The sequence below is a fragment of the Panthera uncia genome, chromosome F1 (genome assembly GCF_023721935.1).
Source record: "Panthera uncia isolate 11264 chromosome F1, Puncia_PCG_1.0, whole genome shotgun sequence".
Classification (NCBI taxonomy): Eukaryota; Metazoa; Chordata; class Mammalia; order Carnivora; family Felidae; genus Panthera; species Panthera uncia.
This window is the reverse complement of record NC_064813.1, coordinates 13,204,109-13,348,287: the sequence shown is the minus strand read 5'-3', so window position 1 is coordinate 13,348,287 and position 144,179 is coordinate 13,204,109. Positions and strand designations below refer to the sequence as shown.

At 41.2% G+C, this 144,179-nt stretch overlaps 4 protein-coding genes across 4 annotated transcripts in view; all 4 read right to left on the bottom strand.

Annotated features, from left to right (window-relative positions):
• Nucleotides 1–16,580: 16,580 nt before the first annotated feature.
• LOC125925144 (dimethylaniline monooxygenase [N-oxide-forming] 4-like) lies at nucleotides 16,581–37,986 on the bottom strand. Its single transcript, XM_049633929.1, is given in 10 exon segments — nucleotides 16,581–18,627; nucleotides 18,630–19,015; nucleotides 20,918–20,987; nucleotides 23,141–23,493; nucleotides 24,828–25,027; nucleotides 26,493–26,635; nucleotides 30,977–31,139; nucleotides 32,241–32,429; nucleotides 35,392–35,529; nucleotides 37,571–37,986. Coding segments are annotated over 9 exon segments (1,692 nt in total). The 5' UTR covers nucleotides 35,524–35,529; nucleotides 37,571–37,986; the 3' UTR covers nucleotides 16,581–18,571.
• Nucleotides 37,987–48,673: 10,687 nt separating this feature from the next.
• LOC125925143 (dimethylaniline monooxygenase [N-oxide-forming] 1) lies at nucleotides 48,674–75,118 on the bottom strand. The gene is made up of 8 exons (XM_049633928.1): nucleotides 74,987–75,118; nucleotides 66,149–66,337; nucleotides 62,736–62,898; nucleotides 57,958–58,100; nucleotides 55,536–55,735; nucleotides 54,329–54,684; nucleotides 53,739–53,811; nucleotides 48,674–49,764 (listed from the first exon to the last, which is right to left on the bottom strand). Exons 1-8 carry the CDS (start codon nucleotides 75,116–75,118, stop codon nucleotides 49,422–49,424), a joined length of 1,599 nt encoding a protein of 532 aa, XP_049489885.1. The 3' UTR covers nucleotides 48,674–49,421.
• A 13,483-nt stretch (nucleotides 75,119–88,601) lies between these two features.
• LOC125925142 (dimethylaniline monooxygenase [N-oxide-forming] 2) lies at nucleotides 88,602–117,642 on the bottom strand. Its single transcript, XM_049633927.1, has 9 exons — nucleotides 117,576–117,642; nucleotides 117,086–117,223; nucleotides 102,800–102,988; nucleotides 100,272–100,434; nucleotides 97,869–98,011; nucleotides 97,346–97,551; nucleotides 93,031–93,386; nucleotides 90,450–90,522; nucleotides 88,602–89,435 (listed from the first exon to the last, which is right to left on the bottom strand). The coding sequence occupies exons 2-9, from the start codon at nucleotides 117,215–117,217 to the stop codon at nucleotides 89,087–89,089; spliced, it is 1,611 nt and encodes a 536-aa protein (XP_049489884.1). The 5' UTR covers nucleotides 117,218–117,223; nucleotides 117,576–117,642; the 3' UTR covers nucleotides 88,602–89,086.
• A 19,298-nt stretch (nucleotides 117,643–136,940) lies between these two features.
• LOC125925140 (putative dimethylaniline monooxygenase [N-oxide-forming] 6) overlaps nucleotides 136,941–144,179 on the bottom strand; it is a 17,830-nt gene continuing 10,591 nt past the window's right edge. The window contains exons 6-8 of the mRNA XM_049633926.1: nucleotides 141,675–142,030; nucleotides 139,614–139,686; nucleotides 136,941–137,964 (exon numbers count right to left, since the gene is read on the bottom strand). Coding sequence (XP_049489883.1) covers nucleotides 137,622–137,964; nucleotides 139,614–139,686; nucleotides 141,675–142,030 — 772 coding nt within the window. The 3' untranslated portion in view covers nucleotides 136,941–137,621. The remainder of the gene's footprint in view (nucleotides 137,965–139,613; nucleotides 139,687–141,674; nucleotides 142,031–144,179) is intronic.

Below are 144,179 nucleotides of genomic sequence, written 5' to 3'. Positions count from 1 at the left end.
GAGTGCAAGCAGAAGGGGCAGAGACAGAGGGAGGCAGAGTCTGAGGCCGGCTCCAGGCTCTGAGCTGTCAACACAGAGCCCAATGTGGGGCTGGAACTCACCAAAGGTGAGATAATAACCTGAGTCAAATCTGACGCTTAACCAACTGAGACACCCAGGAGCCCCTGGCATATTGATTATTTTAAACAAAAGTTACTTAAGAAATAATGTGAAAAGAACACTCTGACCTCTGCATTCCCCTTTGACCCCAGAAAGCAAGAAATAAATCTCCCATGTGAAAGGTACCCTCCCTGTAACAGGAGGTAAAGAGACATCCTTATCACCAGAGATAGAAAATTTAGAGCCCTACCAATTCACTACCTTAGCCCAAATTCTGTTTAGAATTCCTCATGAAATGAAGCTCCTGAAGTTAAGTTTTCTCTGTCTTGCCAAGGGACACGTGCACCCCCATGTTTAGAGCAGCACTATCAACAATAGCCGAAGTATGGAAAGAGCCCAAATGTCCATCAATGGATGAATGGATAAAGAAGATGTGGTATATATATACAACAGAGTGTTACTCGGCAATCAAAAAGAATAAAATCTTGCCATTTGCAACTATGTGGATGGAACTGGAGGGTATTCTGCTAAGTGAAATTAGTCAGAGAAAGACAAAAATCATGGGACTTCACACATATGAGGACTTGCAGAGACAAAACAGATGAACATAAGGGAAGGGAAACAAAGAACATAAAAACAGGGGAAGGGACAAAACAGAAGAGACTCATAAATATGGAGAACAAACTGAGGGTTACTGGAGGGGTTGTGGGGGGGGGGGTGGGCTAAATGGGTAAGGGGCATTAAGGAATCTACTCCTGAAATCATTGTTGCACTATATGCTAATTAATTTGGATATAAATTTTAAAAAATAAAAATTAAAAAAAAACATAAAAAAAAGAAAATTGGAAAATAAACATTTTTAAGGCAAAAAAAATCACACGTTTCTAATTGACCGTTCATACAAATTATTTTTGTTTAATTTTTGATTTTTCTCCCCCAAATTTGTATATGTTAAAGCCTGTATAAGAAGGCTAAATAGGGAGAGCTCTTAGGTTATTAATAAATAGTACTAAGTCCTTACACTCCTTGGAATAAATTGCTAGGCCACTCCTGCTGGGTTGCCATGTTAGCAAACTGAAACTTAGGTAAATTTCATGTTTTTGTAAATGTTCCACTTGACTGGAAACAATATATCCAGTTGGCCAAACCCCAAATACTAAGGCGACTCTGGGTTCTATACTTATTTCCTTGTTCCTACTCATCCTAAACAAAGTTGACTACCAGGCCCAGCCAATCAGATGTTTTCTATTTTTCTCTTCCTTGTTCTCTATTCTTTAGCCTAGAAAAGCTTCCTACCTTCTGCCTTGTTTTGACTTTTCCCAATGCAGAATATCTGCTTCATGTATTAAAGTTTGTATCACCTAAATTGTCTTCTTTGGTCATTTTTAACATATTTGAAATGATTTCATTAAAAAAATTTTTTTTTGAATGTTTATTTTATTTTTGAGAGAGAGAGAGAGAGAGCATGAACAGGGGAGGGGAAGAGACAGAGGGAGACACAGAATCCGAAGCAGGCTCCAGGCTCCGAGCTGTCAGGACAGAGCCCGATGCGGGGCTCGAACCCACAAACCATGAGATCATGACCCGAGCCAAAGTTGGATGCTCAACTGACTGAGCTGCCCAGGTGCCCCAAATTGATTTCATTTTTTAAAATCCACTTGCAGAAAAAAATATATATCTAGAGTAGTGGAATGATCATTCTTACTGTGGGAAAATATTTCTAGTTACAAATGAAAATCATTTCTCTGGAAGAGTCAAGCTGAGTAAATGTTGATCTTGATCTGTAACTTAGATAGATAGCATTATGTATGAGTAGTGGTAAGAAACATATGTAGAAGGAAAGGAAATTGGAAATGGGCCCAAGTTCCAAAGTGGACTCTGGAGAATGGTCTCAATTACAGAGACTGATCCACAGTGGGTGGGTGGCAAGCTCATACTCAACAGAGGCAGTGGCCGGCGGTGGAGTATCCATTTTACTGATGGAACTCAGCCTGAAGAAATTAAGTGACATTTAGTCTTTGGGAGTCAACCAGTCAGGTGACTGCCATTACGGAAGTATGCCACCGTATGTGGTCAGAAAATGTTTTTTTTTTTTTTTTTTTAATTTTTTTTTTCAACGTTTTTTATTTATTTTTGAGACAGAGAGAGACAGAGCATGAACGGGGGAGGGGCAGAGAGAGAGGGAGACACAGAATCTGAAACAGGCTCCAGGCTCTGAGCCATCAGCCCAGAGCCTGACGCGGGGCTCGAACTCACGGACCGTGAGATCGTGACCTGGCTGAAGTCGGACGCTTAACCGACTGCGCCACCCAGGCGCCCCAGAAAATGTTTTGCTTCTAAAGAAGACTGATTTGAATGACTGCAAATGTTCAGAGGAGGGTTGAACACCAGTTAGAAGGGCAGAGACTGTAAAATTTGGAAGAGGAACAAAAACTCAGTTCCACCCATCCATGCATCCATGCACCTATTCATCTTCAATTGCTTGTTTGCTTGGTTAAACCAACACATATTTATTGAGCTCTTTCTTTGTACCATGCATTGAGCTAGGTGCTGGGGGTATAATGGGGAGCAAAGCAGATATGGTCTGTGTCATCCTGGCACTTACAGTCTAACGGGTGTGATAGAGGTAACTAACAATCATAAATGTATGACCACAAATTGTGAGAAGGGTCTGAAGCAAGGACACACAGTACTGTGAAAAAAATAGTAGGACACTTGACCTAGTCTGGGGATCAGGGGAGCTCCCCTGATGAAGAGGTGTTTGAACTGAGATCTGAAAGAGAAGGAGTTACCAGGTAAAGAACAGGAGGAGAGTGAGCTGGCTTGTGCATGGGTCAATTGTAGGTATTTCCTCCAAATTCCACATTCAGGTTTGTGGGTGGGGTGAAATCAGCCAGTCACGGTGGGAATATTTGCATCATGAAAATCTGCAAGCACTACAAATGGGATTTTCTTTTGGAAAGCCAGTTGTGAGACATTTGTCGGCATCCCCCTGGGAGAAGGGGAACGTAACTGACATTCACACTAATCACCCACTAGGACTCAAGTGCTAAGATACTGGGTATATGACTTCACTTAATGCTCACACTAAGTCTGTGTTGTAGAAATATTTACCCTCAGTTCCTGGACATGGAGTAGGACTTAAAATAAAGTGAGTTTCCTCAAATTGTTGAGCTAGAAAGTCAACAAGGTCATATTTGAACCCAAGTCTGCTGGGCTTTAAATAAACAAAAAAGAACTTTTTAGAAGAGTCCTTGTAAATGGTTCACTCCTAGATGTGTAATTTGCAGGAGTTAAAAGTAACCTTTTTGTTTTGTTTTGTTTTGTTTTTTTGCAAACATGGAGGGGAATCTATGTCAAAGATTTAGTCATCTCATTAATTAGTGAGGGAACCAGTACAACGGTCAAGCCAGTTTAAAGAGCCTTTATGGAAGTTTAAGGCACTTTAATAAAGAAATCGTAGAATAAATTATCTGGGTTAGAAACAAAACTGATTAATGTTTTACAGGGCAATAAACCATAACCTTTGGGATTATTATCTCTTCTACTAGAGAGAAATCATTTGTATCTTTATTGGACATAAATCTACAAGCTAACATAACTTCACAGAATATGGGCCCCTAATTAGTAGTAAATAGAAAAGTCAGAAAATGGTAACTCCTCCAGAAAATGAAATAATCCTTGAGAGGATTGTCAAATAATGCTTCAGTGTGACATTGCAAGGGCACACAGGCATTCTCTTGGTTTTATTTCTGTGTTTTGAATAATTTTTCTTTCTTTAAAAATTTTTTAAAAACTTTATTTGAGAGAGAGAGAGAGAGAGAGAGAGAGAGAGAGAGAGAGAATATCCCAGGCAGGCTTTATGCTCAGCAGTGGAGCCCGATGTGGGGCTTGATGTGGGGCTCGATCCCATGACCCTGGGATCATGACCTGAGCTGAAATAAAATTGGATGCCCAGCCAACTGAGCCACCCAGGAGCCCCTGTATAATTTTTCTTAAATGTGAACAGGTAACTTTCATTCTAACCTGGATATCTAGCTTTAGGGACACACGAACCTAAAATGCGGCACCCAGGCACATTGAATATCTCAAGCTGAAACAATTTGAGAAAACAGCAGGTGTAGGAAGCTTACTCTGACTTCTCCCTAACCTCCTTCTCCTTCGCTGATACAGGTGATGAAACCTCCCATGTGAAAGGTACCCTCTCTGTACCAGGAGGAAGGAAAACATTGTTATCACCAGAGACAGGGAGTTTGGGGCTTGGAAATCTATACAAACAAACCTTATTAAACTAAACCTTATCTTCCTAGCTGCTTCTTCACCATTTACTATCCTAGCCCAAACCTCTCCATCTTTTCAATTCTTTACATATTTACTGTTTCTTTGTCCAAAAGGTATAAAAGCTTCTTGCTCTGGTCACTTCGGCAGGCCTTCATTCTCTTGTAAAGGCTCTTGTGCACATGAAAAGATTCAAAATTTGTATGCTTTCTCTCTTGCTAACCTGTCTTTGTCAGTTTAATTTTCAGGCTCTGCCAGGGACCCTAAGTTTTTCCTATTCCACAGTGATATGTAGTTAAGTGTGGGACTCTAGAATGAAATCTTCTCTGGTTCCATCCCTTACTAGCTGTGTGGCTTTGGGTGAATTAAGGAACCTCTCTTAATTCCTCAATTTCCTCCTCTGTGACACATCTGTGTCAGAATAATTGTACTTACCTCCTAGGTTGCTGAGTGGATTAAGAGGTGATGGTGTCTGGGATTAGGGTGGGCCTATCTAGGCTTCCCCTGTCAACTTTTACCAGCGGCTGCTCTCTGTTTCCAAGGTAGGGTCGATGGAGAGGACGTTGTTGGGCTAACGTATGTGGACAACCCTTTAAGGTGGGAAGCTGATAGAACAATAAGCCAAGAAATAGAAGGGAAGGAGTGTGATAGTAAAGGGAGTTTTATTTGGCATGTTGATGATGTCCTAGCAAAGTATGTAATTCCAAAAGAAAAGCCAGAAGTGGGACTTAGAGGTACAGTTAAAAGGCAGTTTGCTAAGGTACAGCATTGGGGTCTCAGAGTCTCCACCCATAACTAGCACCTAATTTCTTCACCTGGGTTCTGGACAATTTATAAAATAAAACAAAGAGTGAAGATTGAGTCCAAAATGCTCATTTGGTTATGGACAGAGGTTAAGCTGGACTATATGGGTCTATCAATGGAACTTCAGCATTAGGCGACTTCCCCACCCAATGCCCGGGGCAGAGGAGAACATATGCTTTCTGTGGGCAGGCTCACTCCCACCAGAATGCCCGCAGAGCTGATGGGGAACCAGTTGTTCTCCCTGAATTTGTCAGATACGTCATTGTACCTGCCCTGATCCATAAGCAGGATGACTAAGGGGATGGAGAGAGGCCCAGGGCTATGCTAATTCAGGTCCTTTCATAGGAAGGAAGCATTAGGAATGGGGAAGAAGTGTATCTGGGCACATACAGAATCTGAAAGGAGAGTGATACAGGGAGGTTACAGAGATGGTGGCCCCCATGTGGGCCACCACAACTCTCTGTCTCCCTATAAGCAGTATTTCAAGCAGAGTCAACTCCTGGACCCTGTTTGGTCAAGTTCGAGTTCAGTCTTATCCTCTTCTGGGTAAGTTTGAAGTTTTGGAGTATAAGAAAGCTATTTTTAGTGAACACTGACCATTGACCTCTCTTGTCTCCTGCTGACCTAGGAGAACTGATAATGCATTTCTTGTACCCAGAGGTACAGACGTTGAAATTGCTAACGGCCCAAAGACCTCAGTCCCAGTGCTCTAGTCCTTAGACTGTTCCCAGAGCCTACTGAAAATAAATCTGTGAGACATTGAGAAGCCTTGTTAATCTAGGGAAGCCCAATTCAATTCAATGAACTGCTTTATTGAACTGCCCTTATTTTTTCTTTTTTAAATTAAAAAAATGAATTTATTTATTTTTGAGAGAGAGAAAGAGAGAGAGAGAGAAAGAGAAGGAGATTGAATACATGCAAACGGGGGAGAGGGGCAGAGGGAGAGAGAGAGAGAGAGAGAGAGAGAGAGAGAGAGAGAGAGAGAGAACCTTAAGCAGGATCCTCGCTCAGCTTGGAGCCTGATGTGGGGCTTGATCCCAAGATCCTGGGGTCATGACCCGAGCTGGAATCAAGAGTCGGATGCTTAATTGACTGAGCTGTGCAGGTGCCCCTGAATTGCCTTTCAATCAGTCTACTTTCTGTTCAAAGAGTGCATAACTCGGAAGGATGTGAAGACATAATCACAAGTCTTTTCTTGTCTGGGGATTTGTTATACGAATCTCGGAAGTTACAAGACTATGTAGGAAAGTGACATTGTCATAGTACAAAAATATTCACTGAATGTTTTCCTACTGGTGTGCATTTCCTTTCACTCTCTTTCCCCATCGCTTCCACTTTGCCACATTTTCTCCTTGTGGGTATGCTAAATACAAAGCTTCCGCCCACTATGCTGAAGAAATTGATCTCATCAGCCACCACCACCCCCACCCCCCCGCCCCCCGTTTGGCCAGGTGAGACAGGGGCAACCGGAGTGCCTGTGCAGGACCCTGACACAGAGAGCAGCCTGACAGCATGCTCTGCCTTGTCCCCCTCCAGTGGCAAGTGTGATGCGAGGGTGCTACTGTTTGAGCTGAACCGTCGGACGTTTACTTTAGCAGGGCCTGTAGAGTTTGCCATTGTTCACCGTGGACAAGGGACTATGGACTTGCTAGTGAAGTTGGTGGGGTGAACAAAGTGGTGATGGTGGATGAGGTGTCGAGGGGGGTGGGGGTTCCTGGCAGGTGCAGCTCCCAAACCGAGGGCTGAAATTCCTACTCTTACATGCAACAGCTAATTCTGTGCATTTGTGGCCAAATGTGCTCTTTTAGTTTAGCCTCCAAGCTGCCTGTGGGGTGAATGCTCTTATCAAGCATGCCCCTTCTACTAATTTGAGCTATGGTGTTTTTTTAAAATATATTTTTTAAGTAATCTCTACACCCAACATGGGGCCCGGGCTGACAACCCTGAGATCAAGAGTCGGATACTCTACCAACTGAGCCAATCAGGTACCCCAATTTGAGCTGTCTTTTTTCGAATTATTTGTTTTGAAAAAGTTGGAATGGACTCGCATCTATTCTTATAATACAAAAACCTTTCAACGTTACGATTATCAGTGAAAGAAAAAAAGGAGGTGTTACAGTCTTTAAATATTTCAACCCTAGGGGCGCCTGGGTGGCTCAGCCAGTTAAGCATCTGACTTTGGCTCAGGTAGATCTCATGGTTTGTGGGTTTGAGCCCTGTGTCAGGCTCTGTGATGACAGCTCAGACCCTGGAACCTGCTTCCGATTCTGTGTCTCCCTCTCTCTGCCCCTCCCCCACTCATGCTCTGTCTCTGTCTCTCAAAAATAAAATGTTAAAAAAATAAATAAATATTTCAAAATATTCACATGGGTGGTATCCTTACTTTTTGCAGGTACTACTAAGGACATTTCAAGAGTGACTTCTTCAAAGAGGTCTTGTCTGAGCACCCAGTTTAATCCCCCATCACTCTCTGTCTCTTAAACTTACTCTATTTTTCTTCATGGCACACCTGTCACTATCCATCACTTTCTTGTTCATTTTCTGCCTCTCATACTTGATTATAAATTCCATGAAGCCAAGGGTTTTCTTTCTCGTTAGTCAATTCCGTAGTAGCATCATGATCTAGAATAGTGCTTGGAACATAGTAGGTGCTCAATAAATGTTTGTTGAATGAATTCATGAATCAGCTGACCACTTACAAGTTTATTTTCTCTCAAACACATGTACTTACTCAATAGGAGAGTCTACCCTGGGTATCATTTTCACGAATGTCTTTGTGGTCAGTCGCTAATGATCATCTGATATCGCATACCAGACAAATGCAAAATATGTAACAGCAAGTGAAGTGACAGAACCTTCAAAATAAGAAGGACTTTATGTAGTTGATAAAGACAATATGGGAGAACTGCTAAGCCATTGGCAAATCTAGCAGAGTTATGTCAGCTAAAACAATTTGAGATTAAAATAGAGGTAACTCACAAGCATAATGACAAGACAGGAGTTTCAAAAGGGAATGATTTAAATGCCAAAGAATTAAGAGTTACATGGTAAAAAATTAAAAAAAAGATAGGGGCGTCTGGGTGGTTTAGTCGGTTAAGTGTCTGACTTCGGATCAGGTCATGGTCTTGCAGTTCGTGGGTTCTAGCCCCGCATCAGGCTCTATGCTGACAGCTTAGAGTCTGGAGTCTGCTTCAGATTTTGTCTCCCTCTCTCTCTGCCCCCTCCCCCACGCGTGCTCTGTCTGTTTCTCTTTCTTGGAAAGATAGATAAACATTAAAAAATTAAGAAAAAAAGAGTTACTTGGTAAAATCAATGAAAACTTTGGAAATTTTTGCAAAATGACCAGTCTTGTAATTTTGCTTTAGAAGTCAAACATGAAGTAAAAAATGTTAGGAGAACGAATGAGGTGGAAGATGTTCTAGCTTGCTCTTTTATAAATGGTCAGATAACTAGGCAATTCTTGTTAGTACATAGTTACAATTATAATAAAATTTGGTTAAATACAAGGCTAAGAAATTTATTTTTCTAATTTCTGGTTTTATTTCTCAAATCTACCTCTTGGTAAAACCTAAATTCTTACCTCCCCCAACTATTTACTATGACATTTCGATTCCTGTTTAAAATGATTCACTTGCAGTGGCCTTTTATTTCTTAATTTTTTTTTTTTTTTTTACTTTTTAAAATTTTATTTATTTATTTTTAATTTTAATGTTTTATTTATTTATTTAATTTTTAAAATTTACATCCAAATTAGTTAGCATATAGTGCAACAATGATTTCAGGAGTAGATTCCTTAATGCTTACCCACCTAGCCCAGCCCCTCCCACAACCCCTCCAGCAACCCTCTGTTTGTTCTCCATATTTAAGTCTCTTCTATTTTGTCCCCCTCCCTGTTTTTCTATTATTTTTGTTTCCCTTCCCTTATGTTCATTTCTGTGTCTTAAAGTCCTCATATGAGTGAAGACATACAATATTTGTCTTTGACTAGTTTCACTTAGCGTAATACCCTCCAGTTCCATCCACATAGTTGCAAATGGCAAGATTTCATTCTTTTTCATTGCTGCGTAATATTCCATTGTATACATATACCACATTTTCTTTATCCATTCATCCATCGATGGACATTTGGGCTCTTTCCACACTTTGGTTATTGTTGATAGTGCTGCTATAAACATGGGGGTGCATGTGTCCCTTTGAAACAGCATACCTGTATCCCTTGGATAAATCCTCGGATAAATTTTGGATACTAACCGTTTATCTGATATGTTGTTTGCAGATAACTTCTCCATTTCCATTGGTTGCCTTTTAGTTTTGCTGATTGTTTCCTTTGCTGTGCAGAAGCTATTTATTTTGATGAGGTCCCAATAGTTCATTTTTGCTTTTGTTTCCCTTGCCTCTGGAGACATGTTGAGTAAGAAGTTGCTGCGGCTAAGGTCAAAGGGGTTTTGGCTGCTTTCTCCTTGAGGATTTTGATGGCTTCCTGTCTTACGTTGAGGTCTTTCATCCATTTTGAGTTTATTTTTGTGTCTGGTGTAAGAAAGTGGTCCAGGTTCATTTTTCTGCATGTCCATTTCCCCAGCATCACTTGCTGAAGAGATTGTCTTTATTCCATTGGATATTCTTTCCTGCTTTGTCCAAGATTAGTTGGTCATACGTTTGTGGGTCCATTTCTGGGTTCTCTATTCTGTTCCATTAATCTGAATGTCTGTTTTTGCGCCAGTACCGTACTCTCTTGATGATCACAGTTTTGTAATACAGCTTGAAGTCCGGGATTGTGATGCCTCCTGCTTTGGTTTTCTTTTTCAAGATTGCTTTGGCTATTCAGGGTCTTTTCTGGTTCCATACAAATTTTAGGATTGTTTGTTCTAGCTCTCTGAAGAATGCTGGTATTATTTTGATAGGAATTGCATTGAATATGTAGATTGCTTTGGATAGTATTGACATTTTAACAATATTTGTTCTTCCTATCCAGGAGCATGGAATCTTTTTCCATTTTTTGGTGTTGTCTTCAATGTCTTTCATAAGCTTTCTATAGTTTTCAGTGTATAGATTTTTCACCTCTTTGGTTAGATTTATTCCTGGGTATTTTATGGTTTTTGGCACAATTGTAAATGGGATGGATTCCTTGATTTCTCTTTCTGTTGCTTCATTGTTGGTGTATAGGAATGCAACCAATTTCTGTGCATTGATTTTACATTTTGCAACTTTGCTGAATTCATGAATCAGTTCTAGCAGTTTTTTGGCGGAATCTTTTGGGTTTTCCGTATAGAGTATCATGTCATTTGCCAAAAGTGAAAGTTTGATCTCCTCCTGGACGATTTGGATACATTTTATTTCTTTGTGTTGTCTGATTGCAGAGGCTAAGACTTCCAATACTATGTTGAATAACAGTGGCGAGGGTCGACATCCCTGTCTTGTTCCTGACCTCAGGGGGAAAGCTTTCAGTTTTTTCCCATTGAGGATGATATTAGCATTGGGTCTTTCATCTATGGCTTTTATGATCTCGACGTATGATCCTTCCATCCCTACTTTCTGGAGGGTTTTTATCAAGAAAAGATGCTGTATTTTGTCAAATGCCTTCTCTGCATCTATTGAGAGGATCATATGGTTCTTGTCCTTTCTTTTATCGATGTGATGAATCACGTTAATTGTTTTGCGGCTATTGAACCAGCCCTGCATCCCAGGTATAAATCCCACTTGGTCGTGGTGAATAATTTTTTTAATGTATTGTTGGATCCGGTTGGCTAATATCTTGTTGAGGATTTTTGCATCCATGTTCATCAGGGAAATCGGTCTATTGTTCTCCTTTTTAGTGGGGTTTCTGTATGGTTTTGGAACCAAGGTAATGCTGGCCTCATAGAAAGAGTTTGGAAGTTTTCCTTCCATTTCTATTTTTGGGAACAGCTTCAAGAGAGTAGGTGTTAACTCTTCCTTAAATGTTTGGGAGAATTCCCCTGGAAAGCCATCTGGTGCTGGACTCTTGTTTTTTGGGAGATTTTTGATTACTAATTCGATTTCTTTACTGGTTATGGGTCTGTTCAAATTTTCTATTTCTTCCTGTTTCAGTTTTGATAGTGTACATGTGTCTAGGAATTTTTCCATTTCTTCCAGATTGCGCATTTTATTGGTGTATGATTGCTCCTAATATTCTGTTATTATTGTTTTTATTTCTGCAGTGTTGGTTGTGATCTCTCCTCTTTCATTCTTGATTTTATTTATATGGGTCCTTTGCTTTTTCTTTTTGATCAAACTGGCTAGTGGTTTATCAATTCTGTTAATCCTTTCAAAGAACCAGCTTCTGGTTTCATTGATGTGTTCTACAGTTATTTTGGTTTTGATAACATTGATTTCTGCTCTAATCTTTATTATTTCCTGTCTTCTGCTGGTTTGGGGCTTTATTTGCTGTTATTTTTCCATCTCTTTAAGGTGTAAGGTTAGGTTGTGTATCTGAGACCTTTCTTCCTTCTTTACGAAGGTCTGGATTGCTATATATTTTCCTCTTATGACCACATTTACTGCGTCCCAGAGGTTTTGGGCTGTGGTGTTATATTCATTGGCTTCCATGTACTTTTTAATTTCCTCTTTAACTTCTTGGTTAGCCCATTCATACTTTAGTAGGATGTTCTTCAGTCTCCAAATATTTGTTACCTTTCCATTTTTTTTCTTGTGGTTGATTTTGAGTTTCATAGCATTGCGGTCTGAAAATATGCACTGTATTATCTCTATCTTTTGTACTTGTTGAGGGCTGATTTGTGTCCCAGTATGTGGTCTATTCTGGAGAACGTTCCATGTGCACTGGAGAAGAATGTATACTCTGCTGCTTTAGGATGAAATGTTCTGAATATATCTGTTAAGTCCATCTGGTCCAGTGTGTCATTTAAAACCACTGTTTCCCTGTTGATGTTTTGATTAGATGATCTGTCCATTGCTGTGTGGTGTTGAACTTCTCTACTATTATGGTATTATTATCAATGAGTTTCTTTATGTTTGTGATTAATTGATTTATATATTTGGATGCTATCACATTTGGTGCATGACTGTTTACAATTGTTAAGTCTTCTCGGTGGACAGACCCTTTGATTATGATATAATGTCCTTCTTCATCTCTTGATACAGTCTTTATTTTAAAGTCTAGATTGTCTGATAGAAGTATGGCTACTCCGGCTTTCTTTTGTTGACCATTAGCATGATAGTTGGTTCTCCACCTGCTTCCTTTCAATCTGAAGGTGTCTTTAGGTCTAAAGTGGGTCTCTTGTAAACAGCACATAGATGGATCTTGTTTTCTTATCCGTTCTGTTACCCTATGTCTTTTGATTGGAGTGTTGAGTCCATTGACATTTAGAGTGAGTACAGAAAGATATGAATTTATTGCCATTATGTTGCTTGTAGAGTTGGAGATTCTGGTAGTGTTCTATGGTCCTTTCTAGTCTTTGTTGCTTTTGGTCTTTATTTATTTGTTTTTTTGTTTTTTGTTTTTTGTTTTTTGTTTTTTGTTTTTGTCTTTTCTTCCCTCAGAGAGTCCCCCTTAAAATCTCTTGCAGGGTTGGTTTAGTGGTTACAAACTCCTTTAATTTTTTTTGTCTGGGAAACTTTTCATCTCTCCTTCTATTTTGAATGACAGCCTTTCTGGGTAAAGAATTCTTGGCTGCATATTTTTCTGATTCAGCACATTGAATATATCCTGCCACTCCTTTCTGGCCTGCCAAGTTTCTGTGGATAAGTCTGCTGCAAACCTGATCTGTCTTCCCTTGTAGGTTAAGGACTTTTCCCTTTGTGCTTTCATGATTCTCTCCTTGCCTGAGTATTTTGTGAATTTGACTATGAGATGCCTTGTTGATGGTCGGTTTTTGTTGAATCTAATGGGAGTCCTCTGTGCTTCCTGGATTTTGATGTCTGTGTCTTTCCCCAGGTTAGATAAGTTTTCTGCTATGATTTGCTCACATAACCCTTCTACCCCTATTTCTCTCTCTTCCTCTTCTGGGACCCCTATGATTCTGATGTTCCTTTTTAATGAGTCACTGATTTCTCTAATTCTTAAATTGTGCTTTTATGCCTTAGTCTCCCTCTTTTTTTTTCTGCTTAATTATTCTCCATAAGTTTGTCCTTTATAACATTGATTCTCTGCTCTGCCTCATTCATCCTTGCTGCCATGGCATCCATTCAATATTGCAGCTCAGTTATAGCATTTTTTATTTCATCTGGACTAGTTTTTACTTTTTTATCTCCACAGAAAGGGTTTCAAATCTATTTCCGACTCCAGCTAGTATTCTTATTATCATGATCCTAAATTCTGGTTCAGACATCTTGCTTGTATCTATTGGTTAGGTCCCTGGCTGTCGTTTCTTTCTGCTCTTTTTTGGGGGGTGAATTCCTTCATTTTGTCATTTTGAAGGGAGGAAAGGAATTAATGAGGTAAAAAAATTAAAATTAAAAAATTAAATTAAAAAATATTAAAATTTAAAAAATTAAACACACACAGACACACACACACACAATAGAGTAAATGATGCTAGATCTTAGGTGTGTTTTGGTCTGGGTGTTGAAAGGGATTTGATAGATTAGAGAAAAAAGGGGAATAAAAAAAACAAAAAGAAAAAAAAGGAAATCTTTTGAAAATTTGAAAAAATGAATGCAGTGAAGTAGAATAAAATGAAATGATGGAAGTAAAATAGAATTTGAAAAAAATTTACACAAAAGTAAAAAATATGGTAGAAAAAAATTCAAGAAAAATATTTTTAATAAAAATGAAAATAATAAAAATTTTTCTCTTTCTGTATTCAAGAAAAAAGAAACGAAAAAGAGAAAAGAAGAAGAAAAAAGAAAATTGAATAGATGGACCGGCGAACATACCGAAATACAACTGAAATTACTTCAATTTCCCCCAGAAGTCAAACTATGAAGCACTTTATAGTCCATAAAGTAAGCAGGCGGAGGAACTTGTGTTCCTGAAGAGCGAGGTTGGCCCAGGTGGCGGGGCTTAGTGTAACGGCTCCGTTCTCCACTAGATGGCGCTGCTTAGCTTACTGGGGTAGGTTGTGCCGCTTGTAGGTACGTATGCGCATGCGCGGGAGTGGTGAAAATGGTGTCGCCCAGATACCTGGTCTCTAGTATGGAACTCCCTTCTCCGGGATTAGTTTAGCAATCGTGCACCTGTCCTTTGTCTTCGGCTTCCGTCCACTCCCCGCTTTTACACCATCTGCAACCGAGCCCCAGGCAGCACCTCCCTCCTGAGTTGTATCTCAGATGCGGCTGTTTTTCCCGACCCCTTACTTCTGAGGGACTGCGGCTTTGACCCGTTCTGCTCCTCTGCGGGAGGGTCTCACCGAGCGGTGGCCGGGTGCCGGCTGCACCCAGGAACGTTTGCTGGTTGCTGCTGCCGATGCCCAGATACTGCAGCCGGGGGCCAGCCCGCCCCAGAGAAAGTTCGCGCGATCGTGTAGCAGCGGCGTTTCAGGGATTATGGAAAATCACAACACGCATCTGGCACCGGGCTCCGCCCCCAGCGACCTTGTTCCAGCACCAGCGAATGTGGCTGTTCTCCCGGGTCCGCCGGGGTCTTTGCCTGTGCAGGGGCCACGCCGCCTCTACCAGCTGTCCTCCCAGCGGGGGAACCGCCTCTCCCGTGTGGCCCGAAGCCCCCCGGGCCCCACTCTGCTCCTGGGGATTCGCCCTTCCCACCCGAACGCCGCCAGGCATGGAGCTGCGGAGTTTCAGCCTCTGCTCCCCCTGTTTATACTCTTAAGGGAATTTAAACCCTCTCCTTTCTCCTTTCTCCCTTTTTAGTTCAGTCCCTGTGGGTGTTTCCACTTTTCCACTTTCTCTCCAGCTGCTTTTGGGGGGGTGCTTTTCCCATATTCTCCCCCCCGTCTCCATCCTCTCTCCGCACACAAAAGTGGCTCCTTGCCCTATGTGGCTTCTCTCTCCCCCAGTTCACCTCTCCACGCCGTGTACCTGCTGAGTTCTGTGGTTCAGGTGGTGCAGACTGTTGTGTTAACCTCAGATCAGTTTTCTAGGTGTGCAGGATGGTTTAGTGTTGATCTGGCTGTATTTCATCAAAAAATTTTCATTTAAATGTTTGTTTATTTTTGAGAGAGAGAGACGGAGCACAAATGGGGGAGGGGCAGAGAGAGAGAGAAACTCCAAATCTGAAGCAGGCTCCAGGCTCTGTGCCTGGATGGTCCGATGTGGGGCATGAACTCATGAACCATGAGATCATGACCTGAGCCGAAGTAGGATGCATAACCAACTGCCCCTGCAGTGGCCTTTTCATGATACCTTTTTTTTTTTTTTCGGGAACTAAGGTCATGGCATGTGATAAGTAGAATATTCAGAAGTCTATTCAAGGTTCAGGGAGGGAATGTCCAGCTTGGAATGTCATCCATAAGCAAATCAAGGTGGTAAGGGGTGAATTGGAGGAGTTCTCTCTCAAGGCAACTCAATCTCAAGGCCTTAGGGTTGCATGTTTGATTCAAATCTCTGTTCTGTCTCTCCCTTGCTCTGTGAATTGGGGCAAATTACTTCTCGGAGTTTTCTTTCTCATCTAAAAATTAATACATGGAAAAATAAATCGCCACATTACATGTAATGAGATAATAAAGACATCTCAGTTCTGCTTTCTCCTTCAAGAACTTGGGCATAGATAAATATGACATTGCTCTTGTTGGTCAGCTTTGAAGATTTGGAATTAGGTGTCCCTTCTACTAGGTGATGTTGTTAGTAAAAATCCAGACATATCAACAAGTTATGTCAGGGGCTCCACTCCTAATGATTGAGAATGATTCCTCCTTTGCTGACGTTTCCCTCTGCATTCTGGGGGGGACCACCGGAGTGGGGTGTGTGTGGTGATGACGGCAGCCATGATGGTGGCAAGGGGCCTCAGTGATTTGGTGGGGGTCACGAAGACAAAAGAGTGATCTTAGCTGGAAAGTGCTACCAGGGGATTCATGGAGAGCAAAGGCCATGCTTTCTGATTAGGCAAGAGGGAAAGGAGCCGGGCAACAGGTTTCAAATCCTTTAAGTCAGAGAATTGAAAATGTCCTCGGGCTCATCAGCTATTGATAGTTAATTTACTGGGTAGCTAACATCCTGTATTGTCTCACTGTTTGCTTTTAAGGTAGATGCCATTATGACCTTTCTCCTCGTTTTCCAGATGAGGATACTGAGGCTTAGCCAGGCTAAGTCACTTGGCCAAGCCCTCACAGCTCATGGCAGAACTGGGATTATAATCCAAGTCAGAGAGAGTGCTTTCAACCAGGACACATGGTTGCCAGTTATTGTATAGCCATATTGACTCTATTTGCCATATGGGTTTCTTGCTGTTGGTGAACTGTTCTTGTTCGTTTGCATGGCTGAGGGGACCTGAGGATGTTTATCATGTTGGCAGGAGAAAGAATCTGGGTAGGAGAACACAGACAAGAAACGTCAGCTGGTGAGGCAACTGGTAAGCCATCAAATATTTATTTAGCAATATTTTGGATCAGGCAGTGTTTTAGCTGAATAAGACGCAACTCCCCTCAGTAACTTCTCATTTGTTAGGAGACAGACACAAAAAGAATGTTACAGTTGATCCTTAAACAACGCAGCACTGCCCAGTAAAACATCTGTATAACTTCTCATTCCCCCCAAAATCTAACTCTACTAGTACGCTAATCACCTACTGTTGACCGGAAGCCATCCTGATAACATAAAGTCAATCAACATATATTTTGTGTGTTATTTGTATGATAGACTGTATTCCTATAAAGTAATAGAGAAAAGAAAATGTTATGAGGAAAATCGTAAGGAAGAGAAAACATACTTATAGGACTGTACTGTATTTATTGAAAACGATTTGCATATAAGTAGACCCATGCAGTTCAAACCTGCATTGTTCAAGGGTCCACTGTACATGACAGTAAGAAAAGGGCAACGACAAAGCAGTACATGAAGGGCAGTCGTTACAAATTGGAGGTAACTCTGCTTTAAGGATCCAGGGAAGGCTTCACAGAGGGAGATAATCGATCTCTCTCTCGAAAGAGAGTTGGGTGGATTCGAGTTCCCAGTGGAGGCAATGCCTTGTGCCAAAGAGAGGAGGTATGGCGCAGCTGACAGTTCGGTAGTGTTGGATGGTAGGTCCAGAGTGGAGTGGGGGAAGCTGTAGGACAGGACTCTGGCGACCTGGGCAAATGCGGTCAGATCACGAAGGGTCTCCTCTTCCAGGTTCAGTAATTTGGACGATTATCTCTAATCAGAGGAGGAATTTTGAAGGATAGTAAACAGTCTGCACTGGATCCTTTCTGTCTGCCCTTCCGTATATGCTCTCCATTGTCTTTGCTCTGACTGCACTTTAGGAGGCCGACTTCCGTGGGTGACATCAGTCGGTATGTTAGTTTCCTAGGATTGCCACCACAAAATACCACAAACCAGGTGGCTTGTTCATTCACCGTTCTGGAGGCTGGAAGTCTGGAACCCAGGTGTTAGCAGGATTGATTTCCTCGGGAGGTTCTGGGGGAGAGTCTGTTCATGCTTCTCTCCTAGCTTCCGGCGTTTGGGCCATCCTCAGCTTGTGGATGCATCACTCCGACCTCTGCTCGTCTTCACACAACATTTTCTCCCGTGTCTCTGTTGGTGTGTCTTATCGTCATTGATAAGGACACCAATCATATTGCATTTAGCTCACCCTACTTCAGTATGATCTCATCTTAAATTGATTACATTCACAAAGATCCTATTTTCAAACAAGGTATAGGTACCAGGGGTTAGGACTTGCATATAACTTTTTGAGGGGCACGATTCAATCCACAATAGTTGGTAACCTTGCCCTTTGAGTTTTGGCTGGGTTAGGCCATTGGGGAGCATGGGCAGGGGGTCAGAGGGAGGGAAGAAAATAAACTTAGGGAACTTATTCCCAAGCTTTGCACTTTTGGGGTCACCATGGACTGCCTTCATCTGTCAGCTGAAGGCCGTAACTCTTGAGGTGTAGCCCTCTCCACAAAAAAGTCTCTCTGTCTCATTTATAATTGTTTTCTCCCCTTGCCTCATTAGGCCTCAGAATGGTAAAAATATCTCATTGTTACTAGTCTGGGAGTATTTCATTATCCCTATGATTTCCTTACAGTCTGCCCAAACCCAAATCTCTATATTAAAATTTCCACCAAATTAACTAATTTGAGTGTCATCTTATTCCAATCAGCATTTTTATGGAAACAATGACAATATTTTTATTTTACATAATTGCTTAGGTAGCAGAGTAGAGTATGGATTGGAAAGGGAGGCAAGAAAGGAGGCACTGAGACTAGAGAGGAAGGCAGTAAGTATAATAATTCAGGTAAGAGATGACTGGACTTGAACTTGAAAGATAGTGGTTATGATGGAGAGGAGAGGAGGGATACACAAATATTTGGAGACAGAATTAATATGGCTCGGGACAACCCTTGTAACCAATCAGATTCATCCTCACCAAATACTGGTAAGAGGAAATTCTTGCACCAACTTCAGAAAAAGTGAAGATTTACAGATCAGCAGAAGAGAGGCAAGTAGGATAGGTACCCCCCAAACTTTTAAATAATGTGACATGGAGCCAGGCTTGGTGGAATCAGGGACGATTCGAGTTTTTAAGGGTTTCAGTGTCCTGTCCCATTGGGTCAGGATGGCATTTCTGGCTCCATCCCATTTCCCAGGTCCCTTTAGGCGGTACTGGTAAGGAGTACACGGTCCAAAGAAAACTTCCCAAGCGAGTCTGGGATCCTTGAGGAACAGAAATGGGACACTGGGCTTGGTGCCTATGCATGCGGCAATGTCATCCATGTAGGTGATGTACTCAAGTTTGTCTTTACTGATGTCTTTCATCACACCCCTGCAGGGGAGAAAGATGGATCATTTTTCAGTTTCAAGTTATAAGTCACCCTTCCTCCCGCCATTTTGTTTCTTTTTATCACAGTCAAGCCATGTTTGGGAATGTTTTTCTATGTTGCAAAGCAAAAAAAAAAATAAGAATTTATCTACAGAAGGTATTTGGGAAGGTAATTTTGTTAAAGGAGATGGTAAAAGGAGGCAATTGGAAGAGCAGTTCTAGATAATGTTTTAGGTTCTTGAATTTGATATAAGCGTAAAATCTCATCCAGTCTCAATACAGCATTTATTGAACGAATGAACATGATCAGAAAGCATCACATATATGGCCACCTAAATTATTGTTATTGACATTAATTGTGAGTTGAGAGAGCCATACATGGGGCCCTGAACATGACACAGATGTGGGTATCATGTATATGAAAGCTTTATTCCTACCTATTTCTGTGGTTAGTAAACTTTCATGATGTCCTAATGACATTCATTCATTCATTCCTTCAATAAATATCACATGAGGCATCATGCTAGCTGCCAGGAATCTAACAATGAATAAAACAAAGTCTGTGTTGTCAAGAACCTTACCTTCTAGTGAGGAAACTAACAGGCTATAAAAACCCTCAGCCAAGCAGATATATAATAAATCAGGTGGTAATAGGTATTATGAAGAGATATAAAGGAGGGGGGGAATGCAATGAAGGGATTGAGTAGGCCGCCATATTTATACAGTGTTGTCAGAGAAGGCTTCTCTTAGGAGGCGGTATTTGACAGAGTGAGCCTGTAGGTATGGGGGGAGGGGAGGGGAGAACATTCCAGGCAGAGGTTAGAGTAAGTGCAAAGGTTCTGAGGGGGCTAGGTTTGGGGTGTTTGAGGACCAGGGAGAAGGCTGCCTCGGACTGGAGCAGTATGGGTGAGGTGGGAGGACAGTAGGCAGTGAGGGCACAGAGACAGCTGGTTGCTCTGGAGCACTGGGGAGCCCCAGGGAAGTTTCTGGGAGTGAAATGGGAAGCAATTAGAGGGTTTTGACCAGAAGGACAATGTGGTGCTCCTCACTTCTGCCACAGTGTCAAGACTTGACATTCTCTGTATAAGAGCAGAGAGGAGGCTGGGAGACCAGATAAGTGGTGACAGCCAGTGTCCTAGTGAGAGGTGACAGTGGCCTGGTCTGGGGTGGCTGTGGGGGTAGCTAGAAGGGTCTGGATTTCTACCTTCTGTTCGAAGGTAGGAGCTGACAGTATTTGCTGATGTGCGCTATGGAGAGAAAAAGAGGAGAAAAGGATCGCTCAGGGGTTCTGGCTGATCACCCAGAGTGAGTAGCCAGTGACTGAGAAGGGGAAGAAAAGTCTCAGAGCAGCCCGGGTGCAGGATGAGTGGGCAGGTGTTAGAGGGCTAGAGTTCATTCTTAGCTGTATTAAATTTGAGATATCTAAGTGGTATCCAAGTGGAGATATCTAGAGGGACTTGGATTAGGAGTTGGAATTCGAGGGAGAGACTTGGCAGTCATGACTATGTGATGGAATTGAGAGCCACAGGCCTGGGTGAGGCTGCCTAGGAGTGGGTGTTCGTAGAAGTGAGAAAGGATCTGAGGATTAAGGTTGGGGTTCACCAATATTTAGGAGCGAGGAAGAGGTGACCAGGAATTGCAGAGAAAGAGCAGCCTAAGAGACACAAGAACAAAGACACAAGGGGGTTCTGGGGGCCAAGTGAGCTCAAGGTTGCCACCTGTTGGGGCCCTGGCTCTGTATTCTGCTGAGAGGAGCTGGTACCCCCACCTAACACATCCGAGACCACACATCTAGTTGGCGGAACAGTTGGGATTAAAAGCATATTCTTCTGGCTCCGATGCAGGTTTGTGGGTACGGAAATACATTGGTAGGTTTTCCCGAAGAAGCTGCATGTCGTGTCATACCTTTCTATGAGCTGCTCCTTTTTCGTAGCCTCAGCCATCAATTTTGGAGACGGAGGTATCTTACAGAGTCCTGTGAGAAACATTGGAAAGAACATTAACGTCACATGTGCCTTTTCCTTTGCGTTCTCTTCTCCCTCGTTTCTGGCCCCCCACTGCTCTATCCTTAGGACGTGTAATAGTCAAAGCTTAGACTGGAACTAGAGGTAATTTCTGGAAGCATAATGCCCCTCCAAACCCACTTAACCAGGGTTCGTGGCATTCTACTGCCAGAATTATGAGGATGGACGCCCCCGTCACCCAGCCCTCAGCCTGCGCTGACCCATCGGCCATCGGTACCTGCTCCAGCTCATTTACCTGCTTGCACATTACATATATTCATATATACTGTTTGTATTGTATTGTTTGTATACCCCTGTTTGTATGTGTGCGTTAAAGCTATTCGTGGGTTAAGTGTAACTACTTAAAATGACCTTGTTTTTATAGCCCTGCTTTGACACGTCTTCACTCCTGTTGTACCGGAAGCCTCGCGCGTGGAAGCGCCTGGTGGTCCCTCAGCCTCACAGAGAGACTAGGCTCTGACCTCTTGAGTGGTTGTGGGCATGTGTTCCTTCTCGGTCTCTCTCCTAGACGGTCTCAGCTCTTGGACTCTGCTCATCCGACCGGAGCCAAGTGCTGGCCCCAGGGTGGGGGGGTTAGTATCTGCTTGAGATAGGTCTGACTTAGCCCCGTCGTGTGCTTGCCACTAGAGTCACTTTACCCTGTAAAAAGCGGGCAAGACTTTACCTAGTGGTTCTCAGATTGCGTCTGGAGGCTCTCTGGAGAAGCATGCAATCCCTCCTGTGGCGTCATCTAATTGAGTTTTGTTTTGTCAGCTCTATCATTCTGGTGAGCATTTTTGAGCTCATTACAAAACATTAAAAAAACCTTAAAACACCACGTACTTAAGAGTCTTCTGAGGTTTTAATATAACCAGATAATGTTGTGAAAGCACTTTAACTGGGCTTAAAGAAAGAAATATTTGTGATCATTTAATGAAAATGTGCAGAATCTGAGGTCTATTACATTTGTAGAGGGTGAATGAAGTCGACACAACTTAGTACTGTGTTATATACTGTTGATAAATTACTGGTGATTGTTTTTATTCATTAATGACACAATTCTGCTAAAGAACACCTGGTTGGCTCAATTGTGATTGCTGTTTATAGTTAAAAAATCAGGGGCGCCTGGGTGGCTCAGTCAGTTAAGCGTCCGACTTTGGCTCAGGTCATGATCTCGCACTTTGTGAGTTTGAGCCATGTGTCCAGCTCTGTGCTGACAGCTCAGAGCCTGGAGCCTGCTTCGGATTCTGTGTCTCCTTCTCTCTCTGCCCCTCCCCTGCTCACGCTCTGTCTCTCCCCCTCTCAAAATAAAATAAAATAAACATTAAAAAAATAAAAAAATCATACAAATGCAATTCTTTAAAATGCTTACTAATCTAAAACCTGCCCTACTTTGGAGAGGTATGATAGTAACAGCAAGAGTAAGAATGCCAGTTATCAATTAGTAGAGTTCACTGTGTGCCAGGTACCATGATAAGTGGTCGGCAGACATTATCCATCTCACAAAACTGTTGTGAAAGATGTTTTATTATCCCCATTTTACAGACGAAGGGGCTGAGATTCAGACAGGTCCTCACAAAGATAGTGAGTTTTAGAGTCGGGATCAGACCCTGGTAACCCCGACTCCATCATCTGTGCTCTTACTGTGAAAACTGACAGCAGTTAGTGTCTAGTGTCTAAAATATTTTTTTATAGGCATTCCTCAAAGGTTACCATCTCCTCAGAACTCAACTTTATTCACAGTCTGCATTATTCCAGCAACTTCCTTTGGAAGGGATATAGAGTTCTACTTCTAGAAATAAATAGAAAGATTTAGAAGTAAATAAGCTAGAGTAGAACAGAATAAGGATCCCAAAGCTTCCAACAATTTCAGTTAATCTGAGAACATGATTATATGTTGCTGTGCAAGTTAATCCCATCCACACAACCAAAACCTTTTTTCCACCGTCACATTAGTGACATAAGCACACCCATGACAATATTACTCATATATGAAATTAAATATTTCCTAAACTTGAAATATCTTATGGTACGTTAGCTCACATCTGTTCCATTTTGGCTGAATCACAAGACACTAACTGGAAACTCAGTTGATCACGTAGGGCTTTAAATAGAGTCAAGGTACCTTTGAATACTCTTGTGGCCCAACGTGCCTGGAGCTCTGTGCCTGATAAGATGGATCCTTTAAGGCTGATGAGGCCAATGATAGCTAACGTTGCCCTCTCCAGGTTTGAAGGAAAGACCTGCTTATACAGGAATATCTTCTTTGTACAAAGGCTTTTGAGAGGCTCTTCAAGGAAGGGAAAAGAAAATGTGTATCCTGTCGTAAAGATCACAACGTCGAGGTTTTCCTCCACTGTTCCGTCTTCAAAGACAGCAGAGGTTTCCGTGAACTCCTTCACGCTGGTTTTCATAGTGACCGTCCCACAGAGGATACAGATTGGCAGTTCATCATTCACAATGAATTTTGGTTTTCTCCTTTGACACAGAAGAGAAAATTATTCATTGTAGTTGTATCTGTGAGACGCTTGAGCAAATTATGTATTTGGTCAGCTCAGGGGAATTATCTGCCAAGCCAAGGGAGTGAATTGACCAATGTCTAGTTCAAAGTTGTCTACCCAACTTACTGTTTCAATAACATCTTTTGTTTTTCTGCTTCCAGTAGAAGGCATGTGGAAAATGGCTAAACCTATTCTTTCCTGCCTGGGGTTTAAAATTCTCTGTCTCTTGAAATTCATTTCTGGAGCAATGCTTTTCTTGAAGAATTAGGACCGAGTATACAGCAATCCATTTAAGAATCAGGTCTCACATCACCCAGGCCTCAAAGGATTGACGTTAGACAAAGAGGAAATTAGCAAGAAACTTTTTGGATAAAAATAAAAAAATCTGAACCAAGTTATGCAGAAAAATATTTTTTATTACAAACATCATTCTATCTAATCATGGCAGATATAATGTCTTTATAAAATTGACATATCAAATCATCCACTGCTGTTAATTTTCTTTGTAAGTTGAGAGCTGTCTTAAGAAAAAAAAAATATTTGGGTCAAGCATAAAATAGAAGTCACATTTAATGACCTTACATTCATTTCAAAAGTTTTCTTTTCCTTGCCATGTGCAGCTTCATACAGATGTATGTTATATTAAAATGTTTAATTTTAGGAACTCCTATTGGAAATTCATCCTCTAATCATTCAGCCAGAGAATCATTGGCAAGAGCTGGCCATCTGTACTCAAGATGCTGCAAATATTCCATTTGTAGATGGTGCCCATTTCAAGACTCCTCAAAGCCAATTTTAACGTCCTGACTTTCAAGCTAACATCCTGACTTTTCAAGAAATGAAAAGTTTTTATCTTTCATTATATTCTAGCCTCATGAATTACTACTTTTGTTACCAGACAGAGAATATTCCTATTTGGGGTACCTGATGGACACTGTCTTAAGGAACTAAGCCCAGAGCAGAATAAATAAAGGCAGCATAATAATTACTGAAGATTTGAGTTCTGAATAAAGTAGAATTAAAAATTATTGATTGTTCTTTAAAAATATGTTTATTTAGAAAGAGAGAGAGAGAGAGAGCACGTGCATGCACCTGAGTGAGTGGGGGAGGGGCATAGAGAGAGAGGGAGAGACAGAATCCCAAGCAGGCTCCATGCTGTCAGTGGAGAGCCTGACTGGGGGCTTGATCTCGTGACCTTGAGATCATGACCTAAGCTAAAATCAAGAGTTGGACACTTAATGGACTGAGCCACCCAGGTGCCCTCAAATTATCGGTTCAATAATTTTCCCATTAAATAAAAAATTTAAGTACCCCTTTGTAATACTTAATCCATAATTCTCATGGTTAAATCTTTTATTCATTTGCCTCTCTTGAATCCAGTTTAGTACACATGAGGGCAGAACTTGCGCCATAAAATTAAGGTATCTTCTTGTAATCACCATATTATAGGGGTAACCCCCATTTGAACAGCGGTGGATAACCCAGGCACCAGTTCTAGTACTGAGAAGTACCTAAAAAGTAAGGAAGGATACATATACGTACATCATTTTGTAGCATGTTTGCTTGATGTGCTTCAAATGTTCTTATAACATCTGTCCTTTTTAAAGAAGTTTTTATCTTAATCCCAGTTAATTAACATCCAGAGTTATATTAGTTTCAGGTGTACAATATAGTAATTCAACCCCTGCACACATCACCCGGTGCTCATCGCGCCAAGTGCACTTTTAGTCCCCATCACCTATTTCGCCCATCCCCCCACCTCCCTCCCTTCTGGTGCTCTCAGCTTGTTCTCTGTGGGTAAGAGTGTGTTTCTCGGTTTGCCTCTTTCTCCCTTTGCTCATTTGTTTCCTAAAGTCCACACGTGAGTGAAATCTTAGGGTATTTGTCTTTCTCTGACTTATTTCACTTAACGTTATACTCTCTGGCTCCATCCATGTTGTTGCAAATGGCAAGATTTCCTTCATAGCTTCTGTTTTTAACTGGTGAGTTTGTACATAGAACTACAAATGACTGTTTCTGTTGTTTTCGTTTTTATAAGTCACTTTTTCCTGATCTATATATCTGTTAAGTATTTTTATCATGTTCACTATAAAAATTATAGTGCTAGTAGGTATGTGCACTGTTGACCTGGCGACCTTTTACATACAAATAATACAGAATGTAAAGTGGAGTTTTGGGAAAGCAATTTTAACTGAGTTCAATAAAAATCTTAAAAATCTCTTTCCCGGGGCGTCTGGGTGGCTCAGTCGGTTGAGCGTCCGACTTCAGCTCAGGTCACGATCTCGCGGTCCGTGAGTTCGAGCCCCGCGTCGGGCTCTGGGCTGACGGCTCGGAGCCTGGAGCCTGCTTCCGGTTCTGTGTCTCCCTCTCTCTCTGCCCCTCCCCCGTTCATGCTCTGTCTCTCTGTCTCAAAAATAAATAAACATTAAAAAAAAAATTAAAAAAAATCTCTTTCCCAAATCTAATAATGTCCTATAATATATGTTAAAGTGGAGCAGATTTCTAACTTGCAAATCTATGCTTGGACTTTCTAAAGTCATTCTGCACACTTCGTGGGCAAAGTGAAGGCTGTTTTTATCTGAAAACAAATTCTAAATGTGACTTCGAATAGAAAATTTGGACATGTTCAGAAAATAACTTCCATTTTCTATTTTTATATGGGGGTTTCGCCAGAATTATGAAGAGAGAGTGTAAAAACAGATCAGTGGTCTGGGTGGAGTAATTTATTCATTTGGTCTTGTTCCTGAAACAGTGCCTCTGAAAAAATGCCTCGTGGTCTGGCATCCACACAGTGTCCTTGACCCCTCTTGGAGATGTTTCAATTCTGTTATGTGTGGATTTTTTTTTTTTTTTTTAAACACTCACGTTGGGTCCACGTGACTTAGCAATCGGCCAATGTGCTTTATGGTCTTGTATCCCTCTCTCCAGCCACCAGAAATGATGATGGGGTGGGGGTGTGGATTCACCCTTGTGTACCTGAGCTGCCGTTCGACTGAGTTCCACTGCCACGTCCCCTCCAGTGTTCCCAAGACCGATCACTAACACGCGTTTGCCTTGAAAGCCTTCTGGGCTCTTATACTCCTGACTGTGCAGGATCTGGCCTTTAAATTTATGAATACCTGAGGGGAGGGAGGGATCAGAAAATCAGAAGCATCTAAAGTTTTATAACTCCCTAGTATGCAGGCATAGGGTCTGTAGGAAAAGGAAAGTTCCAGAAATATGTCAGCCTTTTGCTCCTGCTGCTAATTGCAGGACATAGAAGCCACGTATCATTTTCTTCTCCCATTGGATTCTCTGAGCCTGGATATAGCTTTAGTACAACCTGCAGGAGATTTAAAAATACGGGAAAATTTAAATTCCACATGAGTGCTCCCTTTTAAAGCAATTACTTGGGGAAATCAAGGTCACTGCAGACCATAAGAAACATCTCATGCACGACCCTGAACATCCTGAGCAAGAAGTAGATCACTGATGCATGTTATTTTACCCAACAGATATATTCTATAAGAAAATGGTTTGTGTATAGAACATATTTACAAGTGAATTTTAATTCAATTATAATTTTCCACAAAAGAAATTTTGTGGCAAGTTCTCTTATACATAATGATTTTTGTGGCTTAGGCTTGCTACTTTATGCCTATTTTACTTTATTCTTTATTATAGGCTTAATGCTTTATTATACCATATGCTTATTTATACTCTATTCTTGCAGTATTTACATTTGTGTTACTGACTGTTTTTTCAAGTTCCGAACACCGTTGATACAAGTATCACTCTTATGGTATTTGTATACATGAGAAGGACTCATGTATCCAAATATTTCTTCTCTTGATTTATTTTTGGTAATTATCTCCTTGGCACGTATAAAAGCCATAAGCCATGGATTCATAAAAATGAAGACTGGTCGCAACAGCGGAAGTAGAGGTATTTCCAGCGGTGGCTGCAGAAATGGACATTGTGAGGTGGCAGAGGAAACAAGAGTGATGGGGACAGTGACCATCAGTGAGATGAAACTCTGATGAAGAATCTGGAAGGAAACCCTGCAGTTTAGAGAGTTTAAAAGCTTCTCACCCCAATACTTCAAGTACATTTGAAATTTTAATATAAAAAAATGAAACTGTCTCCTAGAATATATCAATCTTCTTCTTCTTTTTTTTTTTTAATTTTTTTAACGTTTATTTATTTTTGAGACAGAGAGAGACAGAGCATGAACGGGGGAGGGGCAGAGAGAGAGGGAGACACAGAATGGGAAGCAGGCTCCAGGCTCCGAGCCATCAGCCCGGAGCCTGACGCGGGGCTCGAACTCACGGACCGTGAGATCGTGACCTGAGCTGAAGTCGGATGCTTGACCGACTGAGTCACCCAGGCGCCCCAACTCCGGTTCAATCTTCTACCACAGTGATTGACTGATTCATTTACTCAGTAACATTTATTTATTTATTTATTAAAAACAACTTTTTTTTTTAATGTTTATTTTTGAGAGAGAGAGACAGAGACAGAGCGTGAGTGGGGGAGGAACAGAGAGAGGGGAGACACAGAATCCAAAGCAGGCTCCAGATTCCGAGCCATCAGCCCAGAGGCGGATGCAGGGCTCTCCAACTCACGAACTGTGAGATCGTGACCTGAGCTGAAATCAAGAATTAACAGACTGAGCCACCCAGGAGCCCCATGATGCGAATTTTTGTTTCAGCAGGCTTCGTGCCCAGGGTGGAGTCCAACGCGGGGCTTGAACTCATGACCCTGATATCAAGACCTGAGCTGAGATCAATAGATACTTAACCGACTGAGCCACCCAGGTGCCCCTGATGCCAACTGAAAGGAACTTTGCATGAGACAGGCATCTATCTGCCCAGGCAATGAGACCCTAAAGACAGTCTGTGTGGAGATGACTGGGGGAGGAGCTAGGGTTCAAGGAGCTGTGCGTGGTCAGCGAGAGGGTGCGGCCCATGCTAAGGGGCTGCACTGAGAGATCCCCCTTCATGGAATGTCCCTCTGAAGCAGAACCAAGAAAGCACCCTGCAAAGTGTCAGTCTTAGGCACGTCTGCGGCCAGAGAAAACTAGCGCCTGCTTGGTGCCAGTCAAGAAAGACCCTCCCTGCCCCCTGTGACTCTAATTCCGGAAGGGTCTAGGGTTAGAGACTGTAGCTGGTGGGTGACGGGTTTGGCAAGAGGAGGCACTGGGAGAGGAAGGGGGAAAGCCATGGGTGCCTCCCGTTCCCACTGAGCGTCCAGCCCAAAGCAGGCTCCGGCCAGGGGAGGGGAAGCCCCACCGTTACATGTGGTTGCAAGTTTTGACTATTCCAGGAGGCAAGATGTTTTCATTAGGAAAATGAGAATTTTCTTGGGTGATTTTAAAGCGATGAGAGGGCTTGCCATGATCTGACAGAAAAGCGGTGGGAATGGCCCGAGATTGCGCGGCGGGGGAGAGGAAGGGCAAGCCCCACAGAGCAGGCCTGCTCTGAGAGACAAAGAGACACAGAGAGAGAGAGAGACAGAAACAGAGATAGAGCGTGAGCGGGGGAGGGGCAGAGAGAGAGGGAGACACAGAATCAGAAGCAGGCTCCAGGCTCTGAGCTGTCAGCACAGAGCCCGACGCGGGGCTTGAACCCACGAACCTGAGCTGGTCAGATGCTTACCTGGCTAAGCCATCCGGGTGCCCTGAACTCATTTAATTCTTAAACCACTCTCTAAATGGAATCACTGGGTTAAGTTTGCCCAGTGCTGGCACGTGGTCCGGGCTACCAGACTTTAGACCTTTGCTCCTAGGGGCACCCGGGTGGCTCAGTCAATTAAATGTCTGACTCTTGATCTCTGCTCAGGTTTTGATCTCAGGGTTATGAGTTAAAGCCCCATGTTGGGCTGGGCATGAAGAACTTTGTTCATAACTATTATGTTAAATGCCACTTATCACCAAGGGCCAATGTCCCGGGGGAACTGTAGCAGACCAGGACTCTTTGGAAACCTGAAAGCATGCCTACTCACCAAGATACCCCATGCTAGGAACACAGAGGACATTGGCATATTTGGCCTGGTGTCCTCCTGTGACAAATCCTTCTGAAGTCTGGTCTTAAACTAAGACCTCCTCAGGAGGAGTCTCTGACATCTGTATATGTGGATTTCTTCCTTCTCTATAATCTGGGTTTTGTGGCAAAAGAGAAGGGCACACGGCTATTTCTACTGCAGTCAGCCGCACCCCCCGCCCCAGAGATCATTAAAGTATGCAGAAATGTTTGCTCTTGTATTGATCCCAAACTCTCCTGTCATTCTCCTTTGTGTTTGCCCAGTCTCTTTCCTTCGGACCAGCTCTCCCAGATTACATACATTATACTGCCGCAAGGATCCTCGCCTCTCAGCTCTTGGTTGATCTTTTGCAACAGCATCTTTTAGTCAGAGTCTAAGTACAACTGAGGGCGAGCCAACCCAAACCTGACAAGATACTGTATTCCAAAACATAGTATCACATCTTGTGAAACATCTCCCCATAGAAACATTGCTATAACAGGCAGTTCTGTATTTCTTTACTGCTGTGCCATTGTGGATTGAGCCCCCAGGCTAGCTGCAAGCTGGACCATCATTTACAATATTGCTTCTTTGCAATAGTATGCATTGAGGTCTCCCGCTGGGTCTCTAAGACATTTTTTTGAATACGATATTTTGTTAATTTGATTATGAGATTACGTTTATAAGGTTTACATTTCATTTTCTTCATTGGCCCAGGTTTGCAAGCTTTATTCTTCATAGTCTTCCTTGAAAGCTTTCTTTCTTTCTTTCTTTCTTTCTTTCTTTCTTTCTTTCTTTCTCAAATATATATATTTAAAGTTTATTTATTTATTTTTAAAGAGAGAGCATGGGAGGGGCAGAGAGAGGACAGGGGGGAGAGAAGCCCAAGCAGGCCTCACACTGTCAGTGCAGAGCCTGATGCGGGGGTTGAACTCACAAACCGTGAGATCATGACCTGAGCCAAAGTTGGACGCTTAACCAGTTGAGCCACCCAGGTGCCCCAACTGCTATGTTTCTTAAAAACAAATCTGTCAAGTTTCTTTATGCTCTCACTTTGTTTGTTTGTTTGTTTATTAATTAAGTTATTGATTTGCAGTTTACTCCTGACTCAAATGACCTGTAATTCAATGACAGAATTCAAAAGCTTGGCTTTTTTTTTTTTTTTTTTTTTTTTTTTTTTTTTATGACACATCTGATAGGGTTATGTGATCACTGAACTTGAATCAGATCCGGCACGATAAAGCTTAAATAATAACAACAGCATTTATATTAATAAGTAAGTAATAAGGCCTGACACCTCCATAGCTTCCTACCTTTCCAAGTTATTTTGTACACACTTTTTCTGAGGTTGAGCATCAAGTCACTTATAATCATCATGAATTATTTCCAATGGCAAATAAACAACTTTCTTCTAGAATAACCCAGCAGAGTAGGCACGATCTCGGGTAGAAGTGACTCACCAGGAAAGGACTCCAGAGGCAAGTGAGGATTCAGGAAATGTCCAGTACAAACCATGACAGCATCAAAGACACCTCGGTCCCGCTTTCCCTCTGTCTCTGTGACAACATCCCACTGACCAGTTTCAGAGAAGTCTGGACGCTTCGTGACATTGCATACTGTGGTCTGAAAGTAAAAGACACGCACTCACTTAAAAAAAAATGTTTTTTTTTAATGTTTATTTATTTTTGAGAGAGAGGCAGAGACAGAGAGAGACAGAGCACGAGTGGGGGAGAGACAGAGAGAGAGGGAGACACAGACTCCGAAGCAGGCTCCAGGCTCCGAGCCGTCAGCACAGAGCCCGACGCGGGGCTCGAACTCATACACGTGAGATCATGACCTGAGCCAAAGTTGGACGCCTAACTGGCTGAGCCACCCAGGCACCCCCAAACACTCACTTTCTATCAATCACCTTTGGACTTCATGTAATGACTGGTATGGTAACCATGTTTGTTACTTCCAGCGGGCTGAGTGAGTCTCAGGACAGGAGGTCTGTCAATATTGGTTTATCTCCCCCCTAAAGAAATGAAGCAACTTGGGGCACCTGGGTGGCTCAGTTGATTGAGTGTCTTACTCTTGGTTTCGGTTCCTGTCATGATCTCATGGTTTGTGAGATCAAGCCCGGTCTCGGGCTCTGTGCTGACAGTGTGGAGACTGTTCTCTCCTCATTTGTGCTCTCACACGCGCTCTCTCTAAATAAATAAATGTTAAAAAAAAAAAAAAAAAGAAAAGAAGTAACTTGTACAAAGTCTCAAAAGTAGTCATAGAGAGCATGACCCAAAACATCTGAATGACTTCACTGGAAGGAAGAAATATTCAGTTTTTACTCCCGGTGAGAAGGAGGTGAGTTACAACACTGAATGACTTGGGAAAACACAGGAAGATGAATTTTGGCTCATTATAATTTCTGTGGTCCAGATTCCTAGTCACTTCTTCCCAGTGGGTTTCATGGGCAAAATTTATTTTTCCTTTCCTCTCAAAAAGAAAAACATTCTAAATTTCATCCTGAATAAGAATTTGGATTCAGGAGAGGAACCAGGATATTCAGTATTTTAATGCCTTATTTGAGTAAAACATGAGAAGCAGGAGAAGTGAGGAGTCTTTATTATCTGCCTTGTTCATATAGAGATAAAATCAGGAATGAATTTACTTAAATATCCCATTTCCATTAGATTGCCGAATGAGCAGCCCCCATTCATTAACCTTCCGTGACCCAAGGTGTCTTACCCTAAACCGAATGTATTTCAGAAGGTCAAAGTGCTCAACAAATTCTTGGAGATAGTCCCAAAATTTTCCTTGGTTCATGTAGTTTGGATAATCTTCTTGGAAGGGGAAGTCGCTGTAACATGACATCTCTTTGCAGACGTTTGTCACTAATGACCTGTAGACCCTGGTCATCCCATCTTTAGAAGTTTCCTGTGGTGAGAGCACAGTTAGCTTGATGGGGTGGGGGAGCCAGGAGGAAGAGAAAAGAGATTGTTAGCAGTCAGTGTTCCACTCACCATTCCAAAGAATTCCATGGAAATGCAGCACTGGGTCTCTATGCTATAGTTATCAGAAATCGTTGTTGGGATTGGACTTATTAAACATAGTATCTTTATCAAACTACAAAGAAGTTAACAAAATTTAACAGGGTTCTCCAAGACTAACAATGCCATTAAGCGATTCCATGAACATGGGGCCTATGGTCTCTCCCTTGCTTATTTTCTTCCCCTTCTTTGCCATCCTCACTCCCTCAACTCATGCCCTAGACCTCTTTCTCTTGACTTTACTCAGAGAACTCCTCACTGATTTTTGTATTTATTGTCTATGTATATTTTCAATCACTCTCTCTTTATTGGCTCCTTCCCATCAGCACTTAAAATACTGAAGACTCTAATTTTTAAAAACAGAACAACACTCCCTTTCAACCTATATCTATTCCCTTTCCAGCCTTGTCTCTCTGTGTCCTATATCAATCTTCATGAAAAAAATCATCACATACTGGGCAGCCTCTGTTTTCTCATCGACTCTTCAACTCACTGTTGTCTTGTCGCAACCTCACACACTCAAAAAACGTACCAACAAAACAAAAACATGCATATTAAAAGCACAGATGGGGGCACCTGAGTGGCATAGTTGGTTGAGCATCTGACTCTTGGTTTCACCTCAGGTCATAATGCCAGGGTCACGGGATGGATCCTCACATCGGCCTCCGTGCCGGGCATGGAGCCTGCTTAGGATTCTCTCTCTCTCCCTCTCTCCCTCTCTCTTCCCCTGCCCCTTCCCCAGCTTGCATGCTCTATCAATCTCTCTCTCTCTCTCTCTAAAAAATAAGGCCTCAATGAACTTCTGATGGCTGAAGCTAATCTCTATTTCTCTTTTAAGTATCTTTCTTAGCTGTCAATATCCATAAGACACCGTCTCTAAGGTAGCTGTTCCGGCCGCATAGCACCCTGCACTCCCAACACAGCCCTGATCACACTGCACTGTAACAATGTGTTTTACTGTTTTTGTTCCCTACTAGACTGTAAGGAGGGCAGGGTCCTTGTCTATTTTGTCCCCATCCTGGTAGAGGGACATTATAAGCACAGGTACTCAGGTACTTGGTGAATGGGTGAACATTAACACTATCACTGCATTTTTGAAAACGAAATAGTATATATATGACTGAAAGAAATTACATTGAAATTTATCATTATTATTATTATTTTAATTTGAGTATAGTTCACACACAGTGTTACATTAGTTTCAGATGTACAACATACATAGAAATTTTAATAGTGCAGGTATATAATTCTCATGGGTATTGATATTATATTTAATTTGTACTTTTCTTTTTAACTCAGTATTATTTTCTAAAATTTATCTATATTACTTTATTTTTTTGAGAGAGAGAGAGAAAGAGAGAGCATGTGTGTGCACGCATGCACACACAAACGGGGTGGGCCAGAGGGAGAAAGAATCTCAAGCAGGCTCCACACTCAGCACGGAGCCCAATGCGGGGCTCGATCTCATGACTGAGATCACGACCTGAGCGGAAATCAAGAGTCGGACGCTTAACTGACTGAGCCACCCAGGCTCCCCTATCTATCTTACTTTAGGGGAAGAAAACCAAACAAACTGTGGGGTCAAATAGCAGAAGGGACACAAACCAGGCCCAGTGTTTTCTGTCCACATTGACATTTGGCTCCATTTGGTTCCATCAGGCTCACGGTACAACAAAAGAAACTTTTCTCCCCTAGTACACTATTAATCACAGGGCTGTGACCATTTCTGCTTACATACATTTGCTCATTCTGTTTTCTTCACCATCTGTCGATGAATGGCAAATGCCACCTCCTCCATGAAGGCTTCCCTCATTCATACCAGTTTGAAGTACTCTCCTCCATGCTGAGCTCCCACTGAATGTTGCTCTTCTCTTCCCCCCAAGGCCTCCTATCTTCTGACATTTTATACCTCACTGCTGGGACAGATCCCTAGGTCCCTGCCGAAGACCCTGTGATGCCCAGGACCAGCCAGAGGCAGGTGGTATTGAGCCACTTCCAGCCCCTACTTCTGTTGCTCAAGTCACCTAACAGCTGGCCTAACCCTAAGCATAAGCCCCCAGGATGCACACCCCTCTCCCTGGAAGGACCGATCAGCATCTCGACCTTTTTTATTCTGATACTGCTGTGAAAGCTACCCACCCCCAACTCTACAGGGTCCGGATTCTTGCCTCACTCTTGCCAGTTCTCTTCCCAAAGACCCGAACAATGCCTGGGGGCTGGGGCTTCGCTCCCTGAGGCCAACCTCCGTCCTTCGAAAAGTGTCAGTGCTCCATATTCACCAATGCCATTCAGTTTAACCTATGTGACACTTTGTTCCTTTGCCTCAGAATGTCCCTGGTCCAGAAACCACTGTAACTTCCAACACTATGTTTGTGTAGCGGACCTAACTCTTCCTTCTTCCCTCCTCCAACTGTCCCTGCCCTGCCCTGCTAAGTCTCCGGGTTCATCACCTGTCAGACTGCATCCTGCACAGTATCGGCACCTTACGCGCACAATCCCGTGTTGTTGTAGTGAGCTGCTTTCTTTTTTTGTTTTAACGTTCATTTATTTATTTTGAAAGAGAAAGAGAGAGAGAGAGAGAGAGAGAGAGAATCCCAAGCAGGCTCTGTGCTAAATGTCAACAAGAGCCTGACACGGGGCTCGATCTCACAAACTGTGAGATCATGACCTGAGCCAAAATCAAGAGTCAGCCAGCTTAACTGATCGAGCCACCCAGGCTGCCCACCCCCACCCAGTGAGCTGCTTTCTTATGTGGTCCCCAAGATAGGCTGAAGTCACCATGCCTGAGCAGGGACAAAGCCGACAGCCGGATTATGATTGATAGAGGTGGGAGGGTACGAGCTACGCACAGTAAACTTCCATAGTCCCCCGATGTCATTACTTCTCTCAAAGCAGGTGGGCTCCAGATCCTCATCCAAGCAGCACTTGATGGAGGACAGGCCGCTCACACCCGCCCCAATCACTGCGACTCGCCTGGCCATGGCACCCTGTTGGAAGAAGGGTGGCCTGAGCGTCCTCCTGTGACAAAACTGGAAGGAGCCTCCTGTCGTAGCATTCAACTTTCATGGTGGCATAAACACCCTCTTGTCATCTTTGAGCTGGGGCAGACTCACATTGTGGTTAAACATGAGGGCTTTGAAATGGGACTGTTCTGGTTTAACTCTTCGTGTCACTTACTAGCAGTGTGACCTTGGGCTAGCTTTTTTTTTTTTTTTTTTTTTTGTCTCCGGGCCTCGGTGTTCTCTTTAGTACAGTGGGGACGGAAATAATAATAATAGCTCTTAAATATTTGTTATGGAATTAAATGATTGATATGTCAGAAGGATTGTAGAAGTCTGTTTCCTACATAGTAAGTGCTCACTTAAATTTAGTTCTTATTATTAACTAGTATAGTCAGGACCTTGATGCCCTTGGGACTTTACATCCCCTCAGTATGAAAAGGACCCTCTGCTTCCACTTTGTCTCTGTGGACCCGAGGAATTGTGGCTAGCAAAAAAGATTAGTTTTTATTCATAGCCTCTAGAGTCCTGAAGAACAGCTGGTCATGGGTCATCCCCTACCATGCAATGGTGATATTACATGAATTGACTGGGAGGTTCTTAACCTCGCACAGAGGCAAGACTGGCTGACCATAATGCAGAACAAAGTCCCCAAGGAGAGCTACATGGGGCATTCTGGATGAGGTCTTCTGGACATGGGGATGTCCGTGGCAGTCAGTAGAGACTGGAGGAGGTAAGTGTCATAGGGATTGAGAAGCAGTTTTTCCTGGTACTACAATTTGGGCTTCTGTCAACACCAACGTAGCTTTTGCTTTGACAGATGGGCGAACCACTCAGTCGATTCCAGCAAATCAGACATGTCACGCTGAGGCCCTCGACACGTCAGGTGGATTCAGTAGCCAGTGCTGCCTTTCCCTCAGCGCCCCCCGACTAGTCCCACACACACACAGAGTAGTCGAGACGTCAAAGTATTTGTTTTATAAAAAATATATATGTGTAATTGATTTGGCTTTGCCTTTGAAGACATGGTATTTATTTGAGGGGAGATCTTGCTGTGTAACCCTTATGTGATTTTTGTAGTGTGATGCTGCTTATTCTAGTGCTATTTGCCTTGGGGAACCAAGAGAAAAAATATTTATTGAGACCTGAGCGCCAGTAAATGAGAAAACAAAGAGCGTCATCGTGTGACGTGATTTGTGGCCACACTGCTAGTAAGGGGCTGAGTCTGCAGTGACTCTAGATCTCTGACTCTGAGGTTGGATGTGCACATCTCCTTGGTCTGAGAGGCTAAGGTGTCCTGTGGTTCCCATTAGAAAGCCTCTTCCCTTACCTGTGCTCAGGTTTGCTGTCACATTTTTGTGATGGACTTGGGGGAATGTGTCGTATGCCTTTGCAGCTTGCCTTCTAGATCAAATCAGAGTCCCCGGGCACAGAGTCAAAGTGTATTTATCTCCTTTACAGGGGGCAGAGGAAGACTTCTGAGCCCTTCAGACCCTCGAACTCACCTGGTCCTGGAGCAGATCCAGGGACTTGCAAGGAGATACAGAGGGATTTCTTAGGGCTGTTGCCAAATCTTACTTGCCAACCTGCCCTTTGTAGGGTTGAGACCTCCATGTCTGGCTTTTATTATTTACGACAAAACTGACACTTCTTCCCCTTAGACTCTTGGTTGACTTGGGAGTCTCTATTGAATTGAAAGAGCTAGGTAGTCTGCAATCAGAATGGACTTAGAGGCAGCAGAACTAGTTTGAACTCTGTGTCTGCAACTGATTGGCCATGTGACTCCAAACAACCTACTTGAACACCTTAAGATTTATTGCTTATAAAATAAAAAAAAGAGCTATGTAGAATTGTTTGAGTTTTAAACAAAGCGACATTACTCACACAAAAGTGCCCAGCACCAAATATTTATCAGTGTTCATTTCCTACCTCCCTAATTATCTCCCTCACTTCCTCTCTTTTCCCTAGAAAAGACAGCTCACACAGACAAAAGCAATCAGCGAGTTTGGAAATAAGGAGGCATACATACCTGTAGTTTCCTTTGGGGTGAGGAGTAGGATTTTCAGATAGCTTTCAAACAGAAGTAAATGGCCTCTGCCAATGAGAACACTGGAATTTCTAGGCCACTAGGTAGAAGGCCGAAGTCGGTAGATCTCCACTGTGTTCTGTCTTTGCAATCAAAACACAAAAGAAATGGTTGCTGATTGAACTGGCAAAGTGCAAAACGTGCTCCAGTGAACAGGCGAGCAGCAAATGAATCCATTCTGTTGAATGGATGGAAGCACCCGGGTACCTCGAAGTGCAGTTAGAGAGCCAGGGGTGGGGACCCAAAGATGATGAAGGCCCAGTGACTAAATAATGGTAATAAGAAAAGACCCCGGAACAGGAGACGCTGCCACATGGAGAGATGTGGACACACATGACATCATGTGGCGCGTTCCTGGAACGGTTGTGTGCTCCAGGTACCAACGTTTGCAGGCCCTGTTGGGTTGTTTGGCTACACAACACAGCAACACAGAGCAACAATGTCTCTGTTGGTTAGAGACACAGAGTGGGCTGTGTTTTTCCAGGGCAAAACACCTTGTCCTTTATAGAGCCACTTAAGAAACTGTACAGGCAGCAAAAACAAATTAGGAATTTACACCTCTTGGAATTACACAACACTTGCAGATTATGAATTTCTGAGTGGGGGCAGCCATTTAAAAAATATGCTTCAAATAAAAAAGTTGAAATAAAAAAAAGGGGGGGGGGCGCTTGGGTGGCCCAGTTGGTTAGCGTCTGGCTCTTGATTTTGGCTCAGGTCATGACCCCAGGGTCGTGGGATCCAGCCTCACATTGGGCTCTTTGCTGGGCAAGGAGCCTGGTTAAGATCCTCTCTCTCTCCCTCTGCCCCCTCTCCTCCCGCATGCACACCCACATACTCTGTCTCGTTTTATCGCTCTCAAAATAAATACGTAAATGTAAAAAGTATGCTTCGAGTCAATGAGGGGAGTTGGTGAGTGAACTAGAAATAGGAAGATCTGGGTTCTGGTTCTGCCTCTGGCTCTGACCGGCCGCAGGAACTTAAAATTCTTTATTTCCCCGTGAGATTGTTCCTACATTTGTAAAACAGAGGGTTCTAGTAGTTTTCCCTTTGTCCTCTTCCAGCCCAAGAGAATTGTTTTTATGTCCGAATGCCAAGTAATTGGTACCAAAATAGGTGTGATTTGAAAGGGAGGAGAGATTCCGCAGGCATAAAGGGCAGGGGGAGTGGTGGGACATAAGGTGTGTGTATGCTCTCTCTGAACTATAAAGTGTGTTATGACTGTGAGGTCCTCTGTAGCTCAAAGTTTGCTTCTAATCGGAGTTCTTTGGTAAATGAGCCCTAATCTATTGAACTGGACTTTTGAACGACACGAAAACCCCATCCCAGACCTGCCAGACCAGAAAATGTAGGAATCATTTCTGAAATATGGAGAGACTTGGGTGATCTGCAAATCATGCGATCGATCATGATTCATTTGGGTTTGGAATTTGATCTGTTTATATTTCTTATTATCACTCACCAATGCTATAGTATTTCCTAACACCTGTGGAGTATTTTATGTTTCCCAACGCTTGGCACTCCTATGTCATCCGTAAAATGACATCAGAGGGGAGAACAGAATCACAGAAAGTCCTGGGATGCTGTTATTCTCACTGACAGCTTTCTTTCAGATGGTTGCTCCCGACAACGTAACTTTGTTTCCTTACAACAGCTCCTTTGCTTTCTGACTGTCTCCTTAATTCTGTTGCTTTCACCCTGATCAAGAGGCTCCTGAAGAAGACATTCATCCTTAAGGAAGGCACTCAGCAAGGGGAATATTCATCCTCTGCAAAAGAGGTTTCTGGAAACATTTCCCCATTTAAAAAAAAGAAAAGAAAAGAAAAAAAGACAATGACAATGAAGAATAGCCCAGCACACTTACCTTATTGGCACAGAGCAGATACTCTGACAACTTATTTCTCAAAGCAAATAGACAAGATAGTGCTTGCCTTAAAAAAAAAATTCGAATCTCAAACTCTTTGTTCTAAAAGAAAAACAACATCACAGGAATGCAGACTTTGATTAAGTTCTCTGTTTCCAGTCTTGCTGGTGACAGCAGAGAGTATCGTCCTGACTGAGGATGAAAAGTTGTGTGGGACAAGGGCTTGCTACTTCTGTGATATGAGGGGAGGGCTAAATGACGAGTTAGATTACTGGCTCTGGATTCGAAGAACATACACGACCTCTGCCCCCCTCCCTCCCAAACGTCACACTTCCGGCAAAGCCCGAAACTTAAAGCACGTGGTAAGCGGCTGCTTTTCTCACAGTAGCCTTTAGAGGGCGCCAGAGTCACCGCCAACATCACAGCCCTGCGTGAAACAGGCATTCCGCTTGCTAGATTCTTCTGTGTCATTTAGTCCCCGGAGCCATCCTAGGAGCCGTCCAAACGACAAAGTCATTTCGGTGACTATCACCTCGCCAAGTTCTTTCATGTCTACAGGTCTCTAACCCGAGAAATATGATTTTAAAATCCAGAACTTGTAAGGAATTTAAATATTGTCATTCTTTCAGAAAGGGTCAGCCGAGAAAGCTGGTAAAATGAGTTTGAGAAAGCACAAAATTAGTTTTAGATCTTAGCCTGGGGCACAATGAAAACAATAATTCCAGAAGCAGGAACAGAATACTAAATAGGCACCATCTTTTTGTTTTTCTTTTTTCTTTTTTTTCCTTCTCCATTGAGTGCTTGGAAGCTAGCATAAAAGGCCATCTTGAGTTCGCTGAACCTGTTTCTGGACCCCGAGCTCAAATGCAAATGCCCACAGGGGTCAAGAAGGTAACTCAGAGGAGGAAAGAGGGCCAGGTAAGACTGATCGGCAAGCACATCTCCTGTCTGTTAGGTTCAGGTAAATGGTGCTTTTTGAAAGCATGAGTCCGAAATTGCATTTTTAGGCTTTTTTCAATAGAAAACGAAAAATCCAGATTTTTACATGATATCTTCTGTTGGCCACAAGTTAATTTTTCCTTTTTAAAAATATTAAGCTTATAGAATAGTTGAAAGAACAATTTTGTTAATGAAGACCAATATATCCTTTCCCCCCGCCCAAACGTGTCCATGCGTGCACATGCGCACACACACGCGCGCGCGCGCGCGCGCGCACACACACACACACGAGTGTAGTCTTTAAACATCAGGATGCCATCAGGATATTTTAGCATATATCTCACAAGAATATGGGCATTTGCCCACACAATCACATTACCATTACCACATCTAAGAAAATCAATATAAGTTCAGTGATATTATCCAACACATCCAGTCTACTTTCAAATTTCTCCCGTTGTCTCCAAAACGTTCTTATCCAATGGCATGCTGAGGCTGGCTTGTACAGTGACAATGTGTGCATCTCTTCCAACTTCAAGTTCAGTGATATCACAAGCTCAGTTCAGTGATATCACAGTAGCTTGACATTGGTCGTAGTGGGAATATTTATACCATGGAAATTGGCAATTACTAGAAGTCTGAGATCCTCCCTACCCCTGGCTAGTTGTTAAAATTTAATGACACACCATTCTTCCTTTTTTTTTTTTTTAACTTAACAGCATACACACACACACACACACACACACACATATATATATACACACACACATATATATACATATATATATACACATATATATATACACACATATATATATATATACACACACACGCACACACACAAATTCTACATATATTTAATGAAGGTAATTTGACGAGTGTGGATGTATGCAATATGCTTATGAAGCCATCACTGCAATCAAGATAATAAACATGCACATCACTTTCATTAAGTTTCCTCACACCCTTTCATTTGTTTGTTTTTGGTAAGAATACTTGATGTAAGATCTACCCTTTTGACATTTTTTTTATGTGCACCGTTCGTATTTTAACTGTAGGCACTGTGTTGAACAGCAGACTGTCAGAATTTATTCATCTTGCTGAACTGAAAGTTTATATATATTGAACAACTCCCCATTTTCTCCTGTCCCCAGTCTCTGACAACCACCATTCCACTCTTTGCTTTTTTGAGTTTAACTATTTTGAAGAAGAATCATATGATTTTTTGGTGACTGGCTTATTTCACCTACCATAATGTCCTCTCCAGGTTCATCCATGTTGTCACATATGGCAGGATTTTCTTTTCTTTTCTTCTCTTCTCTTTTCTTTCTCTTTTTAACACTGAATATTCTGTTGTATGTGTATAGAACATTTTAGGTATTCATCTGTCAAGATCCTGATTTCAATTCTTTTGGATAAATATCCAGGAGTGGGATTGCTACTTTTCATTTTTTGAGGACCCTGCATACCACTTTCCATAGCAGGTGCCCCATTTTATTTTCCCACCGACAGTGTACAAGGGTATTAGTTTCTTCACATCCTCATCAAACCTGTTACTTTTATTGTTTTTGATAATAGCCATCCTATCAGGTATGAGGCGATATCTCATTGTGTTCTTGATTTGCATTTCCCTGAGGATTAGTGATGTTGAGCACCTCACCTTTTTATGTATCAGTTGGCCATTTGTATGTCTTTTTTAGAGACATTCAAATACATTGCCCATTTTTAAATAGGATTATTCGCTTTGTTTTGTTTTAATTGTAGAAGTCTCATATATTAACCCCTTATCGGGAATATGGTTTACAAATCTTCTTCCCATTCTGTAGGTTGTCTTTTCATTCTGTTAATTGGTTTCTTTGCTGTGAAGAAGGTTTTTAATTTGATGAAGTCCCACTTGTCTATTTTTGTTTTCATTTTCTGTGCCTTTGGTGTCATATCCAAGTGATCACTGCCAAGACCATTGTCAAGAGGCTTTTTCCTGGGGTGCCTGGATGACTCAATTGGTTAAGCATCTGACTCTTGATTTTGGCTCAGGTCATGATCTCAAGGTTTGTGAGTTCAAGCTCCACATGGGGGCTCTGAGCTGACAGCATGGACCTTGCTTGGGATTCTCTCTCTCTTTCCCTCTGCTCCTCCCCTGCTCATCCTCTCTCTCTCTCTTTCCCTCTCCCTCTCTCTCTTTCTCTCTCCCTCTCTCCCCTCCCCCGCCCCCCACACCAAATCAATCAATCAATAAATAAATAAAAAAGAGAGGTTTTTTCCCTATGTTATCTTTTAGGGGTTTTGTATTTTCAGTCTTATGTTTAAGTCTTTTTTTTTTTTTTTTTTAATGTTTAAGTCTTTAATCCATTTTAAGTTGATTTTGTGTGTGTGGTGTAAGGTAAGGGTCTGATTTCATTCCTTTGTATGTGGATAGCCAATTTTCCCAGCACCATTGTGTGCTCTTGGCAGCCTTGTTGAAGATTAATTTCCGGGCTCACGATTCTGCTCTGTTGGTCTATATGTCTGTCTTTATGCCAGTACTCTCTTGTTTTAAGTGCTGTAGTTTTGTTTCTTAGTTCTAACAGGGTTTTTGTTTTCGCTTGTTGGAATCTTTAGTGTTTTCTATATGTAAGATCATGTCATTTGCAAACATATTATTTTATTTCTTTCTTTCCAGTTTGGCTGCTTTTTATTTCTTTTTGGTGCCTAGCTGCTGTGGCTAGGACTGCCAGTACTATGTTGAATGTAAGTGGCAATAGTGAACATTCTTGCCTTGTTCCTGATCTTAAAGGCAATGTTCTCAGTTTTTCACCATTGAGTATGATGTCAGCTATGGGCTTGTCGTATGTGGCCTTTATTATATTAAGAGAAATTCCTTCTGTACCTAGTTTGTTGAGAGTTTTAATCACGAACGTGTGTTGAATTTTGTCAAATGCTCTCTCTGCATCTACAGAGATGACCATGCGACTTTTATCCTTCATTTCGTTAATATGGTGTATCACTTTACCTCATTTCCATACGTTGAACTATATACCACTCTTTACAGTTATATTTTTTCCTGATTAAACAGCCAATCAAAGTTTACAAGTTGCATTTGCCTGTTAGGCCTCTTTAGTTTGTCCTATTCTGTAGCAGTCTTCCAGCCTCCAAAGGGCCCAATTGAAGATGGGCCAATATTATCTAGTTTGCTACCAAAGAAACTATTTTTCTGAAATAGCATTTTAATTAGTCTCCTTACTTTCATTTGCTCCCCTATAATCTATTCTCCAGAAAGAAATCTATTCTTTTAAAATCATAAATTAGATCATGTCACTCTAATACACAGAAGCATTTGCTGAATGTGTGGTCAGGGAGGGTTTTCAAAAAACAGGAATATTATACCATATTTGTATATTGTGAAGGATGGTCCAGGAGAGCGAGAGAAAGATCAGCAACTTGGGAGAGAAATTGGACAAATTATGGGAGAGGTCTTGGGTAAGTACAAAAGGATGAAATCGAGAACACTAGCCGGAATTGCCCGTCAGAGCATAGGTAGTCACCCTTGGTGACAGGAAAGAGAGTTTATGGGCACAGTGGCAGGTGGGTTAGGAAGTTGGTGGCAGGGAGATCTGATGACGTTCCCCTTGAATTGTTACTATTTTCTCGTCTGACAGTGAACTGAGAAGGAAGTGGTAGAGATTGGGGGTGAGAGGAGATGATATAAAATAGTCATCCAGGAGATCAGATTGGGGAGTGAAGGAATTAGGGAAATCTAGCAGGATTTGGGGGCAGTCGTGTAGGCTTGAACTGAAGAGTGATCCATTAGGTACTACTGAGTGTTCTTCCTCCATCTAAGGTCAAGTGCTCAAGCAGAAGTTTGAAGTAGGTAGAGAGTTGGATTTTGACCAGAATTGCAGTTCTGCCATGCAAATATGAATGAATGAGAGGAGGCAATGAGTTGAGAGCACACACAAATGTGACACCATAGAATCACGAAGTCGAAGCTGGATGATGAAGGAAATGAGAAAATGAGGGGAGATGGAAAGTGAAAGATGGCAGGATGTTTGGATCGGACGTCCCAGCAGTTTGAAGAGAATATTGTATTAGTAGGGGTTGGCTGGCAGACCATGACATGATTGGCAGAGAATGGGATGTTTGTAATTCAGACTGTGGACAGCTGCTCTTGCTGAGAGTGACAAAGCCAAGGCCTGCCCTGGCTAGTACAATAGCCACTTGCCATCTATAGCTGTTGAAGCTGAGACTTAAATGAACATTAAATAAAATTAAAAATGTAATTCCTTATTGGCACTAGCTGCCTTTCAAGTTTTTAACAGCCACGTGAGGCCAGCGGCTACCATATTGGAGAGTGAAGGTGAAACATTTCTGTGATGGTGGAAAGTTCTTCTCTTGGACAGCACTGGTCTAGAGTGTGAACATAGTAGTGGGTGGCTGAGATAGGTGGAGGGTGTGATCGTTAGAGGTAACCGGGTTAAGGAATAGAGAGAACGTGACCGGGAAGGATCGTACACTTGATTTTGAAATCACTGAGAATTATGAGAAAAGTAAGGGTGAAGAAAGAGACACTGAGTCAGAGATCTGTTCACGCTTCCACGCAGCTCTGAGCCTGAGGATGCTGGCTCCTCCCCCAGCTCCAGGTGTGGGTCGTTTGGTCAAAGGAGAATCCTGTCCCCGATGCGATGCAGGCCGTGAGGACTTGAGACACGAGGAGAGCTCTGCTGGAGACTTCAGGATACATACCTATTAGTACTGTAAATGGGAAGCTGACCTAACAGGCTCCTACGCACAGTGGAACGAATAAGACAACATTTTATTTCTCGGTCATGTAACAATCAGACCACTCTAGGCTGGTAAGGCAGCTTTGTCGCCTGGGTCGTGCAGGGAACCTTGTTGCTTCTATGTTGTTACTTAGTCATCTCTGAGGAGTATGGCTGAAGCTGGTTTGCTTCGTGCTCCATTCCCATGGTACCCTCTTGCAGAAAGGAGTGAGGAAGTCCTCAGAGTAAGCAGTTCCCTTGCAAGTAAAGCAGGGATAAATGACACACGTCGTTTCCATTCACATTCCATTTGCAAGAACTTGGTCACATGGCCACACTAGCTGCGAGGAAGGCAAGGTGGGTATATGACCTGGAAGAGGAGGGAAGCAGACTCTGTGGATACGAGTTGCTGTCTGCCGTTGTCTGCTTCTGGAAGAATTCTGGAAGCACTTCTCTCCTTTTCTACAGGCAGTAGTCTGGAATTGCAGCCACCATCCCCTTATCGTGCTGAGGATGATGCTGGCCTAGGGATAAGAGTAGATCAGGGAACCATGGAGAGATGGCATTGAAACTCCTGGATTCAGTCCACCCCGAAGCCCATCTCACTGCTGGACTCCGATTACATGAGCCACAGATTTTCCTTGTTGTGTCAGTTTCAGTTGAGTTTCTGTTCCTTACAGTTGGGATGTTCCACAAATTATGTAACCATTCTGCTACTCTCAGTGCAGTGTCTTTTTGCCGTTGTTGTGAAAATGAGATAACCGTCTTCACGTACGTATCTTTGAACGCACGACTGTTTGTACAGGATGGATTCTGAGATGTGCAATTGCTGTCCCAAGGGATATGCACATTTAAAACTTTGGTAAGTACTGCCAAGGTGCCTCAAAATGCACTTAATAACATTCTCATTCCACAATCACCATCCTCCTCCTCTGATGTCTTGCGACATCTCCCTTTGCCTTCTTCTATGTCCTGACTTTATAAAGACCATTTACAGAAGAGCATGTGGGGACATGCGTTCTCTCCCCTGATGACATTTGCACTCAGCTTCCTTCCACAGCCACATGTTGCCCCTGCTGTTTCTGGCCGGAGCTCTAATTCCAGCCACTCTCTTTATAAAGGCTGCTTGCACTTTCATGGAAACAGATGCCTCAAATAACAACATCGCATATTTAAATAGCATAAATTTTACTTTGTAGGGAAATTTGATCAATTGTCTTATCCTAATGAAACAAGTTGATCACCTCATGTTTTCCTTTTTAGCTTAAACTTGTTAGGTTTGCTTTCAAATGTCTAGTCGAGTTCTTTTTGTAGAGAAAGAACTAAGTGCAGACTTTTTAAAAATCAAAATGTTCTGGAGTTAGGCTATTTACTTTATTAAAACATTTTTAAATGTTTATTTCTTTATTTCTTTTTTTTTCTTTTTGAGAGAGGGAAAGAGCGAGCGAGTGAGGCAGCAGGGGAGGAACAGAGAGAGAGGGAGACACAGAATCTGAAGCAGGCTCCAGACTCTGAGCTGTCAGTGCAGAGCCCGAGGCGGGGCTCAAACCCACAGCAATGAGAGCCACCCAGGTGCCCCTGAAGTTAGGCTTAAATAATGTAAATTATTCTTTTTTTTCAACGTTTTTTTTTTTTTTTTAATTTTTTTTATTTTTGGGACAGAGAGAGACAGAGCATGAACTGGGGAGGGGCAGAGAGAGAGGGAGACACAGAATCGGAAACAGGCTCCAGGCTCCGAGCCATCAGCCCAGAGCCTGATGCGGGGCTCGAACTCACAGACCGCGAGATCGTGACCTGGCTGAAGTCGGACGCTTAACCGACTGCGCCACCCAGGCGCCCCTAAATTATTCTTAAATAATGTATCCTATCTTACTAAGGACAGGACAACCCTGAAGGGTGTTGTTTTTTTGTTGTCTACGGCTTCCGTGGGAATCTTCCTAAATTGGGAGAGTATTCAATGGAGCATTTTTTCGTTACGTTTCTATTTTAAGGGTTTTGTACCCAATTCCAAAGTGTGTGGGAGGTTTTTTCCCTACATTGCAATGCAATTCTTGGACACCAGTTGGGTATCCTACAACTGAACTCAATTCTGGTCCTTCCTACCTGGAGACAGCATCTGATTGCACAGGTTAGGGGCTCAGTCCTACGAGGTGCCCCTCTATTTGAGTTGCCAGCCCAGGGTATCACCCATGCTTCTGATGACCAGCTATAGATGGAGGTTCTGTGACCCCTCCTTCGGTTTGATTAATTTGCTACAGTGGCTCACAGGACTCAGAGAAACATTTTTCTTGCTAGATGATCAGGTTATTATAAGAGGATATAACTCAGGAAAAACTAGATGGGAAGAGATGCATAGGACAAGATATATGGGAAGGAGGGGCGCCTGAGTGGCTCAGTCAGTTGAACATCCAACTCTTTAATTTTTTTAAGTTTTTAAAAACTTATTTTGAGAGAGAGAGGACATGGGGTAGGGGCAGAGAGAGAGGGAGAGAGACTTCTAAGGAGGCTCTGTGCTGACATAGTGAAGAGCCCAATGCGGGGCTCAAACTCACAAACCATGAGATCATGACCTGAGCTGAAATCAAGAGTCAGACCTTTAACCGACTGAGCCACCCAGGCGCCTCAAGCATCTGACTTTTTTTAAAAGACATTTTAATTTTATTTAATTAATTAATTTATTTTCAGAGAGAGCAGAGTGTGGATGGAAGAGGGACAGAGAGGGAGACACAATCCAAAGCAGACTCCAGGCTCTGAGCTATCAGCACAGATCCCGAGGCAGGGCTCAAACCCATGAGCTGTGAGATTATGACCTGAGCTGAAGTCAGATACTCAACCGACTGAGCCACCCAGGCGCCTCAAGCATCTGGCTCTTGATTTTGGCTTAGGTCATCATCTCATGGTTTGTGAGTTTGAGCCCTCATGGTTTGTGAGTTTCAGCCCGATGCAGAGCCTGCTTGGGGTTCTCTCTCTCTCTCTCTCTCTCTCTCTCCCCCTACCCCACTTGTGTGCTCTCTCTCTCTCTCTCTCTTTCACAATAGATAAATAAAGACATTGTGAAGGGGTGTAGAGCTTCACGTATTCTCTGAGGACATCACTTCCCCCCAACTTCTCTGTGTTCACCAATCTGGAAGCTCTCTGAACCCCATGGTTTTGGTGTTTTATGGAAATTTCATTTCATGGAGGCTGGCTCCTTGCATTGGTGGAGGGGGTATTTTTCTGTGGGGTAGATCTGATCTGTATGGTCACTGTGCCAGCTGGAGCACCCCATTTTGTTGTATAGGGCATTTTAGGGGAATAAGCACTTACAAGCAGGAACATCCCTTTACTTTTATTAAGAAATTATCTTTCAACATAGTGATTCGATGATTACATACGTTGCAAAATGCTCACCATAAACATAGTTACAGTTATGTCTGTCAGCATACAAAGTTGTTATAATATTACTGACTACAGTCCCCATCCTGTACTTTTTACCCCCATGACCTACTTATTTTATAACTGGAGGTTTGTGCCTCTTAATCCCCTTCTCCTATTTTGTCCCTTCCTCCAACCCCCTGTCCCTGTGGCAACCACCTGTATTTATGAGTGAGTCTGTTTCTGGATTTTGTTGCTGTTTTGTTTGTGCTTTATTTTGTTTTTTAGATTCTATATATAAGTTAAATCGTATGGTATTTGTTTTTCTCTACCTTCTTTACATTCTTTTAGAAACATTCCAGTGAGTTTACTGAACCCCCAATTCTTTTATGGTCTTTATGAATAGACACCTCATCCCCTTATCTCTTTCCCCCTACCTTTACCCCAACTTGTAAAAAAGAGGTTAAAAGACCACTTGAAACAATCAGTTTTGTTGTTTTTTTTCTTTCTTTTCATTTTTAATCATCTGATATCACAAGAGGATTATTTTAGTACAACCAAATCTTTTATGAAGTAGGGAGTTTTAGTTGAGGCCCGTGAAAATAGTTTATATGAGAAAGATATAGGAAGGCTCAGAGGGCTGTCTTTAATAGCTGTCTCTTGTAAAATGAACCTGGAACCTTCCAGCAGCCTTCAAAGGCACAGAAATCTTGGTTATCTGCCTCTAGCACTGGAAGTAGGCGGAGCCGTGAGAGGCCCAGGAAGACCAGCAGGAGGGGACAGGAAGTGGCTTTCACCACTTGCACATGGCTTATGACTGTGAATGCAATGTTGTGTCAATGGCAGAACAGAGCACTGTAAATCTACAGTGTGCATCTGACGAGCCATTTGGGTAATCTTTTATTTATAGGAAAATTAGGAAAATGGCCATAAGCAAAGCCAGAAGGCTTAAGAGTTTAAGTAAGCTTGCAAAGGGAGATGGGGATTCTTGTACACTTCGAGTTTTGGTGACTTTGAATGTTCGATCCCACTGGGTCAAGATGGCATTTCTGGCTCCTTCCCATTTCCCTGGGCCGGTTAAGCGGAACTGGTATGGTGTGGATGGGCCGAAGAAGATGGTCAAGCCCAGGCGTGGGTCCGTCAGGAGCATAGAGAATAGGTTGGGTTTTGCATTGATGTAGGTCAGGAGTTCATCTATGTATGTGATATAATCTGCTTGTAAAGCTTTGCAGTAACACAAGCCAAACCTTTATAAAAGGAAAATGGGGGATAAAGAGAAAGACACAAAGATAAAATAATGATAACCCAGAGCAAGTCAACGTGCCAAAAGTAAACAATGATGCTAGAAAATGTGAAATGTTCTCTTTTGCTTTTCTTTTTTATTTGAGACAGAGAGAGACAGAGACAGAGACAGAGACAGAGAGAGAGACAAGCCGGGGAGAGGGGCAGAGGGGGAGAGAGAGAGAATCCCAAGCAGGCTCCATGCTCAGCACAGAGCCCGATGTGGGGCTCGATGCTATGAACCTGGGATCATGACCTGAGCCGAAATCACAAGTCAGATCTCAACTGATTGAGCCACCTAGGCACCCCTGAAATGGTTTTTGTATTATTCTCTCCAAGCCCATAGCTGTCTAATGGTTTCATTGCATTTTTTTTTTTTTAATACAAGATGAGCTCCTTGACAAGATACTCTATGCATATGGTGCTCCAAATGCTTAAAATGCATCTAGTATTTTTCTGCTTCTTTTGTCAAATATTTAGGAATTTCTAGAAAAAAATTTATTTACATAATTTCACTATTCCTAAATTTTTCTAAAACTCAGTTATTGCTAGATTTATATAATGTAAAGTCCACAAGAATCAATAAGGTGGAATTTCCTGTAATGCTGGTGTTGGTCCTAAAATCACCAGCTGACCTATGTGACAAGAAGCTTTTCCACTGTGCAGCTCTAATTAATTATCTATGTTATAGCACAATTCCATAATGGAGATCAAATCACATTCCAGGTTGAGGGTGAAAAAGAGGCATCTAAAATGTTTTTTGTTATTTTAGGATTTAGCACTTTTGACAAGGATAGCTCAACATGAAGTTTGGAAATATATTTAAATTAGAGAAGTGATAAAAATAATAAAAAAATAAAAATTATTTTTTAATGTTTGTTTATTTTTGAGAGAGACAGAGGCAGACCATGACTGGGGGAGGAGCAGAAAGAGAGGAAGACACAGATTCCAAAGCAGGTTCTAGGCTCTGAGCCATCAGCACAGAGCCTAAAGCAGGGCTCAAACCCATAGACCATGAGTTGAAGTTGGACACTCAACCGACTGAGCCACCCATGTGCCCCAGTGATAAAAATGTTTAAATGCAGTGATTTATTTATTATTATTTTTTTAAAATTGTTTAATGTTTATTTATTTTTGAGACAGAGAGAGACAGAGCATGAACGGGGGAGGGTCAGAGAGAGAGGGAGACACAGAATCTGAAACAGGCTCCAGGCTCTGAGCCATCAGCACAGAGCCTGACGCGGGGCTTGAATTCACGAATTGCGAGATCATGACCCGAGCTGAAGTCGGACGCTTAACCGACTAAGCCACCCAGGCGCCCCTAAATGCAGTGATTTAAAAACTTTCTTTTGGTATCAGAAAGCATTTTTCAAGTGATAATTTATATTAAAGCCCAAAACAGACTAACAGTAAACAAAACCAGAGATGTTTTAGTTGGGTTAGGAGTGAGGATGAGAGTTGGTGGGGTGGGGGGGGGGGGCCAACGCTCCTTTCTTTTCTGCTGCTTCCCTTCTGTAATCCCTGGTCCTTGAGTGTGAGCCAGAGAGCAGAGAACAAGTGGAAACTTCTCTAGGGAACAGGGTCAACAAACTTATTCTGGCAAAAGGTCAGATGGTAAGTACTTTAGGCTTTGAGGGCCATGTTATGGTCTCTATCTCAACAACTCAAAAGCAGCTACATGTAAATATGTACATGAATGAGTGTGGTTAGGTTCTCATGAAATTTTATGTATGGCTACTGTGATTTAAATTTCATATGAGGCACCTAGGTGGCTCAGTTGGTTAAGCGTCTGACTTCGGCTTGGGTCATGATCTCATGGTTCGTGAGTTCAAGCCCCATGTGGGGCATTGTGCTGGTGGTTCAGAGCCTGGAGCCTGCTTTGGATTCTGTGTCTCCCTCTCTCTCTGCCCCTCCCCTGCTCATGCTCACTCTCTCTCAAAAAATAAGTAAACTAAAAAATTTTAAAACAATAAATTTCATATAATTTTCACATATCACAAAATATTCTTTTATTCCAACTCTTTTTTTTTTTTTTTTTCGTAAGTCAAAGCCAAGCGGCAAGGGTCGTTTATTGCAGGTTCGAACCTGGTCCTCTGCGCACTCGTCGCCGGTGACACAAGAGGCCACGATTAGGGTTGGTATAGCGTTTTTATAGACAGAGACAAATAGCACAGGGGAGGTTTTTACTTGTGGCGAGAGGAAGAAAGGGGGAAGGGGGTAGGTGAGGAATGTGCTAAGCAAGCAGGTTTACAGAAGCGAGAAATGCCGGTTAGTTTGTATACAATCACTCATTCCATTACATATCAGACTACATTTAGGAAGTTTTACAGCCCATTCTACAGTGGGTTACAATCAGGAAAGGTCTCACAATGCTCATAGCAAACAGCAAGCAAAACAAACTTCTCAGCAATTGTATTTTTTATCAAACATCCATAATAAGCAGAAAAGAGAACCTAGCTTTAAACTAAGGCGGGGCTGTCATTTGGATTTAAAGCTGTTCCTTTCATTCCCCCCTTTTCCTTGTGCCTAAAGAGCCAATCTTGGATCTTCAGTTTTTTATTTGTAATGTCTCGAGCGGTTGGTACTGAGTTCGTAAGACCACTAATTGTACAGCATTGAACCTGTCTTGGACAAAATTAATAATTTTGTTTATGATGCAGAGGCCTAACGTGAGAGCGAGAAGTAGAATGGCCAGAGGCCCGAGTAAAGCGGAGAGCAGGATAGTATTATAGACTTTCTGGGTTTTTAAATTAGAAACCTCCCAAGTTAAAGTATAGGGTATGTGGGGGTTGCCTGCAATACTTATGAGTCCATAGGAGGTGAACAGGAGCACGCTAGTGAGTGTTCCCCCGATCATTGTGGGTCCGGAGCTGCTGCAACAGTCTTGGTATGGGACACCCAGGCCTTTGGTCTCAGCCGGTTTTCGGGGTCAGGTTTTCGACGCAGAGTCAATTTTAAAGGATGGGTCTTACTCTGGTCAACCGTTCAGGCAGTGTTGGCTTCCGGCACGAAGTCTTCTCGAACCGCAAAGGGATCAGCTGGTCGGGCGTGGGTGTAATGGATCCAGGTAGCAATCCTATCGACTTTGAGAGCAGTGGGTGTGGTTAGGATCACAATATAGGGTCCCTTCCACTGTGGTTGGAGGGTCTCTTGCTTGTGTTCCCTGCACGTATACCCAATCTCCGGGTCGGTAGTGATGCGGCTCAGGAGGGGGCCCGTTCTCATAAATGGCTCTCAATCTGGGCCAAACTTCCTGGTGGGTGTGCGATCGGAATCAAATACGACCCGTTGACCAGAAGTCTGGTGGGCTCTGGGGAGATCTCGGTGGGACCTCCAAATGTAATGCCTGAAGTTCCAAAACCTCCCACAAAAGACCACCAGAGTCGTAAGTCAAAGCCAAGCGGCAAGGGTCGTTTATTGCAGGTTCGAACCTGGTCCTCTGCGCACTCGTCGCCGGTGACACAAGAGGCCTATTCCAACTCTTAAAAAACATAAAAGTTCAAGTGGTCAGGAGATTTGACCTGCAGGACATAGTTTGCAGAATCCTGACTAGAGTAGAATCTAAATAAAACAATAGAGTTGAATACAGATTGGTTGAATGAATGAATAAACAGACCCTTCTAGCATCAGAGGGGATAAACACAACTCTTTGCCTGCTGATTATGAAAAAGGCGTGGAATAATGTATCTGGTAGATGAGAGTTAATTGTATTTGGTTTAGAATCCAGACTCCGTGCGGTGCTAGATAATTATGGTCTGAAGTGACGATTTTGGGACCTTTAAACTTTTCAGTTCCCCTTCTCCCCACTCTCCTTAACAGGCTATGCTAGTTTCCCCCCACCTCTAAATCTCAGGCGCTGCCTCATGTCTCTCTGCTATTGTTTTACCAATTTGAGTCATGATTCAAAAGGATGCATAAGGAGTTAACTAAGTTAACTCACCCACTGGGTTTGTTTTCTTTTCTTGCATTGACTTCCTCAATCATGACACTTTGCGGTGGTAACTTATTTATACCTGTGAAACAAACAAAAAAGGCAGTTTAACTTCAGGCCTGCTTGCTTAGTGGGTGAAGATGTTTTATTACTGCTTATCTTTATTCCTGGTACCCAGCGACTCATCTGTTCTCCTCCCAAAAATATTAGCTGCCTACAGGGTTGATGGTAAGTTTTTGGTAATAATGCTACCAGCTGAAAAGTTATAAGCATCTGGTCATCTCACTAGTTATCTGATACAACATAACCTCAGAACTGAATTCTGTCACTTGATTGAAGTTTTATACTTTAATTGAACCAGTTAATTCAGTGAAAACAACAGATAGACACAACTTGTATTTTTTTGACCCCCGATTTATCTTTTGTGCTGGTAATGGCTCAAATTCATTCTGAGTGTAATTCCATGAAGAATAGAATGAATCCTGCTTTTAAAGATTCTGTTGTTTGAGATAGGAGCTGGGGACGCTCTCAAAATTTCTGGTATCCAAAATAACATAGTAAACAGAAAACATATGCCCTGAAATTTCTCATGCACGTACCTTTTAGGACTCGAACAACCCATCGTGCTTGGGTCTCTCCAGTGGGTATGATGGAGCCCAAGGGTTTGATGAGGCCAATAACAGCCAGGGTTGGCTTTGGCAGATGTGCAGGGAAGATGTACTTGTACAGTGATGCCTGGCCATTTTCGACTTTCACTACGGACTCATCAAGGAAGGGGAAAGCAAAGGTGTATCCAGTGGCAAAGACAATGATATCAATGGGCTCTTCCTTTGGGGTGTTGTTAAATACGACAGAGTTTTCCTTCACCTCTTTTATGCTTGGCTTGATGAGCACTTTCCCAGTGATGATATGGCCTGGGAGTTCATCATTTAGCACAGGCTCTCTCAGCTGTGTCCTAAAGAGAAACATGGGCAGGGAAGAGATGTGCCGGTGACCAGTGTGGCTGGCCCTTCCACCTCCTTCCCTTCCCTTCCCTTCCTCATTCTGGGACTCTCCCCTTGGCCAGGCAGGAGGTGCCAGTCTTGGGAGAAGTGGCACTCGGTAGGGAGCTGTGTGCCCTCAGTGGTGGCTTGGGTACACCTGATCCACGTTGGTCCAGAGTGGAACCTGGAGGAAGATCAGACGAGATCTCTGGGCTACGATGCCAACCCCGGGAATGGAGTATCCTTGTACCGACTCAATGAGAAAGTAAAACCGTCTGTTCTTCTTAATGGGATAAATTGTAGGCTGTAACTCAGACACAGACTGAGTTAAGTACAGACTGAGGTCAAGGTCGTCTTGACAAGGGCAAGAAGGCACTGCTGCTGGAGAGATGGGCAGGGGCCACTACAACATTTGATTCTTCCCACACAGGGAAACAAGCCAAGCGTGTTGCTTCTACCAAAAGAGTCGTAGACAAGTCATTGTCTTTCGAGCGCTGCAGCTGAGGGCCACGTAACCTGCCTAGGTCATAGAGCTCACTTATCACTACATGAGCTTGGGCAAGTGGCTGAACTTTGCCAAGCCTCGGTTCGCCCACAGTAAAAAGAAGATTAAGTAAGACTTTAAAAAAGGGTTGTTGACAAGATGCAATACCTAGTTTCACTTACCAAGAACTCAAAATAGCTAGCTATTAGGAAATACACTGGGATGAAGTTTTCCTTCACGTTCGGTCGATATGATGTGCTGCTGCCTGGTTTGGCTGTGCCAGTGGAGGCACAGAGCCTCCTCCTTCCTCACAGCCCTCAGCAGATACCCTCCGTTTACCTGTCTTCTGGTACCAAGCCGTAATTTGCATGATGGAACCAGCTGTTCATCTTTCTCGCCAGCAGCCAGTTCACAATCGGAGTTGGGAGAGAATTTCTGAACATGTTCTGAAACCGAGTCGTGAACACCATGTCCCACGGGTACCCTGAGTCGAAGACTCGACTGATCACCCACGCCCCGCCGGTGGTGCTGAGGAACACCTGGAAGCAGTCAAAGAAGCCACTCAGTTTGACACAGTGAGCCCAGCTGGCTTCGCCAGAGAGTCAAGAGGTCTCATCATTGGAATAGCGCCCGAAAGTCTCCCTCCCTCGAAATACATCCTCCACAAGATGGTTTTGGCTCCTCTGGCTCCCGTGGTAAAGTTATTCATTTGAGATAACGGTTTGGGCACTTAGAGTATTAAAGTGCCTTCGAACATATAACTGAGCACTTATTATCTGCGAGACACAGTGCCAGACACCTCAGTGAGTGAGCTACTGTGGCAACCCAGGGCGAGCTCAAAGTCTCGCGTGAAAAAGCAGCGAGCGGGTGGGTACAGTTTTGCATGCTGGTAATTGTAGGTCATAAGAACAAGGTGTGGCAGCAGGTGAATCTTGTCTATAAAGAGTTTCAATAGAAACCACTGTTTGAACTGACAATACATTTCAGTAACACAGTTGGTTTTGGTGAATTCCTTAAAAAACACTTTTTTTTTTTTTAACAGGTTAGCTGTTTGAGTTCACCAGCTGACTGAGTTGGAAATTTCCACATGATAAGAGAGATAGAAATAATATGAATGGAAATAGAATATGCTACCCACATGTCTCCTGTGGGGGTCGGAGTGGATGGGACTGTGTTAATTTTTATTTCAGGACCTCCTTTCTCTTCTCTCAGGATGTCTCCACCAAACTGCCAAGTCTCTCCAAATCAATCAACCAATCAATCCGTTTTTTGAAAGCTCCCGAAGGGAATATCAAAATCACATTCCCAATCCTTTTCCTTCATAGCTATTTTTGCTCTTGCATTATTATTTTTAAAGATTTTATTTTTAAGTAATCTCTGTATCCAACATGCATCTTGAGCCTACAACCCCAAGATCAAGAGTTGCATGCTCTACTGATTGAGCCGGCCAGGCACTCCTCACTCATGCATTCATTCATTCATTTATTTATTTATAGAGCAAGAACAAGAGAGAGAGAGTGCACAACCCAAGTGTGAGCACAAGCGGTAGAGGGGCAGAGAAAGAGGGAGGGAAAGAGAGAGAATCCTAAGCAGGGTCTGCACTGTCAGTGTTAAGCCCGACATGGGGCTTGAACTCACAAACCATGAGATCGTGACCTGAGTTGAAATCAAGAATTGGACACTTAACCGATTGAGCCATCTAGGTATCCATGATCTAATTATTTATACTTATTTAGTTGGCATCTGTGTTCGCCTCAACTCTATGCTCCATTATGGCAGAATCTTGCTTTTTTTTTTTTTTTTTTGAGAGAGAGGGCTCAAGTGGGTGAGGGGCAGAGAGAGAGGAAAAGAGAGAGGGGGGGGAGAGAGAGAGAGAGAGAGAGAGAAGTGGGACTCACACTCACCCGATGCGGGACTCAACCTCAGGAACCTTGAGATCATGACCTGAGCCAAAGTCAGATGTTTAATTGACTGAGCCACCCAGGTGCCCAGAAATCTTGTTTTTATTGTATTTTCCCGTGATTCCCCCTGTGCCTGGCACAACGTTTGGCACATCAGAAACCAACAACTAATATGTATTTGTTTTTAACAAGTGCCAGCTGAGGAACGTTAATTACAATTATTACATAAACTTTACTAGGGAGAGATCACTGTGTTGGGGTAACATAGCTGGGGAGGTACAAGTGGATTGTAATAAAGGGGAAAAGAGCACTGAAGGGAGGGGTGTGGTATGAGCAAAGGGGAAAAACACAGGAATTGGAAAAGGCTCAGAGTAGTGGGAGATAAAGTTGAAATGGCACATTTGAACCAGATTAAGGAGAACTCTATAAAGCAGGGCTAATCCATCTGCAATTTATTATTATCATTATTTTCGCTTTTGTTGCTTTTATTTTATTTTACTTTATTATTTTCGTGAAAAGAGTTTCCCCATACATTTTGGCAGGATTGAGGAGCCAGAATAGCTTTTCTAGCTTCTGTTGTTTCACAAAGTGATTAAGCATGGCCTATGCTTTCTCAGATCTGCCTCCTCTGCTAACAGCACAGAGACTCTCTCTCCCTCTCTCTCTCTGCCCCTCCCCTGCTCATTCTCTCTCTCAAATAAATAAATAAACAAACAAACATTAAAAAAATAAAATTAAAAAATCTGTTTTTTTTGTATGTGTGTGTATTTTAGGCATTTTTATTTCTTTCATCTTTTGTCACTGTTTGGCTGAGGCATGCATCTTAAGCTACAGTTTTTCATTAGGTAACATCAGGGTACCTTTTCTGCCAGGTGGCTGGCCTCCACAGCAATGTCTGTGCCCGAATTCCCCATTCCAATCACAAGGACTCTCTTGTCCTTAAATATATTTGGGTATTTATACTGTCGGCTATGAAAGTACTGGCCTTTAAAGGTATTTATACCTATAGAAAAAAAAAAGTCAAATGAAGAATTTTATAGGATCAGTAAACGAAACATATGTATTGCTCCATTAATAATATCCCTTTGATTGGGGCGCCTGGGTGGCTCAGTCGGTTGAGCATTTGACTTTGGCTCAGGTCACGATCTCACTGTTCGTGGGTTCGAGCCCCACGTTAGGCTCTGTGCTGACCGCTCAGAGCCTGGAGCCTCCTTCAGATTCTGTGTCTCCCTCTCTTTCTGCCCCTCCCCTACTCGTGCTCTGTCTCTGTCTCTCTCTCAAAAATAAATAAATGTAAAAAATAAAAAAAAATAATATCCTTTTGATGGATTATTTTGGTTGTTTTTAATAGCATGCTCAATTTTAAGAAAATCCAAAATGTGAATACATGACTTTGTAAGACACAGAAATGAGTGATTATTTATTTAATGGAGGTACTTATTCCATCTCACTAGATAGGCCTCTGGGTTTATTTGCTACTAAGTTGAAATATCATGGCATAAAGATTAATTAAGCCATTATTACCAATTTTATTTATTTATTTATTTATTTAATTTTTTTTTAAATTTATTTTTAAGACAGAGAGAGACAGAGCATGAGCAGGGGAGGGGCAGAGAGAGGAGACACAGAATCCAAAGCAGGCTCCAGGCTCTAAGCCATCAGCACAGAGCCTGACACAGGGCTTGAACTCCTGAATTGTGAGATCATGACCTGAGCTGAAGTCAGAGGCTTAACCAACTGAGCCACCCAGGCGCCCCTATTTATTTTTTTAATTTAATTTTTAATTTTTTTAAATTTACATCCAAATTAGTTAGCATATAGTGCAACAGTGATTTCAGGAGTACATTCCTTAGTGCCCCTGACCCATTTAGCCCATCCCCCCTCCCACAACCCCTCCAGTAACCCTCTGTTTGTTCTCCACATTTATGAGTCTCTTCTGTCTTGTCCCCCTCCCTGTTTTTGTATTATTTTTGTTTCCCTTCCCTTATGTTCATCTGTTTTGTCTCTGAAAGTCCTCATATGAGTGAAGTCATATGACTTTTGTCTTTCTCTGACTGACTAATTTCAGTTAGCATAATCCCCTCCAGTTCCATCCACGTAGTTGCAAATGGCAAGATTTCATTCTTTTTGATTGCCGAGGAATCCTCCATTGTGTGTGTGTGTGTGTGTGTGTGTGTGTGTGTGTATACACCACATCCTCTTTATCCATTCATCCATCGATGGACATTTGGGCTCTTTCCATACTTTGGGTATTGTTGATAGTGCTGCTATAAACATGGGGGTGCATGTGTCCCTTCGAAACAGCACACCTGTATCCCGTGGATAAATGCCTAGCAGTGCCATTGCTGGGTCGTAGGGTAGTTCTATTTTTAGTTTTTTGAGGAACCTCCATACTGTTTTCCAGAGTGGCTGCACCAGCTTGCATTCCCAAGCCATCATTACCAATTTTAAAGTTGATGGAAATCAGCGATAGAATTAGTTTGTTCCATTTACTAATATTTGACTATCTAGAGCTTCTCCCAAGCAAGGAGCAAGAGCAGAGAAGTTAAAGGGAACTATGAGTCAGCGCCTCCACTCTTTTCAGCAAACTGTTTTTGGCATTTATGTGCTTGGACCTGGGCTGAGTTGATATTAGAGAAATAAGATAAACAAAATGTGGTTCCTATTCGAAAAGATCCATGTTGGCTGGGGAAGTTCACCGATAGCTCACCTTGGTGACCGACTATAATGCAGACTGAGTTTGCTGAGGCAGCAAGAGTTGGCTCTGAGAAAAAGGGATCATGTTTGCCACGCTGGGTTTAGCTCTACTGTTCTAACCAGAAAGGATATCTCAGGCGGTTGATGCCAAATGTCTCACTGAAACATTAAATGTGAATGGAGAGTTTTGGAAAATACTCTCAGGGTTGCATAACACAAAAGTTAAGAGGTGCTGTACAAAGAACCTTTTTTTTTTTCCCAGGAAAAGTGATAAGACACCTAGATTCTCAGGGGATAAATATCGATGCTTATGGCAAATAGCCTCATCAAGGTTTGGTTCACCCTTAGTTCACCTTGAAACATTAGAAATCTGACATGAATCTCAGTTAAAACCCACCACAATCCCGAGCACTTAGAATTTAATAATTGTGCAGCCAAGTTCAAATATTAATTCAGACAGGACTCATCACAGATCAGAGAATGGTTGAAAAGGGAGAGCTAGGCAAGTTTAAGGAGAATCATAGAATTATTATCCCTGGATGCTAAATTACCTTAGATTTTTCTCCAGATCAAGGTCTTTTGGATCAGAAATGAACAAAAATGAGACTGTGTCTGAGTCACCTATCACACTAATATTTTCCCCCCTTTTATCACAGGAGGATAGAGCAGGCACTTTTTTTAGGTGAATGTGGTTGTGTTAGTAAACACACCAGAGTGTATATATCTGAATGATCGATTACAAGTAGTTATTTTGGGAGGTTGTACATTTATTCTGTGATACCTATTATTTTTACTAAGACTTTTTGGAACATCTTTGGAATTGACTCCAGACAATGTGCCTCCAGGGGTGCCTCAGTGACTCAGTCTGTTGAGCGTCTGACTCTTGATTTTGGCTCAGGTCATGATCTCATGGTTTGTGGGATCAAGTCCCACGTCAGGTTCTGCGCTGATGGCGTGGAGCCTGCTTGGGATTCTCTGTCTCTTGCTGCCCCTTCCCTGCTTGTGCTCTCACTCTCTCTCAAAACAAACAAACAAACAAACAAACAAGAACAATGTACCTCCAGACACGTTTTCAAATGTCTTCAGTAAATCTGAATTTTTCTAATAGTTAATGATGACCCCAGGAATTACGTACAGACTAAGTAAGTCTGTTGTGAGGCAGAGAGAGAGTTTGTGAGATTTCGAGGACTCTTTTTCAAATCTAAAGTCACAAAACCTTAGAACTCAAAAGCTCCTTAATGGTTACCTACCCAGAGATTTCAAATGGCCAATTGGTAGTAGCCGGTGAGATATTGAAAAGGTCTGCAAGTCCCATAGAGCTCTGTTTGCTTGATTTGTGGTGTATGCTGTTGGATACGGTGGTCAATTTATGGGCAAAACCCCAGAGGCTTAGAAAGGTTAACCAGAAGGCCCAAGGTTGTATAGCTTGTTAGCTGTGTAGCCTAGAATCTGTACCTCCTGGGTCTCAAGCCATCCTATTCAAATTGAGGACACTGGTTCAGCTGCTTTCTGGGTACACCTTATCCTAATCTGACCTGACTTGAATGACGTCTGGAGGGCAGACCCAGCACCAATGGATGTACGTGAGTTGTTGTAAAATAAGCATTTGTATCATTTGCAGGTCATGTGTAGACTGTGATTCCTCTGCTGGACTCCTATAAAACTCTTTTCATTCCTTCCAGACAGGCTACATGTTGTCATATCCACCCCTGTATTTTTAGCACTTTGTGTAATTTGGCGCTATTGGTGCCAAATAAATTCAGCGTATTCTCTTTGTCACGGAACTTTCTGGATTCTTAGGGTGATCTAGTACCAGGCACTCCCTCCTAGGAGTTTGGAGGGGCTTGCCTACTTAGGGATTTTCTCTGTGGACAAGAGCCGAGAAAGGATTGGGTTGTCTTGTGGGGTGGCTATTGATCCTCTCTCAGGGATGTTGGGGAATAGTTCCTTATATCGTGGACTTGGGGCTTTTTGATTCAAGATTCAATTCCACGGCAGTTTTCAGGATGTGCTTCGTCCTAACTTGGCCAGACTTGCATAAGCTCTTGGGGCATGGGAGGTGTGTGAGTTTATCGTAAGACGAGACTTGAGATTACTCCAAGTCATATTTAGATGATGAAGAGAAAAATTTCCTAAAGTTTTAACTTCTTGAAACCTTACTGTGGATAAAATAAACCAAATCATTGTGTTTTTTATTCCCTCTGCATTGTAATCCAATGGAAATTTGACATAGATTAACATGAATCATATTTGCAAAAACCAGATAAGGAAACTGGGACTCAAAGATGACTTAACTTGCCTTCTAAGAGTCTTTTCTCTGTTGACTACTGACCCAGTGCTATAAACGTCTGATCTAGGGGGGTGGGAGGGAGGGTAGGGTGGGTGATGGGTATTGAGGAGGGCACCTTTTGGGATGAGCACTGGGTGTTGTATGGAAACCAATTTGACAGTAAATTTCATATATTAAAAAAATAAATAAATAAATAAATAAAATAAAAAAAATAAACATCTGATCTAGCTAAACCTCTATGGAACAAACGAACAAAAATCACACTACTTTTTTTAAAAATTTATTCACTGATCGACCTTTGTGGCCTCTAAACTCAGCTTTGGTTGTGTGCTACTGCTGAGGCTAACAACTTTGTAAGCATCCAGTGTCTTAGAAGACTTTCTGAGTGTTGCCCATTGCTTAAGGAGGGACATTGAACCCCAGTGAAGCATAAAACTGCTTGCAAGTAATTTGTTCCCCTCCTTGGCACTTATGAATTGTTTGGAACAAATGAAAGTAAAAAACTGGCCAGAAATGCTGGTTAGAAAAGATCCCCGTTACCTTACAACTTTAACTCTTTAATGGAAGAACCATAGAAATTCATTCCCGGACCAAGCCAGTATCGGGATGGCTCCCACGAGACGAATTAAGGTCAGGTTCAGAAAACCGTACCTGGGAAAGAGTCCAGTGGCAAATATGGGTCAGTAAGAAAACCAGTGCAGACCATGACGGCATCAAAGATGGCAGACCCTTGCTTTCCTTCATGCTGAGTGACCACCTCCCATTGGCCAGTGACAGTAAAATCTGGGCATTTTGTTACACTGCAGACTTTAGTCTGAAAAAAAGAGTCATAGTCACAATTAATTGTTGTCAAGCTGCTAGTAAGGGCTTGCTGGCCGACATACCAGTTGACATTTCAAATGTTCTAGAGCATAGGCTAAACATAATCAATAAGCATAAACTTAGAAATAGAATCAAGTTATCAGATTAACCATAATTTTCTGGATGGATGTATTCTTTTTAAAAAATATTTATTTTTGAGAGAGAGAGAGATTGAGAGAGGGAGAGAGAGAGAGGGAGAGAATAATAGTGGGGGAGGGGCAGAGAGAAAGGGGCACAGAGGACCCAAAGCGGGCTCCACCCTGACAGCAGAGAGCTGGATGTGGGGCTTGAATTCACCAACCGTGAGATCACCGCCTGAGCTGAAGTTGGATGCTCAACTGACTGAGCCACTCAGGCACCCCTGGATGGATGTATTCTAAGAGTTGTACAGGGTTACTTAAGAGAAGTGATGCGATCCAAAAATTTTGAGTGATTTGTTCAAATTCTCATAGTAAGTGATAGAACCAAGCATCGCGGTCTTCTGAAGTCTTTTTCATTTTTTTTTTTTCTGTTACGTCTATCTCTCATAAAGCTGTGCTTTAATAAAAACATGGATGATATAAATTGGAAATATGAATTTGGTCCCAAGTATCTTACCTTATGAAAGGTCCTGTAGAATATGTTGTTGACGTTTTCCCAGATCTTGATAGCTATTGATAAGTACTAACTTGATGGCCTGAATGTTCTGGGAGTGGTCCACATGTCAGTCTATTTTTTGTTTCAATAGAGTATGTATATGTTTATGCATGCTAGGTTCTGATTCAGAAAATATATAAAATAAATTTACAAGACAAATTTATTAATTTACTTATTTATTTATAGTTTATTTATTTTGAGAGACTCAGAGAGAGACAGTGTGTGCAGGGGAGGGGCAGAAAGAGAGGGAGAGAGAATCCCAAGCAAGCTCCGCGCTGTCTGTGCAGAGCCCGATGTGGGGCTTGATTTCACAAACCATAAGGTCATGATCTGAGCCGAAATCAAGAGTCAGATGCTTAACCACCTTAGCCACCCAGCGGCCCCCCAAGTCAAGTTTAAAAGCATAAACGCTCCACTGGCCAAGAGACTTTGCTGCTTTTCTTTCCTTTTAAGTTTTCAGAGAAGACAGGTGTCTCAAGTCTTACCTCATGGGTTCACAATTTGGTTTATAATATTTGAAGTGCTTATTGGATTTCAACATTTGTATTAGTAACTCTTCCTTTTTTTAAATATAAATTTTCAGTTAATTAAAAATTAATTTCAAAGTAGAATTTACTTTCAACTTAAAAATAAGAAATGTTTCTAATTAAAAACTTGGAATGCACAGAGAGGAAAGAAATCTCTTATAAATAGCTGCTTGTGTGTACTCTCTTAAAACTTTGGTGAACATCTAGCTTTAAAGTTTTTCAAGGTGGGCCTGGGTGGCTCACCCAGTCAAGTCAGCATCCAACTTCGGCTCAGGTCATGATCTCGCAGTTCGTGAGTTCGAACCCTGCGTCAGGCTCTGGGCTGACAGCTCAGAGCCTGAAGCGTGCTTTGGATTCTGTCTCCCTGTCTCTCTGCCCCTCCTCTTCTTGTACTCTCTCTCTCTCTTAAAAATAAATAATAAAACATTAAAATTTTTTTTTCAATTATTTTAAAGCAGGCTGGGAGCAGCACCTAGTAAAGAAAATGCTTCAGATTCAGGAGCTCTGATGCATTAAAACTACTTCTGTGGGTTATGCCCATTCACTATGGTACTGTTTCAATTTTACTGTGTCCCTTGAAAGATATGGGAGTGGGGTAAAATACTCTTTAGAAGTTTTTTTAAAAATTTTTATCCAGTTTTTTTGAGATATAATTGGCATATAACATTGTATAAGTTTAAGGTATACGACATAATGATCTGATATATGTATATACTGCAAAATAATTATAATAAACAATAAGTTTAGCTCACATCCATCACCTCACATAGTTATAATTTTTTGTCTTGTGATGACAACTCGTAAGATCTACTCTCTTAGCAACTTACAAATATACAACACAATAGAGTTAACTATATTCAGCATGCTGTGCATTATATTCCTGGAACGGATTTACCTTACAACTGGAAGTCTGTACCTTTAGAGAACCTTAACCCATTTCCCCAGTCCCTACTCTTCACCTCTGGTAACCACCAATCTGTTCTGTTTATATGAGTTGATTTTTTTTTTTTTTTTTTTAGATTTCACATACAAGTGAGATCCTACAGTCTGTGTCTTTGTCTGACTTATTTCACTTAGTATAATACCCTATAGGTCCACCCATGTTGTTGCAAGTGGCAGGATTTCCTTCTTTTTTTGTGGCTGAATAACATTCCAGTATGTGTGTATGTGTGTGCCACATTTCCCTTATGCGTTCTTTATGCATGTGCCCATCGATGGACACTTAGGTTGTTTCCATGTCTTGACTATTGAAAATAATGCTGCAGTGAACATGGTGGTGTAGATATCTCTTCAAGATAGTGGTTTCATTTTTATCAGTGCTTTTAAGGTTGTGAATATGAATCTTATTTGCTACTAGTGTTGGTCATTCATGTTGTTTTCAATTCCCTAGGAATTCCTTACTATCCCCATCTGTAGTAGGGAGAGGGGAAGAGAGGAGAAAGAAAACATGTGGATTTTTCATGTTTCTTGGAGAGGGGAAAAAAGAAGATCTATTTGTCCCCATCCTTCTACCTTCTTCCTGTCTCTGTTCTTGGAAATGGGAAGGGAGGTGGTGAGGCCTCTATAAAGAACAATATTCAAAGATCTTTCTATTCCCAAGGATATCTAGAAAAGATTTCCTTCAGATCGTGGGGTTCTCTTATGTGTGGGCCCCTGCACATGCTTATTCCTATAGAGGGATAGTCCAGAGGAGAGTGCCTAGGTATGGGTAGAAGTCATCAGTGTCACTATGTGCATTTGTTCCGAGCTGAGAATGTGGCCTGATATTTTTAGGTCCCTTTGGGTACTTGGGTGAAATTATTGCAAACTAAAAATTTATTCATGTGAATCCTTACTGAAAGTATCCATTTCCACCTCCAGATTTACTTAAGGCGGCGGGGGTGGGTGGGTATGAGTACAAGGGGAAAAGGAATCCAGCCAGCTGTCAACAATCTCGCCAGTTCATGATCTCATCTGCAGAGCCAAGGGCTAGGCTATGGAGAGAAATAGGAAATTGGTAGGAAATACTTCCTGACTACTAACTCATGTTTTGTGTCTTACCTTGAACTGAATGTGTTTCAGAAGGTTGAACCGGTTTGCATACATTTTGAGATATTCCAGGAATTGAGAATTTGGCACATAGTTTGGATAATCTTCTGGGAAAGGAAAGTCTGAGTAACAAGACATCTCCTTGCAGCTGTTGGAAACCACAGACCTGTAGAGGCTGGCTCTTCCTTCTTCAACATGTTCCTGTACAAACGGTACACGCACATGAGTGTGTTTGCATTCGTGCATGTGTGTGCACACGCATGAAATGGATATTGATTTTTAGACATTTCAAATATTGACAAAGATTAAGGTTACCCTTTATCTTTTTATTTCCTTTTCTTTCTTTCTTTCTTTCTTTCTTTCTTTCTTTCTTTCTTTTTCTTCTTTTTTCTTTAATTTAAAGCATGGAGCTTGAACTCATGACCCTGAGATCAGGACCTGAGCTGAGATCAAGAGTAGGATGCTTAACCAACTGAGCCACCCAGGCACTCCAAGATTGACATTTCTTTTTTTGTTTGTTTTTAAGTTTATTTATTTATTTTGAGATGGGAAGAGGGGCAGAGAGAGGAGAGAGGGAGAGACAGAATCTCAAGCAGGTTCTGTGCTGTCAGCACAGAGCCTGAGGTGGGGCTGGAACTCATGAACCATGAGATCAGGACCTGAGCCAAAATTGAGGGTCGGTCGCTTAACCGACTGAGCCCTCCCAGGAGTCCCCCAAGGTAACCCTTCCTAATGGGATTTGTTACCCTGCACTTGAGATAGGGTGAACACTGAATACTTAATTTTATGATCAGAATTACTATTTCATTCACTACATGTTAACAAATAAACCCAGGATGAACTCCCTTGTCCAGATTGATATGGCATCACTTCAAAATGTAGGAAAATATGGAAATAGACCAGAGCCAGAAGTACTATCTGGATGATGGACAATCGCTAGGTAGTTTGGTTTCCCAGGGTATTGTTGAAAGAATCACGGAGAAGAGGGTTCAGATTATTGAAGGACTCTGCATCTAAAGTTAAGGAATTTGCATTTTATAGGAAGGTTATGGCAGTCTTCTGAGTTTTTATGTGGAAGTGATTCATATTAAATTTTGGAAAGATAATTCCAGTTCTACAAAAGAAATAGGAAGTCTGGAAAAGAAGGAAGGAGGCCAGTGAAGAGCCTAAAACACAAATCCACTTGATTGCTAATGGCAGCCCGAGCAGAGGCAATGGCGGTTGCCACAGAGAGGCGAGATTTGTGAGGTAGCAGTAAGTCAGAATGCGCAGCATAGGGAATTTGTTTGGATTTAGGACTTGGGAGAAGAAGCACGTCAAAGGTTTTCAGAATGGACAACTGTGCACTTAGTGAAACACTAATTTCCCACTCCTAGTTTTGACATGAATAACTAGCACATGTCAGTGTCTCAGACAACTACAACCAGGTTGAGTAATAAGCACTTTTGGTATATTCAGTCTTTAATATACATTGCCTCTGTGTTTTGAATGTATTATGGAGGATTGTTCTGATTTTAATGGGAATGTGGTCCTTAGTATTTTAATATTATTTACCATTTTGGATATCTACAGTTTTTTTTTTTTTTTTTTTTTGTTCTCTGTGAAGCAAAAATTATTTTGTTTGTGTGAACAAGTGGAAAGACGAATGTAAGCCTCACCTATGGAGGAGGGCTCACTTCGTTCCCTCAAAGGGAAAGGTATAGTGAGCACAGAGAATAAACTTATAAACATGTCTTTGTGGTTTGAATTAATGTTACTGATCTCATCAACTAAGGAGCAAGCTGTATCTTGTTTGTCTGGGGCCTCAGCTCTACCAGTCTCATTTATACAGCATAAATCTAGAAACCTGGAATCTAAAGGCTTCTGAGAAAGATGACTATTTAAATCCTGATCTTTTATTCTGCAGGCAGATCTAAAGCACTGTTGCTCAAAGACGTATTGCTCGGCGAGCAATATGGAACTGGATTCTTTGTTAATCCTCTATGACAAGTACAGGAATTGAGAGTAAGCATCTGGAAACTTTACTAGCAATACTTCACCATTGCTCAATATCCAAGCACGTGGACTTCTATGTGTTGAATGGGACTTAGATCAGTCTCAGTGTTGCCTTAACTCGTGTGATGAGTGGCCTGGGGTTCGAACTGTGTGCGAGTCATGGATCACTGATGTTTTAAGGTTAGTTTGAAAACTGTTAGCCAGAAGTGCATAAAATTTGTCATTATTTTCTTTCATTGAAAGATAACTGGGGGCACCTGGGTGGCTCAGTTGGTTAAGTGCCCGACTCTTGATTTTGGCTCAGGTCATGATCTCATGGCTTGTGAGAGCCTGCTTGGGATTCTCTGTCTCTTCCTCTTCTCCCCCTCTCTCTTTCTCTCTCAAAATAAATAAATAAACATTAAAAAAAAAAAAAAGAATCACCTGGGGAATCTTACTCGCATGTAGATGCTGATTCAGTAGGTCTGGGTGAACTTGAGATTTTGTATTTCTAACAAATTCCCCTGCAGATGCTGTTGGGCACAGACCATACTTTGAGTAACAACACTTTGGAGCAGTCCTACCAAAGTGGAATTTGGTGGAGGCCACTTATGCTCTTTAAAATTTTCTGGCAGTCATATTTAAAAAGGTAGAAAGAGCCAGTGAAATTAATTTTAACAGTATATTTTATTTAACTCAACATATGTCAAATTTTATACTTTCAACACGTAATCACTATAAATATTACTAATGAAGTAGATTACATTCTTTTACTCATAGCAAGTCTTTCAAATATCAGTGTATATTTTATTTATTTGTTTAAAAATTTATTTTTCTCTTTTTAAAGAATTCATTTAAAAGATTTGTTATTTTTAGAGAGAGAGAGAGAGCATGAGCAGGGGAGAGAGGCCATGGGAGGGAGAGGGAGAGAGAGAGAGAGACAGAGAGAGAGAGAGAGAGAGAGAGAGAGAACCACAAGCAGGCTCCAAGCTCAGCTCAGTGTGGAGCTCTCTATGCAGGACTCATTCCCACAACCCTGGGATCATGACCTGAGCTAAAATCAAGAGTCAGATACTCAACTCACCTGAGCCGCCCAGGTGCCCCTTAGTGTATATTTTATACTTCTCAATTCAAATGCCAAATTTTTATTGGAAAAAGGGGATTCACATACCCAAACTGTTAGCAAATATGCTTAAAAACACTCCAGTAACTGAACTGAGTATTGGTTTTAAAATTAAAATTAGGGGCGCCTGGGTGGCGCAGTCGGTTAAGCGTCCGACTTCAGCCAGGTCACGATCTCACGGTACGTGAGTTCGAGCCCCGCGTCAGGCTCTGGGCTGATGGCTCGGGGCCTGGAGCCTGTTTCCGATTCTGTGTCTCCCTCTCTCTCTGTCCCTCCCCCGTTCATGCTCTGTTTCTCTCTGTCCCAAAAATAAATAAACGTTGAAAAAAAAAATAAAATTAAAATTAATTACAATTAAGTGAAATAAAAAATTCAAGTTTTTAGTGAACCAATTCCAATATGAACCAATTCCATAGTTACATGCAGACAGTGGCTACTTTATTGAATAGCAGAGCTTTAAAGTTGAAGCCAGCTATTAGAACAAAATTTAGTGTTGGTTTTATTTAATTAAAAGTGATGCTTCCTCTGGGTTACAGGAAAAAAAGAGAATAGGAACAGCTATAAAGAGATGTAATGTGGAGCAGTGAGAGCAAACAGCCGGGGAAGAAGCTATACTACAATAAGAGAAACATCAGTTATGAATGTTTTGGGGTCAATTAGGCCAAAGCTCCCTCACTTTTCTCTAGCATCTGAAAACATCACATAGTGAATCATACTTGGTTAATACTGGCAATTTTTAGTTAACAATAATAAAAGGGTAAGTTAGGAATATATACTGTTTTAATAGGGGAAGAGATGTGCATAATACATGTTGTAAAGATTTCCATAAAAATGGCTCAAAAATTTTTTCCGTATGTTGGAATGGCACATTTAAACAGCAGAGAGTAATGGGGCTCAGTGGAGTTGCATAAGCCAGGAACCATGTATTAAGGGGACCTTTGAACAGATGAACAAAGAAATATAAATAGAAAAAAATGCTGTTTTGTAAAACTCTGGGAGATAATTGTAAAGGCAGGGAGAAGAGTCTTCCCGGAAAACCTGAGGCCTATCTTGAAACAATGTATCACAGATGTTAGCCAAGGAGGCTCTATAGTTTAGAGGGAAACTTAGCCCTTAGGGCGGAATCCAAGACCAACTCTTTGGTCTTTTCTTTCTTCCCACTGATTGTTCCTCCTAGAAAGATAGAGCATGCACTGAGCGGTTCTGGCTTCCCGGTCTACTTTGGTCCTGCAATGTAATGACTGGAAAGGTCACAGTCATCTGCTAAGACACTTGGGTGGGACTCCCTGAACCGTCCAGAATTTACATGCTCTCATTCTTGAGCCAGACTCTGGAAATGCATGAAGGACAGTTCTCGACAGCACAGACCCAGACCCAGACTGCCTAGGTTCATCTTCAAGCTCTACAGTTTTATCTGGGTAATCTTGGGAATTTTCTTTTTTAAAGTTTATTTATTTTTGAGAAAGAGAGAGAGAAAGACAGAAAGAGAGAGAAAGCACGCACAGAAGCAGGGGAGGGGCAGAGAGAGATGGAGAAAGAGAATCCTAAGCAGGCTCCCCACTGTCAGTGCAGAACCGGGAGGAGTGGGGGGGGGGGGCTCAAACTGAAGCTCCCAAACCTTGAGATCATGACCTATGCTGAAATCGAGTCAGTTTCCTTAGCTATAAATAGGTATTATAATAATAGTGTATATCCCCTAGGATAAACTGAAACGATAGCTGTAATGTGTTTAGGATAGTGTCTGCTAAGCTCTCAATAAATGTTAACTGTTACTCATATTATTCCTCCATGATTATTATGGAGATTTACTTTCTAAGCTTTGTGTCCTTCAGAGAGGATAATAGGTGATGGGAAGAAAGCTTTGACAGTTCAGATGTCTCTCCTGTCTCACATTAAAAATAAATGTAAAATGATAATAAAAGTCACTCCTAAATAGAGACATTCTCTCTGTACAGGACATTCATACCTCTTGCTCTCCAAGAACAATTACTGCCTTCTTTTCCTCTCCTTTGAGCAGCCAGAATCCGTTTTTCTTTGTCTCCTCCTCTCCCTAGCGAGAGTTGGAGTCTCACTGGAGGCCAGAACATCATTCTGGGAGGGTTAGTAGGCCCTGGAATATGTTTCAGGGATGTGAAGGATGAAGCCGAATGTGTTTCTACCAGTATAGTATAATTTCCTCTAGATAATGTCAGTGTGGTTCTATAGGAAGGCTATCCCTTAAGATCCCTTCCTATACTAAAATTCTCTGAGTAAAATTCATTTTGAGTGATGGGACAATTCCTCACATTTTATTTCAATGTTACTTTATAATTGAAGTAATCAACCTATGGTGTTACTGCCCTAAGCCTCCCTTCCCTCTTAGGAGCCTAAGAGAATTGGTTGTAAGATAGACTTTCCATAAATCTCGTTTGCCCCCACTTGAGTTAGTGGACAGAAGTGGGCTCTTTACCAACGTATCCCAATTATTACCAATTTATTTCTCATTAAAGATCACCACCTCTCTCCCACCCCAAGGAATGATGCCATTTCTTTTCCATTGCAACCTTTGTTTCCTCTTTGCTTGAGGCTATGGTAGCTGGAAGAGGCCAGAGTCATGGGTGTCTGAGTGTCAAATTAAGCACAGTGGTTTCTAATCTCTATAATCTTTGGGGGTGTCTCCCTATTTGGAAATGGAGGCAGTCTCCATATGTGTTTTCTTGGGTTTCTGCAGATGGCTTGTCCATTTTTGCCTGGTGATCCCCGATGCCCAGAAGGGGTACTAAGGATCCCCTATGGGCTTTCTGGTAAGCACAGCCCTTGGTCGAGCACTTTATTTTTTTCATTTTAAAATTTTATTATTTATTTATTTATTCATATTTTAGAGAGACAGAGCAGGGGAGAGGGGCAGAGGAAGAGAGACAAAGAATCCCAAGCAGGCTCCATGCTAAGCGTGGAGCCTGACATGGGGCTCAGTCCCACGACCCTGGGATCCTGACCTGAGCGGAAATCAAGAGTCCAGCACCCTGGAGCAGACACTTTAATCTGCAAGTTTTGAGTTGGCCACTTGCTTTGAGTGCAGAGACAGAGACACCCTGTAACCAAGCCTGTGTGCGGATGTGCACGTGCGCTGAGGTAGGAGGAGAGTGGGATGCCTCTAGAAAGACTCAGAAGGCTCATAGCATGTTGGAGCTGAAAGGTCCCTTTAAGGGCACCTTAGTTTAGGGATTTTCTCTCAGGCTTTCGAGAAATCTCAAGGTGGTATAGTTATCTCAAGAGGCCACTGTGTCAAGAGAGGGCTGCTGAATGAAGGTCGGGTGGTTTTCCTGGCTCCCAGTCCCCGAGCTTTTATCTATATTTCAAATTGGTTCTGTGTTCTCATTGAAGACAGAAAGCAGTGGGGCTGGAAGGACTTGTTACTTGGGCTACTTCTGCTGTATTATCCTCTTTGCCATCCTTTCGGTGCCCTATCATGTGGTTCGAGATAGGTTTCCCTGACCTCTATTTTTCTTACTTCCCTCCTCCCTTCCCCACTCCCACTCCTTTATCCTCCACAGAGGCCGTATTTTCCTGATGGAATCGAGGCCTCTCCACCTTTCCGAGGCAAACCCTTCTGCTGGACCTACAATGACACTCCTTCCCTTGTCTGTAGGATCTTGTTCTAGTTTGGGCTCAAGTAATCAATAGTCCCCCCCACCCCCCTACCTCCCCTGTCCAGGTAGCTTCTCTTTGTCTGTAAACATGTCTGGGTCTTCCCATCATGCCAACATAAGCAAATCGATACACTAATAAAAAGTACCTCCTTTATTTCGTTCCTCATTATCGATTGCTTTCTAAATAATACCTTGCCAGAAAATTCAGCCACCCTCATCCCCTCCCATTATTTCTTACGCATGCCACGTACACCAATGAGCTATTTTTATTTTCCAAGCCTGCTCAGTACCTTTTCTTTACTGGTTTCCTCCCTGTAATCTCCCACTCAGTCTCGTCTGCCTGTTGAAATCTTTCCATCGCACACCGTCTCCCCCATGAAGCCTTCCCTGACTTTCCTCCAGTGGATACAATCCTGACCTCATTTAAATACCCACAGCACTGTGTCTAATTTGTAGGATCCTACTCTCTTCTCATTACCCCGGCAGCAGCCTGGGGGTTTGATGTATTATTCTCATTTCTGTGTCCCCCACGGTGCTCATGCATAGGTGTTTGACCTGCCCAAGTCACACGACCAGTTGGGCACAGCTGGATCTGGAACTCATTTCTCTTGATTCTTAGATCAGTGATTTTTACATGTGAATAATTAAGTGTCTGTGACCTATATAAAGTGCATTTTTTTTTTTTTTTTTTTTTTTTGGCCCAGCATCCTCAGGTCTCTGGGCTTTTTTTTTTTTTTTCTTTCTGGACTCACCTTTGCTTTGACTGAAATTCTGCTATCTATCCTTTTAACTGGGAACTTTCATCTTGCAAGCCAACTCCCAGCTGTGATAGATTAATCCTATTTATCTGGAGTATGTGTTAAGAAGGATTCTGAGGCTTATCAGGGGAAGTGTATCATGCTTGACTAGCAAGATCTTCAGTGGGCACGGGAGGGGAGAGGTACAGCAGGGGTGTTAGGTTTCTGCTGTCCTAATGGAAAGTATGCACTTTGAAACATGGGAACAGATGTGCTCTTTCACTTAGTGCCTTCGGAAGAGGTTTCTATGTATCGAGGGTCACATTTCAACACCTGCAGTTCTTTATGTGGGCCAAGCGGACCTATGCTAGGAGAACTGCAACTAACCAGCAGCCTTGGCCTCTGGGGAGCTTTGCTCACAGAGTTAGGAAATCCTTTATTCCAGTTCCAAATTCCATTCTTCTAGGGTAGAGGAGTGCCGCATCTTTCTCTTAGCCCCTTATGGGCTCTGAGGCCCGGACGTCTGACACCTTGCTCCTTTTCACTATTCCCGACAGCTTTCTCATCAGCATGTTTAAAGCTCTAGAGAAGGAGGGCCAGGAGGAGGCTTGGGAACTCTAATGCAAATGCTTCCCTGCCCAGCCACAGGACTCAAAGGGTTTCAGTGGCCCCAGCAGTGCCCCTGCGATCCCCTTTGGCCCAGGCCAGTCAAGGGTGGGCTGTAGAGTCCCCTCTTCTCCTTCCTCACCCCGTTCTCCTCTCCAGTCTGGACGGTAGCCCTGCTGAGACTTGAGGATATTACTTTCTTTGCCTCAGGGAAAAAAGGCTCCTAACTCACATTCTTTACTTCTGGTTGTTCTTGGCATAGATTGGCATTGCTTGGACAGCAGCACCTTGAGTGTAGAACTCATCATCCAGCGAACCCTGCGCTGTTTCACGTCAGGGGCAGCAGGACTGGGGAAAAAAGAAGGTGAGCAGTTCTGCCCAGCAGGTGGAGGCCAGCATCCCTGCGCTGCTGGGTTCATATGCTTGCCCCAAACACTACAGCCTCTGGCCTCACTTCACCCCCCCCCCCCCCCGGCTCCTGCTCCCCTTGTTCCGGGCTTTCCTGGCTGTCCCAGCCATTGCATTCTCTCCCACCCTTTGTGGGCATCTTCCTTCCTCTTGGCTTTAGATAAAGTTTGTAGGGTTGCTTCCACACTCCCCACCCAAGCTCAGGCTGTGTCCTGCTTCTTTCTTTTAACAATTTCATTAACCCTCCTGGCCCCTGTTCAGCAGATGCTTCTAACTCATCCCCCCGCCCCAGAGCAGCCTTGGGAGAAATGCTTTCACACCGCCGAGCCTTATCCATTAGACACATCGCACAGCTGCTGAGACCCCTACTTACGGTGAACCTCCACAGCCCCCCGAGGTCGTCACTCCTCTCAAAGCATGTGGGCTCCAGGCCTTCCTCCAGGCAGCACTTGATGGAGGCCAGGCCACTGACCCCGGCTCCCACAATCGCAACTCGCTTGGCCATGTTCCCTGGTGCAGGGGAAAGCAAAACTGAGCCTTTTATTCACAAGTGAAAGCCCCACCCCAGCTTGGCTGCTCTAGCCAACCAGGAAAAAGAACCGGGGAGGTTAAGAAATTTGCTCCATTTGATCCCTCTGTGGCTGGCCTCTGGTGTTGTGAGTGCAAAAAGAGAAATGTTCAGGTCCCTGGTTTAACCCTGTGCTCGTAAGTCCCTGCGCCTACACTCGGAGCTCGTGCCTGATGTTAGCACATTTGTTGCCAAGACTGTGGCTTCTGGCAGAGTGGCTGAAATTAGACCCTCTCGTGGAGAGTTTTGCATTCAGGATGGGGCTGCTGCCTCCGGCCTCCCTTCATGGGTCCCAGAATGGCATAGAGTAGTAGACCAGAAAGAATCACCTGGTCAAACGTTTTGTTTTTTAAGTTTATGTATTTATTTTGAGAGAGAGAGAGAGAGATAGAGAGAGAGAGAGAGAGAGAGCATGCAAGCGTGAGCACACAAGCAGGGAAAGGAGAGAGAGAGAGAATCCCAAGTGTCAGTGCAGAGCCCGATGTGGGGCTCGATCTCACAAGTCGTGAGATCATGACCTGAGCTGAAATCGATAGTTGGAAGCTTAACTGACTGGCCACCCAGGTGCCCCTAACATGTTTTTTAAATAAACATGAAACTGGAGGTCAGATTAGCGTGGTGGCATGAGACAAGGCCACATGGCAGTGGTGGAGCGGAGTTGGGACTGGAAGCCAAGACCTGTGGCCACTGCAGGTGCCACGGCAGCCCTGGGAGAGTCCCAGCCCCTGGCATACTGCAGGGTCCTAGCTCGGTTGCCCATCCTTCTCCTATCTGCGGCCAGTGGATGGCTGCCAGTGGAAGGGTGAGGGTGCGAGGCTTTGTGTGGACATTCATCCCTCCTCTCCCCTTCAGATACTGATGCAGCTCAGGGAACATGGCCCTGTCCCCACTGGCACAGGCGGAGGGTCATCTGTCCCCAGGCCATGCAAGAATGCTGAGAGGTGATATAGTGTATTGGTTAAGCAACCAGGCTCTAGACCAGATTGCCTGGGTTAAAGCTCAGTTCTGCCAGTGTGATCTTGGGCAAGTTATTTAACCCCTCTGTGCATCATAAAAATTGAGGAAATAGTGGTAGTTTCCTTGTAGTGTTTGGTGAGAATCAAGGGAGTCAACACGTCAGATGATTTAGAACTGTTCCTGGCATGTAACAAATGCTTAATAAATATAAGCTATTATAACTATAAAACCATTTCCCAAAATTGGTGTCCTCCTCTGCCTTTCCCATTAGTAAGTTTCTGCTCTTTTAATTCCTATACGTTTTGGCCAGTTCATCCACATTTAACAGTGAATCATGTGATTTAGAGTTGTTCCCTAATACATTTTTGTGACAATTGTATCTCCGCGTTAGTGAGTTTTGAAAGCGCATGGGTCCCAGAGTCAATGTAAGAAGTGCCCCCGAAGGCATTGTTTTCATGAACATTTGCTATTTTCTCGTTGCACAGATGAGCTTTTTCCACAAAACTGGATATACATCTTTCGTTTTTGAGAGAAATAGCTCAACTATAGAGACTTCATCTGCTTTGCTCTCTGCTGGGGTCTCTGTGGCCAGGGAAGTCCTTGGAACAGAATACAACGGGTGCTCAATAAATAGTTCTAGAATGAAATGGAAAGGCCCATTTATTTTCAGGTGTTATGTAAAAGTTTCTTCCCCGAAGCTACTAGCTCTGATTTACTGGGAGAGAGCTGGTAGGTCCCCTTTAGGGGAAGTCACGCTCTAGATCCTAATGGATACCATAGAAACACAACCTCATACAATTTTCCCTGCCTTGCGTCCTAGAGAAATAAAATGACCCTACATTTAGAGAGACAGCTGATGTAATGAAATGAATATGGGTGTTGGGACCAGACACATCTATTTCAAATCCCTGCTCTATCAACTTGGCACATAGGAAAATATCCCCTCTGGGCCTCACTTTCCTCATTTGTAAAATGGGACATCGTGCTCTTCATTTTTGTGGGACATAGTAGACATTCAATGAAGAATATCCACTTTTTTAAAAAAGATTTTATTTTATTTTTTTCTTTTTCAAGTTTTTATTTAAATTCATTAGTTAACATACAGTGTATTATTAGTTTCAGGTGGTGAATTTAGTGATCCATCACTTAAACACCCAGTGCTCATCACAAGTGCTCTCCTTAATCCTGATCACCTATTTAACCCGTCCCTCACCAACCTCCTCTCTGATTAAACCCATCCCCCACCCACCAGATTTTATTTTTTTATTTGAGAGAGAGAGAGTGCATGTGCACACAAGCAGGGTGGGGGGTGGATGGGGCAGAGGGAGAGAGAGAGAATCTGAGGCAGGCTCCATGCTTGGCATGGAGCCTAATATGGGGGACTTGATCCCAAGAAATGTGAGATCATGACCTGAGCCAAAATCAAGAGTCAGATGCTCAACCAACTGAGCCACTCAGGGAGCCCCAAGAGTATTATGGGAAAAATGACTCTCAGAATGAAGAGAGGAATTGCATATATCACTATGATATCTGCAGCTGTGTGCAGAAGCATGCTGGCTCTGTAAAGACAGCAGGTCTGATTATAACGGGATACTCATGCCCTCAGCAGGGGACCAGGAAACAAAGTTTCCTTTTGGAAGGGGAGAGGGCAGAGCCATTTGCAGTAGCTGAATTGAGAAGGAAGGTGGGGGAAATTTCCCTAGCATGGCTCCACTGAGACTAGAGGTCAGCAGGTGGAGATCGAACTTTTCTGGAGAGAGGCTAGTCAGTGTATATTCTGCCATGTTTCCAGGGTGGTGTCCCATGGAGGAAAAATGGGCTTCTGGTATGGCAAGAACCAGTGTGTATGTTTCCTTGACTAGGATGTTGTAGCTTCAGATACATGTTGCTGAATGAAAGCACCAAACTGGTTCTATAAGAAGAAAAGGACCCGTCACGTTGTATGTCAATTATGTTTCAATAATAAATTTTGGAGGGAGAAGAAAGAGGAGAAGGAGGAGGGGAAAGAAGGAGAAGGAGAAGGAGAAATGCATCTACTCCAGCTGTTAGCCTGGTCAGAGGGAGGGCCAGCCAGGGACCTGGCTCCCTGTGAGGTAACTGTGGAGACCTTGGGCAAGGAAATCAACTGCCTTGGGCTCACTTTGCAAAAAAGGATAACCATATCAACTCTTACTCCAAGGGCCTGACCCAGTACTGTAAACATTTGCCCCTAAGCATTTGAAGGATCATTGCAAACAGAAGGATTAGATTTATGGGAAATGGTGGAACTGAAGACGTTACATGAAGGCAAATTTTAGTTCCATATAAGCACTTTACAGCATTTCAGGCTCTGATATTTGTGCAGGGTCTGTAAGATTATTTTTTGGAAATATTGTAAGTAGGAGAGCAGTAGGTAATGTAGAGGGTGGAATCAAATGCCCTTTAGGATTCTGTTAACTCAGATTCCACGATTCATTCATGGATTAGTCTAGCCGTCAAACACTCAATGAGGGTCTTCTGTGATCCGAAGCCCTGGGCGAGGTATTGGGAGTACGAAAGATGAATAAGGTGTGATGCCTTCTTTAGAGTAGCTATCCCTCTGGCGGGGAAGTCAGGATGATAAATAGATCATTGCAGTATTCTGTGTCACGCGCTAAGACAGAGTCGTGTCTTATGTACACCTTGCAATAAGAGCATGAAGGAAGAGCCTCATACTGTGACTTTGGGGTGATAGGAAAGCAATACTGAAGAATACTAGTTGCTTCAGGTTTTGAAGTTTGAAAAGAACGCCAGTGGGCAGAAGAGGGAAGGAAATGAGCTCTAGAGACAGGGAGCAGCAAAAGTAGCCACCAGAGACGGTCGATGGACGCCTCTACGACTGCCCAGCACCCCAGTGAGCTTGAAACTTACAGGAAATAGCATGTTCCCCACAAGAGGAGACTATCACAGTGTTGATTCACTGGATCAGGTCTGTTAATCTTCTCTCTGCTCAAGGTTATATGTTTGCCTCAAGTGGGGCATTTCCTTTGACTCGTTTCTTATTTTCCCTTTCTCTCTCTCTCTCTCTTTTTTAAAAGTTTATTTATTTATTTTGAGAGAGAGAGAATGAGTGTGGGAGGGGCAGAGAGAGAGAGGGAGAGAGAGAATCTCAAGCAGGCTCCACACCATCAGTACAGAACGTGACATGGGGCTTGAACTCACAAACCCTGAGATCATGACCTGAGCCAAAGTTGGATGCTTAACCGACTGAGCCACCCAGGCGCCCCCCTTTGTCTTATTTTCTATAGTGAGTGGCACACTTGGTCTGTGCTAGTAGTTGCATAAACACTTGGCAATGAGTTGACTTCCTGGTGGGTAAAATGAATGAATTCACCACAGTATATCCTTTTTGAGCGAATATTTACTGGGAGCTAATATCAGAACAGGAGGCTGGACCTGCCATTCCCCGAATGGTGTGCAGAGGTGCTGTGAATGATTTTAAAATATCCAGGAAAACACATGTATGTTGAATTCTGAGCAAAGCTGATGGGTAGTTGATAGTTTTAATATCAGTTAGCACTGTGTTATGTTAGATGATGTCATATTTTCGCAAAGCTGGGTTTTCGGCAGTTGCAATGTTAAAAAAGCAAGTACTACACAGAAAGTGCTTGGATACCAGCACTGAGTGCACAATGATACAATATCCTTTTCTTAATGTTTATTTTTGAGAGAGAGAGAGAGAACGCGCGTGCAAGTGCGTGTGCACGTGCGCATGAGCGGGGGAGGGGCAGAAAGAGCTGGGGACAGAGGATCCGAAGCTGGCTCTGTGCTGACAGCAGACAGCCCCATGTAGGGCTCAAACAGCCCGATGTGGGGCTCAAACTCACGAAGCATGAGATCATGAGGTAAGCTGAAGTCCAACCCTTAGCCGACTGAGCCACCCAGGTGCCCCGTGATATAATGTCCTTAAGTGGGCTATGCATTTCAAGACTAAGAAGAGACAGTAGATTTAGCTGGATGGATGGCAGTTGGGGGAGGGGTGAAGGTGCCTACTTGGCCCCTGGGAACAAATGAGCACAAGCTGGTAAGAAACTGAGGTCAGAGCAGGGCCGTGCTTTGTGATTCGTGTCTTCCGGCAGCTGTTCCTCGCCTGCTCAAGCCCATTCCTAACCACATAAGAAAAATTCTGCTAGGATTTAAATTTATCTTGTCAGTTACAAGGCCACAGAGTTTCCCTAGGCTGGAGGAGAAATGAAGAAGTAATGAAGGACTGAGACTCAGTTTCACCGTCTGTAAATCAGAAGACATTAAACTGGGTATCTATGAAAGATTTCCAAAACCTTTGAGAGTTATAGTGAATTCATCTGGGAGTGGGGTTTACAAGAGGTATCTGACCATAGAAACTCAAGAAACCGTCACAATGCATAGAATGGAGCACTTTTAACAACAAGGAAAAGGACAACTCAGATGCCAAAGGGGGGTTACTTATCTTTCCCAACTTGTGCCAAATGGGAGGTAATTCTGTCCTGAAGCACAATAACAAAACAGAAAAAATCTGGGTCCCACCTCCCTAATTCAAAGAAATCAGAGATTATATCTGGTTACTTACTTTATGTAGTTACTTTAATGTACCTGGAATTCCCATGGTCCCCACCATAGTTTGGACTCTGGAGCCAGTAGGAATTGAAATGGATGAGCACAAGCCAATGTTGTCCTAGCAGGCCCTGGCTCCGGATGAACTGGGTCTAAGAGATAAGGGATGTTATGCAGAATTTGGGACCTAAGGTTAGTCTTTGCTTACATTTTAACTTGATTAATGGTACAATCATGCTAAGAGAAAAACATTGCCTGGTGGGTGATATGCCCTTTAGACTCACACTTGACCCTGCAGAATAGAAATTAACTTAGTGAGTCACAGTGGCATCTTAACTGTTCATCAACTTTGCTCTTCAAAGGGAGAAAATAAGACAATCATGTCAATAGCTGCTATACCAAAGGTTTTGATCCATTTAACATTGTTTTTATTTATTTGTTTTTTTTAATGCTTATTTATTTTCGAGAGAGAGGGAGCAAGTAGGAGAGGGGCAGAGAGAGAGAGAGAGAGAGAGAGAGAGAGAGAACCCCAAGCAGCCTCTGTGCTGTCAGCACAGAGCCCAATGAGGGAATGTTGAACCCACAAACCATGAGATCATGACCTGAGCCGAAACCAAGAGTCAGACGCTTAGCTGACAGCCACTTGGGTGCCCTTCACATTATTATTTTTAAACCATACATCACCCACATTGTTAAATTCATTTTTAAAAGACTTTTTAAGTACAGATGATTGCCCAGACATTTGGGAAATGTAACAAACATCTGGGTAGATCATGACTTTTGGAGTCACAAGTCCTGGGTTTGAGTACTCTCTTTACCAGTTATTACCAGAATAATCTTGGGAAAATTATATAACTTTTTAAAGCTTCAGCTTATTCAATTAAAATAAACATAATAATACCTAACTCAGATGGTTGTGGTGGGGATTAGATGGGATAATCCACGCAGAGATTTTTTTACATAGTAAACACTGAGTGGCTGCAATGAAGGTGATAACGATGTCATTGGCAGGACAGATAAGGTGTCTTGGTTATTGACTTGTGGTATTGAAATGACTCCCACAGGCACAGAGATTAAACGTCAGGACAGATCGGTAAGATTGAAGCAGGGGGAAGGTTCTGGAAGAATAAATCTTCTTCTTGATTTTCATTATGGTATAACCACACCCTTCAGCTCTGTATCTAGACGGCCTTGTGTATCACCCAGTCTGTTGCTGGCTCATTAGGCTTACCCTTTACCTTGCTTCTGGCGAAAGACTTGGCACGGAGACAGCACTGTTAGCTGTGTGGAGTTCAGCTGCCTTCCTGCAGCTATGAGGACAATATTTGAATCATTTCAAAGCTTAGTTTTTACCCAGAAAGGGAGCCCTCAAAAGTAGTATTAGTTCAAGCATGTTTTTAAAAACCAGAGTATCTTTGACGTCAAGTTAGGGATACCTTGAGAACTAGGGCCACAATTAGTGTCCCAAACCCCAGTACTCAGGCATTTACCTCCCCCCGCCCCAAAGTTTAGTTAAATTCGAGTTAACTAACATATAGTGGAATGTTGGTATCAGGAGTAGAATTTAGTGATTCATCACTCATATGTAACACCCATCATAACAAGTGCCCTCCTTAATACCCATCACCCATTTAGCCCATCCCCCTCCCACCTCTCTCCATCAATCCTCGGTTTGTTCTCTATTTTTAAGAGTCTCTTATGGTTTGCTTCACTCTCTCCCCGCCCCTTCTCATATGTTCGTCTGTTTTGTTTCCCAAATTTCACATTTGAGTGAAATCTTATTTGTCTAGCTCCATCCGCATCATTCACAATGGCAAGATTTCATTCTTTTTTTTAAAAAAAATGTTTATTCACTTTTGAGGGAGGAGGGGGAGAAGGGGCAGATAGAGGGGGACAGAGGATCCAAAGCGAGCTCTGTGCCGACAGCAGAAAGAGCAAGGCAGGGCTTGAACTCATGAACTGTGAGATCATGACCTGAGTTGAAGTCAGATGCTTCACCAACTGAGCCATCCAGATGCCCGAAGATTTCACTCTGTTTGATGGCTGAGTAATATTTCATTGGATATATATACCACATCTTCTTTATCCGCTCATCAGTTGATGGACACTTGGCGTAGGCACTTACCTTGATATGTTCATGCATCTTTGGCACACGCCTAGTAGGTCACTAGGCCTTACCAGGCATGCTGCTGACGTAAGTAGAAACAAAGAACTTAAAACGTTGCTTGAGCCTAAACATGATCATTGATCAGATCATCTCATTTTTCTTAATTAGCAAGAGACTTGTAGTAATTAAAAATGAGAAGAGTGGCTTTCAGTGACACCTTTACTTTCTGCTATTTTTAGGGCTTATTGTAAATTAGCTGTGCTTGAGGCCATGGAATGGAGAAAGCTATCCAGGCCCTTTTTGAGCCCTAGGAAGCCAGATTGGTAGACAATCATGCTTTTTAGGAAATATTTTGGACTTTCTGCCTTCTGGGTGCATGGTAGGATAGAACTTCTTGGTCTCTTGGTCTCTTGGCTGGGAACATGTCACTAGTTCTGGTTGGTGAAATGTGGGCCAAAGTAACATATGTCCTTTCTGGGCTCAGAGCTGTTAATTGCCAGCGTAAGACCAGAGAGCACTTTCTTTTTCTTCGCGGTGGCTATAGCTACTTTCAGACTTTCAACCAGGCTGTTCCATTAGCCTGGATGCCTGAGTGACTCTGATGAGCAGAGCCTAGCCTCCAGTGGATACATAACGTGAAAGAGGAAGGATCTTTGTCTTATTTCAAGGTTTTGAGCTTTGGGGATTGGTTGTTAGTGCACCATACCTGGCTTCTATTGATGGATGCACTAGAATGATGTTTCTGGCTCCTTCACTGTATTTCTAAATTATCTTCTGAAGTCTCCCCACCCTCCCTCCCCCACCCTGCTCTGATGCAGAGCGGAGTTGAAAGAGAGTGTAGAATTTACTTAGCTTTAGTAAATTAGACCCACCCAGTGCAATTTTTTTCTTTCTCCCTAAAAATTAAAGACAGCCACAAGTCCCTACCCCTCAGCTCTCCCACTCCCCCAGAAGAAAGCATCAAGAGGCTCCACAGGTGCCTTTCTTGATGGTGGTTGATTGATTGGTTGATTGATATTCCTAAGAGTGGGAAACTCCCTAAGTCCCTTTCACATTGAGGTTGTTCTTTTTCTTTTTGTGAGAACACAGACTAGTAGTACTGAAAGGGCAGGTGGAGAGGGTACCGTGCCTACTGAAGGTCAAATATTTTACTTGGAATGGGTCCTTTCTCTGCCAACAGTGGTGAATCAGTGACTAGTCTTGTTGCTTTTGGGTTTTTTTTTCCTCTACTCAGAGTCCCCCTTAAAATTTGTGACTGGTTTAGTGGTCACAAACTCCTTTAGTTTTTTCTTTTTCTTTCTTTTCTTCTTCTTTTTTTTTTTTTTTTGTCTGGGAAACTCTTTCTCTTTCTCTCTATTCTGAATGACAGCTTTGCTGGATAAAGAATTACTGGCTGCACATTTTTCCCATTCACCACATTGAATATTCCTGCCATTCCTTTCTTGCCTGCCAAGTTTCTGTGGACAGATCTGCAGTGAACCTGATCTGTCTTCCCTTGTAGGTTAAGGACTATTTTCCCTTGCTGCTTTCAGGATTCTTTCCTTGTCTGTGTATTTCGTGAATGTGATTAAGATATGCCTTGGTGATGGTTGGGTTTTGTTGACTTTCATGGGAGTTCTCTCTGCTTCTTGGATTTTGATGTCTGTGTCCTTTCCCAGATTAGGAAAGTTTTAGTGATAATTTGTTTGAATAAACCTTCTGCCCCCTTTTCTCTCTCTTCATCTTCTGGGACTCCTATGATACAAATGTTATTCCATTTAACAAGTTGCCGAGTTCCCTAAGTCTGCCTTCATGATCCATTACCTTTATTTTCTTCTTCTTTTCAGCTTCAGTATTTTCCATAATTTTATCTTCTATGTCACTGATTCACTCCTCTGTTTTATCCCTCGTCATTTTTATGGCCTCCTTATGGGTTTGCATTTTCAGTTATAGCATTTTTAATTTCAGCCTGACTAGATTTTAGTTCTTTTATCTCTGAAGAGAGGGATTCTCTAGTGTCTTCTATGCTTTTCTCAAGCCCAGTGAATCCTTATAATCATTATTTTAAATTATAGTTCAGACATCTTATATCTGTATAGGTTAAATCTCTGGACATGAGATCTATTTCCTGTTCTTTCTTTTGGGGTGAATTTTCCATCTCATCATTTTGTCTAGGAAAAAAATAAGGGAAGAAAACAAAAACAAAACAAAACAAACAAACACACAAAAACAAAGAAAAAAACAAGGAAAAAAAATTAAAAAAACCCAAAAACTAGATCCTGGCTGTGTTTTGGTCTGCTTTTTAAAACAATCTATATTGCCCTCCCAACCACCCAAAAGCAAGGCGGAGTCCCAGGAGTGACAGTATGGACTGAGGATCCCCTGGGTCACAAGAAGAATGGGTGGCTCCAAAATGCTGCACTGTTTATTATAGATAAATAAAATGAAATGAAATGAAAACAAACAAAAAATTTAAAAATATATATATAAATAAAAATTAAAATAATAATAAGGAATAGAAAAGAATAAGAAAGTAAGTGAAAAAAATAAAATAAAGAATATAAGTAAAAAGGAAGTGAGATCCTATTTCCCCTAGAGCTAAAGCTTGCAGCACTCTATGATCAGTAGACTTGGTGTGAGTGAGCTGTTTGTGTTGGTCTTCTGGGGGAGGGGAATGCTGGGCTCATTTCCTGCTGTCTTGTTCAGTGGAAATACACCTCCAGGGCACAGGGTGGGTGAGGCTTGGTGTAGGTAGCTTAGGCCTCCACTAGGTGGTGCTGATTTGCTCCTTGAAGACTTTCGGCGCTGATGGGTGGGATGAATATGGTGGTGCCACATTCTTTAGCTCCGGAGCTGAAAGTTCGTGCCCCCCACTCTTTGGGGTAACCCTCACAGAATAGCAATCAGTCACCCCTCTTGTGTCCCTGGTTTCTGTCAGGACCCTGCGTTCACCCTGCCTGTGTCCGAGCTTCTTTAATTGCAGGCGTGTGACTGAGTTTCAAAACTCCAAATTTTAGAAACTTTTGCAGCCTGGACCGGTGCTGTTCCTCTGCGGGAGGGTCTTGCCATACTTGTGCAACAGCACAAGTGTTTGCCAGCCCGTGCTAGGAGAGTGATCACATGATCATGCAGTGGTTCAGAGTTTATAGCGAAGTAGAGCAGAAAGCTGGCACCCTGGCTCACTGCCCTCAGCCGGAGACCCTGCTCCTGTGCCTGGGAACAGTGCAGCATGTTGGAGCCACCCATTCTTCTTGCGACCCAGGGGATCCTCAGTCCATACTGTCACTCCTGGGACTCCGCCTTGCTTTGCCACCCGAGTACCTTTAAGTCAGGCACGTCCCATGGTAGCGGACTTCTAAAGACTCAGATTTTGTGCCCTGCTGCTTATAATACTTTGCGGTAGTCTCCATGAGCAGGGCTCCCTCCCCGCTGGTGTACCCACAGTTGTATCTCCCCTGAGTCAACGCTCAGCACTTCCTGCCTTCCGAAAGGTGGTGGCTTTTCTACTTGTAGACCACCAGTTTTTGTTCTCTCAGACGTCTGATTGATTTCTTGGGTGTTCAGCATGCTTTGATAACTATCTAGCTATGTTAGAGGGATGAACCAAGCTTAGGGTCCCTCTATTTCTCTGCCATCTTACTTCCTCCTCCAAGAATCTGCACTTCTGGAAGCTCCCTGAGATAGTCTGTGGGTTGTAGTTTGGAACAAACTATCCTAGGTGGTTTGTCTGGGATAGTTTCCTGTTTCAGGGTATATAGAGGCAGAAGAATAAACTTGGATGAGTCTTCCTTAGTGAATCTCAGACTCTGGAAATGAACTATTTATGTTTTTAAAAAGATTTCAGAATATTTGGAAAGATTTCAAGAGATCATCCTCTTTCTAGAATTTTCAAGGTTATGCATTTAATAATAATTTTGTCCTAATGGAGCTATTTTCCCCACTGATTCAGTATCAACCTGACACTTGTTTCTCAATTTGTTCCACTATAAAAGTAGGGTAATAACCATAGTTACTTCCCTGGTAGTGGTAATGATGAATGAAGCAAGTTATGAAAAATAATTGGGACGACAAAGAAATTGGCAAACTTTCTCTGTAAAGGGCCAGATAGTAAAATATTTTAGGCTTTGTGAGTCCTACTGTTTCTATCACAGCTGCTCAACTCCGCCATTGTAGCTTGCAAGCGGCCACAGACCGTCAATGTATGTTGTGACTGTGTTCCAATAAAACTTTATTTATAGAAATAGGTAGTACACTGGATTTAACCTACAGGAAGTAGTTCACCTTCTCTTGCTATACAAGATTGATAAATTCTATTATTATTATTAATGATATAAAGGCTTGCAAATAATCTTTAATAATTAGCAAAATAATCAGTTTTTAATCAAGAAGTACACATACCATCTGGAATTTTTTCAAAGGAAACTGCTTATAGGAGCAATGAAAACAAATGTTGCATTTAAATGGTGGTGTTATTTCAATGGACTCTAAAGAAATAAAGCTTCCACCGATAGTGATTGTCATTACATTGCTCTAGGCACTTCAGAAACAAATCCAGGCCCAAGAAAAGAACAGTGTCCACGAAGGCTTTGGAAAAGTAAGAGGAGACATTTGTCTAAATCTCTAATCTCTGACCTTTTCCCTCTTCAGAAGGCCTTGGTCTGGGTTTAGGGCATAGTTTATCTCCCAAAGCACACTTCATGGAAAGAATGGCTATAGTGGACAGATAAACTGGATGTTTATTATGTTGCTCAAAGCTTACTGACATTGAATTGCTTGTGTCTTTTTTTAGATTTCAGTTCCAAGAAAATGTGTCTCCTAAAAAACTGGTATGCTTCCTTTCATCAGATGACGGAGATTACATATTGTTTTGCCTTTGCCTTGATTATAAAGTTAGAGCTATATACAAGGCTCAATCATTATAATGCTTTTCATCTACTTGGAACATATACTTCTTCCTTGGTGCTTATTTTTTCAAAATGTCAGTGGCTATTTGAAATGTTCTTGTATAGGTGTCTCACACTGTTAATCCCTTCAAATGCTTTTTAGATCTAGCTGGACTATAAACCAAATATTATGAATCAATTAATTGGGGGTGCCTGGATAGTTTGGTTGGTTGAATATCTGACTCTTGATTTCAGCTCAGGTCGTGATCTCACAGTCGTGCGATCAAGCCCCACATTGGACTCCACGCCAAGTGTGGAGCTTGCTTAGGATTCTCTCTCCCCTTGTTCCTCTACTCCTCTTCCCCACTCATGTACTCTCTCTCTCTCTCTCACTCAAAAAAAAAATTAATTGATCATATTTGCAAGAAGAGTGCTATTATCTGTGTTAAGTTCCTCCCAAAGCAACATATATATGATTATAAAGAAAATAAACTGTTAATAAGTACTTGATCAATAATAAGGGCTTTTGTCAATAAGTAGATTCTGCAGAAAGGTTATGATCTGCAGTTCTAGAGTCAAGCAAAACTGGGTTCAAATCCCAGCTCCACGACAAGACCAGCTGTATGGTCTTGGGCATGTTACCCAAATGCTCTGAGTCTCAGTTCCATCATCTGACAAGTGGGTATGATAGCCACACCCATCTAACAAAATTATCGCAAGAATTAAATGAAGTCAATACTATACTGTGCACTTAGCACAATGTCTGGTCAACGGTAAGTACTAAATATGTATATAGCTATTATGGCATGTTTATTTTTATTTTTACAGTGGTTTTATGTCAAAGTATCAGAAATGTGGCTATTGGCTCAGCTTTCAACGTGAGGTGCTAGAAGTCTGTCACATCATTGCCATCGTTTTTTGAGTCTATCCTCTCATTGTTATCTCCAGGATTTTTGAGCAATGCCCCACTAAGCAAATGGAGCATGACGTAACACCCAAGGACTTTGTTACCAAATACAGTCTGGGTAAGGGGACCATTAAGAGCATCACGCAGGGGATTAGATATTTACTCACTGTTGAAATTTTCCAATGTTTTAAGCCATGGGGCCTGCTTTTCATTCTGTGCATTTCTATTTATTTCCACACAACTCTGTTATGTAAGGGCTGGCAGCACTATGTACATGGCCATGTTATTTGTCCTTTTGGAGAATCTGGCGAACTTGAGGAAAGGTTGGAATGGCCGAGAAATTTCATGACGCCATTTTGGTGTTTTACACGGACCTAATTCTGCTAATTCTCTACAACCACCTCTCTGTTCCTATCAGCTCTGAAACATAGAATCTAGATTTAATATTTTTTTCTTTTAGCCTTTTTTGTTTTTAAAGAGGAGTTGACTGACACTAAAGTCAAAAGCCTTACTCTGACAGATTAGAAGTGAAGCTGGAAAAAAAAGGCCACAGAAATAGCAAGAAGCCCCAGGATTTTCAACAGGAAGGAAACTAGGAGAGTAGATGAGGTTGTTAGTGCCCGTGTCTTCAAAGGCTTCAGTATCCTCTTTTTCTGAGTGACAATGGCACTTCTGGCTCCCTTCCACTGCCCAGGCCCAGTGAGCCGGTACTGGTAGGAGTTGCAGGGTCCGAAATAGAGCTTCACGGCCAGTTTGGGATCTTTTAGCAGGAGAGACAGGAGGTCTGGCTTCGCACCTATCTCTGAAGCGAGCTCGTCCAAGTAGTCGATGTAATCGGTCTGCAGTGTCTGACTCTGACTCTTTCCAAACCTTAATGAAGAACGTAGAGAGGGCAGATTCACAAAATGTTATAAGTCACATAAGAACAGTAGGTGTTCGAGGGCTGTTGAAAGAAAGAAGGGCTGAGTGAATGAATAAATGAGTTTTGAATAAATCGCTAGTGGAAGGTGTGAGCTTATCTCATTAGAAGGCCCAGATCTCAGATTGAGAGTAGGCCGTGAAAGAAATAGTCATGAATTCATGGCAGTTCTGGGAATGTGACAAGGTTTAAAACCAGGATTATTACTTGGTATTTAGTGAGTAGCTTCAATTCTCCAGGCAAGTGCAAATTAATCAAGATTGCTGCAAAGGTTCATGAGCGAATGCAGATGAAATCCGAGCTCAGTGTCTTGCACAGAAAAGATACTTAATATTTGCCTGCTAAATTATGAAAGTACTTGGCACTGTGGCTGGAACGTAATAGATGCTTAGTAAATGTTAGATTAATTAGAATTTAACCATGAGAAAACGCCTATATATGAGACCCCCAAGTCAACTGTCCAAGGGTACTTGATCACTACTGAACCCCATTCTACTGTATCACAAAGTATGCTTCTTTGAACTTTCGCTTCACATCAACTCCTTTTATAATTTAGTTTGATAGGACATCCCCCAGCTATCCTTCCAGAGACACTCAGGCCATTGTCACCATCACTGCCCCATCCAATTTCCTCTCTAACCACAGAGAGTGGGCAGCCTGAGAAGATATGGAATTGAACACAGGCATCACACAAAGCCGGATAAAATTAAGTCCAGGAAAAATGTCCTGATTTGGTAACACTTGTAGCTTTACGTAGTTGGTTCTTAAACTAATATGTATAAGAATCACCCAGGGAGAACATAAAAATACAGGTTTCCAGTCTCATCTGGAGGTTCTGATTCAGTTGGTCTGGGTTGTGACCCAGGAAATGTTTAAGAAACAGCTAGGTGGTTCTTGTGGGTAGTCAGATCACTATACTTTGAGAAACACTGCCCTGTGTAAAGAATTAGAAAAAAAATTCTTACAGATCTATTCTTTTTTCATTCCTCTTGCTGGTGTCCGCCATCATAGTCTTCTCTGAGGGCAAGGTACACAAGCCTAGAAATAAAAGGCTGGTTTGAGTAGTGGATTTGGTTCAGTATCCTTGCTTTATCTAGTACTTGATTCCCACCATTAAACTCTGGCCCCTGTGACGCCAGTCAGGGCTGCTGTGTTGTTGAACTTTGGGGTGTGCTGCTCTTCTTGGGTTCTAGGTGGTGTTGCCCATAAGGGGAGCATGGGCTACTGTGTGAACTCTGAGGTGGAGGGAGTAAGAGAAGTGGCTGGAGAAGGAAGGTGAGCCTGAAGAGCTGGAAGCCACACCAGGTGGCTTGAGCTGTATCCTGAAGGTGATAGGAAGCCATGGGAGGATTTTCTGCAGGTGGTGGCATGATCAGATTTGCCTTTTGGAAAGATCCTTCTAGCTGCCGAATTTTGGAAAATGGGCTCCAGGGAAGTGAGTTTAGTGGCAGCGAGACCAGTTAAGAGGCTGTTGAAGTAAGCCTGGTGGAGGTAAGGTCGAGCAGTGGGGACAGAGAAAGTAGATTGATGTAGGAGTTATCACTACGTGCTTGTAATTACATCTCTGTCCACGGGTGTTCTCGGGCATGTTGAAATGCTCAGTCTCCCCTGGATATGGCTGGTCATCAGACATACCAGAGTCAACGAGTCCATAACCAAGCGCGTCATTAAAGCCCTCCTGGTCAGACTTACGTCTTCTTCCACACGTCCTCTCTCTTCCCTTCTTCTTCTTCTGTCCTCTCTATTCATAGCCCTGCTGTCCCCCCAGTTCCCATACTGGAGATCTGAAAGTCATCTGTGATTCCTGTATCTCTCTCTGATTTTCTACATTCAGCTGATCATTATGTCCTGCGGATTTTATCCCTAATTATTTCCCACATTTCTATCACCTTCACTACTTTCTCTCTGCCTGGCTCAGCTGCATCGTGTTTCAGTAGAGACTTGCAGACCAGCCTTCTCACTGGTCTCCAAGACCTCATTCTTTTCTCCTTTCAAATCTATGTTCCACACTAATGCTGAACTAATCTATTGAAAATGTAAATCTGATAATGTCTCTTCTTTGCTTATAACCTCTCATTGGGTCCTCTGGCTGCAAAGCTTTCTAAAATGGAGATTCTAGGTCCTCAAGCCAGACTTAATCAGGGTCCCTAAGGGTCCACCAGATGATTTTTATGTGTAGCCAGATTTGGAAAGCGCTGACCTAAGTTTTGTATTGTAACCTTCTTAGCATGCCTTACAAAGGCTCCTGTGTCCTGGCCCCTTCTCCAGAAAGAATAATCTCTCACCCCTCTCTGCCTCATGGGTCAGGTTCTGGGAACAACAGACAGCTTGTAATTCTCCACATCCATCATGCCTCTGTGCTTTGGCTCAAGTGATTCCCTTTTCTGCACCTGAGAAACCTGGTCATCTAGGAAGTTTTCCTTGACCACATGCCCTCCTTTACCCCACTCTGCTGCTGCTAAGCATCCTTTCTCTTCTTCCTATACCCTCCATGCATTCTTCTACCAAAGCATTTTTCTTAGTATGTGGAAATGATCTGTTTAAATTTCTCTCTAGTGTTGCCTGGGTGGGTCAATTGAGCATCTGACTCTTGATTTCGGCTCAGTTATGATCCCAGGATCATGGGATCAATGGGCTTCATGCCGAGCACTGAGCCTGCTTAAGATTCTCTCTCCCACTGCCCCTCTCCCCCACTTGTGTGTGCTCTCTCTCTCTCAAATAAAAAAAAAAAATTCTCTCTATTCCACCAGGTTCCAGCACAAGGCTAGGTATTCAATGAGTTTTGGTTGAGCTGAATTTGAACCCTGGGGTCAGGGAGGAATGCAAAAGGCTGTACAGATACTTAGAAAACTTTCAATAGCTGTATGACTTTGTAAGGACCTATGAGGTTGAGTTTCTTAACATATTAAGGGCTGGGGCACCTGGGTGGCTCAGTTGGTTGAGCTTCTGACTTCGGTTCAGGTCATGATCTCACGGTTTGTGGTTCGAGCCCCACGTCAGGCTCTGTGCTGACAGCTCAGAGCCTGGAGCCTGCTTTAGATTCTGTGTCTCCCTCCCTCTCTGCCCCTCCCCTGCTCACACTCTGTCTCACTCTCTCTCTCAAAAATAAATAAACATTAAAAAAATTAAAAAAAACATACTAAGGGTTAATTTGGAGTTAATGCAGAAAGGCCCTGGGTCTCTGGATTTGCATGTATTCAGAGGAATTTATAAACATCATCTAGGTAAAACTGGGAGTCATAGATCTTTTTTTTCTCAACTATTCTCTCATGATTCCAGGAAAGGATAGTATGCACTTAGCTTTATGACAATTGAAATTCTATGAACTTTCTAATATTTTAAAAGGATGATTGCAGATATTTAGTATTATTTTATCTCTGTATTTGCTACTTTGAAAATTCTCCACTAACTTTTTAGGATGTTAATCTCATGAGAGCAGCCCAAGTTTGGCCACATTCTTACTGGCAACCTCTGTGTCTAAACTTACTATTGAGCAAGCTCCATCAGGTGTAAAACCCTTAGCCCCTCATTTGGCCCCTCACGTACCTTTGAAAACTCTGGTTGCCCAACGAGCTTGAAGTTCAACAGTTGGGAAAATGGAGCCTAGGGGCTGGATGAAACCAATGCATGCCAGAGTTGACTTCTCCAGGTGAGGAGGGAACATGTACTTATACAGTGAGACCGTATTATCCTTTACTTTAACAACCGACTCTTCCAGGAAGGGAAAAGAGAAAGTATATCCCGTTGCAAAGACAATGACATCAATATCCTCCTCCACTGTTCCATCTTCAAAGATGGCGGAAGTTTCTGTGAGCTCTATCACTCTTGATTTCACCTTGATGGCTCCATAGAGTATACGACTTGGAAGATCATCATTTACTACAGGTTCTTTCATGAGATGTCTGAAACACCCAGAAGAAAATACTTAGAAGGAACATTTAATAAGGAGTCCTGGAACTCTCTTGATATTTTATGGGGTTGGGCTCTTTGAATGAGGTTTCTCAAATATCCACAAAACTTTCTTTCTTTCTTTCTTTTTTTTTTTAAAGAGAGAGAGAGAGGAGGGGGAGGGGCAGAGGGAGAGGAAGTGAAAGAATCTGAAGCAGGCGCCACACCCAGCACAGAACCCTATGTGGGTTTGGATCTCACAACTGTGAGATCACCATCTGAGCCAAAATCAAGAGTGAGACGCTCAACTGACTGGGCCACCCAGGTGCCCCTATCCATAAATCTTTCTAACTTAACTAGTTGGTCTACCCCGGACCTTACTATCTTGATGACTTTATTCTTATATCACAATCTCTCCCTCAACAAAGAAGGGAAGGCATGTAAGTGATGTGGGTAAAAGGCATTTCAAAAGAGGAGGCATTCCCAAGGACTTAACCAAAATACCAGGGTCAGTCCCTGAATATTCCAGTCATGATTATCCCATTGATATTTTCACTATTGTTTTATGTTATCTGCCTTTAATTATCATGCTGCTCCATTTAATCTCTATCTGATCATAAAGTAAGAAAGGAGAATTTAGTTAAATCCCCATTCGTTTTGAAACTTTATTAAGGGATTAGTATTGCAATTAATGTATAAACTGAAGTTTGGGAATATTTGTTCATCCCAAATATCCACAGAGTCTCTGTATGTGATAGCATGGGTGATAAAGTCTGGTTGTATTTCCGGAATTCCTTTTTGTAGATTTGAGAAACATTTTTTTAATATAAGAAAATACATGCTACATGTATTAGATATCAGAGCTGAGCAGTCATATGGTGTTTGTTAAAAGATTCCGAAGCTCTTGTGTTTTGTGTATATGTATATATTTTTACGTAAGCTTCACACCCAGCATGGAGCCTAATGCAGGGCTCGAACTCACAACCCTGAGATTAAAATCAGAGCTGAGATCAAGAGCTGGATGTGGGGCACCTGGGTGACTCAGTCGGTTGTGAGTTCGAGCCCCATGGCAGGCTCTCTGCTGTTAGCACAGAACCTGCTTCATATCCTCTGTCCCCCTCCCTATTTGCCCCTCCCCTTCTTATACTCTCTCTCTGTCTCTCTCAAATAAATAAACTTAAAAAAAAAAAAAAGAATTGGATGCTTAACCAACAGAGCCACCCAGGCACCCTCTGTTTTTGTATTTTTTTTAAAGGGAAGGAGCCCGCTATCACTAAAGAAAAACAAACATTCATAATGTTTGCTTGTGTTTATAAGATCAGCGATACATAACTTCGAGCTCAATAGAGATTTATTTTTTGGCAAAGAGATAGTGAATATGTTCTCAAAAGCCACTCATAGGAAGAACCCTTATGGTGTACAGAGTTAGCAAAGCATTAGTTCACATGGAGAATTTGGGACACATGTCCCACTACACCCTTCTGAAAGGAAGGTCACAATCTCTTAGAGAAGCCTTTTCCAAGGCAACTGATGGGATGGGAGAAGATATTTGCAAATGACATATCAGATAAAGTGTTAGTATCCAAAATCTACAAAGAACTTATCAAACTTAACAGCCAAAAAACCAAATAATCCAGTGAAGAAATGGGCAGAAGGCACAGATACTTTTCCAAAGAAGACATCCAAATGGCTAACAAACACATGAGAAGATGTTCAACATCACTCATCATCAGAGAAATACAAATCAAAACCATGATGAGATACCACCTCACACCTGTCAGAATGGCTAAAATTAACAACTCAGGAAACGACAGATGTTGCCAAGGATGTGGAGAAAGAGGAACCCTTTTGCACTGCTGGTGGGAATGCAAACTGGTGCAGCCACTCTGGAAAACAGTTTGGAGGTTCCTCAAAAGATTAAAAATAGAACTACCCTATGATCCAACGATTGAACTGCTAGGTATTTATCCAAAGGATACAAAAACATTGATTCAAAGGGGCACATGCACCACAATGTTTATAGCAGTGCTATCAACAATAGCCAAATTATGGAAGGAGCCCAAATGTCCATTGACTTATGAATGGATAAGGAAGATGTGGTATATATACAGAATGGAATATTACTCAACAATCAGAAAGAATGAAATCTTGCCATTTGCAACAATGTGGATGGAACTAGAATGTATTATGCTAAGTGAAATAAGTCAGCCAGAGAAGGAAAAATATCATATGATTTTACTTATATGCGGAATTTAAGAAAGAAAATAGATGAACATAGGGGAAGGGAAAGAAAAGATAAAAACAGAGAGGGAGGCAAACCATGAGAGACTCTTAGATACAGAGACCAAAGGGAGGATTGCTGTAGGAGCGGTGGGTGGGTGGGAGGATGGGCTCAATGGGAGATGGGCATTAAGGAGGGCACTTGTTGGGATGAGCACTGGGTGTTACATGTAAGAGGTGAATCACTAAAGTTTACTCCTGAAAACAAAAAAAGAAAAAAAAAAGGTAATTAAGGTAAAATGAGATCATAAGGGTGGGGCCCTGATCCAATAGGATTAGAGACCTCATAAGAAGAGGCATTAAAGAACCAGCTCTCTTTCTCTCCCCCTCACTTGAGCACACAGTGAGGAGGCAGCTGTCTGCCAGACAGGAAGAATGCTCTCACCAGAAACCGAATCTGCTGGCACCTTGATCTTAGACTTCCCAGCCTCCAGTACTATGAGAAATAAATGTCTGTGGTTCAGACCAAACCAACCAATCAAACAAAAGCCAACAAACAACAACAACAACAACAAAAGCAGCCTTTTCCAATGTTGGACAGCTCTGGGTATTAGGAAGTTCTTCCCATGATCCTAGTTCTGCTTTCTGAAGCAGCTCTTAATATTTCCTTTTCTTTTTTTAATTTATTATCCAAGTATAATTAACATACAGTGTTATATTAGTTTCAGATGTGTAATATAGCGATTCAACAATTGTACACATTTCTCAGTGCTCATCAAGATAAGTGTACTCTTAATCTCTTTGGTCTATTACATCCATCCCACCACTCACCTCCCCTCTGGCAACCACCAGTTGTTCTCTGTATTCAAGAGTCTATTTTTTTTTTTTGTTTTTATTTCTTAAATTCCACACCTGGGTGAAATCGTATGGTATTTTTCTTTCTCTGACTAACTTATTTCATTTAGCATTATAGTCTCTAGGTCCATCCATGCTGTTGCAAATGCCAAGATTTCATTCTTTTTTATGGCCGAGTAATCCAATTAAAAATTGGCAGAAGACCCGAAAAGATGTTTTTCCAAAAAAAGACATAGATGGCCAACAGCTGCATGAAAAGATGCTCAACATCACTAATCATAAGACAAATTAGAACCTCAGTGAGGTATCATTTTATACCTGTCAGAATGACTAAAATAAAAAACACAAGAAATACTAAGTGTTGGCGAGAATGTGGAGAAAAAGGAACCCTAGTACAGTGTTGGTGGGAATGCAAATTGGTGCAGCCATGGTGGAAAACAGTATGGAATTTCCTCAAAAAATTAAAAATAAAATTACCATGTGATCCAGTAATTCCACTACTGGGTATTTACCCAAAGAAAATGAAAACACTAATTTGAAAAAAAATATATGCACCCAATGTTCATTGCAGTATTATTCACAATAGCCAAAATATGGAAGCAACCTAATTGTCCATTGACAGATGAATGGATACAAAAGATGTGGTGTACGTACGCAACGGAATATTACTCAACCATAAAAAAGTTCATAATATTTTCTATTTCATCTCTTTAAGTATTTACTTTTTAAAAGGTATGCAGCACAAATTTGGAATTCAAATCCTGGCATGTCTATAATACCCATACTGTTAGGTTGTAGTTTGAAATGCCGTGTTAGCAATTTGGCTCTTTACCAAGAGGCACCTCTAACACCCTTGCTTTATCAATGAGTATAACATGAAAAAGCAAAATGCCTTTACTTGTTTTGAGGCTGAAGGCCATAATTTGCATGGTCGAACCACCGATTCATCTGCTGTTCCATCATCCATTTTCGAATTATTTTGAATCGTGACAGGACATTTCGGAACATGGAAATAAACCGGGTGTGCAACACCATGTCCCAGGGATAGCCATCTTCGGAGATACGGCTCATGACCCAGGAACCATGTCTGGTGCTGATAAAAACCTGGTAAGCAAAACGGAATGCTGTTGAAATCAGGGCATTGTCCCTTGTGGGAGGAATCTACTGTGTAGGTGATATATCACATATATGGCTCAGAGAAGAAGACTTACTCTGGGTTACATGGCTGATTAATGGCAGGGCTGGGAGGTAAACCTTGGCTTCCTGACTACCAGGTTTTTTTTTTTTATGATACCGCACTGTAGGAACCAACTAACCAACTAATCAGTGAGTAATGGAGCTTTTTGGTTATGTGGCTGGGGTTTTCCAATATGTCCCTCCTCCCTTCCTCCATGGTACAAGATAAGCAGAGAGCATCCCACCTGAGCAGCCTTCTTACTCAGCTCAACGGCAATATCTGAGGCCGAGTTTCCTAGTCCGATCACCAGGATGTGTTTCCCCTCAAATCCCTCTGGGTGCTTGTACTGGCGGCTATGGAAATACTGGCCTTTGAACTTCTCAATACCTTCAGGGGAAGAAGAGAGAAATCCATGAACCACGTACATTTCAGTAAAAGTGCATTTTCAGCTTTTCTTTTCTGGGGTCAGTTATTTATTTTACCTCTTCCCCTCTTAGGGGGGTTGCAATGGCAAGACCGATTGGCAGACTCAAAGAATTAAGTATAGAAGAAATGCTAGCATATGGCACAGGACCAAAAGAGCTGATTTCAGAGGCTGCAGCTTATATATTTATTAGAGAATAAACAAATGGCTTCAATGAATGCAGCAGAGTCAGATGCTGTCTTCTCACTACCCATTATCCTATTTTTTTTAAGTTTATTTTTTTATTTTTGAGAGGGAGAGAGAGAAAGAGAGAGCAGGGTAGGGGCAGAGAGAGGGTGACAGAGAATCCCAAGCAGGCTTCGCACTGTCAGTGCAGTCTGATGCAGGGCTCAAATCCACGAACAGTGAGATCATGACCTGAGTCAGAGTCAGACGCTCAATCGACTGAGCCATCCCTATCCTATTTTGGATTGTATAGTGATACTTTAATACCACTTAACACATGTACTCTTTTAAATGTTATTTGACATATTATGAAGTGCTATTATTGTAGTTGTGTAATAATTAGAATAATATTTATCATTCTTATTTTGCAAAAGCAAACAAAAACGAAAATAAACTAAAAACAGGCACCTAGAAATTGAAGGATGCTTCCTACATTGCGGTAAGTCAGTAGCTCACTGGACAAACCTTTTTGAAGACAAGCCTCTCTCTGTCTTTCCCAGGAAAATATGACTTTATTAAAGTATCTGTCTTTGATCATGGGTTGCTTGAAAGAACCTTTAGATCATTAGTTTTCAAAGTGTGGTCCTTTGGCCAGCGTCATTAGCTGGAACCTGGAAACTTGTTGGAAATGCAAATTCTCAGCCTCATGACACCTTATCTACTGAGTTGGAAATACCAGAGGTGGAGCCTAGCAAGTTGTGGTTTTAAAAGCCCACCAGGTGATTCTGTTTGCTTTGGGGTAGAAGATCTTATGCTTGGCTTGGCTGTATATTAAAATCACTTGAGCAACCCTTAATTGATCTAGGCCTACCTTATATCATTTGAACTTTTGGGGGTCATTAGGATGTTAGAAACTCCACAGGTGGTTTGAGTGTGAGGTCTGGACTGTGAACCACTGTATTAGACATTCCCCTGAGGGCCTTGAGAAGGAAGTATGCTCTCTGAGAGAAGGGCCTGTGAGGTACCAGGAGAGATGGATGTGGGGTTCCATTGGCTACATCCCTCTCCTTCACTCTCTCTGTGTCCATCAGTGTCCTGTAGGAGCACTTATTGCCAGGACATCTCCTCAATATCCCTGTCTGTAGGCATGGCTCTGAGGAAAAGTCTCCAAGGATATAACAGAGTCACAGGGCTTGGTAGGCTAGATAAAGGCCAAGGTAGGCACATGGATATAAGGGCCTTGCCAATGGAGAACCAATTTGGGTGAAAGTTCTCTGAAATCCCAGGGAAGATTTAGTGACTTTGGAGGAAGTTGGCCGAAGTCCCTGTGTCATGAAGACCCAAAGAGGTCAATGGGAACAAAGATGGCGTGTGGAGCTTTTCATCTTTCTGGCTCTATCCAGATCTTAATATTATATCCCGTTGCAGTAGCTAGTTTTGCCTGTCAATCCAATCTGCGTATAAAATACCTGGACGCTGTAGGGCAGCCAAATTCATCACCTCGAAATGAGCCTCCTTGGAATGTGAATTATTTTAAGCTAGTAATTTTTAAGGCACAGAAGGCTCCTTAAAACAGAAAAACCTTTGACTTCCCCCAACCGCCTAAAAGAATTTAGACAGAGGACCTGCTCCTGGGAGGGAGCTGTCACTGTCGATAACTACAGTGTAATATGAACTAGGGGAGGTAGACAGGGAGGAACTTAGCAAAGTCTGTTTGTTAAACTTCCTCTCTGTGTCCCATTGTTTCTGGATGGGCCATCAAACAGAAGGCTTTTTCACCTTCCTGTGAACTGACTTCCTTCCCTTTGAAGTCCTTAACCCGTGCCCCCTTCTCTTTAGCTCAGAATGGCACACAAGCCTCAATTGCCTGACTGCCTGCCTGTGGGCCTCATATTCTTACGGAGTCTCTATATGCATAATTAAATTAAACTTTTTCCTCTTAGTCTGTCTTGTCAATTTAACTCGGAGACTAGCCAAAAGAATGTGGAAGGGTCGAGGAAAATGTTTCCTCCCCAGCAAGACCTACTCCAAAAAGCTGGGAATCCCCGCAGGCCTCACCTGGAAAGGAGTCCAGTGGGATGTGAGGGAGGATGTGATGGCCACTGCAAACCATAACCGCGTCAAAGACAGCGCTTTGCTTCTTGCCGTTGCTCTCAGTAACAACCTCCCATTGGCCAGAGGATGAGAAATCTGGGTGTTTTCTCACACTGAGGACGGTTGTCTTGAACGAACACAGAGAAGGCATCATTGAGCGTTCCTCTGGCATAACAGGGGCTTCATTCAGTAGTACCCTGGGAGTGGGGATGGGTAGACTCCATCTCGGTTCCATTCGAATCCATTTCAACTCACTGAAGACAGAGACGGCGAAGCGTCCCCTTCTCATTCTTATTTGGCAGGGAGCTACCAAGGATATGGTACTTTGTGCAAGAGGCCTGACTCAGCAGTGAGAACCTGTCTGTTAAGGACTGAATAAGGACTTGAGAGAGACAGACAAGTTCTGGGCAAGATACAAAACACATGTTTATTATTCAAGTGATCGCACAGTCAGTATTGATTAAGAAACTTTTATGTGTCCACCTCTGTGCAGAATCTGTGCTAGAGAAGACATCTCGTGTGAAGCACTTTGCATGGTGCCTGGCACATTGTCAGCATCCCATGAATGGTAGCTGTTCATATTAATTATTTTTAAAACAGAGTACATCATGTTAGCAATATAGTTCATGATCTCATTTGAATGAAATAATTTATGTTCATTAATTTTTTAATAGGAAATCCTTTTTTTAAGTTTATTTTTGATAAGATTTATTATCTCTCAAAAATTATTTCATCCAAATGAGATCATGAACTATATTTCAGAGAGAGAGAGAATCCCTAGCAGGTTCTGCACTGTCGGCACAGAGCCTGATGTGGGGCTTGAACTTACAGGCCATGAGATCATGACCTGAGCTGACTCATATTATAAAATCAAGAGTCAGATGCTTAACCCGACTGAGCCACTCAGTCACCCCCATTAATTTTTTTTTTTTTTTAATGTAGCTCACTGGAGGTCTATGAATTTGTAAATGCACATAAAGGTTATACATCTTTGGTGTTTAAGAAACAATGTCAAGTGGAAACAAAGTTTTTCTTACTTCTAGAGTCCTGGCATGCTTCTCTTGCTTACAAGTATTTGAGTCCCATACACCTGCTTTTCAAATTTTCAGATATTTAAAAAAATGCTGGGTTGGCAATTTTTGAAGCTGTGCCAATTAAGAAAATATATAGACTATTAGTATAAAGTTTACGAACATATTATAAAATGTCTGGGCATTGTTGGCTATGAGAAAAGATTTCAGATTTGCAGTTTAGGGTAGTATATTAGCTAAAGCACTGTGGGTTATTGCTACTAAAAATGTGCTTTGGGAACTAACACCTTCAGTGCAACTCAGGAGGCTATTAGAAATGCAACAGAGCTTTTATAGATTGAGTGGAGCCCTAATATCTTATGACTTGTACCAAGAGACTAATAATGGAAATGAGTGTTCCTAACCCCTCTCTAATCTCCAGGAATCCAACAGCAGTAACGCAATAAACAAAAGAAACAGCTCCCTTGCAACTTTAACGTGACCTTTCAAAGAACACATAACACAAACGATATCATAAGAGGACAATATATCTGTTAAATAAATTGATAGTCAAATGGGCAAAGACCTATTAAAGCTTCTGGTACAAAAAAATCTGTTATTCATAGGATGGTTCTACCAGGCATTGGGGAAAACTACATCAGATACATTTTCATGGTAGTTACAAATATAGATTTCCACCACAATCAGCTACTATAAATTAATAGAATGCAAACCTGGAACAAAAATGAAGTTACTGAGAAAATGAGATTTTTTTCTTGTGTTACAAGAAAATAAGCTCACTCACAGTTATTTATCCAGAGGTATAATTTAATTTTATTTCCTAAGCACAGTTACTGGTTTTCAGAGTGTAGGTTATTGATAAAAATCCAGCATGTATAGTGAGAATATTGTTCTTGTTGATTATTTGTTTTTGAGGGAGCACAGGAAAGGTGGTTCTAATTGTATCTAAAAATGATCCAACATGCCTTATGTTGCCAGAGAATGTGCCATGCCTCCCCCCCCACCAAAAAAAAGACCAAAAATAGTTTCTACAGGCTTATGAAATGGAGAGCTGTGAGTTTATTTCTTATGTATTTCTCAGCAATTCCATTTCTACAGAGAAGATCCAAAAATGAAATAGCAGTTTGATTTTCTTCTTCTATTCTTTCAAGGGAAATGAGGCTAAGAGTCTGCAGGGGTTATAGATATTAGCTTAAGTGCAGTTTCATGGTCAATATCATCATTATTCAAATCCTTAGTTTTAACAGGTGATTTTCCTCTTCTGCTAATGTGCATGTAATCTATAATATCGGGGTTAGTGACACTACCTTTTGGGCTTTCTATCTTGCTCTTATCTTTCAGCAAAGAATTGGATTGAAATGTTTTGTTTTCTTCACTTTTTCTTAATTACCAGAGTAACTTCTCTATTTAAATGTGAGCTCAACCCATGTGGAGAAAACCATTCCCCCCAAAATACAATACCTGGAACTGAATATATTTTAGAAGATCAAACTCTCTGGCAAAAATCCTGAAATATTCCAGGAGCTTAGAATTGTGCAGGAAGTTTGGAAAGTCTTCAGGCATCGGAAAGTCACTGAAACAGGACATTTCTTTGCTGGTGTTGCTGATGACAGATTGATAGATACTTGCTCGGCCATCTTCAACATTCTCCTAAAGAAGCAAATAAAAAAAAAGTGATAATCATGTTGCGTTTAAAACGGTCTCTTGGTGTTTTACTCTTTTTCCGAGTCTAACCCTTGGGTTATGTGATCGTCTTTCACTGCTGTAGAGGGACTACAGTTACTGGGTGCTGAGGTGCAGCTTACATGTTCCATCATCCCGTGTGAGAGGGCCTCGTTGGGGTCCTCCAGTGTTGTTCACTGGAGGGGCTATTGCCACTGGTGGATAGGAAGTGGGGACAACCCTCGTTTTGGCACATTGCAGGATATGGGGCACCTCTCTACCTGCTTAATGCCAGCCATTGTGACAATTAGCCCCATTCCGGAACTCCCTCTGGAGAGCCTATCTCCACCTTCCACCTCTTTAGGACCCAACAAACTCTGGGATACTGGTGAGGAAGTATTCTGGAGAATTGTAACTAAAATGAATACTTCTGGGAGCAGGTAGTTTTCACATCTTAGTTTGAATGCCCCACCTTCATTTTACGCTTTATGGAAGCCAACCTTCCTCAAGTGCTAAAAGTGAACAGCATTAGCATCCATCACATCTTCGGCTTGAATCTAAATCTTAGCCACTATACTTTGGTAAAACCGCAGACAGCACATGCTATGGTTGAGTTTATAGTTTCCTCTAAGCGCTGTGCATACTGATAATGTTCTTTATGTTAAATTATGTAAGAGCGAAGTGTCCCTGAAATCGGCATGTTATCAAAGAGGCTTGCTCAAGAAAATTTAAATGGCGCCACCCAGGAACTCCTCAATTAATGCTTCTGCAGACTAAGGCATAATTCAGGCAAACAGTAGTTGTTATTATGATGCAACGTTAGGGTGCAATGTAATGAAATGGAAAAGTTGCAGGAACTCGTGAATTAATTGGAATAGGTTACTCAGTGATACAGAAACAGCACTCTGTCGTTTCCACAGAATAGTAAATAAAGGAAAGTAAATATTGAACTCTAATCCTGCCACCATAATAACTCAGTTGTGCATGTTTCTCTCTCATCATTATTCATGAAGAATTGTTACTTTCCTGCCAAACCTTTAGATCCAGCCTCCTTAAATCTTTGGCAGCACTGAAAGAGGCAGCCTGGACTAGCTGAAGGAATCTGGTTGTTGGAGTTAGACACGGCTTTGAATCCGTCTCTCTTTAGACTGTGTGGCCCGGACCAGTCAGTGCAGTGAGGTTCAGTCTTCTCATCTATAAAATGGGCAGCTACTGGATGCTCAACAGTGTTGTTATTGTCTGTGTTATTAAGGAAGCTACGAGCTTCAGCAAAGCTGTTGGTTAAAACTCCCCATTCACCGCAGTACATGAAAGGCACTGAGGGTAGCTTTTCTAGCAGCAAGATAACCGACACAGGCACACTCACCATCACACCTGAGTTTTCTGCACAAGAGGTTGGATTTGATTTCAAAGACTTAAAGAAGAAGAAACTGTGGGACCTTTCCTCTTTTATCAGCAAAGCTCTTTATATGCATTGGGCCTCACTGTGTCCTAATTTCAGGATTATCAGTACGAATATGAGTTACCAAAGCTAAAACAATGTTTGTGCTCAGATCATGTCATTTAGGAGTGGTATGTAGAATGCTTGCTAACTAAGTCTACGTTTTGAGGATCCATCTCCCTCATGCATTCCTTCTATCTCTCCTCATCCATCCATCCATCCATCCATCCACAATTCATGCCTACTATAGGTCAGGAGCCAAATGCCTTTTTGAATGTGAACAATGTGTTTACCTTTCCTAGTCTGTAATCAAGGCTCAGATTGTACCGTTATTTCAGTTTCAAATGGCTTGATAAAAGCTAGTCAGTTTAGGGTCAGCCAGCTTTCTAGGTGATTACAGTTTGGTGTGATGTTAACTGAATGTAAGTGCTTGAATGTCAAGGGAGTTTGCGTTAGAATATGAAGTGGTTTCTGCCTCATACACAAGGATACAACGACCCTGAACTCTGGATCAATAAATCATTTTAATTTTCAAACACTAGCTTCAAATTGTATACGACTAGGGTCAAACTGATATTTCTGGATGTTTCAGTGCGGTCAAGTACAATGTCCTTGGTAAGACTAAATGTCTGACTTTCTTATCCGGCCAAATTCTCAAACTTGGAAATGTAGTTGACCCTTGAACAACATAGGTTTGAACTGCATGGCTCCATTTATACATAGGTATTTTATAGTACAGTACTTATGATTTTCTTAATAATATTTTCTTTTCTTTAGCTTGCTTTAGTGTAAGGATATAGTATATAATACATACAACATACAAGATATGTGTTAATCGACTGTTTATGTTATCAGTAAGGCTTCTGGTCAATAGTAGGCTATTAGTAGTTATGTTCTAGGGCAGCCAAAAAATTTGTTTTAAAGTTTATTTATTTATTTTAAGGGAGACTGTGTATACTGGAGGGGCAGAGAGAGGAGAGAAGGAGAATCCCAAGTAGGCTCTGCACTGTCAGTGCAAGGAGCCTGATGTGGGGCTTGAGCTCAGGAACCCGTGAGATCATAAGCTGAGCCAAAATCAAGAGTGGGATGCTTAACTGACTGAGCCACCTAGGTGCCTCAAAGGAGGAGCCAAAATTTATACACCGATTTTTGACTGTGTGGGAGTCAGTGCCCCAACCCCCATGATGTTCAAGGGTCAACTGTGTTTCGTGAAGCAAAGAGATACCAATTATTTTTTCCTCAAGATCAGATAATTTTATAAGTGGCACAGAGGAAATGTGAGAGCTCTGAAGTCAAACTGGATCGATGGCCTGATTCTACCACCTTTAATGGCTTTTTAGCCATGGGCAAGTTACGTAAGTCAGTTTCCTCATTTTCTCCTGTAAAATGGGGTTCATTAATAATTCCAACACCGATCAATTGTTATCAGGCTGAGATTAGGTAAAGTGCTTAGCACAATGCCTGTCTCTAACTAAGTGCCCAACACATGTCTGCCTCGATTGTTACTATTATAGGTCACGAGGATTAATCTTACTAAACTAGTCATAGTTTGATTAGTTTGACTCTTGAAAAAGCTAAACTAAGATTGTTATAGTGTAGCCAACATGCTGGTTTTTTCACGTGCCAATACAGTGGCTTTCAAATGTGGTTGGCTCCTCCGTCAGGTCAATTTTAAGGGGCTCTGGAGTCATGAGAAGGACTGCTTGTGATGTCTGAACCCCTACAGAAGTTTCAGAGCCAGGGCAAGACTCTCCTCTGGGAGTTCTACTGGTGTCAGCAATTGTCAGCAATCGATGATGACATCACAAGTTTTTCCCTGAAGATCAAGTAATAATCTTTATTATGGTTGATTGGTATACAGCTGTTAAAAAAAAGCTTTGTTTCTATGTTGGCTTCCTTCTGTGTTGGCTGAGGCAGATGTCTATGTGTTTAGACGAATCTGGGTAAAACCCTTTGCTGATGGTTGAGAAGGGAGAATGATTCTTATTAATAAACAAATAACATATCAAGTATGTCTCCTGTCCACAGGCCCTGAGCTTTGAGTTAGGGACTAAATGCAAACAGGACACAAAGTTTCTGTCTCCAGGGAGCTTGTTATTACATTGAATAAAAAGGCATTTGGTGGCACAAAAACAGACAATCAGATCAATGGAACAGAATAGAGAACCCAGAAATGGACCCACAAACATATGGCCAACTAATAATCTTGGTCAAAGCAGGAAAGAATATCCAGTGGAATAAAGACAGTCTCTTCAGCAAGTGGTGCTGGGAAAACTGGACAGCAACATGCAGAAAAATGAACCTGGACCACTTTTTTACACCAGACACAAAAATAAACTCAAAATGGATGAAAGACCTAAACATAAGACAGGAAGCCATCAAAATCCTGGAGGAGAAAGTGGCAAAAACCTCTTTGACCTCTGCCGCAGCAACTTCTTACTCAACACATCTCCGGAGGCAAGGGAAACAAAAGCAAAAATGAACTACGGGGACCTCATCAAAATAAAAAGCTTCTGCACAGTGAAGGAAACAATCAGCAAAACTAAAAGGCAACTGACGGAATGGGAGAAGATATTTGCAAACGACATATCAGATAAAGGGTTAGTATTCAAAATCAGTAAAGAACTTATGAAACTCAACACCCAAAAAACAAATAATCCAGTGAAGAAATGGGCAAAAGACATGAATAGACACTTCTCCAAAGAAGACATCCAGATGGCCAACTGACACATGAAAAGATGCTCAACTTCACTCATCATCAGGAAAATAGAAATTAAAACCACAATGAGATACCACCTCACACCTGTCAGAGTGGGTAACATTAACAACTCAGGCAATAACAGATGTTGGCGAGGATGCAGAGAAAGAGGATCTCTTTGGCACTGCTGGTGGGAATGCAAACTGGTGCAGCCACTATGGAAAACAGTATGGAGGTTTCTCAAAAAATTAAAAATAGAATTACCCTATGACCCAGCAATTGAACTATTAGGTATTTATCCAAAGGACACAGGTGTGCTGTTTCGAAGGGGCACATGCACTGCAATGTTTATAGCAGTGCTATTGACAATAGCCAAAGTATGGTAAGAGCCCAAGTGTCCATCAACAGATGAATGGATAAAGAAGATGTGGCATATATATACAATGGAGTAGTAGTCGGCAATCAAAAAGAATGAAATCTTGCCATTTGCAACTACATGGATGGAACTAGAGGATATTATGCTAATTGAATTAGAGAAAGACAAATATCATATGACTTCACTCATATGAAGACTTTAATATATACAAAACAGATGCACATAGGGGAAGGGAAGCAAAAATAATACAAAAACAGGGAGGGGGACAAAACATGAGAGACTCTTAAATATAAGGAGCAGAAGGTTGCTGGATAGGTTGTGAGGGGACGATGGGCTAAATGGGTAGGGACATTAAGAAATCTACTCCTCAAATCATTGTTGTACTATATGCCAACTAACTTGGACATAAATTAAAAAAAATTATATATATATATATATACACATACATATATATACGTACATATATATACGTACATATATATACATGTATATATACATATATATACATACATATATATACATACATATATATATATGTGTATATATATATATATGTATATATATATATATATATAAAGGCATTTGGGCTCTGAGGATGGAAGAATGGAGACAGAATAAGATGAGAAGCTTTCCTCTCAGCCAAGACAAAGACAGGGAGACACAGCTTTCAAAACATATAAATGTAACTCCTATTTATTTAAAATAGAAATAGTACCTAAAAATGATATTTAAGCACAAATACTGATAGTCTGAATTTCCTAGCAGATAGAATTTGCTACGATTTGCCTGTTTAAGAGAAATGGTCATATGATAAAGTATTTTCCTAATGTAGAATTTTTTGAATGTCAGAAGACTATATAGCAAAATAAAATTAGTTCAGAGAGCCCTGATTTAGAATTTACGATCTTTTGATCATAGATTAGACTGAAGTTTATCTTCCACTGTGTAAGAATAAAAAGGTTGCAAAAACTAAGTTTAAGGAAGACTATAATGGTAATATTTAACCTACTAAAGGGAGCAAACTTATACAGTGAAAATAGATTCAACTTATTATAAATGTGAGTTACAAACACTTATAAATTAGTCATTTTCATTGTGATACATTAGCATATTGACCTCGACCAGTAAATATTTGTTCTCTTGGCTAGTTGCTCTAAGCAGTTGGAAATAATAAAATTGTATTTCTTAAAAAATTTCTACCACTCTCCAAATTTTCACTCTTTCCGATGGAACTTATAGCTCTCTGTTCCATTGCTTGAAATAAGTACAACTGAAACTATTTTTACATTCTTGTCCTACAGTTAGGGGAAAAATTGTGGTTCCCAAATACCATTCATGGATTATTGCATGATAAGATTTCAGGAGAGCTTTGAAAAACATAAACTTTGAGCAGGTCTGGTTTGGGTCCATTCATGTGTATTTAAGACATGCTTCCCCAGCTGGGGTGCCTGGGTGGCTCAGTCCCTTAAGTGTTGGACTCTTGGTTTCTGCTAGGGTCATGACCTCATGGTTTGTGAGTTGGAGCCCCAAATTGGGCTCTGTGCTGACAGCAAGGAGCCTGCTTGGGATTCTCTCCCCCTCTCTCTTCTCCCCTGCTCATGCTCTCTCTCTCCCTCTGTCTCAAAATAAATACACTTATATAAAAAAAGTGCTCCCCAGCTGATTCTTATGCACATGAATGTTGGGAGCCACCGTCTTTATTAGACCGTTACTGCATTCTGCTATCCGTCTAGTAGGTTGGTACCTCCCTAGATCTCTGGCTTTGCTCACTGATAGTGACCCCTATTTAAACTCCCTGACTCCAATATTGCCTACTTTCTTTACTGCCTTCACGGTAAAAAGTATACTTGTTGGAATGGGACACATGTTCTTCATGATGAGACCCTGACTATTCTCTCCGGCTTCATCAATTTCTATTCACCCACCTGCCTCCTTTGTTCTAGCTGCATCACGTGACTTTATCTTCTCTAAGTGTGTCAGGTTTCTCAAGCTCCTTTGCACATGCCATTTACTCTGCCTAGAGCACTGCCTAGAACACAGGCCTGATCTCTGCTTATTGTCAAGACAAATGAAAGCATCTTGTCGTGTAGGAAGCTTGCCCTATTCTCTACCGCATGAGGTTCTGTGCTTTCCATAACACTTAGAGTAACGGCCCTTATAAAATTGCACTCTGATATGGATTTGCTTTAGTATTTCCTCTTCTGAACTATGAGCCCTTAGCCTGCAGGGACTGTGCATTTGTGCCTGTTTAGTACTGTGAAAATTAGTAACAGTAAACGTCACTAAAATGGAGTTGGGAAGTTTTGGCCCTATCACTCATAGTCAATTGCAGACCCAACAGGAAGAGATGGATTTGACCTTGCACATGGACACTACTTTATTCTTCCATTTGGAGGAAGAGACACTTTCCTCACCTCCCCCCCCCCCCCCCCCCCCCCCCGCCACAACAGCTCAGCCAATGAGAAGCCACCATACCTCAAACCCCAAGTTTATTCTAATGGGCTTTTAGTTTATAACAGCCTTCCCAACTTACCGTTTTCTCCTTTAAAAAGCATTCCTTTACTTTGTTCCCTGGATTGCGCACAGTTTTGCCACAGCTTGTTTGTCCCAGACTGAGATTCTCTTCTATTCCTCAATAAATCTGTCTTTTGCTGGTAAAATGACTGTCAGTTTTTAAGGTTAACGGTACCTAGTATATGCTGGGGACATGCATGGTGCAAGATGAGCTAATATGTTTGGTGAAAGAATGAAAGAATGAAAGAATATGTAATGTTAACTAGAAGCATTTTACCATCACTGCAAATAGGGCTTAATGATAGTAAAATGGACAGTCAGTGGTATAGTGGGAATGAGTACTTGGTTTTGCTAGTCGTACGCTGTAAACTTTTTTCCTTTCTTCACACGTAAACATTACTTTAAAAATATTGTGGCAAGTTAACCAATATATATCTTGAACTACTGGTGAACAGACTTAATTGAGACCCATCCATAGTATTTTATATTTCACTGCCTGGAGAGTTACAAATATCTAACATGTTAAATTTGGTTATTAATAAATTTGCATTAATTGGGCAGCAAGGTACAAAAACCTAAGTTATATTGAATTACGCTGCGATAGATTCTTGGGATAAGCTTACCTAAGAGAACGCCTGGAAGTAAAACAAAGGGAAGGCGGTTATCTCTTCTGGAGAGGAAATGGCTGTTCGTTCTAAACCAGCAAAGAGGAGCAGAATTTGCCACCCTCGACTATGTCTGTTTGGCATGGGGATTATTTTAAACTGGTTATTTTTTAAGAAACAGCAGACATAGGTGAGGCTTTGAAAACTGAGTAGAAGTTACCTTTCTGTGAGAGATATTTACTTGCATAAGGGAAATCTCTTGCTTGCATAAGGGTGTCTCTCTCGCTGTACCAAGATGAAGGGGATGAGTCAGTCTCTAGAAACTCTTATCAAAGAAGAAGGCAATGGCTTAAATCTACACAACAACCTCCCTCTGACTGCTTTTCCTGGGTTACCTCTTGGAACTGACTCCCTACCCTCAACATCTTCTCATGTCTTTAACTAAAGGTGGTCTTTAAGGTGATGGCCATTTCGGGGAGTTACTCAGTTTTCCTGAGTCTCTCCCAGGTATACAAGATATATACATGTTATTAAATATTTGTTTCTTTTCCCCCCGTTACCCTGTCATAGATCAATTAAATTATTAGACCAGCCAAAGAACCTAGAAGGGAAGAAGGGAAAACTTTTCTGCCCCTACATTAGTCTTGTATAATGTTAAACTTCAAGTGCACAGAATGTGCTGTTAAAAAGAATAAGCCAATCGACACAAAAGAGAGTTTGTGGTGCACAGGAAAGATAGGAGTGCAGTATAGAGATAGATGGTGCCACCTGGGAAGTTCCATTTGGTGATGTCCCAAGTGTCTGTTTCATATTTTTATCTTCCTAGTTTTAACATTTAAGTCAAAAACATTGACGGAGACAAATACAGGTGATCAAATTTGAGTATACCCCAAGTAGAGAACCGAAAGAGCTGAGTAAGAATAGACAGAATTGAAATTTCAAATGAATATTTCTTGACCAAAGATAAAACCAACTAAGTGCAGTTGGACATGCCCAAATGTGAACTCCTATAAGTAGAATTAACAATTCAGTTTCAGGGGCACCTGGGTGGCTCAGTTGGTTGTGTGTCTGACTTTGGCTTAGGTCATGACCTCGCGGTTCGTGAGTTCAAGCCCCACGTCGGGCTCTGTGCTGACGGCTCAGAGCCTGGAGTCTGCTTTGGATTCTGTGACTTCTTCTCTCTCTGCCCCTTTCCACTCATGCTCTTTCTCTGTCTCTCTCTCAAAAATAAGTAAACGTAAAAAAAAAGACAATTCAGTTTCATAAGGGTAGAATAATAGTGACCTGGATCATCAGTGCTTCAAATAGAAAAGATCCAGAACTTTGATTGATCCTAAGCTCAGTATAAATGATTGGAGTTATGTGAGACAAAGCATGATGGAGAGCCTATATGTATTTAATCTCAATATTGTGGCTAGTTCTAAGATCTAACACCTACTATTTATTTAGTCACTATGGGAAAGCCACTTACCCTTGGTTTTCTTATATTTAAGTTGAAATTAATAACAAATAATGTAGGAGAGTATTGTGAATATAAAATGAGATAATCCCTATCAAAATAATTATATGAATGATAGCTTTAATTTTGCAAATGCAGAAAAAGCTAATGCAGCATTAAATTGTTTTAGCAAAGGTAGACCGTCTGTCCAGGCCTACTGAAACATAAGTCATGCTGAGCAATTGTTAGACCAATTGATTATAAATTCTTCAAGGGGATTTATCCCCATTGTCTAAAGCAGTGCCAAGCACCTCTTTGGTTCTGAAAAAATATATATGTTGGAAAAACAACTTGGTTTAGAATATTGGATCTTGTGTGAGTCACATTTTAAGAGGGAAACTGGTATTTCAGATTGAATCTAGAGGAAGGATGGAGAGACATTTAGAGAGTATTATATGAAGATTAAAACAATTGAGTATTTGTAGCTGGGAAAAGATCTATTTATAACCAAATGTAAAACAAACAAACAAACAAAAATGTGATATATGTTGGTAACTTTCCTGTGAACACTGGTATTAGGAACAATGAAGGAGGTGGAGAAGGTTAGTGGCTAAAGGCAGATCATGCTTTCCTCTCTTGACACCTCAGTAAGATTATTAAGTGTGCAGGCTCAGAAATCTTATAGACCTTCATTTTTGTGCCTTTCCCACTACCTATGTTCCCCTGGAGAAATTGTTCATTCCAAAACTCAGCTTCTTCTTGATATGTCCATGAGGATAATCATAATACCTACTGAAGGATCTCAGGACAGACCCTCTTCCCCCCAAAACGTGCCACTTGGGCATGTGGATTATTTTGAACTGAAGGCACTTGAGACCTTATGGGCTCAAGAGAAACTTTTGTCCTCCCTTTACCGTACACAAGAATCTAAACTGAGGGTCTTTCCCAGAATAAGGGTTATTAACAGAGATAAATTTTATGTGAGTGACCCATCTGAATGACAGAGCAAGCATCCATTCTTATTGCTGTGTGAAGGACATTCCTTTCCTTTAAAGTCCCAGAACCTACCCGCTTCTCCTTATTTTAGAATGACGTACATACCTCATTTTCCCTGTCTTTGGAATTTCTATGTCTATGTGGATTCCTCAGGAACATCTATTAACTTTGATTTTCTCCTGTTAGTCTGTCTTATGTCAATTTGATGCTTAGTCCAGTTAGAAGGACTTTTGAGGGGGCAGGAATTCTTGCTCCCTGACACTGCTTTTTAGGAGTATTATGAAGAAAAAAAATAAGATGATGCATGGAAAGTACTTTTCCATTGCTGGAAAAGTGCTAAAAATAGGTTCATGATGCACCCCGCCCATGTTGCAAAGCTGCCACTAAGGGGTGCTGGAGAACCTTCTGGAAAAATCCAGCACCTTCCGAGCAGGGCATGGGGCAATGATTCTTAAATTTTGTTTTAACTTAAATATGTTAAGCGATCTTAGAAGGACTATGTGTAAATATAGAAATTAATGAATAAACTATTTTCAAAATTGATTCTTGATGGTAGAGTAGCGAAGAGGTGAAGCTTCCTCGGGAGTGGGTGCGGTAGCTCCCAGCATCCTTTTTGGTGCCTCCTCCCTTTGGCAATCAGTCTGTTGGTAATCAAGACCCTCACGTGGCCTCACTGGCCACTTGGGATATTTTGCATACTGTATATTTAACACTGCAGGGAGATTACTTGTCTTCTTTGGGTTGAGAAAATTGTTTGTTTCTCTATTGGACATAGTTTTGAGAGGTTTGAAATGTGATGTTGTTAAAGGTTTCAGGAAATTATATACTTCACCATTTTATATCTAATGAGGTTTAATTAATTCAAATTTTAATCTAATTTTTCTTTTCTAACCCATAGGAAGGTATCTCTAATTCTGAAATGCTAAACACTGGCAACTGGGATTAGGACAGCAGAAAAAGTATTTGGGGGCAGGAAGAAACCTTCTTGGAATTCATCAAGTCATATTTTTGACAGACCACGTAAAAATAACTCCTACGGCTTCTATCACCAAATTGATGATAATCAAATAAGGGACATTGGCTTTTTTATTTTTTTTTAAAGTTTATTTTTTGTTTATTTTGAGAGAGAGAGAGAGAGAGAGCACGCAAGCAGGGGAAGGGCAGAAAGAGTGGGAGACAGAATCCAAAGCAGGCTCTGCACCATCGACACAGAACAAGATGCAGGGCTTGAACTCACGAACCCATGATATCATGACCTGAGCCAAAGTCAGGAGTCGATCACTTAACCGACTGAGCTGCCCAGGCACCCCTGGACATTTGGCTTTTAGATATTAAGTCCCAGATCAGGTAATAAGACACTGACAAATTTATATTTAATAATAAATTTGTTATAACTTCACATTTATTCTTTAGATTAAAAATCTCCCGGGGGGGGGGGCACCCAAATGGAACCTAGAGTGAACCTAGAGTGAACAAAAATATATCTTTGGTTAAGACAGGAATGACCACCTTATTATATCACCCTCTCAGGAAAAGCTATAATGTTTCTTTTTTTTTTTTCTTTAATCATTTTAGAGTTGGGGGGGGGGAAAGCAGCAGAAGGATGGAGAGACAGAATATTAAGCAGGCTCCACGTTCAGCATGGATCTCAACACGGGCCTCAACACGGGGCTCGATCCCATTACCCTGGATCATGACCCTGGGATCATGACCTGAGCAAAATCAAGAGTCCGGCACTCAACCAACTGAGCCAGCTGGGTGCCCCAGGAAAAGCTGTTTCTAATGACCAGTTGTTAGTAAGAAATGAATGTGATTCAAACTGTTTTTCCAGTTTCCTCTCTGCAAGTTACCTGTCCTATATAGGATCAATATCTCCTCATTAGCTCTGATTATGTTTGCATAGTTGAATGAATAGATTTTTATTTGGTATTTGTGCAATTTTCTTGCTAAATTTATCTCATCGTAAGATTCATTGGAGACTCCTGTTAAAAACAGATTCCCCTCCTCAGAAGATTTTGGTTTAGTAAGTCTGGGTTGGTGTTAAGTATCTTTAAAAAACCCTCTAGGTATGTCTTATAGTCATACACATTTGAGAAGCCCCAGGTTAAAAAATCCACTTTGGCATAAAATTCAGTTCGAACTCGCAAAGCACATGAGCTAGATGTCTGTGCCTTCCCCCTAATTGGTCAGCTTGTAGGCAGAGCCCTTTTGATGGTCTCTGCTAATATCAGAGTCTGCTTTTATTTTTTAAAAAATGTTTTAGGGGCGCCTGGGTGGTGCAGTCGGTTAAGCGTCCGACTTCAGCCAGGTCACGATCTCGCGGTCTGTGAGTTCGAGCCCCGCGTCAGGCTCTGGGCTGATGGATCGGAGCCTAGAGCCTGTTTCCTATTCTGTGTCTCCCTCTCTCTCTGCCCCTCCCCCGTTCATGCTCTGTCTCTCTCTGTCCCAAAAATAAATAAAAAACGTTGAAAAAAAATAAAAAAAAATGTTTTAACATTTATTTATTATTGAGAGACAGGGAGAGATGGAGCATGAGCATGGGAGGGGCAGATAGAGGAGGAGACACAGAATCGGAAGCAGGATCCAGGCTTTGAGCTGTCAGCACAGAGCCCAACGTGGGGCTCGAACTCACAAACCATGAGATCATGACCTGAGCTGAAGTCAGACTCTAAACCGACTGAGACACCCAGGTGCCCCTATTTTTATTTGAAAGAGAGAGAGACCAAGCCAGAAAGGGGGGGGGGGGGAAAGAGAGAGAGAGAGAGAGAGAGAGAGAGAGAGAATTTTAAGCAGGCTCCATGCTGAGCATGGAGCCAGATGTGGGGCTTGATCCCATGACCCTGGGATCATGACCTGAGCCAAAATCAAGAGTTGGTCGCTCAACTGACTGAGTCACCCAACTGCACCTTGGAGTCTGCTTTGAGTGTATTCAAGCCTTTTGCTTCTGTTTAGAGTGTTCGTAACTGTTCACTCCCTCACTTAGATGCACCTGATACACAGTCCTAAAGTTGTTGCTCAGGAGTTCTGAGCTAGCACTTCTGTTTAAACTTTCTGAGAAAAAAATGCAAGTTAGGGCATGGTTATAAGTAGGGGGCTAGCCTGTTTAGAAGTCATAGAGACCTGGGTTGGAATGCCAATTCCAGCTATGTGACCACGACCAAGTTACTTAATCTCCCTCAGTTTCTGTTTGATTGTCTGTAAAATATGTAGCTATTGGAGCTGACATTTATTGTGCTCTAATTTCTTTACATAAATTATCTCCCTTAATCTTCAAAACAGCACTGTGGAGCGATTACACTTTTAGATTATTATCCCCATTATACAGCTGAGAAGGCTAAGACACAGGGATGCCAAGAGCTTGCTCAAGATCTCACACTGAGGAGGTGGCAAGCTAGTATTTAAAATCAAAACACTGTGGGAAGGGATAATTATGAATCTCTGCAGTTGTCTATCTATGTATCTGTTTAAATTTTATATAAATTCTGATGAGTGGAGAGCATTATCAATATTTAGGTTTGGCTAATAGAATGAACTCAATGAATGTGTTTAATAATACCTTTAAAGCGTTTCCCAGAAGTTACCCTAGAGTGTCATCAGTAATGCTAAGCAAACAGACATGATTTGTCAGAGAAAAGGAAAGTCAGCACACTCTGAAAAAGCACTTGCTCAGTGTTTGGAATAGACGTGGCCTCTTGAAAAGAATTCCTGTCACTTCTATTTTGTAAAATGTCCTCCAACATTAGTATGTTGCTTTGAGAATCACTAGGACGTGGGCTGCGAGACAGTTGCAGGATCCATAAGAAAAGGTCCTTTATGTGCCTGGGTTGGCCATCTGGGTTAGGAGAGTCATGACCTGGGAGAGATGACAGCCTATTTCTATAGCTCCTGTGTAGCTGCATGAAATAGGTCTGATCAAAGTCGCTTAGGAGATCCCTCAACAAGGCCCCTCTGCAGCTGTGAGTTACTCTGCGAAAGCAGTAGAGTCTGCTCAAGAGAAAAAAAAAAGATGTCACTTACTTTGAACCTCCACAGCCCTCCAATATCTTCAGTCCGCTCAAAGCAAGTGGGTTCCAGTCCCTCATCCACACAGCACTTCAGTGAGACCAGGCCGCTGACTCCAGCTCCAATCACTGCCACCTTCTTTGCCATGGTCTCCTGTCAAGGAATTGATCAATCAATGCTGCTTCACTGGTAAGAGAGTCCTTGCAGTGTGGTCAGTAATCAGCTTTCAATAACGCGGTAGCACTGGCAATATACTAAGCAGCACTAATTGAATAAAATTCCTCATTAGTCAAATCCCAGACTCCTCGTCCCCTTCCTGGTGAGAAACCAAGTTGTTTTCCCAGACTTGGCTACAGAGTTTGTCTAGTATTTAAAAGCAACCCATTTAACAATGCCAAACAATTTAATAATATAGCATTAGGTATAGGAGCCAAGTTTCATGACATAATTTAGCGTGCTGAACTTTTCCTTTTCAGCTACTATCCCCAGCTGTGATTACCCTTACCTTCGTTTTGCCTTTTGGTGCTGTCTCCTTGACACAATGGTTTTTTTTTTTATGTTGGTTGTGGGCTGGGAAGCAGTCAGAAGTGTTCTAGTTGGAGGAGGCTGTGAGGAGTGGGAGGAGCTTCTCACTCCTTCAGCATTTTGCAACCTGAAACTCTCAGGACTTTGTTAGGAGTTCTGAAATTAAGCAAGAGGCTTATATTTCAAGGTCCAGGGTAATGATCTTCACCGTAACACCATTATATACTTACACATATCATACACATAGTATAAAATTCCTTTTTAGAATGGATGTGACCAATGGTCATTAGCAAAGTAGCAAACCTGGATAAATTAAAAGCAGTTAAAATTATCCCTAAGCCCTCTGTATAGAGATAATTATAACCAACGTGGACATTTTGCTGTATCTTTCCAGATATTTGTATGTATACACATAGACGCACATTCCACAAAAGTGGAATGGCACTCTAAGTATAATTTCCAATTTGATTTTTCACTTTTCAGTATGGCAATACCTTTATACGTATAGCAGCATTTTAAAAATATTTATTTATTTATTTATTTATTTACATTCAAGGTAGTTAGCAAATAGTGCAACATTGATTTCAGGAGTAGATTCTAGTGATTCATCCCTTATGTATAACACCCAGTGCTCATCCCAGCAAGTGTCTTCCTTAATGCCCCTTACCCATTTAGCCCTTCCCCCCTCCCACAACCCCTCCAGCAACCTTCTGTTTATTCTCTATATTTACGAGTCTCTTATGTTTTGTCCCCCTCCCTGATTTTATATTATTTTTGCTTCCCTTCCCTTAGAGATCTTCTTAAAAGTGAAGATATGGATTTAATAGCTATGGGATAGGCCTGAAATTATTTTTAACAAGCTTCCAGGTAAGGCCAGTGTTGCAAGTCCTTGGATTACATTTGAGTTGCAAGTATCTACTATGTTTTGCCAAGTTGCCTTTCAAGAAGCAGATACACTTGAATAGTATTTCACCTTTATAAAATGTTTTAATGTGTAAACAACTTTCACACAGATTAATTCATTTTGATTAGTTTAGAACCATAGGCATTAGCATCCACCCTTGTTTTATGGACATGGGAACAGGCTTAGCTTGGCTACTGGGAAGTTTAAGAATAACCAGGATGATAATGAGCATAAAACCTTGTCACATACGGAGCCACTGAAGAAACTTTTGATATTTAACCTAGAGGGTATAGGTACATGATAATTGACTGCAAAAGGCTGTTATATGGAAATGTTTATATAAGTCTATTTTGGATGGACATAAAAGTCTATCTAGGACCAAGTATGTGAATGTTACAGAAAAGGTGAATTTGCCCCAGAATAAGGAAGACCTTCTGGCTAACAATGGTGTATAAATATGGACCATACTGTTTTGTAAAATAGCGAATTCCCTATCATGGCAAGTATTCAAACAGAAGTTAGGTAGCCGCTTGTTAGAAGACAATAGGAGGATTCATGAAGGTAGGGCATTAGAGTGAAGTAAGGTTGTCACTAACTGTAATATTCACGGGTCTGAGATCTGAGATTTTATCTTTATCAATTAGAATTTTATTATAGGTACAAAGTTGTTGAGAAGACTTTATTTTTTTTTTAATTCAAAAAATGTTTTATTTATTTTTGAGAGAGAGAGAGAGAGAGAGAATGCTAGCAGAAGAGGGGCAGAGAGGGGGACAGAGGATCCAAAGCGGACTGTGTGCTGAGAGCAAACAGCCTGATGCAGGGCTCGGACTCACAAACCGTGAGATCGTGACCTGAGCTGAAGTTGGAGGCCTAACCGGCTAAACCACCCAGGTGCCCTGAGAAGACTTTAGATTGGATTTGCAAGTATGACTGAGGCTGTTGGCACTATATCACCCATCCACATGGTTTGGGCCTTGCAGTCACTCCCCTCGGACATTGCTAGAAGAGTTCAAGCTCCCTTCATTATGGTCACTCCCATGAAAACAAGGTGTATATCATCTGTGGTATCTCTTCCTCCTTCAATTTTAACTTTCTGTTTTATGTTTCAACTGAAAATTTCTTCTTAAAACCATGCTTCTTAGGCAACACAATAAGCCACCTCGACCTAACAGACATATATGGAACACTCTACCCAACAAAAACAGCATATGTATTCTTTACAAGTGCACATGGGACATTTTCCAGAACAGAGTATGTGTTGGGCACCCATTAAGTCTCAATAGATTTAAGAAGGTGGATACGATACAAAGTATCTTCTCTAACCACAACAGAATGAATTTAGAAATCAATAACAAACAAAAGTGGAAAACTCACAAAATTGTTGAAATCAACACAGTTTAAACAATGGCTCAAAGAAGAAATAGCAAGGGAAACTGAATATACTTACAGACAAATGAAAATCAAAACACAATGTAACAAAACTTCTGGGACAGAGCAGAAGTAGTGCTAAGGGAAAATTTATAGCTATAGATACTAACGTTACCAAACAAGAAAGATTTCGAATCAATAACCTAACTTTACAAATTAAGGAAGTAGAAAAAAGAAGAACAAACTAAACCCAAAGTTGGTGGAAGGAAGGAAATAATAAAGATTAAGCAGAGATAAATGAACTATAAATGAAAAGTGAGAATGTAAAACAACCGAGAAAAACCAATGAACACAAAATTTGGTTCTCTGAAAAGATCAACAAAATTAACAGCTAGATAGACTCATAAAGAAAAAGAAAGACACAGAGAGAAAACTCAAATTACTAAAATCAAAAATGAAACTGGGGACGTTACTATCTATTCCACAGAAACAGAAAATTGTAAGGTACTACTATGAACAATTGTATGCAAAAAAATGAGGTAACCTAGATGAAATGGACACATTCCTAGAAACAAAAAAGCTACCAAGACTATATCACAAAGAATAGACAATCCAAATCTAATTCAAGGAGATTAAATAAAAAACTGAAAATGTCTCAACAAAGAAAAGCCTGGAACTTGATGGCTTCATTGGTGAATTCTACCAAACACTTAAAGAACTAATCCAATCCTTCTCAAACTTTCCCAAGAAATTGAAGAGGAGGGAGCACTTCATAATTCATTCTATGAGGCCAGAATTACCCTGATACCAAAGTCAAAGACACTACAAAAAAGAGGAAACTATAGATAAATATCCTTTATGAACGTTGATGCAAAGATCCTCAATAAAATATTAGCAAACAGAATTTAGCAGCATATTAAAAGGATTATACTCCATGATTAAGTGGGATTTATTCCTGAAATGCAGGGATGGTTCAACATATGAAAATTGATCAGTGTAATAAACCACATCAAAAAAAGTGAAGGAAAAAACCTCACATGATCATTTCAGTTGATGCAGAAAGATTATTTGACAAAATTCAACACTGTTTTATGATAAAAACACTCAGTGAGATAGGAATAAAATGGAAACTACCCCCACATAAGAAAAGCCATATATGAAAAACCTACAACAAACATAATACTCAACTGTGAAAGACTGAAAGCTTTTCCTCTAAGATCAGGAACAAGGAAAGGATGCCTGTTTTCACCACTACTATTTAATCTAGTACTGGAAGTCCTAGTGAGGGCAATTAGTCAAGAAAAGGAAATAAAAGGCGTCTGATAGGAAAAAAGTAAAGTTATTTCTCTTTGCAAATGATATGATCTTACATATAAAAAATCCTAAAGACTCCATAGAGAAGCTATTAGAACTAATAAATGAATTCAGCAAGTAGCAGGATACAAAGTCAACACACAAGAATAGATTGTATTTCTCTATACAGTGAGCCATCTGAAAAGGAAATTACAAAAATAATTTACTTTATAATAGCATCAAAAATAATAAAATAATGAATTAACCAAGGAGATGAAAAACTTGTACAATGAAAACTATAACACATTGCTGAAAGAAATTAAAGAAGACACAAATAAGTGGAAACACATCCAATGTTCATGGATTGGGAAGATTTATATTGGTAAATTTCAATATTATCCCAAACAATCTGAAGATTCACTTCAATTACTATAAAAATTCCAATAATGTGTTTTTTTCAGAAATAGAAAAATTCATCTTAAAATTTATATGGAATCTCAAGGGATCCTGAATAGCCGAAACAATCTTGAAAAAGAACAAAACTGGAGGACTTACATGTCCTGATTTAAAAACTACTACAAGTCTACAATAATCAAAGCAGCATGGTATTGGCATAAAGACAGACATACAGACCAATGGAATAGAAGAGAGAGTCCAGAAATAAACCGTTGAATATATGATCACATGAATTTTGACAAGGATGTGAAGTCCATTCAATGGGGGAAAGGAAAGTCTTTTCAACAAATGGTGTTGGGAAAACTGGATATCCATATGCAAAAGAATCAAGTTAGATCCTTATTTAACACCATATATAAAAATTAACTCAAAATGGATCAAGGAATTATACATAAGATCTAAAACAATGAAACTCTTAGATGAAAACATAGGACAAAATCTTCACAACATTGGTGTTGGCAATGATTTCTTGGATATGACACCAAAGGCACAGGCAATGAAAGAAAACATAGACAAATTGGACTTCATAAAAATTAAAAAATTTTGCATATCAGGAGATATTGTCTACAGAGTAAAAAGGCAACCCACAGAATGAGAGAAAATATTTGCGAATCTTGTATCTGGTAAAGGATTAATATCCAGAATATATAGAGACTCCTAAAACTCAACAACAAAACACACAAAACCTAATTAAAAAATGGGAAGGACTTCATCAGACACTCCCCCAAAGAAAATCTATGGATGGCCGATAAGCACATAAAAAAAAAAAGCCCATCATCAGTAATTATTAGGGAAATGCAAGTCAAAACTATGATGAGATACCCTCTCACAACCAGTAGGATGGCTACTATCAAAAAACCCCAGAAAACAGCCAGTGTTGGTGAGGATGTGGAGAAATTGGAACTCTTGTGAACTGTTGGTGGAAATGTAAAATGGTGTAGTCATTGTGGAAAACAGTATGGAGCCTCCTCAAAAAATTTAAAATAGAATTACCATACAACCTAGTAACTCTACTTCTAGGTATATAACCCAAAGATTTGAAAGTAGGGTCTCGAAGAGATATTTGTTCACCCATGTTCACAGCAGCATTGTTTACAATAGCTAAAACATGGAAGCAACTCATGTGTCCATTGGATGATGAATGGATAAGCAAAATGTGATATATATATATGTGTGTATATATATATGTATATACATATATATGGATATAAAGTGTGTATATATATAGTGATATGAGGTATATATATAATGCATATATAAAATGGAATATATATTATATTATATTAAACTGGAATATAATATATGTAATATATATAATGGAATATTAAAATGGAATATAATATATATATAATGGAATATTATCTAGTCTTAATAGGAAGGAAATTCTGCAATATGCTACAATATGAAAGAACCTTGAGGACATTATGCTAGGTGAAATAAACCAGTCACAAAAAGACATATATGAGTCCACCTATATGAAGTATTTAGAGCAGTCAAATCATCAAGACAGAAGATAAGTGGGGGTTGCTGGGGGCTGGAGGGGAGAGAGAATGAAGAGTTACAGAATTTCAGATTTACAAAGTGAAAAGTGCTGTGGATGGTGGTGATGGCCACACGATGTGAATGTACTTGATAGCACTGAACTGTACGCTTAAAAATAGCTAAGATGGTAAATTTTATGTTATGTTTATTTTAACTCATGAAGCAAAAACAAAGACAAAAGCTAAACCATGTCTCACTCCTTGAGGACAGCAATTACTGAGCCAGGAGGACAAGTTCTCTCATTAAGTGACTCCAGACTTAGGCAAATGACAAGCAAAACTAGTTTTATTGTCCCTTGACTATGACTCAGTTTTTTCTGTCTGAGTGAACACATCTGTGTCTCCTGTGTGATGTATATAGTCCCATCACTTCTGTGTGTTCTGTATTTTCTGAGGCAGGTCCAATAAGGAAATGTTCCATGGATCAGATTTTTGTTGTTGTTGTTGTTGTTGTTTTTAAGTTTATTTATTTTTGAGAGAGAGAAAGTGATAGTGTATACGCATAATGGGGAAGGGGCAGAGAGAGAGGGAGACACAGATTCCGTAGCAGGTTCCAGGCTCCCAGCTGTCAGCACAGAGCCCGACATGGGACTCGAACTCACGAACTGTGAGATCACGACCTGGGCCAAAGTCAGATGCTCAACTGACTGAGCTACCCAGGCGCTCCTGGGATCAGATTTTTTAAAAATAGTTTCATATGATATATAATTTAGCCATTTAAAATATGCAAATTAATAGTTTTTAGTATATTCACAGAGTTGTGTAACCATTACCTCGAGCAAATTTAGAACATTTTTATCTGTCCCCAAAGAACTGTACCCATTAGCAATCACTCAAACACCCTTGGTCACAGGCAACCACTAATTTGTTTTTACTTTCCCTTGCTATAGATTTTCCAACTCTGAACATTCCATAAAAATGGAATCATGTATGTTTTGTGTGTGTGTGTGTGTGTGTGTGTGTGTGTGTGTGTGACTGGCTTCTTTCACTTTAGCATAACATTTTCAAGGTTCATCCATTTTTAGCATGTATCAGTGCTTCTTTTTATTGATGAATAATATTTCATTGTATAGTTACCACAGCTTATTTATCCATTCATCTGTTGATGGACACTTAGGTTGCTTTTACTTTTTAGCTATCATGAATATTGCTGCTATATGCATTCATGTGCAAGACTTTGCTTATCTCTGGGCCAGATTTTGATGAAGTTTCTGGAAGGTGGAATTAGGATGGGATCATCTTGATAAGCCAGAGTAGAAGCCACGGCCACAGGAAAAGGATGGAACAGGGATGGGAGGTATCCTTAACAATGAAGGCTATGAAACCACTCTCCTACCTGTTATTTATTAATAACCAAGCCTTGTTAAGCAATGCTTCATTGTTACAACAATCTTATGAGTGAATAAATCCTGTTACCTGCATTTTATGAGAGAGAAAGCAGATACACAGAATTAACTAAAATGCTGGAGATCATGCAACAAGGAGGCCTTTGAATCCAGGCCATCTAAGTCCTCGTTTGATCACTGAACCAAACTACAAGCCCTAAACTCTGCTGTGGTCAGTGTGGGGAGTGGAGTAGATTGTGGGACATCGATCAAGGAAATTAATTCAATGAAAGCCTATGTAACAGCTGAGCTGGTTCTTCTTCATGTTTCTACCGATCACCTTCCAGCATTGAGCCTGGGACCAGCGGTATTTGCTTCAGGGTTAATTCTAATTGATGAAGCAAAAATCAAAAGCCTGTTTATTCTCACAGTCCATTGTATCCCAGCACTCTTCCTAGACTTCATTCCCACATAACTTTTTGCCATTTCCTCAAACAGCCTTTTGCAGAGTCCCACAGGTATTTCTTCTGAAAAACATACTCTGACATTTTAATTGGAATGCTCTATTTCATTTGATCTATAAGTCTTCCATTTTACCATTTGTATTCTATTTGCCTCACCTATTCTGTTTTTCTTTTTGTCCTCTTGTGCTTACTCTCCAATTAATGAAATGTATTTATCCTTCTTCCCCCATTAACTCATTTGTTCAGTTGTCTTTTGCTATTCTGTTAGGAGTTTCTTAGGGATCACAGTATACATCCTGGGCTTCATAAAGTTCAAAATATATTTGAATTCTTACCACACCCAAGGCAATGAAAGGTCTACATAATACTTAAATTTATTCACTACCCTCATACCTTTTGTAGTACTATTGCCATATATATTTAATTCTTCATATATGTAATACCTCATTAGACATTTTGGTTGTGGCTTCCTGCCATCAATATTCATTTAAGCTTACACACATATTTACCTATTCATTCCTTAGTATTTCCATGCTTCAATATGGGATCATTTTTATTTGCCCAAAGAACTTTGATTTTCCGTTAGTGTGGGTCTGCTGGTAACTATCTCAGATTCTTTCTCTATTTTTTAATGAATTATTTTACTTTCATTTTTTAAAATTTTATTTAAATTTTTTTTTAAATTTATATCCAAATTAGCATATAGTGCAACAGTGATTTTAGGAGTAGATTCCTTAGTGCCCATCACCCATTTAGCCCATCCCCCCTCCCACAACCCCTCCAGTAACCCTCTGTTTGTTCTCCATATTTAAGCGTTTCTTACATTTTGTCCCCCTCCCTGTTTTTATATTTATATGCTTTTATATTTTTGTAATATGGAATGTAATATGCAATATATGTTTATGTATTTTTGTTTCCCTTCCCTTATGTTCATCTGTTTTGTCTCTTAAAGTCCTCATATGAGTGAAGTCATATGATTTTTGTCTTTCTCTGACTGACTAATTTCACTTAGCATTATACCCTCCAGTTCCATCCACGTAGTTGCAAATGGCAAGATTTCATTCTTTTTGATTGCAGAGTAATACTCCATTGTATACACATACCACATCTTCTTTATCCATTCATCCATCGATGGACATTTGGGCTCTTTCCATACTTTGGCTATTGTTGATAGTGCTGCTATAAACATGGGGGTGCATGTGTCCCTTCAAAACAGCACACCTGTATTCCATGGATAAATACCTAACAGTGCAATTTCTGGGTCATCGGGTAGTTCTATTTTTAGTTTTTTGAGGAACCTCTGTACTGTTTTTCAGAGTGGCTGCACCAGCTTGCATTCCCATATTTTACTTTCGTTTTTGAAGGACATTTTCATAAGGTATAGAATTCTGGATTGGCAGTATCAGCATCCTCCCAGCACTTAGAAAAAATTATTTTATTGCTTTCTGAATTCCATCATTTTGATTGGGAAGTCTCCTTTTGATTCGCCTGTTGATGATCTTAAAATATTCTATTTGTATTTGGTTTTCATCAGTTTTATTTCCAGGTCCATAGATTATCTCTCTGGGTGCTCTGGAAGGCAGTTAGGCTGGGTTTGGCTCACTAAAATCTTTTGATTAGTCTCAAAGACTCTGGATATTTTCAGTCTCCCTTCCTCTTGGAACTTTAATTTTTACCTCCTTAGCTCCTTGGGGTTTTCAAAAATCCAGCCTCTCATTTCTTTTTATTTTTTTAAAGTTTATTTGTTTATTTATTTTGAGAGAGAGAGAGAGAGAGAGAGAGAGAAAGTGGGGGAGGGGCATAGAGAGGGAGAGAGAATCCTAAGCAGTCTCTGCACTGTCATTGTGGAGACTGATACGGAGTTTGAACTCGTGAACTATGAGATCATCACCTGAGTCAAAACCCAGAGTTGGACGCTCAATCTACTGAGCCACCCGGGTGCCCCCAGCATCTTGGTTTCTACTTTCTAAATGGTACATGCCTCAAACACACAGTGAAGCTGACTGTCTGGCTCACCCTCAGTGAGCTCTCCTTTTTTCCAGGTCTTGGTTTTTGCTGTCTTGGTAGCTCCCCGATACGTTTTAAACAAATATTTAAAAAAAAGTTTTATACTGTATTTCTAGTTGTTAGTGGGAAGACTGGCCTAGAATAAGCTAATCAGTCATAGCTGGAAGACTTCAGTGAATTTCAGCTATTTCTGATAGTTTTCTAGATTTCATATAGGTCCAGAAAAAAAAAATCATTTAGTTTCTTCTGCTCTGTACATCTTGCCAACATTCTATTGCTGAAGGCCTTGTGAGAGAATGCCTTCTTGGCATAGCTCTTCCTCTTTGCCCAACTTTGTATGTGCCCTCACTCTGAGACCACTTTGCCCTAAATCCTAAATTGTACTGCAAAGATGGAGATGTAATTTTTTAATGCTGATAAATACATTACAAAATATTTAAGACATATAAAAAGTATAATATGAGTACACTTGTGTACTTACCTCCCAGTTGAAGCCTTCTTTGTGCCCTGCTTGATTTTATCCCTTTCCATGCCTGTCAAAGGTACCCAGGCTCTTGAATTTATTATCTTTTTTGGTGTATTTCTTTATACTTTTGCTATAGATGCATAACTCAAACATTATACTATCAGAAAAATGTATCATGCCATGTAAATGCTTGAGCAACTTGTGTTTCTGCTCAACACTATCTTTGTGAGATCTATGTTTTCTAAATCTAAAAACCTTTATTTAATTCCTTGATATAAATATATTGCAATTCATTTAATTCTTCTCCACTGATGAATATTTATATTTTTTTCAATATTTTTCTATGACAAACAATCTCGGAGTCCTTCACCACACTGACTCTTTGCTTAGCTTCTACCAGAGGCTAATCTCAGAGTCCAGAACTGGCCACCTCCAAAACCCGGAGAGAAAATCACCACTGCCCAACTCATTTGCTTCCTGAGAATTATCCCTTTCTCAGTACAACTGATAATAAGAACTTAATACTATTCTTGGAAAATTCATGCCCATAAAGAAGGGTATCTTCTATCTTCACGATTTGAACAAACCATAATACTAGAAGGACCATATAGTAAATAACAGTAGACTGTTAGAATGGCGGTAGAGCTATCCCAAAGCTGGAGTTATGGAGTTCGACACCATGTGGGCAACCTTGACAGTTGGGGCATATTGTGCCACTGAGACCAGTATCTTTCTATTTTACTCTTTCCTCCCAGGGAAGGACTGCCTGAATGTTCCTTTTTGCTGTATTCTCATTTCTACATTTGTATGCTGGAGACCGAATCATAAATAAACAGAAGGTCACATAATCACCCAAAAACTGGTTGTAAGCCTAGGTTGGTCTAGCTCCAGATTTATGAAAAAATCAAAACAAAGCAAAGCAAACCCCAATGCCAAACATTTCACTAGTTCCAAAGGGTCATAGCTTTGCTAAAACACCCAGTTTTTATTTCTAAACAAAACATTTAATCCTACAAATACAGTTGAATAGTAGGTGAAATGATTTGTGTACAAAATTATTCATTGAAGAAGCACGGAAGAACATTGAAAACAATCAAAATGCCCATAGGAGACTGATTCAAGAAATCACATTGAATAGTATGCAGTTTTTAAAAGGTTCTCTGTATACATAGTGCCAAGGTATGTTATTAAGTACAAAAACAAGGTATAGAACAGTGTATATATTTTGCTGTACTTTGTCTAAAACAAGGGCAAATAAGAAAGTACATTTTAATTTTCCCATACTCTCATAAATAAACTATGCAAAATTATTCAGGACATTAATAAAAGTGACTACCTGAGGGGATCAGGGAGAGGGTGGGAACTAAAAAGAAGGGAATCGGGACCTGGGCAAATAGAAGTCATGGGTGAAAATAAGATTTTTCACTTTTTATTTTAAAGTTTTTGAACCATGAAAATATATAATTATTATAACAAAATAAGCACACACAAGCACAACACTTGTTATTAGTCCATGATCAAGACAACATCTTCATTTGGGTGACTTCCTCCAGGCTTGCCTTAGTAAGGTGTGAACACTTGTCTTGCAGGGTCATTGCTGAAACAATAGGGTGATGAAGTAAAAGCCAAAGGGAACAGAGAGGGAGTGTTTGTCTCAAAAGGCAAATGATAGTCCCCATTCAGGAAGACAGAAGATGATTGTATCTATCAAAATAGATAGTTTTTTCAGTTTCAAAATAGTCCGAATTGTAGTCTTGGCAGAACACTTGTTACAAATAAATGGTAATGATTGATCACCTCGTTTGGAATGCCCAGCCTCCATTTCCATCTATCAAACTCCTACCCGTCTTTGGGGTCTTCGCTGATCATCCCAGCCAGAAGCTGGAACTTACTGTTGCTACCGTTGAAGTGTAACCTGCACAACCTGATATACAGTACCTGTTATGCTGCTCCTTTACAACTAATCACCAACCCCAGCTGTTTCTATCAATTTAGTTTGTCTCAAGGTTGTCCTCTTATCTCCGTTATTCCTGCTACTATCATAAGTTGGATTGTCATCACTTCAAACTGAAAGTCTCGATTGTCTCCCTACTCTCTGTCTTAGCCCATCCCACCAACCACCTTAGCCACCTCCCACCCCTACAGATTCATTCTTCACACTACAGGTGTACTTGAGAAAACTCCAGGCTAAATATGGTGTATTGAAACATATATTTTTTTCTCTCTGCTACCTTTTGAAACCTCACACAAATGAGAATAAAAAATAAAAAAGTCATAAACTTAAAGGATATAGAAAATCAGAGAGGAGATTAAAGTAGAGAAGAAATATCAGCACATTTTCTGAAGACAGGAAGTGAGCTGATGAGTCATCAGAAATGAGAGTTAACACTGAGCTTGCAAGGGGGATGCTAACATGTAAAGGTGAATTTACACCAGATGAAGTCAGGGGGTGGTGGTTTAGGGACTGGAGACATCAGGAACTGCAAAGGTATCAGTAAAAAGACACTACATGAGTGGCTGAAAGTTTGTTTATGGAACAGATATTTCTTACTTCCATGTTGCACAACCACCAGACTGACCTTCCTTCATCTTGGATGGATAACTGGAGGTTTGATCTTTGTAGAAATTGAATTGATGAAGTTCCAGACCTGGAAATTTGAAAAGACCCCAAACCAGGCATTTCACCATGAAATTTCAAAACTGCAGGGATTAAAAAGAAAGCCCCATCACCTTCTAGAAAAAGAAATACAAGTCACGTTTAAAGGACAAAGAATGGAAATGACAATGGGCTTTTATAATACAATAGTAGAAGGCAATGAGGCAATGACTTCAAAAGTCTAAGATAATTTGATTTTAGGCTTGTGATTTTATATCTAGCTGAACTACTTACTAATCAAGTGTGAGGATGACACATGAGAGATATGAAATACACTGTTTAATGGCTATCCAAGAGCTTCCAAGTTCATTTTTCCCATTCTGCCTTGGCTGGGAAAGATGATTATTTCAGATGCCCTTGCACTTAGGAGTCACCATGCATTTTCAATTCTGGCCAAGGAGACATAAATAGAACTTTTCCAGTGGATCTCTGGGAAAGGATTTTGTTGTCCTTCTTCATCCCTTCCTTCCTTCCTTCCTTCCTTTTTCCTCTCCTTCCCTCCTTCCTCTCTGTTCCTTCCTTCCTTCCTCCCTTCCTTCCTCTTTTTCCCTTCCTTCCCTCCCTCCCTCAATCCCTCCCTCACACCTATCTAGCTATCTACCTATCTATCCATCTATCTAGACATAGCATAACCTTCATCTTCTTTATTTTTATGATATTGAGATGTCTTATTAGATTCCTCATTTAATGGTGTCCTCTTCTGAAGGAATAGAAAAGTTCAGGTATTTAACAGTTTGCTTGTTTGTTTAATTATGGTAGAGGGGTTAGGAGTCCTCCAAATTCTGTGGTTCTTTTCTGTCTTACAGGACTCTCCATTTTACCTTTTCTTTTTTTCTTCTTTTTATTTTACAACGGACTTTCCAAAGTGCCTATCTTCTTTTCTTTTCTCCCCTAGAGCTATGCATTTCAAGGACTGTCTCATTGACTGCAGTCAGTACGTTTATGCCACGCACCCCCCCCCCCTTCATATTGTGCCAATCCTTTTAAATGGTGTCTGGTTCTTCAAACTCCTAGATTTGAAATTCCTTCCCAGTAGTCTGTGCTCTGACCTGCCTTGATGCCTTTTTTTTTTTTTTAAGTATTTTCTAGTGTATGTAGCCCCTTTCGCTAGCTTCCCTGTCTTTTCTTCCATGAGGTTTTTCTTGGCCAACCTCTACCCGATCTTGCAATAGAATGAGGTGGGTGGCCAAGTGAGAGATGATACACTGTAATTTGGTGAGTTTTCTCTTTAATTCCAGTTATTTTGCAGCTTTGGCACTCTGTCTTCAAGTTATACTGAGGAGCATGTTTCAAATCATTTGATGAGAAGATCCAGCAGGATGGGTCACTGTACAGCCATCACTGTCCTCAAGTAGTCTAGAGTTTTTGCTGATATATGTACTTATGTATATGTATGCATTTAGATAATAAATTCTTGGGAGACAGGATCTAGTTATTTTTTTCCTTCCTAGCACAATGTACTAGTTGCTAAATGGTTCTCTTATTCAAAGTCAATGAAATGGTCTCTTAACTACTAGGATGCCTTAAGGGTTGTTGATATATTCCTACTAGTTTTGAATTTAAGGCAAAGAGGCTGACTAGTAGTTGCCTTTCATTAGTCTTAGTGAAAACTAATGAAAAGTTAGAATAATGATTAATTTTCAAATAAATGCAGTATGATTACTTCCATAGGTGGCAAGAACCTTGGAGCAGGGATACTTCTTTGCAGAGATCATTATTTATAATTGCCATAATTCTTATTTTTGAGGATTTTATGTTGCAATAGCACATGATTAGTCTGTTTTCTTAATTAGGGTAAGTGTTCCTCACTGAAAGAGTGTTCACTTTATTCATTTGCTTTTCAAACTTAAAAACGAAAGTCATCATTGGCACAAATCAATGTTAGCTCACACTCTGTGACATTGTGCATTCTACATGGAGATTGAGTGAGATTTATGGAGAACTATTACCTTTATAAAACCTCTCAGAAAAGCAGGTGCTGAATTTCTTTTTGGTGCTCGTTCTTTTAGCTGTCCTCACTATCAGGAAGTTCTTTAGTATGTTGAACTGAATCCTTCACGTTAACAACAATACCTCCAATAAGAAAACAAACATACTTGAATTTTTGCTGGTTATCTTTTCTGCAGACACATCCATAACTCTTAATCCTACTATATTTGTGTCATTTAAAGTTATATAGTTTAACTTTAAAAGTCAAAGATAATTTTTGGCCTGTTCTTAAATATTCTGAGATTATAGCTGGGATTATAGCTTGTACTTTATTCCATGAGAATATTTCATGGGTAGAATACTTAAGAATATTTCATGGGTAGAAATTAAGGTGGGGCATAAAGCTGGTCCACTGGTATAACATCTGAATGAGGAGCTATTTTTTAAAAAATGATTTAAAAAAAATGACATGTCTATTTACTTAGTAAATATTTATTGAGTAGAGAGTGTGGACCATGTATTGCACATACTTGTACCATTGGACAAATTGTTGCACAAAGTCTTTCAAGAATGTACTTAAACAAACAAGAAATTGTTTATAATAGCACATTGTCATGGGAATGTGATTGCTTCCAAATATTAAAGCATTTTGTACTTTATAATAGTTAAAGCTGTCTGTTATAATTTTGTTGATAGTATTAAAATTCATGAAACTCCGCTTTTATAGATAAAATAAAGGGACACCTCAGCCATAACTTTTTTGGAATTATCACAACTTCAGAACTGTTGAAAATAAGGCCTAGATTTTCACAATGCTTTTTAACTTATCTTTGTATTTCTACTCTTGCCCACTTAGAATAAATTCTCCACCCTGATGCCAGGTTATTTTCTCATATTATTAATTTAATTTATACCACTTCCCTGGTTAAAAGCCCCCACTGGTCTGGCATTAAATTTTTTGAGTCTTCTAATATTTGTTAAAAATATTTTAGATCTGGGTCACCTGGGTGGCTTAGTCAGTTGAGCATTCGACTCTTGATTTTGGCTCAGGTCATGATCTCAGGGTCGTGGGATTGAGCCCTGCATTGGGCTCTGTGCTCAGCAGAGATTCTGTCTGTCTGTCTGTCTCTCCCTCTGTCCCTTTCTCCCACTTGCATGCACTCTGTCTTAAAAAAAATATTTTAGATCCATTGCATTTTGTCGAGTGTAACATATTTATAGAACAAAGGAATATTATATACATGTAAATGAAACAGTGAATCTGACCAACAATAAGCCCTGTCACAACCAGATATTTATTTTTTTAATGTTTATATATTTATTTTGAGAGAGAGAGAGCAGGGGAGGGGCAGAAGGAGAGGGAGAGAATCCCAAGCAGGCTCCACACTGTCAGCACAGAGCCCAATACCAGGAGTAGGCGTGGGGGTGGGGAGCTCAAACTCAGGAACCATGAGATCATTAACCTGAGCTGAAATCAAAAGTCAGATGCTTAACTGCCTGAGCCACCCAGGCACCCCCTGTCACAACCAGATATTTAAAAGGAATGCAAACACCTCCGTAAGTTATGAGCTTTAAGATAAACAGAGACCCAGAATTATATCCAGAAAAGAAATGTGGAGAAAACCCCTAAATTTTAGAACAAAATCCAAGCTTAACCATGGTCTTCTTGGCAGTAAGCTTTAGAAAGAAGGAAAAGCGACTACAATTTTCCTCTTTGTTGTGCCATTTCTCTTAGTTGAAAAATGCTTCTTTGGGAGCTCTTTTCACCTTTTGAGACTGCCTTTGATTTCCCCAGACAGGACACAGTTATGAGACGTGTGGAAATGTGCAAAGGTAGTTGCTATGGAGTGATTCACAAACATAGACATTAAGGATCTGATTATGCTTCTTTTTATACAAGGTAAGGAAGGGTAGTCAGTCTAAGCAGAAGACAGTTGAATGAGTTTGGACCACTGTAGTTCAATGTAAGAGGTAAACTTTAAATTGCACAAGGATTTCAGTTATCACTAACTTGTGGCTTTAAAAAACGCTCCCCTTAGTATTTATTGTGCCATCAACTATTTTCTTTTTACTAAAAGCCACATTAGGACATTGCATTCAGTTACGTCTTTGTTGATTTGCAAGGTATCATATTACCAGGTTGTGGTCTTATCTCTTTAAAGAAATTGGTAGACATATCCCAGCATGTCATGTACATAGGGCTGCTCTTGGTCTCTGTAGCAGCATGCTGGTAACTCGATCTCTTCGTTCCAGATCTTCTACTCAAAGCTCAGATACTTGCTAGATCTTCAGAAGGAGAATCTCTCTTCCACCAGAGGGTCCTGTTTTCTTCTCCAGACTCTCCCTTGCCTTTCCCCTCCAACTCCCCCTGAAGTCATGAAGGATTTCTGCTGCTTCTTCAAATGTGCCCTGCTTGTTCATAGCTCCAGAACTTTGCAGACAGGGCTCTCTCAGTAGGGATGATTCCCTTTATTCCCTCCTGTGACCCTTTTTTTGTTCACTTCCTTTACTGATTTTCTTCTGAGGACTGTATGTTTTCCTGGATCATTTCTTCTGACCCATTGATCTGTGTGTTCATTCATACTCATAGCACATTCACAATATTGTATCTTTATACTATGTTTAGACACCTGACAAAGCATTTCCCCCCCTACTTTTTTTGTCTTCCTCGAAATTTTCTAGACTCCTTTTTCTCACGAATTCTTACAGATAGATTTTGAAACTGTCATGTTAATGAGCAATTTTTGGGTTTACTAACTCCTTGACACTCCTTTTCCTGTATTCCAGCATATTATTGTCTCCCGGTTTTCTCTTCCACGGTTACCAGTTATTTCTTTTTTTGGTCTCCTTTTACTTCTCCGGCTGGGGTTCTCTCCTTATTTTCTTTTCATTCTCCTACATCTCCTTCCTAGCTGATTTAATCCATATCTATGGCTCTGTTGACCTTAAAAGTAAAACAGTCAGTTTACTAGAGGAATGGGTTTATTCAGAGATAGCAGAGGATCTACAGTTTGGAACATGCCAGGTATAGCAAAAGCCATAAGGCAAGTCTGCAGAAAGAAGCAGGAGAACATTCTCTTTTAGAGTGAGGGCGGGGGTGGGGGGTGTTGGGAGGAGTTGTTGTAAACAAGAAATCCATTGGAGCAAACTGAGAGTTCCAAGGGTAGTGGCTTTTCATTGGCTGAGTTGTGCGAGTATCTCATTGGCTGGGTTGTTACTGGGGGAGGAGGAAAACGTTTCTTCCTCCTCCCCTAGTAGCAAAGTAGACTTTTTCTTTTTTTTTTCTTTTTAAATGTTTTTATTTATTTTTTTGAAGGAGAGAGAGAGAGAGACAGAGCATGAGCGGGGGAGGAGCAGAGAGAGAGGGAGACCTAGAACCCAAAGCAGGCTCCAGGCTCTGAGCTGTCAGCACAGGGTCCGACGCGGGGCTCGAACTCACGGATTGTAAGATCATGACCTGAGCCCAACGAAGTCGGTCGCTTAACCAACTGAGCCACCCAGGCACCCTGCAAAGTAGACTTTTTCCTGTTGGGTCTGTGAAGGACTAGGTCTGTGAAGGGCTGCAATGAGTGGTAGGATGTGAGAGCTCCCTGTTCCAGCCTCCATGACTCCATTTTATTTTATTTTATTTTTTTAATGTTTATTTATTTTTGAGAGAGAGGATGCAAGTGGGGGAGGGGCTGAGAGAGAAGGGGACAGAGGATCTGAAGCAGCTTGTACGTTGACGGCAGAGAACCCCACGTGTGGCTCAAGGGCAGGAACTGTGAGATCATGACCTGACCTGAAATCAGGACCTGGACACTTAACAGACTGAGCCACCCACTCACCCTGTAGTTTGTCTTTTCATTCTCTTAATGCTGTCTTTTCAAAAATAGAAATTCTTAATTTTGATAAAGCCTAATTTATACATTTTTTTGGATTTTGCATTTGATATTGTCTAAGACCTCTTTGCCTAACTGAAAGATCTTCTCTTATGTTTTCTTCCAGAAGTTTCATAAGATTTAGGTTTTTAAAATTTAATTTAATTTTTAATTTTTACTTTTGGGGGCGGGGAGGGACAGAGGGAGAGGGAAAGAGAGTCTTAAGCAGGCTTTGCACTGAGTGTGGAGGCTCCATCCACACCCCTACATGGGGTTCGATCTCACAACCCTGAGATCATGACCTGAGCCAAAATCAAGAGTCAGATGCTTAACCAACTGAGCCACTCAGGTGCCTGAATAGTTTTAGGTTTTACATTTAGTTCTAGGATCCATTTTGAGTTAATTTTTGTATAGGATGCAAAGTATTGATTGAATTTTTTTCATATATATATATATCCAATTGTTCTAGTACCATCTGTTGAAAAGACCATTGTATCTTTATTGAATTCCCTTAGATAAAATGAACTAATTACTTAGAAGACACATACTACCAAAGATCTCTCAAGAAGAAACACATGACCTGAGTAGCCCTATATCTATTAAAGAACTTGAATTTGTAGTTTAAAAACTTTTACACAAAGAACTTTTGGTCAAGATGGCTTCACTGGTGAATTTTACCAAATATTTAAGAAAGCAATAATGCAAATGATAGACAAACTCTTCCAGAAAATTTAAGAGGAAGAATACTCTCCTATTCATTCTATGGGACTGTCATTACATTGATACAAACCAAGACAAAATATTACAAAAAAAAAAAAACAGATAAATATCCATCATGCAAAAATCCTAATTAGGAATAGAAGGAAGCTTCCTCAACTTAATAAAGGGTATTTATGAAATATCTATAGCTAACATCATACTTAGTGGTAAAAGACTCAATGCTTTATTCCTAAGATCAGGAACAAGGCAAGGATGTCTCATCTCACCACTTCTATTCAATATTATACTGGAGTTTCAGTGCAATAAGTCAAGAAAAAGATAAAAGACATCCAAGTTGAAATTGGAGAAGTAAAGCTATCTTTATTTTTAGACAACGTGATTATTTACGTAGGAAGCATTATGGGATCTACAAAAAAGTTACAGATGATTCAACAAAAGAACAAATGATCGCATTTCTATATGTTAGCAATAAACAACAGGAAATTAAAAAATGTTAAACTACCATTTATCATAACATCCAAAAATATGGAATACTTAGGATAAATCTGACCTAAGATGGGTAAGATCTATACACAAAAAACTACAAAACACTGCTGAGTGCAATTAAAGGTCTAAGTAAATGGAAAGATATACCATGTCATGGGTTGAAAGATTCAACATTGTTGTGATGTCATCTCTGCCTATGATGAAACACCCTTAAGAAATTTATTAAACTTTGTTCATCCTGCAAACCTGTGCTCACTCTCCTTCATCCCCCTTCTTCCTCATCTCAAGCATCTCCAAATTTGCCCATTCAGCATGTGAAAAGCCTTTTTAGAGTATAGATTCTCATCAGAAAAGGAAAGCCTGAGTATTTTCCATTTTTTTTTTAGCCTTTGAGTCAAATGGGCCAGAATTAATTTTTACATCTGCAGGAAAGCAAAGAGCAGCTCTGAGATTTTATGTATGCATATGTGTATATACCTATAATTAAGCTACATACATATCTGAATAATTAAACTTCTAGGCTAAACTCTGAGATGTAAAGGACTTTCTCATTAATAAAATGTAAGCCAAACGGCTAGCAAAAGCACTGAGAATGAAAGAATTCTGAGCAAATTATAAAAGTGTTGGGGTCTCTGAGCTTTCCCTACAGCTCTCATCCTGGTTGGCTTTACTGTCCTGTCCCATTGGGTCAGGATGGCATTTCTGGCTCCATCCCACTTCCCTGGTCCCATCAGTCGAAACTGGTATGGGCTGCAGGGACCAAAGTACACCTCCAAGGCCAGCTGGGGGTCAGTCAGGAAGAGCCATGGTATGTTAGGCTTGGCTCCTATGAAGGAGCCCAGCTCGTCCATGTACGTGATGTAATCTGTCTGCAAAGTCTGGCTCTGGCCAAACCTGAGGAAAGAAAAGAACATATGGGAATGAGGGGCACAGTAAATAAAGCACGAATTTCTTATTTTCTAGCTCAGAAAATAGCATTTTAGTCAGCAGCTCCAGGATTATCCCATTCCTCCCTTTTTCCACAACAATGAGTTTATCATTTGTTCTGTGGCTATAAATGTGTTGATTCATTTTTTTTCCTCCTTCCTAACCTCTATCTAAATTTGATGTCATTTGGTCTTCTGTGGCCTGGAGTGAAAGGACCCCAGGATGCCAAGGTGACGGATCAACTTAGTTTATTCTTTAACACATGATTATTCTTTACATGACCTTGCTTGGGATCTGCCCCAGTGTTAGATTTTTGGGGCAGGGCCTCATTTACTTTTAGGAACCCTGAAGAGCAGGCTACCATTTAAGAAATGCGGTTGACTTCGGGGCTTCTCCTTTCCCTGCTTCTTATTCCTATTGGCCTGTAATATAAAGGCTGGTAAGGAGAATGAGCTGCGTGAATGGTGAATAGGCGTGTCCACTTCGCAGAGCTGCCCTGTGAACTGGATGAGATGCAGGAGAGATTTTGTTGAGTCTGAAGCTTCCACCTCTACTCTCCTCTAGGTCCTTTGCCAGCAACTGTGTGGCAGAACTCTGGATGATGTGCTAGAGCTTGAAAGAAGAAAGAATCTTCTTACACAGACACCTCTTCATCCGAATAGGATTCATTATCTAATTATTCTTCCAACAGATTTTAATATAAAATTGGAAAAGAATTGATTTATATGGAAGTAGCTAACATAAAAAATACATTTAAATACGTGATGTCTAGCCACTTGAATGACTTTCTACAAATCCCCTTTATGGTGTACTTGAGAACACATGTTTGGATGAATCAGAAAGGAATGTTCTTTTATTTTTTATTTTATTTTTATTTTTTGAGAGAGAGAGAGAGCACAAATGGGGGAGGGACAGAGAGAGAGAGAGAGAGAGAGAGACAGACAGACAGACAGAATTCAAAGCAGGGTCCAGGCTCCGATGTGTCAGTGCAGAGTCCAATGTGGGGCTCGAACCCATGAACTGTGAGATCATGACCTAAGCCAAAGTCAGACGTCCAACCGACTGAACCACCCAGGTGCCCCGAAATGAATATCTTTTTAGAAGAAAATACTAGGGCAGGTGAACTCAGTTTGGTTCATCATTTGGTTTTCTGATTACAGTGCTGCCACTGCTCAGTTCCCAGCTAGTTAACTTGCTGGCAGACATGTGGCTGATGGGAAAGGACTTCTTGGAGACATTTGAGCTGGATAACATTTTGTTTAGGAGGCCTGTCCTCTGCATTGTGGGATGCTTTGCGGCATCCTTAGTTTCTACACATTAGATGCCAATAGCATGCCCTCCCCACTTGTGACAACCAAAAATGTCTCTGGACTTTGCCAAACGTTCCCTGGGGATCAAAATCACTCCCATGGAGAAACTACTCTAGAGTGTAGTTTGTACTATCCTACAGGTGACGTGTAATGACTATTATTTTCCTATCTCATACTGATTGATCATAGCAAGTGTTCCAAAAATGTGAATTTTGACTAGTAAAAATATTGTAAAATATATCAACATTTTCCTACATATAAAGGAAAATCTTATGGTTTGTTTCATTAGCAAGTACAATCTCTTACCACTTGAGTTTTTTCCCCATTTTCTCATCAATGTCATCCATCATTTCATTTGTAGTTGGCAAGGTGCATGAGTCTAGAAGAGAAATGGGGAAAGAAGTATTAAAAAAGATTTAAAAAAATCAGAAATATATAATGACACATGATGATTTTTTCATAGTGTTTTTTAAAATTTCTTTATTTTATTTTTTAATGTTTTTATTTATTTTTGAGAGAGAGAGAGAGAGAGTGAGTGGGGGTGGCCAGCAGAGAGAGGGAGACACAGAATCCGAAGCAGGCTTCAGTCTCTGACTGTCAGCACAGAGCCCGATGTGGGGCTCGAACTCACAAGCAGTGAGATCATGACCTGAGCTGAAGTCAGACACCCAACTGACTGAGCCATCCAGGCACCCCTGATTTTTTTGTAGTATTTATGAACTGTATCCCTAAAAGATTTTATATCAAGAGGAGCTGCCTTTGGTATCTTTAGTAGAATAACAATTTATAGAAATAAAGACTTGAGAGGTCAATGAACCCCCCTCTATAAATAGCAGGGCTGGCCTGCAGTGAGACAGTGGCAACAAAGAAGTTTGTAGCTTCAGATCACCTAATCTCATATTTCTGTGACATCCTGGAGGACCTAATCCCCAACATGCCTTAGATACACTTTATGTATACTAATATCATAACAGCTTCTTCATACTTCTTATTTGCATCCTCTTATTAAGAATTCTCTCCAGAAGTAATCTTCACTCTAAGGTACATGCCTATTAACATGGAACAGTGGAAGGACGCATGGGTTTTCCAGCATTAGCTTGCGGCCAGGAAGCATCAGAAAATTTTAGAGCTTTGCAATACGTTATCAGTGGAGGGGTCATCTGATTGCTGACTGTAGCTCTTTTGCCTTTGTCACCATGGCAGAAAGCTATTATGACATTCACAGTGCATGAATACTTCCTAGTCATTGTTAGCACCTTACCTCTACTGGTACGGTTGTGGTCAGATGTTTGCTAGAATTTTTGTCTGCTTTGATGTTGTGTCCCAAGTGCCAAGATGGAGCCTGGCACATAGTAGTTGCTCAATAAATATTTGCTGAATGAATAAATACCACCTTTTGTTTCATATACATTTCTTGGGCTTATGAACTGTAGCCATTTTTTTTTTTTTTTTTTTTTTTTTTTTGTAAAACCCCAGGTACTTGGCACTGTTGTTCCTTTAAGAGGAAAACACAATGCAAGTATTTTACAGAGGAACAACTTTGTAAAGGATTTCATAACAGGGATTATTTCAATAATGATCCTTTGTGTACATTTGAAATAGAAGCTTACTTACCCACAACATTTTTAGAAAACATCCATTCTAGGATTGTAACGTTTTCTTCATTACCTGTAAATTTATTACCTAAGTTTTTGTGGACAGTATGTTAGGTAAGGTATACCTATGTTGGCCAAGGTTTTCGGACCCTTGAATAAAAAGACACTTTAATAATGATCAATATGACTGAAGTAAATTAAATCTATATATTTGAGACATTGCCTTTCTCCATGTAATCCTCATGTTCTTGATTTCCTTACATAAGCATACTTGTAGACCCTAGAGTCTGGATTGGAGGGGGAGGAGAAGTAGGTGCATAGAGTAGGAGTGGCCTGCCATTGTTATTCTGACACAGTTTGATGCCAATCGGGTGCCCGCAACATCTACCAGGGCCCTTCTGACCTTCACAATGTATCTTGACATTGCAGTTATCCACTGCTGTCTTTCTCTTGCTTAAAGCCTTGCAAACTCCCTCCAATAGTCCCTCCAATCTCCCTATGAGCTCTTTAACAAAGCTCTTAAGGCCGTCCGTGTTCTAGTCTATCTCTCTGTTTCTTGCCACTCCCTGCCTCTGATTTATATTCCTGTACAGAACATCCTAAAACTTCCCCTATTTTAGCATCCCCCTGGCTCTATTTTAGGCTATCTAAGGTCACGGAGTGTGTCTTGTTCCCTTTAGATCCTGAGCACCTAGGACAGTACGTGGCATATAGAAGGTGCTCAGTAAACGTTCACTGACTAAATGGATAAAAGATAGAATGGTCGACCTACTTGCAAACACTTTAGCAGCCCAGCGAGCCTGGAGGTCAGCTGTGGGGATGGCAGCCCCAAGGGACTGGACAAGGCCAATCACAGCCAAGGTTGGCTTCTCCATTAGTGGGGGGAAGATGCCTTTAAACAAGGTGACCTCATTGTTTCTGCTTTTGATGATGGAGTCATCAAGGAAGGGGTAGGCATAATCATAGCCTGTTGCAAAGATGACGGAGTCGATGGCCTCAAACACAGTCCCATCCTCAAACACAGCCGAGGTCTCTGTGAACTCCTTCACATTGGGCTTGATGGACACGGTGCCACACAGGATGCGGGATGGGAGCTCATCGTTGAACACAGGCTCTTTTCGCAGGGAACTGTTCAGAAACAAGAGACAGACTTTTGCTGTAATGCACCAATTCCAAGAAATATCTGCAACAGTCCATAGCACTGGAACCAGATTTGAAGAGCTAAACATTAGCATGAGGACCTCTGAACTCTTCTCTTGTGGCAACTTTTTTTTTTACTATTGCCTGCAACAATCCTTAAGAATTCTGTCTGAGCTGCCTCTTTGGGTCCTTTGAAACTTGAAGATTCCCTTATGGGTACTTATACTATTTGGAGATTGGCCAAATAGATGACAATCAAACTAATTCCTAGACATAATCAGTGGTTAAGAATGCAGACTCTGGGAGACACCTGGGTGGCTCAGTCAGTTAAGTGTCTGACTTCGGCTCAGGTCATGATCTCACGGTTCATGAATTTGAGCCCTGTGTCGGGCTGCGTGCTGACAGCTTGCTTGGAGCCTGGAGCCTGCTTTGGATTCTGTGTCTCCCTCTCTCTCTTTGTTCTTCCTCCGCTTGCACTCTCTCTCTCTTTCAAAAATGAATAAAGATAAAAAAATAATAATAGAAAGGTTTATAATCAATCTCCATCTCTCACTAGTGACTACTCTGTATTTGTTTCCTTATGTGTAAAATGGGGATAGCGATAGAATCTACCTCATATGGTTAGAACTAAACGAACAATTACCCATAAAGCACTTAAAACAGTGCCTCTGCCTCATGCAAGTGTCATTATTATACGTGAACTATTATTATAAGTAAGGTCTTTGATTTGAGCAAATCAAATTGGCTGTGGCGAGCTGTTACACTGTCATGTGTGGCTTCCTTTCCACAGCTGTGGTCCTAAAAGAAAGTGTAACAACTTTAACACTGCACTTTGGTTGCCAAAATTCTGGGAGTGATGTGCTTTGCGACGACATTCTTCATTTTGACTCACCTTTCCTTTTGGGGCGTTTTGGAATGTACTCCAAGTATCTCAAAGACTCAGAAAGTTTATAAATCTTAGAATGTTCCTGTATACTTCCATATCTTTCTCTGCCTCTATCATTCTGGAACTTTGTCTCTTACCTTACCAGGTGACAAAAAGTAGGTCTCAGTAAAACCTGTTTTTATTCCCCCCACTCGAGGGAGGAGTGAGAAGGTGTTATCAAAACCTTAGGGTACTTGGAACCCTTTCTGAGAGGGAGCTTCATTCTTAGAATGAATGGATTTCCAAACCTATGTTTCGTTGTCTAAAGGGCAGAGTCAGACTATGATTTGCAGTTAGTCTTACAAGACCAAAAGTCTTCATCAGCTCAGGCTTTGGAGTGTCTATTACATTAAACAGAAGTTTAAATGCATGAAATCAACGTTTTTTGTTGGTTGGTTGGTTGGTTGGTTGGTTTTATCTTTAAGGATATAGTAGTCTGCCAGACTAAGTAGGATAAATGCTGTGGAGTGAGGGTCTGACTCTTAAACCTGGCATTTCCTATTTCAATTTACGGTTTCCTCTTACTTTGCCTCACCTGATTCTCTAACACAATGAAACCTTTCTTTGAAACGTTTTTAAGGATTTTATTTTCAAGTAATCTCTATACCCAACACGGGGCTCCCACTCACAACCCCGAGATCAAGAGTAGCATGCTCGCTGACTGCACCAGCCAGGCGCCCCCCCCTCCCCACAATGAAACATTTTTGCTAGCATGGGCCAAGATGAAATTTCTTAGTGAGTCCTTTCTTGTCTTAGCCACTCGAATATTTTTCTATGGACGTACTGATTCTTCTACTTAGAGTGCCTTTCTAATTAGCAGGTGTCAGGCTCTGTGTCTACAGAAAAATAAATAAACCAAAGCTTGTTAATTTTACTGGCTACATCAGTTTTGTGAATCTCCACTGCTTTCCATGTTCCATGCCTCCTGACTGTCCTGCTAACATTCCAATCTTTCCACGGTGGAAGAGGTGTGTACTTTCATTCTGAGGTTTTCTACTTTCTGAGACATGTCGATTAATACCACTTGGTTAATTGCTCCTTGCAAGCGTATTAGAATATCCGAGACTAGTAAGAACCAATATCTGTAAAGCTTTATAGTTTACAAAATGCCTTATATGTTTTTATCTTGCTGCATACCACAATAGTCTTGAGGACTAGGTATTAAAATTGCGATCCCCATTCATTTACAAGCATGGATGAGGTATTTCTCAA

Bases quoted from the DNA above. Each gene is read 5' to 3' on its own strand.
- LOC125925143 (XM_049633928.1), bottom strand. From the start codon at position 75,118: ATGGCCAAGCGAGTTGCGATTGTGGGAGCCGGGGTCAGTGGCCTGGCC. The intron at 62,899-66,148 runs GTAAGACACAAA...TCTTTTTTTCAG, and splicing joins TGAAACACATTCAGTTCAAG to ACTAAAGTCTGCAGTGTAAC. The intron at 54,685-55,535 runs GTAAACGGAGGG...GTTTCTCTTTAG, and splicing joins GGCTTGGTACCAGAAGACAG to GACACAGCTGAGAGAGCCTG.
- LOC125925142 (XM_049633927.1), bottom strand. From the start codon at position 117,217: ATGGCAAAGAAGGTGGCAGTGATTGGAGCTGGAGTCAGCGGCCTGGTC. The intron at 97,552-97,868 runs GTGGGATGCTCT...TTTGCTTACCAG, and splicing joins TGAGTAAGAAGGCTGCTCAG to GTTTTTATCAGCACCAGACA. The intron at 89,436-90,449 runs GTAAGAATTTTT...TTCTTCATTAAG, and splicing joins AATGAAAAAAGAATAGATCT to GTTTGGAAAGAGTCAGAGTC.